The 144,179-nt window shown below is 40.9% G+C and overlaps 1 protein-coding gene and 3 long non-coding RNA genes across 6 annotated transcripts; 3 read left to right on the top strand and 1 right to left on the bottom strand.

The window, feature by feature from the left end:
* Window positions 1–3,038: 3,038 nt before the first annotated feature.
* LOC128849084 (uncharacterized) lies at window positions 3,039–15,178 on the bottom strand. The gene is made up of 4 exons (XR_008447162.1): window positions 15,064–15,178; window positions 7,257–7,390; window positions 3,965–4,044; window positions 3,039–3,260 (listed from the first exon to the last, which is right to left on the bottom strand). It is a non-coding gene; the product is annotated as an uncharacterized LOC128849084 (long non-coding RNA).
* Window positions 15,179–56,469: 41,291 nt separating this feature from the next.
* On the top strand, window positions 56,470–74,140 carry SALL1 (spalt like transcription factor 1). 3 transcript variants are annotated; one of them, XM_054049256.1, is made up of 4 exons: window positions 56,470–56,672; window positions 57,351–57,443; window positions 67,014–70,426; window positions 71,473–74,140. In XM_054049256.1, the coding sequence occupies exons 2-4, from the start codon at window positions 57,368–57,370 to the stop codon at window positions 71,911–71,913; spliced, it is 3,930 nt and encodes a 1,309-aa protein (XP_053905231.1). In that variant the 5' UTR covers window positions 56,470–56,672; window positions 57,351–57,367; the 3' UTR covers window positions 71,914–74,140. The 3 variants fall into 3 exon arrangements, with proteins under 3 accessions (XP_053905231.1, XP_053905233.1, XP_053905232.1); XM_054049258.1 differs by lacking the exons at window positions 56,470–56,672; window positions 57,351–57,443 and adding an exon at window positions 58,015–58,095; XM_054049257.1 differs by lacking the exons at window positions 56,470–56,672; window positions 57,351–57,443 and adding an exon at window positions 65,524–65,641.
* A 2,961-nt stretch (window positions 74,141–77,101) lies between these two features.
* On the top strand, window positions 77,102–112,099 carry LOC128848547 (uncharacterized). The gene is made up of 2 exons (XR_008447066.1): window positions 77,102–77,165; window positions 109,945–112,099. It is a non-coding gene; the product is annotated as an uncharacterized LOC128848547 (long non-coding RNA).
* A 1,367-nt stretch (window positions 112,100–113,466) lies between these two features.
* On the top strand, window positions 113,467–115,204 carry LOC128848546 (uncharacterized). Its single transcript, XR_008447065.1, has 3 exons — window positions 113,467–113,683; window positions 114,334–114,458; window positions 115,129–115,204. It is a non-coding gene; the product is annotated as an uncharacterized LOC128848546 (long non-coding RNA).
* Window positions 115,205–144,179: the final 28,975 nt, after the last annotated feature.

Below are 144,179 nucleotides of genomic sequence, written 5' to 3'. Positions count from 1 at the left end.
TTCCCTCCATTTGTTGCTGTTGTAAGGAAAAATAGTTTAATATCTTTATGGGATTAGGGCTCCATGGTACTTTGCTAATGAGTGGCCAGAGCTATTAAGGTTTTCCTTATGTCTCCAGATACGCTGGTAAACAAACATCTATAAACAATGGCATGACTAAGGCTGACTATTAAGATTTTTGATCTGGCAGGTATTTTATTAACGTGGCTAACATGTTGAGTTATTTTGGTTGTGGACCCAACAGAGCAAATAAACAACACAGAATTTCAATCTTTTCCTTACAGGCAACTTGAGGATTAAGGACATTTCTAGTAATGAATGGGTTGGTTTTAGATGAAGTTTATCACAAATAACCCTAGATTGTAAAGTCTTTTGCTATTCAAGCAGCTCTGGATGGACAGGGCAGTTGGGAAATTGACAGTGTGGATAAAATTCTTTGTTTCTTACTGGATTGCCTAGTACTGTAGAGATGTCATTCACATAAACCCTCAGCCTGCAGAGTAATGACAAACACCAGCAAATTCAGCTTTCATAATTGTATTTGAGCAAGATTAGCATACACCATTCTGTTCAAGTTTTAGTTTTTAGGTTAGCTGCCATTCATATTAATCAGCTTTGTCTTTTTCAGTGCTGCCTTTTCTGTGTAAGAGCAATGGGTGAATGCCAATGTTTAATAACCCCCTTACATCTACTAATTCCTTTTCTAGCAATTGTGTGGGGTTTTTTTTAAAGATGGCAAATTAAATTTGTACAATTGGAACAAAACAATGTAAAAAAACTAATGTTGCCTGTCTTTAAAATGCTAGCAAAACTTCTGCTATGCCTCAAATTTTTCTTTTTTGATTTATTTTTCAGAGTCCCATAAATATAGTAGGATTTAGGCTCACTAAACGACATCATTTTGTTAGATCTGTTCTAATGATAAATAACACTATGAAGAAAGGGATGATGTGAATACTTTGACATTTGGGGGCCGATTCTTTTCTAACTGATGACAGCAGGAGTTTTGTCCCATCCTTGTTTTTATCACTTTTAAACAATTTTTAAAACCGGGATCCGCTTTTGCATGGATGGAGCCAACTAAAAATCAACAGTTTTCTAATTTCTTTGCTCTACCAAGTGATACACGTTTTCATTTCATTTTCAAAAAGATGTTTGAGAAATATAATTGATGTGAATGACAGAATCAGAGCATGAAAGATTTGTCAGTCAAAACAATGTCACCCCATAAACTGCCCTTAACAGCTCTTTTCTCTTCTCTGATTGGAGAAGAAAGTTGCTTAAATTAATTTATGGGGAAGCATCTGTTTGACAGGCACATGTGTGATGAGTTTCGGAACACATTAGGTCTGTTTTTAAATGTTCTCTCCTAAAAAGATTTTGGATTTATTTTTAACTTTAACCTTATAAAAATGTAATTGCGCAAAAAATTCTTACACCAAAGAAACTCTTTTATTTAAATCCCATTTTCAAAGGAATTTAGCTATGACCTGGATTTTAATTATCTTGGGGATTTTACTAATGCCTGGGGAAGGGAAAAATCTGGTACATTTCAGCATATTAAATACCAGTTTGTGTCAAAGCAGTCATTACACTTCTAATTCACCTGATTACAGGACACTGATATAGCATGGGGTACCACTAGATTTTTGGTATCTTTAACTAAACTAACATTAGAATAGGACTTCTATATTTCCATTATTGGACATGCTACAGTAAGAGCAACTGAAATATTGTTGGGTTTTTAAACTGCTTAATTATCCTGTCATTGGTGCAACATTATTCAATTTTACATTACAGTTCTTTTCCTGAAGACCTAACTTAGATTCAAATAAACTGTTCATTTTTGGCAACCTAAAAGAAATGGAGTCCTTGTAAAAATCAGACTTTGGAGTGAGGAAGTTGGCGATTTTTTTCATTAGTTTCATAGGGCTCATTGTTCCTATTTGGGAAACTTTATAGCTGCAATCACCTACGGCTAGAATCTGAGCTATAATAATTATACTAAGTACTTTCTATTTGTCACTGATAAACAGCAATCCTTGAACGTCATGTAAGGAAAGTAGAAACTTTTATATTGTGGCTTAGTCCAGGACTTCATGGTTTGACTTCTCAGGGAGAGGTATACGCTTTCCATTTAAAAAAAAAAAAAAAAAAAAAAAAAGACCCCTAGATTTTGCATATAAGCAAACCACACATTATTAAACATATTCATGGAAACCAGCATAACAAATACGGAAGGATAGCTGACCATGAGAAATGGATCTTTCACAAAGTGGGGATTCCTTAAATAAAGTATTTTGCTAAGAAACTTAAATATGACTTCCTGGGAACTGAAGGTTGGCAAGTTTAACTAAATACTGTAAAAACATAACAAACAAACCAAAACCTTTCAGTTCAGTTGTGGATTAGCAATTAATGCTCTGAAATCCACAGGCTATGAGTATCTGTGCTGTCATAACCCTACAAGACGAACTATATATTTTGTGTTTTTCAAAGGTAGATCTTAATCATCTCTTTGTGGAGGAGTTTTGCTTGATTAAGGACTGCAGAATTTGGTCCACTGTCTTTAACAGCTCACATGAATAAGGCACAGTTGCATAAGTTGTTTGCAAGATTGGGTCCTTTAGTATGTTTTCTATCTCCACTCCTATTAGTTGTGTTTAATTACCCAATCTAAATAAGGTGAGCAGTGTTTCCCTGTTGTCTCTTCCATTTCAGCTACAGCACTGTCAGCAAAGAGGTTAGGTTAATTTCTATTTTTAAAAAAGTTTTATTAAGAAGGCACCATGACTAGTGGTCCAGTAGAAAGCTATTAATCTGCACATGATGGAATTATTAGTTCTTTAATAGGATACATATTCTGTATCCTTAAGTAAGCTACTAAGAACCCAACTCATTGAAAATACTTTCCGTTAACATGAGCTAAGTAGCAGCACAAATTTGAATTGTTTTACTGTTGTGTTAAATGTGTCCTAGTAACTGCATTCACATTGGGGAACTACAGTTGTACAAATACTGGAATTCTCAGTATTTTTTTGGCACAGAATGCAAGATTCTGGAATTGGAAGTGAAGGAAAAATAATGAAACATTCCCCCAAAACGCTTATTTTCAAACATGGCAAATATAGCAATAACTGCTGGGCAGTTCAGCTAACCTCTGGATCAAATCTGGGATTGTTGCCAGGTAGGTAACTGTTCCAATACCTCTCAAATGCTCCAACTTTTCATCCAGATTTTTGCTTGTTCTCCAGTTGGGTCTATTCTTGACAGAGAGTTGAAATTTAATATTCAGGAGATAATAATCTGAGCTACGTTTTTAAAAAAACAACAACCTACAAATGAGACGATTTTGATTTATGAGGTTCCAGGGCAATTTCCAACTTGGCATAACTCTTAATATTGGAAAAGTTATATATCAGGAGGTTAATTTGGCCCCCTATGGTCTGTTCTACACACACACAAATGGCAAAGATTTAACAATTTAGCTAAACTTGTGCGACTGTGTATGTGGACATTCTTACATCACTTTAAATTTGCCTTATATGAGGAGCAAGCTAAGCCAGGTTAAAACTAATAGGAGAGTCCACAAATGCAGTTGAAGCAGTTTAACTAAGGCTTGGTCTACACTACCAAATTATGTCAGTATTACTACGTCACTCCGGGGTATGGCAAATCCACACCCTTGAATGACGTTGTTATGCTGACCTAACCCCCAGTATAGACAGTGCTATGTTGGTGGGAGGGCTTCTCCACCACCTCTTGGGAAGGTGAAGTACCTCTTCTGATTGGAGAAGCTCTCCCATCAGTGTAGGTAGCATCTTCACTAAGCGCTAGAGCAGCACAGCTGCACTGGTGTCATTGCAGCGCTGTAAGTGTAGACAAGCCCTAAATCAGTTCATTATCACACTTGTTGTTTAACTGGGGCAATTTGTTTGTAGACCAGCATTATGACTTTATTTACCACTCTTCAATGGCTGTCTTCTGACTTCAGTCCTTCCTAGTCATATGTGCCAGTACAATCCCTAGAGTTGTCCACTGTAGCTGTTAATATAAAACCAGAAATAAAATAAATTGAAAAGGCATTGCATCCACTTTGACCTGACCCTCCTCTGTTTTCTTCACCTGCCCTTACTCCTGCCCATCTGACCTCCCCGCCTCCCGTCTAGCCAGGAAAAACCTTACTGCCTATATGTATTATTACCCAGGGCAGACTCTCAGAACTCCAGGAGCGTCCAAAAAACTATCTGGCAGATGGGCTCACCAAGCTGTCGTAAATATATCAATAAATAAATAGTCAGATTAGTCCAAATTAGTCCAGTGCAAAGGCCTCTGGGCTTGCCTGTCTAAAGTTAATAAAGAATATTGAAGGTTGGAAGACAGAATAGTTGTTCATCATAAAAATTACAGTATTCTTGTCTTGTTTAGTCCAAGAGAAGGGCAGCTAAGGCCAGTTATTCATTTTTTAAGTGATCAGTTGTGGAAGGGACAAAAATGATGTGTAGGAAATAAGCTGTTGCTGCAAAGACTGGAGTTCCTCCAAGTGAGGAAGACGGTCTTGTTGTTAAAGCACTGAGGGGTTGTGGATTCAGGTCCCGACTCTGCCATCTCCCTCTGTTGGTTGATCGCGCTATGCCTCAATTTCCCATCTGTAAAATGGGGATAACAGTAGTGCCCTATCTCACAGAGAGGAGTTGGATGATTATATTAATCAATGTTTATGTGATGCTAAGATATTGTGGTGATGAGCACCATAGAAAAGCCTACGAGTAAAGAAAAACTTTGTGGGATCAAGAGTTCCTCTTTCTAGAACTGTTTGCTGCTGTAACTGCAGTTTATCTTGCAAAAGGCCTTGTCTACCCAGCATATCAGCTGTGTCATAATGCTGTAAGTAACAGTAAAAAGAAAGTATAGAAGGTAAAACTTTATACAAGATCAGATAGATTGAGTTAAAACTGTTATGGGTGAGCACTGTTGGATTCAGATTTTTGTGTATGTCACAAAGAGGAAATATTGTAAGAAGCTGGGGTTTAACAACTTAGCTCTTTTCTTTGAGGCGAAATAGAATTAGAACCTGCTTGTGTTTGGCCAGGGCTTTAGAATACTTTTTATTATTAGAATTACAAATTAGGCCTCTGGGCATTAAATAGAATATAACAAAAAACATAACTAACAAAGCTAAACATGGCCTAAAATCTATTACTGTGAGGAGTACCAAAATACTGCCCCTCAACTCCTAAATGGGACCACTGGCACTAATATTATGCCTCCAAAACTGACTTAGTACTTGATCCAGAGCCACGACTCTTGGTTTCCATCCGCAGCTGGCAACTCAGGCTATGTTGGCTGCATTTTGACTAGCACAGGTGGTGTAGATATCTCCTGCTGCAAATTTGCTCATTCTCACTAGCTGTATAATAAGCTCTTAGCCTTTCGGCAGTGGTGAAGTAGGAGGGAGAATAGTGGATCTTTTCTTTTGTTGTTCAACAGTATCAATGGTTTCCTCAAGTTGGCATGCAGCAACTGCACCAAGTAGTGTTTCTGGAGCAGCAAAGGTGGTACCATGTCCCACCAGACACTAGCTCTGCTTGATATTACACAAACTGGAAGACCTGTATAGGCTCTATTGAAATTAATAGAACTTTGGCCATTGACTTCAGTGGAAACAGGATTTCAGCTGTAATGTCTACAAACCATAGAGTTATAGAAATGTAGGATTGGAAGGGACCTCGATAAATCATCTAGTCCAGTCTCCTGCACTGAGGCAGGACTAAGTATGATCAGTTTTCTTTCTGGTTTCCACTTTTTTGGTAGACTTGAGTCTCCTGATCTAAAGCTATAACTTGGTAAGGGCTTCCATTAGACAACAGCTAATTCTATGTCGGGTCAAATATTTATCTGTAATTGGATGAGTATGAAAGAAAGCAATTATCCAAACTACAGGGGACAACACTGCAGGGCAGGCTAAAAGTTAAAGCAAAAGTGTGATGCTTCAGGAATAGGTAACAGAAATTAGGGTAAATGAGACTGAGAGGCACTGCAAAGTCAGCGGGCATTTAGCCAGCGTAAGCATTCCTGAGTATTGCCTTTCAAAGTGAAGCAAAACTGTTTACCAAAAAGGAATCAGCCAAATGTTCAAAATTCTAAATTAATAAAATAATTTCTGTGTAAACGTTATGAATTAATATATTTCAAAACAAAATGTGGTACCAGTTTCTCCTTTACTTGTTTCAGAACCCAAAAGACCCAGTCCTGCAAACCCTGACTCATATGAATAGACCAGAGCACAGTTTAATTATATAGCCTTCTCCTGCATTATTTAAAATCCATTTTTATTTCTAGATTCTCCGCTATCTAAAAAGATGGGTCAATTCTTATAGTTTGTAGCCTAGTGCTTATCATGGTTAAAGGTTTCTTGAGACGCCCTGACCTTCCAGGCCTAGAATTAATGTTTACCCTGTATTTAAAAAAAAAAATATGGACCAGCTCCCCAGCTGGTGTAGACTGGTGTTATTCTATTCATTTTAATGGAGCAATGCTGATTTACATCAGCTGGGCCTGAACCTTTGCATTGACAAAAATAAGAGCATTTAGGGTTGTGAAATTAGTTCCTACTTCTTTAGGCTGGAGGGAAGTTATTTCTTAAGCATGTGGGCCTGATTCTTTCACACCAGTGTAACTCCACTGAGGATGGAGGACTGAACTAAACCCATTTAATGTGAATTTTGAAACACTGCTTTGTTGTGCTCTGTTGCTTCGTGTGTGACTTACCTATGTGTCATAAGATGCTAAAAGTGAATAAGATATGGCAAAGTCCTAGTTCATCTCCCTGCCACTGCAAGATTACCCCTTATTGTCCATGTATCTGGGATCTTTCCAGCTTAGTTTTAAATATACCAAACGGCAGTGCCTCCATCCTCACTTCCAGGGGAACAGCTTTAGCTCCTCTGGTCCTGAGGCTAGTGGGGGTTGGGCAACAGGGTGATAGAAGGGATGCACACTCCCTCTGAGTGCTATGCAAGGAGAGAGCTCCGCTGCAGAGACGTGGGCCAGGGACAGCACTGTTAGGGATGCGCAGCAGCCCCTTCAAGGTGTTCTGTAGCAGCCTGTCAGTTCACCTGAGGGAACCACCTTGCTCCTCCGTCTCATCCCACAGCATTGAGGTGGGGCAAATTCATGGACTCCTGTTCTGAGAAGGGCAGATATGGGGGCTGCATATTTGTGTGAAGGCTTTGTAGCCATATTAAAGGAGTTACCTCTTCAGGATCCAGAAATGTCTCTGAAGGCCAGACTGTTCATCTCCTTTAAGCTCCACGCCAAATCTGAGGGCCCACGATTTGACCTTACATGTGTGTGGGCTAATGATTCACACATAGGATCCTGTACACATCTAGAGCATAAGATCATCAGAAAATGTAATCCGTTGTTTTTCTGTCTCTCAGCGACAATATTAAGTACAGAAAGTGCATTGCATTATTTCCTTGAGGGCAGAGATGTACCAGGCAAGTGATGGTTTTGGTGAGAGAAACCATGACTGCATGTGCCATAAGTAGGTCTTTATTCCATAAACATTAACTGTGCCATTGAAAGCTGCCCTAGGGGCATTTTGATGCACACACAGTAGCCTTGTCTCCCCCCCCACACACACCCCCATAAGTATTTAGTTGATCAGGCATCACAACAGGGTATTCTTCTCTTTTGGCCGTGCCCTTTTTAGCTAGTTCATCTAATTTGCATGGGAAGGGGAAAAAAGCTTTATGGAAAAATAAATTACAGACTCAACTCTTTTCTAGGTGTGGGTGTGGTGTGTCCATTCTGCAGGCTTTGTTAGTGAAATCAGCCAAAAAGCTATTTACGAGGTGTACCTATGGATTTTACAGAGCACATGTTGGTAAAACATTTTCTATAAAGCTGGTGAAATCCTAGCTTTTTTCTTTGTCTAAACAGTGACACTGTGTGTGAAGAAGAAAATATATGTAGGTATGATAGGTTATCACTGGAAATGGCGTCAGAAATTAACAACATTAATTTTTGGAGGCTCTAGCTAATAATATGTAATAGTAATAATGGCTTCATTATTACATTTTCAGTTAAATTTCATATTCTTTAAGAACACTGTGATGGGGCATTCACCCCCACACTCGCCTGGGAAGGGTTAATGTGGCTCAGAAGGGGTTAAGTAACCTGATAGGCCACACCTGAAGGAGAATTAGGAGAATTGATAGGCATGCACTGATTGAGGATGGAGTCAACTAGGCAGTAGCAGGCAGGGCTGGTATAAGGCTAGGGCATCAGGGCAGAAGGAGCTGCACTGTGAAAGTCTGCAGTCGCTTTCTGGGCTTAGAGAGGGAAGGGAGAAAATGCAGGGGGAGAGTAGAAGCCCTGGGATCATGGGCTTACCCAGAAGGATGATGGAGCAGAAGCCAGATAGAAGTGGGGAAGGAAAAAGCTCAGGGAAACAGCAGCAAGGCATGGGATGATGCAGACCTTAGTTACTGATTCAAGGGTCCCTGAGCTTGTACCCAGAGTAGAGGGCAGGCCTGGGCTCCTCTACTTGCCACTGGGGAAGAGGCATTGCCTTGAACTGGAGGACTGCTGGGAACCATACCAGTCAGCGAAACAGTGAGACTTTGATACCCTGGAAGGGAAAAGCTATAGTGACTTGGCCAGAGGGTCAAGCCACGAAGAGGAAGTGTCCCGAGTCTTGAAGAGGAAGCACTGCAACTTCTGGAGCATGAGAAGGGCCACAGGGCAAATGAGAGACAGGAAGGGGCATCAGACTAGGTGGAGCTATTCCCCTGACACAGGCACAAGGAGGCGCCCCAGTGGTGAGTAGAGAACCCCATTACAAACACTTAGAACAAAGTATGTTGCCCTATTTCAAACCTTGTAAAGAAGAAATGACCGTTTCGTGATGTCATTCACGCTTTAAGGATTTGTTGGATTTAAGGGCCTTTGCATCTAAAATGTTAACACTTCCAAAGCTGATACTTCTGTATGTTAGTCATGGATCTGTGCAGTGGCTGGAGCAATTTGATGAATCATGAAAAGTGTATTGTTGAATCCTAACAGCACACAGGTGGAATCCAAAAACATCTGGCCTGCATTTATCCAACTATGAGGGCTTGTGACTACATGGCCCTGCAGTTTGAACTATGAGGGTGTGAATTGCAGGGTGCGCCCAAGTGATGTGGATGATGCTGGCGTGAATTAAAATGTACCTAGTTCATGTTAACATGGTCCATGTTAACGGAGTCCTCTTCAGACAGAACTACATACCTTTCAGTTTGCGCCAGCAATGTCCACAAGGGGCCATTACAACACAGCATTGGTCACATGCTGCAGTTCACATCCCTGCAGTCCACACTGTGGCCCAGTGTAGACGTAGTCTAAGATCACTGTGTTCAGGTTTCTTTGTGTTTTAACTTCGATATCCCTTCTATTTTGGTATGAGTGTTAGAGCTAGGCCCAAACCAATATCCAGATCTTCTGAGAAGTTCAGATCCAAAGCTCAATCCAAAGGTTGGGTCAGCATATTTTGTTACCAGAGATTAAGCAGGATTTCCTCATTGATGTTTTATAAAATGCCGAAGTTTTTTTCATGAAAAATAGTTTAGAGTCAAGACACTTAGCTAGAATCATAGAATGATAGGACAGGAAGGGACCTCGAGAGTCCAGTCCTCTGAACTCATGGCAGGACTAAGTATTATCTAGACCATCCCTGACGGGTGTTTGTCTACCCTTCTCTTAAAAATCTCCAAAGATGGAGATTCCACAACCTCCCTAAGCAATTTATTCCAGTACTTAACCACTCTGACAGTTAGGAAGCTTTTCCTAATGTCCAACCTAAATAGCCCTTGCTGCAATTTAGTCCCATTGCTTCTTGTCTTATCCTCAGAAGTTAAGGCGAACAATTTTTCTCCCTCCTCCTTGTAACAACCTTTTATGTACTTGAAAACTTTTATGTCCCCTCTCTATCTTCTCTTCTCCAGACTAAACAAACCATTTTTTTTACCATCTTCCCTCATCTATCGTGTTTTCTAGATCTTTAGTATTTCTGTTGTTCTTCTCTGGATTTTCTCCAATTTGTCCACATCTTTCCTGAAATGTGGCACCCAGAACTGGACACAATACTCCAGTTGAAGCCTAATCAGCGTGTAGCAGAGCAGAAGAATTACTTCTCGTGTCTTGCTTACAACACTCCTGCTAATACATCCCAGAATGATGTTTCCTTTTTTTGCAACAGCGTTACACTGTTGACTGATATTTAGCTTATGGTCCTATGACTCCCAGATCCCTTTCTGCAGTACTTCTTCCTAGGCAGTCATTTCCCATTTTGTATCTGTGCCACTGATTGTTCCTTACTAAATGGAGTGCTTTGCTTTTGTCCTTATTGAATTTCATCCTATTTACTTCAGACCATTTCTCCAGTTTGTCCAGATCATTTTGAATTTTAATTCAAAGCACTTGCAACCCTTCCCAGCTTGGTATCTTTAATTTTTAATTTTAGTAGGGCATGCTACATAAAAGCTTACAATGGCATGACAGGGCCCTTTTTTATTCTATAGCAGATTCTGTAACAGGCTAAACCAAAACCCAGGATTCAAACTACCTGAATTTTAAGGAAGTTTGACTCTAGATCCAGATCCAAACCTTTGGTCTTGAGCCTAGCTCGAGAAAGTTATATTTTTGTTAGCTTATAATAGATACAATAATATATTTTATCTTAATGAATGTTATGCTTTGGAAAAATAAACAAAAAATAACAAAAATAACGGAGAAAACCTTGGATCTAGGTTTTTAAAGAATAAATAAAAGCTTTGGATACTAGTGTCATGGTCTTTTCAGCTGTCTTTAATTACCATTCGTCACAGTGCTGTTCATCTACAGACCAATCCAATGCCCATTGAAGTCAATAGTAGTGGTTCCCCTGACCTCAGTGAACATTGAATCAGACTTGTTTAAAAAAAAAAAGAAGAAATCATAGGTCACAAAAATTTAATAGATTGTGCAAAAATAAAAAAAAGTAAGTTATCCGGGGCAGAGATTGTGCCTTCCTTTATGTTTGTACAGCACCTCGCACATGCATGCTATCACAAATGAACAGCAACAAAATAAAAGGGTATCTTCACTGGCAGCTTTCGTAAGAAATGCGTCAGAGGTGGCAATTTTGTTTAGTGGCAGATTTTTGTCTCTCTAAAGAGCTATATATCACCATTTGTGGAGCACAACAGAAGTCTGTTAAGATAGGTGCCTGCCACAAATTTTGAAAATCCTATATTTTATTTGCCTCTCCTCTGTCTTTTCAAAGAATCCATACTTCAGTATCAGCCTTCCTTTGTTCTGATTAAGTTGTAATCATCCAAAACCAGATTCTGAAGCTCCCCCTCCTCCCTCTCCTTTCCCCACAGAGCCTGTGTTTGTTTTATACCCAAATGTGACATTGTACACTGGTGCAATCGAAAAAGGCTACAATGATCAATTGAGGGCCCAATCAAAGCCTAACAGATAGGCAGCCATTCGTCGCTGTTTGATATAAAAGGTGTTTTATTTCTCATCACTTTTTTGTCACTGAAAGAATGCTTCCTACGTGCGGATTAATTAAAGTGTAAACATTAAATATTGATTGATGCATTATCAGCATGGAGCAGTTGCCTCCACTCAGATTGATTCCTGCAGTGATTTATTGTCATATTTGTGGAGTCATTTCACTTGATAACAAAGAGAAATAGGCTGCTACCTCTGCCTTTCTGGCTCGGCTTCCTTCTTTAGCTCAATGCTTTCTCTTACTCTTCTAGTGACTTATTCTAGTTCAAAGAACTAAAACATCTTCATCTTACTTTTGAGAAAAGAGTTTTGGGCTTTAGAGTTTATCTGGATATTTACTTAGGCAAATAGTTCAGTGCTGAGGATCTCCTCTCTTGAACTGAACATTTATGGTTAATGCTTTCATTTAGTATATTACAAAAATAGTCTTAATGACCCTGGGTTTCAGACAAAACTTTGCAAATACAAGTTCAAATGATCTTAGTTTAACTGGCTGCCAACTTGGCAGAAAGGTGGACTTTCAACAGAGTAACATTGTTTAGGCTGGTTTTATGGCTAAATTATCCAATTAGTCACTCTGAATGGGAGCACAAGCGCACAATAGCAGATCAATTTGAAGAATTCTGTGTTTTTACTCTCATTTTCTTTTGGGCAAGTGCATAAAAGAAAGGCCTTCAAAAATGACTTCATACTTCAAATCCTGTGCAGTAGTTAATATAAAGACTGAATCTCTGGAATGGGAGCTGAATGTTTGGGTTGGAAGATCCTTTTTTCATTTGATTTGCATTGGTCTGACGATTGGACGTAGATTCAAACAAGTAAGATGATTGAATAGCTTTCCTCTCTCCCACCCCGTTAAATTCTCGTGTTCTTATTCTGTGTTCATCTGTATCAGAAACTGACTATTCCACAGCATGGCTCATTGTCAGATCCACTGCAAATAGCAGACCCTGTCAAAAGGGAGCTGTAGTTCCTGACCCAATCAGCTTAAAAAAACCTAAAACACTTATTTGTGGAATCATTTTGTTATACATTAATAAAATGTATTATTGTGGTTAGCATTCAGAGAATTGGATTAGTCAAAGCCTGCTGAAATCAGACTCATGGATGGGACAAAAACAAAACAAACTGTAATAGGAAACTGGTGATCTTGATTCAGCCAAGCAGTGAAACATTAACCTTTAGTCAGAACAGCAACAAAAACTAAGCTGGTGAATAGAAAATAATTCCACTTCCAGACCAGAGGGGAATCATAAGAGTGGTTCCCTAGTCAAACAGCAGCAATGCCAAACTGACTTTCTGAGGCTAGGTCTACACTACCCGCCTGAATCTGCGGGTAGAAATCGATCTCTCGGGGATCGAATTATCGCGTCTCATCGGGACGCGACAATCGATCCCCGAATCGATGCGCTTACTCCACCAGCGGAGGTAGGAGTAAGCGCCGTTGACAGGGAGCCACGGAGGTCAATTTTGCCGCCGTCTTCACAGCGGGGTAAGTCGGCTCTGATACGTCAAATTCAGCTACGCTATTCGCGTAGCTGAATTTGCGTATCTTAAATCGACTCCCCACCTGTAGTGAAGACCTGCCCTAAGAATTATGCACCATTTCTCTGAAAAGCTGCTGCAAAAAGTACACAGAACTTCATTTAAAATAGGGGATGGATTCCTGCATTCCCTTCCTCCCTCCCCTCCCACAATAAAATAAACGGACAGCACTTTATTTAAGACACTCTGCTATTCTACTGATAGACCCAGGCTGAAATAAAATGTTCTTCCTTCAGATCCCCCCCCCCAAACACAACTTTTAACAGCTGCCCTTCCCACTTTACTCTCAATTCCGGTGACATCTGCTCTGGGGCAAAATTCATCCCCATTGTCACTCAGGTGCTGTCTTCAGTGGAATTACACTTACATTTGGCCCTTCCTTCTTCTGCATAAATAAACTCCAGGACACTGCAACATAGTGACTGATGTGGATTACTTGCAAATAATGCTCTCAAAGATCAGTTTCTCTTTCCCCTTACTTTCCATTGCCTCCCCCTTCCCATCCACCCATTCTGCTGTTTTTTTAGTAGGTTGTCTGTCTTATTTAGATTGTCAGCTTCTCAGGTCAAGCACCTTGCCGTCCTATTTGTCTGTAAACTTCAGTGCACACCCGTGAAGCTACATAAATAATCACTATTACCATGAATGCACACAGTAACTATACTTTCACTGATATAAGCACAGATGTGCTATAAGATCGTACTGAAAACAAAATCTGTTCTAACTGCAGCGATCGTACAATACTTAGTAATCTTACATTTTATAGGGTCTGTCAGCCTGAAGATTCTAACATGTTATATACTTAGAAATATATCAAATCAAATAATCATTGGCATTTTATATAAATAAATGTCTTTCCTCATTCCAAAAATAATGGTTCCTTTACATTTAAAGCTTTTGCAAATGAGGGGTAAAGGCCTAACTAATGTGCCACAGGGTTCAGTCCAAATTGGGTTAGTATTTATTATTTATATATTGCCAAGCCCATACAAACATGTAAGAGGATACATTCCCTGCCCCCAAAGAGCTTACAATAAGGGCCAAATTCTTTACTCAGACGCACATACAGAACTCCCATTGGGTGAAAACCTGGCCCCTTTAAAGTAAATGGCAAAACTCTCATTTACTTCAATGGAGCCAGTATTTCACCCTTTGTCTCCAGTAGAAGCCGCAAGACACAGGACAAAATTTGGACCTAAATTAGACAGATGTTATACAAGCAAATAAAGTTCAGGCATGCACATGGTCACAGACCGTGCTGGAGAAGACATCGGCACTGGCAGTGAAAGAGGTGAGTTCTGTGATCGTAATGAAACTTGTGCTGATATAAGCTATCCAGGAAGGTTTTGTTACATTTATCTTAATAATAAAGTGGGTGGCTTTTCAGCTGTTTCTGGATCTGTGTTTTAGTTTTCCTGTCTGCAAGTAGGTTAACTGGGTATCATGGTATTGTGAACTATTAAAAGTAAAGAGTTAATATTGTTGCATTTCTGCTTAACAATCACAGTACGGCAACACTTTGTAAACTTAATTTATTTCTCTTTTAACCCCTATGAGTGTTCTTAGAGTCCAACATTGTGAGCAACTCAGTAGAATGAACAAACATTAGGAATATGTGGTGAAGTAAAGGAAACGATTAAATTAGTTTTCTGCAACAGAAAACAGATCTCTGTTCAGTAGGCGGTAAAATCATGTTATAAAAACAATATGTACTTTAACACCGTTTCCAAACCAAGATCATCTCAGATTGTCTCTCCCCTCTGGCCTGATCCTGAGAAAAGCAGAGTACTGAGAATCCCCGTTTACTTCAACAGGCGTTACATGTTCTCACCACTATACAGGATTAGGCCATAAGTTGTTTAACACCGTGAGATATTCAAGATGTGTAATGAATTATTTCATTGCATGTAGTTTTCATATATAAATGCAATAGAAATTAAGATTTGTTTTTCCTCTATGCAAAGTACATACCGTTGTTCTGTATCCTCATAGGGAGATTGTCATGGAAGGGTTTCTCCTGTATTCTGCTAAGAGCTCCCCTTTCATCATATAAAATTAAATCTATAGTGAAAAGATACAAAAAAGTTGTTTATTAGAGATTTAGAAAGCCCAAGAGTGGCCGAGCTGCAGGAACATTGGATGAAAATACATGTTGGTAATGTCTAAGTGTTAATACAGTCGTTAAAGAACTCCAAAAGGGTTGGGCTTGTTTGGGTTTTTTTACCATAGAAAAAAAGTGATAATATTGTGAATACAGACGTTACGTTTATCACTGGCTATAAAGCAGACCTGCAGGTCATAGTATTGTACAGAAGAGATTAATTGTCTGCTCTTCAGTGGTAGTCAGATCCTAATACAAAACAAAGTAGCCTGCCAATTTGTTCTTAGAGAGAAGTTATAATTTGTATGCATTTTTTCTCCGGAGGTGAATCTAAACATAGGCTTACAAATTTTGTATTTCAAATATGTATTGCCCTGCTGCTTTCATGTATTTGTATAAGATTTGACAAATCAATGCCTTCTACTGAAAATAATGCTATTTCCTTTCCAAAAATGACTTTACCATTTTACTGCAGCAATTACAAGTTGCATGAGAATATCTAGGGTATTTCCTGAAATTGTATGTAACTGGTTTTGAAAAGATTGAAACATAGTTTAGAAGTTAGTTAAATGCATATCATCTATATAATCGCTCAAATCATGTTATTTTACAAGTCCTGAAAATTGAATACCTTTGATAATAAATGCAAATTAGGGGGCCATAAATTGTAAGTTGTTGGGTGACCATTTTCTGCTTGTTTGTAATATAATTAACTCCAGCTTTCTTCATATAGTATTTATCTTAATAATCATCTTGTATACATTAGAATAGATTAAAGGGTTGCTGTCTCTTTAGTTTTTTGTTACTCTATGTTAAATATAAGTATATTTTATATTTCTTTTCTAGGTCATCAATGTAGTTGTAAACATTAAAATCACTGCTTTTTTAATAAAGCATTTGTATAAATTAACAGGTAACTCTGTTACTTCTAAACAAATATGATGTATTAAATACATTACTAATATAAATCCAATTGCTTTTTTATTCAAAATAGCCTTTTAATGGTTGCTTTTACCTCATTCTTTTTAACCTTCAGTATTTTGTATCACAGATGATGCATTTTTTTGGTTATTTTTATTTGAATATTCTATTCAGGACTGTGAAATAGGCTGACTAGAGACGCTTATTCTACTGAATTTCTTTGCTTATATTGCATTCTATTAACATACATTAGGATTTGGAATTAACAGAGGCTCTACTAGGATAATTGTGGCATTTGGAATTAACAGAGGCCCAATAAGGCTAAATTGTGGCAATCCAAAAATAAGCTGGCTTCTTTCTTGGACTGTAACTTGTATTATGACATAAATTAACATTTCTGTGACCTGTAATTAACTGTGTTTCCTTGTGCTATAATAAAATTTAGCAAACTATAGCGTATATCTTAAGGTCTGGCTATCTATAGGTTTTTTTATTTATAGCTTTTTATATCTGCTCATGACACTACAGAGTTCAGGGGTACAGACGATAAAGAACACAAATAAAATATATGAATGGTTTCTGCAGCCTTATTCCATTTATTTCTTATAGCAGTACCAGAGTTACGTCAAATTCTTCCGATGCTTGGAAATCTCCGGGGTTGGGGTTTAAGTCTTTGATGCAGCTAGTAATTCCAGCCCTCACCATTAAAGCTGCATTTTCTAACTGTCCCTTGGTAATTATTGTGAGGACTTAGACAAGTAAGACTATCCAAAGGCATCACTAAGGTCAAACTGTGGTAGAAAGTGGTCTGATTTTATCCTGGAGATTGATGCTTGTATCACCTTTTTTTTTTTTTCTTTTCGATTCGGCAGCTGGGGCTATAAAATGTACTTGCAATCACCGATAACATGTTAGATCAGACTACAAGTGGAGTAACATGGTATTTTATACAGTGTGTTTAGTTTTACCTAATACAACAATAAATCAGTGTACAGTCAAGGGCGTTTTGTAAATTTTAATGAAAACTTGAGTACTAAAAATATAGTTACTTTTGGATTATAAGTATGAAAGAGTTTCAGTTCTTTAGAACTGGGAGATTTATTTCAATCCATACACTTTTCAGGAAGCCAGTAAAGAAAGGAAGTATTGTCTGGGGGAGAGCAGTAAAATTAGTGACAATGCATTCCGTGTATTACAAATATTTAGTCATTGCACATACATTTTAGCAAATTGAACGGGGGCATGTGCTGTTATGTGTCACCAGTAAAGGCAAGTGCCTTTATCAAACACAAAGTGAACATGTCTATATAATTAGATTAAGAACAAACATGGGGAGAATGGGCCCATCTGTAAATTTCCTCGGGGGAGGGGGAGGAATCAGAACTTTTAATAATATCAACAGAATTTTAAAACATTTTCACCAATAGAGCAAGATGTAAAAATCAACATTTTCTGTGAAATTCCCTACATTTTATTTATGCAAAATATATTTATTACACTCTGGTTTTTTGGGGGGCATAGCTACATATATTCCTCCTCCTGAACTCATTTTATTCCAACTGATGTCAATAAAACTTCCATAAATATAATAAATGTTACTTGTTTACTTTACATGAGATGTTCGTAGGAAGAAAATTGGGGTAAAGAAAGACAGGAGCTGAGTTACTATAATAATAATAATAATAAAAAATATGGTTTATGTCTACAACACCTCCTATCTGAGACCTGGTCTACCCTAGAAAATTAGGTTGCTTTAACTATATCAGTCAGGGGTGCGAAAAATCCACACCCCCGAGTGGTGTTGTTAAGCCGACCTAAGTCTCCAAGGAACTTCCGCCAGCCTAGCTACCGCCTCTGGGGGAGGTGGATTACTCTCCTATCGGCATAGGTAGTGTCTACACTGAGGTGCTGCAGCTGCGCCAGTGTGCTACTGTAGCGTTTTAAGTGTAGACAAGCCCTGAGGATGCTAAAGCACTTTACAAACAGCAATGAATTAAGACTCACAACGTCCCTATGAGACTGGCATTTTTGTTTCTTTCCTGGAGTTTCCTTTCCCATAGCAACAGGATCAAACTGTTTACAGAATGAAAATGTCTATTTGATTGATAAGGTCATGTCATTGTAATGGCATGAGGTCTTCCTAGTGAAGTCAATAGGTAAAGGATTGGGCCCCAAATCCCCAAAAGATGACACAGCCAATATAAAAGTAGGACTTACACTTGGTCTTAGCCCCAAAGTCAAGCAGAAACAGCAGAAACTAGGCTGCCCGTTACATTTCTTCCCTCCACCCACCACCCCCAAAATATTTTGAGATATAAATACAAATAGAACTAATTTTACTCGATAAGATATTTCACTTAAATATTTTTAACTGTTTGAAGACATCTCTCCAGTACTTTCCACTTTGACCTATGTTCTACGAGTAGGATTCTAATTAACCAAGGGATAAAGCAAACTGAACTCTGACATAATACTTCCTTGGCTCCCCAGTGATCCACAATTTTCCTTTACAATAAACAAAAACTACCTTTTCTTGGCATTTATTCTTTTGCGTAGAGACTGTCCGGTTTGGCCAATGTACATGGCAGAGGGGCATTGCTGGCACATGATGGCATATATCACATTGGTAGATGTGCAGGTGAACGAGCCCCTGATGGTATGGCTGATGTGATTAGGTCCTATGATGATGTCACTTGAATAGATATGTGGACAGAGTTGGCATCGGGCTTTGTTGCAAGGATAGGTTCCTGGGTCAGTGTTTTTGTTCAGTGGTGTGTGGTTGCTGGTGAGTATTTGCTTCAGGTTGGGGGGTTGTCTGTAAGCGAGGACAGGTTTGTCTCCCAAGATCTGTGATATATGATATACCAATGTGATATATGCCATCATGTGCCAGCAATGCCCCTCTGCCATGTACATTGGCCAAACCAGACAGTCTCTATGCAAAAAAATAAATGGACACAAATCTGACATCAGGAATCATAACTTTCAAAAACCAGTAGGAGAACACTTTAACCTGTCTGGTTACTCAATAACAAACCTGAAGGTGGCAATTTTGCAACAGAAAAGCTTAAAAAATAGACTCCAACGAGAAACTGCTGAACTTGAATTGATATGCAAACTAGATACAATCAACTTAGGCTTGAATAGAGACTGGGAATGGCTGAGCCATTACAAACATTGAATCTATCTCCCCATGTAAGTATTATCACGCTTCTAATCAAACTGTCTGTACTGGGCTATCTTGATTATCACTTCAAAAGTTTTTTCTCTTACTTAATCGGCCTCTCAGAGTTGGTAAGATAACTCCCACCTTTTCATGCTCTCTGTATGTGTATATATATCTCCTCAATATATGTTCCATTCTATGCATCCGAAGAAGTGGGCTGTAGCCCACGAAAGCTTATGCTCAAATAAATTTGTTAGTCTCTAAGGTGCCAGAAGTACTCCTGTTCTTTTAACCAATTTTTAGTATCAAACTTGACCCCAAACGTTTTTGAAAGGTTTGGATAAGGGATATTCCCTTCCAGTGCCTTACTGGGACTGGACCCAGAAAATATGAAATACAGCACAGTAGGCTATTTCTTGTGGCTTCTGCACAGACACAGAAGCGATTGATGTGTCAGAAATCTCTCACACACAAGATTTAGGGCCTGCTTCTGAAGTCATTTATACCAGTTCTGCATGTGTATGGAGTTATTCCACTGATATAAGTGAAATCAGAATCAAGTCCTTGCAGTGTAAGGGCCAAAAACACCCACACCCACACAGCCTCACTGAGCTTAAATAACTTAGTGCAGTGGTTCTCAAACTGTGGGGAGGGCATCACTTGTCACATTGCCTCCCTTACTTCTGTGCTGCTGTGGGTGCAGCGCTGCCTTCAGAGCTGGGCACCCGGCCCGCTGCTCTCTGCTCTGCCTTCAGAGCTGGGTGGAGGTATATATACTTGGGGGAGAGGGAGATTAATAATAACACACAAAGACACAATAATAAAAGACACAAAGAAGGGGGGGCCAATCAAATCAGTGTGAGAACCACTGACATAATGGTCTGACTCATGGTAAAATTTCATGCTATATTTTTAGATGCAAGAAAAAAAATCATCCTCAGTGTAAACGGGCCTAATTCCATTTGTGGAGTTGTGCCTGCTTACATCAGGAATGAATTTGGCCCAAGTAGTTCGGATTAGTCCGATAAGCATCTGAACTTTTGCATGCTTTACCTGAGCCAGACTCAAAAACTCATCTCCAGTAAAGAGAGGAGGGTTTTTTTTCCTGTCAGAGGAAAAAACAAATGGCGATTTTGCTTAAGGCGCAGATTATTTTTTTCATGGCTCTTTTAAAGCAACCCATTAGTATAGTACAATAGAGAACCTTGATAAATGATTCAAGATTAAAGTTAGGACAATGCATTACAAGAAAACCATAAACTGCATTATTACTCACGCATAAAACATTTCCCACTTAGGTGGCAGAACTGAATTTCTTCTCTGCAGGGGGCTCCTTTTCACCCTGATTTTAATTATTCACCGACAATATATCTAAGACTGCTGCAAAATGTTGACTTCTAACATCTTTTTCTTAAGCAAACATATCTGCTTTAAACAGTTTCTCAGCCAATACAAATCTATATAGCTCCACTGAAGTCAATTTACAATTTACTCACTGATTTACACCAGCTAAGGATCTGGCTTACTATTATGAAAGAAGCAAAACCAACACAGATTTATTTAGCTTTAACTGAATACTCTATTCTGTGATCTCAAGTGAATTTTAGGTTTGAAGACGTTTATAAAACAGACCGTTCAAAATGTTTTTCTTAAATTCTGTTACACGTTACTATAATAAATCCATTTCTGTGGGAACCTTTAACCTAATTATAATAATTTAAGATGGGAATACAGCAGAAATTCTCTGCTATGTTCACCCTATATTCTCATCATATTCACCTGGAAGGTTTTCGTAACTCACTCTAAGAGCATAGGCTAATTTTAGTTCCAGAAACAAAATTAATCAGCCTTGGATCTCTCATGCTTTACTTTGGCTCTGACCTTTGACTTGCTCAAACATAAAGGTACACCTTCTCTGATACTGTACAGGACTGTCCTTTGTAGGATCAGTTCCTATGCCTATATGTGCAAATGTTTCTACGTACATGATTTGTTCAAAGCTGAGCACATTATTTGAAACAGTGTGGCGCATGCAGGAGCTAACTGATGATGCCCTGGCTGTAAAGAGCTCTTGGAACTTACCAATCATGTGTGTCTGGGTTCTGAGAGCAGGCGTTTCAAAAGTCTATAGCATAATGTTCTAAACTTGGTCTCACTTCCTTATGACTGATGCTTCTGTGAACCTGAACTTGGACAAGCTAATAAGTTTCCTTAAAACTTCCTCTTGTATGGTAGTGGCAGGACTTGCGTCTATTAAAGAAGACCTCTCTTTCTAATTTTCATTGGATGATTCCTTTATTTCTCTAAGCAGTCATTTTCCAACTAGTTGTCTCTCATCTCCCAGCATGTAAATATTTATCTTTATAATAATTGCTATGGTATTTACATTGGGGAAGTTAACAGGACCATTGAGGCTGTCTGTGTTGGTGTTCAAAAATGTTCTAGTGTGACATAAGCAAAAACCATGTATTTAGAAACTATCATTATCCATTAGAGGAATACTGTTTGCAGCTGCTTTGAAAAACTGTCTAGTCTCATGCTGATTGGGAAAAGTAAGCTTAAACCTTGGGAAACTATATTCCCTCATGCATTGTGGTGCATTTCTGCAAAGCAAATTTATTATCAGATGAAGTAAGTTATTTCTTACAATTCCCCATCTGTTTTTTCTCAGTCAAGGTGTGTCTGGGAGTAAATTTCCCAGTGCAGCATGTGGTGGTAAAGAGCTCATGTTATTCTCACACAGTTCTTGGCATGGATGTGTCGTATCATTTTGTCTTCCATACAGTAAAAACTCCTTTTTTCCTGAAGGAATCATCTTTATAAGAAATGCAACGGTGTTTTACAGCCATAGTAGATAAGTCTACATGGTAAAACGATGTTACTAAAAGGCCATCTTTTCTCATGGTGAGTAGTGTGCCTAGGGAACTCCTTGAGGAGTAAAGCACTACTCATCTTGAGGAAGGGTGGCAGAATCTGGCCAAAGTGATTTGGCTCAATGCAGCTGAGTATTTTAACTGCAATTTTGGGGGGGGCGGGGGGGGGGGCTCTTTTTCTACCTACCTAAATTTTCCCAACTTGCCTTGAGACACCATAAAGTGTGTGTTGGGGCAGGGCCCTGGTTGTCACCCACTAGTACTAGTTTAATATGCAGCAAATAACTCATAGTTTCTTTATTAATTTTTGTGTTGTACTCGGCACCCACGCACTCTACCTCCTGAAAGCAAAGGATGTGATTCTCTTCTCTTCTTAGTGTAACTTCATTGATGTCAGTGGTGGTACTACGGTTTCAGTTATGGTCAGAGCAGAATGAGGCTCAGGGTGTTTCTATTTTTGTGTCATTATTTCTTATAATTAAGAGTGACTCAAAGGCAGACCAAAATAGGCCCTATAGTAACGTTCTAGCTCCTTTTCTTAAAGGTCACACACATGTACAACCAAACAGGAGAACATAAAGTAACTTATTTTCACCAATATATGTAAATATTAACAGAACAGAAATCGTATACAGAAAAACAATAAAAGTAAATATACATCAACCAGAACTGAGCCATAGCACTGGTTATGTATATTTAACGAAGTTCCAGCCTTCTTCTTTTCATCAACAATCAGTTTCCCAATAGCATATCTAATAATTTATTAGGGCCTCTGCTCCCAAAACAGTTATTGAACTAATAAATCTTCAAACTAGATGTATTCCAGTCTTCTTCTACACTCGTATGACTCTGCAGGAGTTGTGGATTGCTCTAAATGCCATTTCTTCTTCCAAGAGTTTGAATCACAAGCAAACTCTCCCAAGTGTCAAGGCAAAAGCTCTGCTGTTTGTGTCCAGCTTTATGCTCTCTCCAGCCAAGTCCCACTCTAGAATAATTCAAACAAAAATTATATAGAATAAACCCTAGATCGTCGTCATGATGACGCCTGTTGTCCCTTCTGGAATCCTGGTTCTTTCAGGAGACTCCCAATAATAAAATATATTTTGCCAGGAGTCTAAATGCTGCAGTGTTGGGATAGCTTGAGAAGTAACCTTGCCGTGTGTGTGTGTGTGTGTTAGTTAGTTAGCCAGCCAGGTCTCAGTAGCTTGTTAATAGGAGAATCTATTGACCAATGTTGAAATGTCCTACCTGGAATTATCGCCTTTTTTAGAAGCCATGGGCAAAATTCCATAAGACCCACTGCTCTGACTTGTACTGACCTCATGGGTCACATGGGGTGTAAGTCAGCACACATCCTTTGGGAGTGACATGAATAGAGGGTAGGTATCTGACTGAGAAAGATTAAACAAATGAGAGGGAAAATCGCTATGTACAGGAACTCAGAACAAGTGACCCAAAAAACCCCAAAGCTTATTTTGATTCTTTATGCACAAAGTCTTGAGAGAAGCAGTTGCCTTACAAGTGAGTCTATACGATGGCAATCATAGCCTGGCTGGTGAGAATACATTTAAAGATCGAAAGAAGCAGAATGAATGGAAGGGAGCCTCTGCTGACTGGAGGACGACAAGCATTGGTTTGCATGACACAGCAGAAAGATGCCGCTCCAAATGCTTGTGTTTCTATCTCTGAAAATGTGATTTAAAGGACAACTTTCTAAAAGCATTATATGCCTCGCTAAGAGAGTCTCACAAGCCTTATTCTTGAAAAGTACTAGCAGACACACACAGCTAAGCTCTTGCAGCCTCTTTACTAAATTCTAACTACTTGGAAAATAAACTGAGTTTCAGGTTTTGCTGCAGGTTATATTGGTTAGGGGAACTCTCTTTACTGCAAACAGTTCTGACTATGAATGAAGTAGCAGGTGCACAGAGCGGTTGCACTGCCACTGCCTCAGAATTTAATTCCAAATATTATGAAAAGGCACCAAGTTTGCAGTTTCATAACAAGTCTCACCAGTTGACTGTGTTCTTTTTCTGCAAGGTGCTCCATTGAATAAGCATCGACAGGTGCACAGAGCTACCCTCCTGCCACTGCCACAAGTCACAAAGCTACATTCATAATTTGTGAGAAAACACTACTATGACCCAATGGTTGAGGAAGAAATGAGCAAAGGTGTAAACAAGGGAAGATTGACCTAAAAACAAATGTAATAGACTGAGATTTATCTATAGCTCATTAACTGTCACCATTGTTAAACTGGTGCTTAGATATGATAGTGCTAGACACTGTAGGAAAAACATGGATACATAGATGATATTCTGCCAGTCCAGCCATCCATGATATTCCATATGCTGTCATCACCATCTTTACTTGCTGCATTGCCTGACTGAAGTAGCTCATTCAATCTACTCCATCCAATATAGACTCCCAGTAGCTCTTTGCAATGGCTATTTGCTCGCATACAAAGAGCCGCATCTTGCCGTTGGTGTGACAGATTGAAGGACAAGCATCTGCATTATCATTATTGCCTGGTTTCTCTGTTGGCTCTGATCTCTTTTTTCACTTCTTTCATTCAAAAAGTCCATTCAAACTACCATCCAAGGTGAAACTACAAGGAAAGTTGAAAGTACGGGCAGAAGGAAGAATAGTTTTGTGATTATTGTTCATGAAAGCTAGGTTCTGTTCCCTGCACCTTCAATGTAGTCTCTCTGTGCCTCGGTTTCCCATATGTAAAATGGGGATAAAAATATCTGTTAGGATAAATCTATAAATACTTGGAGAACGCTCAAATGCTGCATTAATAAACCCATGTAAGTACTTAGATAAGATTCAGAGCCAGAGTTTCTGCTGCTTCCTCTAATGGGGAACTGGCTTATTACACTGCTTGGAACCAGCTGGAAAAGAATCTAATAGAAAAGGATTGTTTCATTCTCCCAAAGAGTCTGAATGTGGTAGTGAAAGAGCGAAAGAAATGAAAAGGGAAGGTTGTGTGCACCCTGGCAGCATGGGAGGACCAATGTGAGTGCTTTCACATCCTGAACTGTCTAGTTCTAACAGCCAAGCGTGCATACTAGAACTAACCACTCTGCATTCCATCCAGCCACTGCTGAAAGACTGGGTGAGCTTTGATAGTGTTAGGGATGGGATGTTTGCCACAGCAAATGCCAATGAGACCGAAAGCCAACACTGTAAACATCTCCCTATAGACCTTGCTTTACTCATGTACCCCTGAGGAAACAAAATGGTGGGATGTATCCTCGGTTACCTGTTCAATCATTAATCCTGTCACTGGCACATCACCTAGTGTAATAGGGTTTAAATCCCATTGGGTTAAGGGGTGACCTTAGATATATTGAAACCAGCTCCTAAAGAGGTGTCATTTATAAACATCCAAGGGGCATGAGGAGAACCTGGCTTTCTGAATGAATGGTTTTTCTGTTTTGCTATTTCGCTCTTCTTTCCCAAGGCTCTCCAGCCATCATCTCTCTCTCTTTCATTTTCTTGTCAGGTTGCTCCAGCCACTCAACCATAGTTCTTCTTCAGACTGGAAATGAAATGCATTGGTAAAGGAGATAGGTAGGAACATGTCAATTTTAAGTATAATAAAGCTAAATGTTTATCTACTAGCTTGAAAGGCACTAAATCCCTGAATACACTGCAGTTACAAGGGAAGAGGCCATTTGAGCTCTGTGTCTTGTTCCAGAGGGATGTTCCTACACAAAGCGAAGGGAAGTTCGGCAGGTCTGCACCATCTCTGGTGCATTAAGGGCTACTGGGGGTTTTGTTGTTCGTGTTTTTAACTGAAGCAGTCAGTGGCTAGTGGGAGAAATGTCAGGAGCTATAAAAGTGAACCCTGTTTGAGGGAGTCAGACTGTCTATGGTACTTGTAAGAGGAGTCTTTGTCTGGGTTTGTCCTGATAAATGCTCCCTGGTTACATGGGCTTTTGGAGTTGGGAGTTGTCACTTTTTGTTTGGCTTGCTGTCTAACAATCTTGTAATTTCAATCAACAAGATGAGGTCCTCCAACAAGCGTGTTTTCTAAGAAAGTAGCCCCCAAATCTCTCTCACAAGGCAGCGATTATGTTATTGGATCAAAGTTCCAGAATGTCATGCAGTACAGGAGGCTGTTACCAAGAAAGGGCACTGAAGAACAAAGCTGTTCTGAAAGAAGTTTCTCCGACTTCTGGATGGATGGATGGATGGATGGATGGAAGGGAGACCTAGGGAATTCCTTGCAGAATGTACACCCTAACCTAAGTCATTATCATACTAAAGATACCAAAATAAAAAAAAACACTCTGGTAAGCTATTGAAGTGGGTGGTGTTTGAGCATCATCTGCATTTGGTGAAAGTAGTAAAATGTATCAAAGCTCATATAAATAATTAGGTTCAGTTACCTTCCGGCTTGAAATCTAGTTTTTTCTTTCTCAATCCTGGCTTTTCAGGTTAAATGTACCAAATGAAAACCAGGGTTATTTCTATAGGCAACTCTTGTCAAAAGTTCATCAACAGAGCAGCCCATTTATGAAAAAGAAAATAAGGAGCACATCACAGTGACAACAGTATAAGTAATAATTAATGTTAAACTAGTCCACAGAATAGCTGTTATGACTATTAGAGAGGAGCTGGAGAATACCCATTATCACTGTCTTATGCTGTACTTAACTCAACAGAGACCTGTTAGAGTTACCAAATATTAACTGTCTAAAAGCTCAGAAAAAGGCCCGTTATTTCAGCCTTATTATAACCAACTCCTTCATTAGTATAACTGTGCAGCATACAGTACCCTATTCTTAGGCTATTCTTAGACTGGAAAAAAAAAGTTGTAAAATTCTAAAGAGATTGATGCGTATAAACTGATCGCCCATATTTCCCAGCAAAAAAAACCAAACACAAAACCAAACAAAAAGAGAGAGAAGCATTGTGCTACGAGAACGAATGCATGTGTTCTACAATTGTTTTAGCAGCAAATCGTTCAGAAAGAACTAGATGCATCATACTAGTAGATTATTGACAAGATTTAAATGACCCTTTCGCTAATATCAAAATTGTTTTTCCCTGCTTTGCTTTGCTTTACTGAATTCACTTTACGGAAACTCAGTGTAAGCTTTGATTTATAAAAACTGCTTTATTCTTCACGCCAGATCTGTGTAATTCTAAGCTATAAACAGGAAAGCAGTAAAAGGTTGCGTTTGTAAATATTTTAGGGAACACTGCTGTTTGGTGGAGTTTTGCAGTGTATTCTATGGTAGTAATGGAGTAAGAGCTGATTTGGGAAGTGTCTCATTTGATTCTGATAATCCATTGATCAGCATAGCAGGTTTTACTGAGCACAGCCATGACCAATAGTACCATCAAATACCCACCTGTCTTTGCCATATCAACTTTATCAACACTTCTTCAGGCAAATTAAAATGTAGTGTTACACAAATAAGAATGGAAAAGTTAGAATTCACACTTTAGGTATAAAACTTTTTGACAATTCTGTTCTACATTTAGCATTTTTACATTGTAACTGTTTTAATTAGACCCCATGTTTGTGACGGAATCTCATATGCCCATTTTCCCTGCAAGATTGTTGGCTTTCAGGATTCAAGCTGGAATGATCAGCTGCATTAAAGAAGGGACTGCTGAGTCCAGCCTAGGAACACATGTTCCACTTCCAGGTCCTTGGTGCACCCCTTTGTCACTTGCAATACAGGTTCTGACTAGACAGAGCCAGTCACTCTGAATCATTTCTTTGTTTGAGGCATTTTGTGTTGGCAGTCTTGGGGATGTGTAGTATTTTGCCAGCTCTCTCTGCTTTGCTTCATATATTTTTCACTGGTCTGCAAATTCTTTACCTTTTGGTACAATAGAAGCCCCAAATGGGCAGCAGTAGGCGTTGTTCGGGGTGGGAAGAGAGACACTGCCATGATGTTATCTGGTCTTTTCACTGGTGGCTGAGTGATCCTTAAGAAAACCCATATATATGCTCAGACAACACACAGCCATTCTGCGTTTGCAAAAATGATCATTGAAATGGACTGATCATTAGAAAAACTGGTCACAAAAACTGAATGGGATTATAGATCATTTGTTCCTCTTTTATTTTGCCCTCCATGTGTCTATTAACATTAGAAGGACACTGATTGTGAGGATAAGCATTCTACAATATGTTATACCACCACATGCCACACAGGTGGGTATTGTAGTTTTAAGAATGCTTGATAGAGATCTTGTAGGTGTTTATCTCTGTCTGAGGGATTGGAGCAAATGCGGTTGTATCTTAGAGCTTGGCTATAGACAATGGATCGTGTGGTGTGTCCTGGATGGAAGCTGCAGGCATGTAGGTAAGTATAGCAGTCAGTGGGTTTCCGGCATAGGGTGGTGTTTATGTGACCATTGCTTATTAGCCCAGTAGTGTCTAGGAAGAAATGTTAATTTAGAAATAAGCCTGAAATACTCTACCCACATCTCAGCATGGTTAACATCAGTATGCCTCTAGGTAATCCAACAAATGTGAAATCTGAAATATAATAGGCCCTGCAAAAATCTTACATTAAATCATATAAGGAGGGAAGGGTGGGAAAACATGGACATTTTTACAGGAAGAAATATACCTGGCCAGTACTTTCTTAAGTCTGCCTTTGCTCTTATTGATTACTTCTGTGTTTAGAGGCCTGGCCACCTGCTGGAGTCCAATAGCCACACTAACTGTTTTGTGATTGCCCTCAGGAGAATGTGGCCTTAGGTGGCCCCAGAAAAGCAACAGAGTCTCAGGGAAAACAGCCTCACATAAGGAACCATCATGGTGGTTCCAAAGGCTCAGAGTGCTAGAGGCAGCTGTGGACTGAATAGAGTCTGTAAGAATAATCAGATAAGGTGGTTGCAATTTACACGCCTTCCTTCATTTCTGGTAGCTCTTTCTTTCTACCATCCGCCAGGAGCAATAAATAGTAACAAGGAAGAGAAGTACTCTGGGGATTTCGTCACCTCTTTAGTTATTTTATTTGCACAGACACTTGTGATGTTTAACAGAAAAAAATGAGTAAAGTTCCCCTTCCCCAAAATGCTTCTTACATTTTAAAACATCAAAATGTGAATTATACAAGGGCTAGACAGCACAGTGGGTAAGTACGCTGGCCTTTCATGTCTTATTATGTTGTTAATTAGCTAATGTTTGTAAAGCACTTTGAAGATGAAAAGCACTATATAAGTTCTAAGTATTATCATCTCTGGAGACCCTGGGTTCAGCTGAGAGGTGCCTAATTACACATAATAAATAAGGCTTAATGAATCATGGAATCATATGCTTTCCATGGTGCATGCAAGTTTCTCACATTGTTCTAGGCAGTGTGGTCCATCAAAGTAATTCTTTATGTATAAGGAGCCATTAAGGACAATTACAAAAAAAGAATTAATATTTTCTATAAATATTATTATTTGGGACTGAATCTTCCCCATTCACCCACTACGCTTGTGCTTGGGACAGGGTAATTATGTATATTATTATTATTTGTATCCCAGTAATGCCTAGAAGCCCTACTCAGGATTGGGGGCCTCATTGTTTTATACTTTTTACTATTATATAAGAAGACCAGTTCCTGTTCCTGAAGATCTTATGTGCTAATTTAAGACAAGACACTGCTATTGGGTGAAACATGCAAAAGGAGCGGAGGAACAGTGATAGGGAAATGTAGTTACATGGACTTTGCAGAGATTGAGTTTCCAAGCTATGCTTTTTTGTGGAGAAGGCTAAGGAATTTTCCCCACTCATCCCTTGGGCTGCTCTTCAGCTATCACTGTAACCCGAAGGTCACAGTAGCTCCTGTTGCCAATGCACCTCCTGCCCCTCATGGAGAGTGTTGGCTGGCCAATCTTGCATATCTGCGAATTCAGCAGTCCTGCTTTGGCTTGCTCCAAACCACAATGTGCACAAACACAGGCACAGCCACTGTGTGGACCATTCCCCACCCTTCATAGAATCCCCACATTTTCTCCCCAGAGCCGAATGCTTTCAACAGCATCTGGGGCTCTCCATGGGCAAAAAGGAGAGGGCAGGATTTGTCCTTGTGCACTACCGATATTACACTGGGTGAAGAGATTGTGTTCATTAGTGCAATCTCAGTAGATTGCAACAGCCAATTAATAATAACTAGCCAGAGTGAAATGTCTCTAACTAACTGGAAGGTATTTATCCGGCAATGCAAGTCATTTGATTTGCTTAATATGTCTGCTGAAAATATGCACAGACAATCTCACAGGAGAAAGAAGTATTTTGGAATGTTGTCGACAATTGAAACCAGCGAGCCCACTGCATGCTGTCTGGATAAAGCACCCGTAACCACAGCCAAAAGCAGAACAAGGATTTCTGACTTTTATTCAGGACATGTGTTCAAAGCATGGGTTCAGAATGGGCTGTAGGTTTGGTATATCTGGCCCTTTTCCCTTCCCTAATTTAGTTCTAGGCAAGTCACCAGGATCATCACATTTATTTCTCTCTAATCCATTTCCTTGTATCATTTGCTATTAAGTGTTTTTCGAGAATCTTTAAATTATCTGTACTTGGAGCAAAAATTCCTCCTCCTCTCCCCCAATACACCTGCCCCCAGTCTACTTGCAGAACTTCAGCTCTAAGAAACTGGTCTTATTTTACATTTAGTTAGTTGGTGCATCTCCTTCAAAAACAAACAGAAAATACTCCAGCTCGCATTTTGTTGCGTAACTTTCCAGGCGCTCTAATGAATAGTAACATCAGATGTAATGCCTGCTGTAGCTCCAGGCTGTGGTTAAACATTTTAACAGTGTAGCAAACTCATCAACAAGCCTTTTTTTTTTTCCAATTAAAAGATTTTTATCCTACTGGCTCGTGACTTGGGGATTTTTACAGGCAGGGTCAAGAATTTGTCATATATTTTGAAACTCGAATTTGAACCCAAATGATTATTTTTAAAAGCCAGTGTCTTATACATTGTGTTATACACTCTGCAAAAACCCACTTTGTTAAAGTGCACAACCGCACTATAGTTTATGTCTCAGCTATCGCAGTTTAACTAAAAGATTTGGGGGCAGATTCATCCTTTTGTTACTCCAGTTTGGTGCTGGGTAACTACTGATTTTAATGGAGTAACGTAGCAGTGAATGAGACTCTCAGAATTTTTGTTACTCCATAAGTTTTTTCCAAGAGATAGTAAATGTATTAATATTATTATTTCATTTGGCATTTTAAGTTTGTCTCTTTTCCTCTTGAATTTTCAAGATGGTTTTTGGTGGACGTATCCTATTAACGATATAACTATCCTAAGGAGCCAGTCATTTTAAATATTAGCGAAAGTATTATTCAGGTAGATAAGTGTGTTATCATTTCAGCAGTCACGGTAAGCTGTCTATTACAGAGGCATCAGGCTGTAATAGCACCAAATAGCATTGTGTAACCGTGATTTTCCTGGCATAGCCCATTACCGCCAAAACTGATCAACTGTGTGCATGACTGATAGTGTCCTATGAGGAATAAATCAGAGGGTTCCGAATATTTTAAATGTAAATAGGAAAATATTAGCATGAGCGTAGATCATAATACGTAACTCTGATGAGTTGGCTGTTGAACTCAGGTGACCTGATTAACAAGTTTAGAAATGAAATTATGAGATGAAACCTACCCACCCATTTTCCTTGTTATTGGGCATCCCACCTAACTCCCTCTCATGTTTCACTGTCCAGCCCTGATTCAGCAAAGCATTTAAGCATGTGTTGAAATAAATTTGTTAGTCTTTAAGGTGCCACAAGTATAGGGTGACCAGACAGCAAGTGTGAAAAATTGGGACGGGGGTGGGGGGGTAATAGGAGCCTATATATAATAAAAAGGCCCCAAAATCGGGACTGTCCCTATAAAATCGGGACATCTGGTCACCCTACACAAGTACCCCTGTTCTTTTTGAAAGGTAATGGAATTTAGGCATATCCTTAAAGCCAAGCTTAAGTGTTTTGTTGAATTGGGGCCTTATTTTCTTCTGTTATTGTCTGGGCCAGATCCTGAGATGGTGTAAACTGTCATAAGCCCATTGACATCAGTTGCTTATTTCAGCGGGCCTGTGATAATTTACCCCCCCCACACACACACACACACCATTGTTTGTTTCTCTGACTAGCCTATTAATTTAGGGTCGGAGATGTATGAAATTTAAACACACACTTCTCTAGGCCCAAATGGCGTGGTACAGAAGAAGAGCAAAAATCACAGACAAGATACACAAAGAGGATCAAAGGGTCAGCAGGTAGACTGTGGGGAAAGGTGCCATAGCATCAGTAGCTCTGTCCCCAAGTCCCCTACCTCACGGGGTATATGATATGATATAATTGATACGTTTATAAAGTACTGTAACAGGACGGCTTGCCCTTTTAAGAGCTAGAGGCCTGGGGCCAGCCAACCTTGGTTATTTACTAAGGAGGCACACCTATGCAGGGATCAGCTGATTCTCTATAAAGACTGGCTGGAAGCTGTAGAGAGAGGGATTCTCCGGAAGACCAGAGTAGAATACAAAGGCTTCTGGGAGCACGTAGCCTCCAGCAGAGAAACCTGGAACTTTGGGAGTTAGACCCAAGAAGGAAAGGCCTTAGAGCAGGGGTGAAAGTAACTTACAGGACTTACCGGTACGGCTGGAGTCCTGAGCGGGGGCGTGGCCTCACCCGGAAGAGGTGGGGCCTCAGCCAGAAGAGGTGGGGCCTCTCAAGATTTAAAGGCCCTGGGGCACCGGCTGTGGCTGGGAGCCCCAGGGCCTTTAAATCACCCTGGGGCTCCCAGCTGCAGAGGTGGCTGGGAGTCCCCAGGGCTCAGGGGCAAATTAAAGGGGCCTGGGCTCCGGCCGCTGCGGAGCTCCGGGCCCTTTAAATCCCCGCCGTAGCTCTGGCAGCCAGGCTGGGGTCGGGATTCAAAGGGCCCAGAGCTCCCGCCCCTGGGGGAGCCAGAGCTGTGGCGGGGATTTAAAGAGCTCAGGGTTCCCCGCAGTGGCCGGAGCACCGGGCCCTTTAAATCCCCGCTGCGGAAGCCAGTGCAGTCCGGCACGGCATACTGGCAAGAGCCAGTTCCCGGACCAGACTGTCTTACTTTCACCTCTGCCTTGGAGTGACTTGATAAGGACTGGCAGGACTTGGTGGGGGGACGGGACTTGAGAACTTTAGTTTGAACAGGTGTTAATTTAGTGGTAGAACTAGGACAGTAGTTTGTGGTAGAACTAGAACATATTTAGTTCCAGTTCAGGAAAGCATCCCCATTGGGAACATCACTTTAGCATTTGCTTAACTTTAAGATTGTGTGTTCATCTCATCAAACTCAATGAGACTTAAGCACATGCTTAAAATTAAGCACATGCTTAAAATTAAGCATGTGTTTAAGTGTTGGCCTGGAATCAGGACCTTAATGATAAAGTAAACGTCTGTACACACACTTTTATTCCACTAAATTTTCCTCAAGAAATATGCATTAAAAATGTTTATATGAATAATCATCATGAAGTTAGACACATTACTACTAAGTACTATTTACACGAACATTATAGGCCTGGTCTAACATCAGTGAAAACAATGGGACTTTTATAGGCACAGAATCAATCCCTATATGCATAAGTAACTATTAATTGTTCACTCCATGTCCAGCATTATAAACTTGTATGTATGGCTCTGAAAGCAAGGCATGTGCATCACCAGGAATTGTAGCTGTAGAAACCAGTTTGAGAGATGACTTGGAAATACCTCAGACAGACAGACAGACAAAGGATTTTCTTGCTTGGCAGTCTCCCTTCAAAAAGGATTTACATTTTTTCCTCTCACTTCCTCATCAACACAGACAAGGAAGCAAACAAACATTATCATCCCTTTCAACAACAGAAGTGCTGTAGCAAGCTAGAAAACCACAATTTGTATAGACAATGAAAGACAAATGTGATAGGGAAACATGCTTATGGGCCCAATCCTACAGAATACTGATCACCTCTTAGGAGGCACTGTGTGACCTTAACTCCATTGCTGTCAAGAGACACACTCAGTACCTCACAAGATTGACCCTATGGGGTCATGATGAGCAAATAGTGCTTGATCTAGCACCACTGAAGTCAGTGGGACCTTCATCAATGACATCATAAGAATGGCCATACTGGGTCAGACCAACGGTCCATCCGGCCCAGTGGCCAATGCCAGTTGTTTCAGAGGGAATAAACAGAACAGGTCATCATAAAGTGATCCATCTCCTGACATCTATGGACAAAGAATCAAGCTCATAGTAAGTCAAAAGCAGCGAGTGACAAATGACTCAGAGGGGCTTCTGCACACATTTGAACTACCGTAGGTGTCACTTCTTCTGTAATAGAAAACATGGCACTGTGTACAGACATCTGTCACCATTATCTATTCAGAAACCCAAAATCATTCACAGTCACGTCCAATTTTGAGGGGAATTCAGAAAACTAAAAATGGTCTTAATAATGAAAACAAAACCACATCAGGTGCAGCCTAGTTGGATGCCACTTTCCTTTGTGTAAATACATTTTGTAAGATGAAACAATAGTCTCCAATATGGACATCCCCATAATACCTAGCTACCAAGATGATATTTTCAAATGGTCAGAATTTCAAAAGTGTTAAACACAGACAATTGATTCATCTAAATGGAAGCTGGGCTCTGCCCATAATTGTCCAAGGTGTTTGTGCTAATTTGGTTACATCCTAAAGAAAAACTGCTACGTATTGCAGACATCTGCATGCACTCAAAGCTTTGTCTGATAAAATGTCTCACTGTTGGAGCTTATGATGAAAACCATAACAATTCTTTTGATCAGACTCTTTGGAAGGAAATAAAATTAAAAGTTCAAAATTAACTGTTGTGAAATGAGTCTTCAAATAAAAAAAAAAGTAACCATAGGTAAAGCAATTCTATTTTCATTTCTTATATTACAAGAAAGAGCACTTACTAGCACTTATCCCAGACAAAACTTTGTTGGGCTACAAATAATGCTGAACACCTAGCCTTCTAATATGTATTGTTAGAATTCATAACAATATTGTTGTAGTTATTTATGTAGTGGTAACATTGTTATTAATGTAGTGGGGGTGGTTTTATTATGCAAAATTGTTCACATTTAGGCCTGATCCAAAGCCTTCTGAAGTTAGAGGAAAGACGTCCATTGACTTCAGTTGGCTTTTGATCAGGGGTTTAATCATTTAGGTCCCCAGTCCAACAAAGAACTCAAGCAGGTGCTTCACTTTAAATATGTGAGTAGTTTCATTGGTTTCAATTTGACTATTCACATGCTTAGGTTCTTTGCTCAAGGAGGGCCTAGTGCTTGCCAGATCTGACCAGATAAGACCCAGAAATAGAGATAATTGTAAAATTAAATGTACTAATATAATAAGACACTGAAATTGCTGTCAGCTTCTTTGTATGGTAGTAATGCTGTTTGTATGCATTTCAGTATAGATAGAAAGATTATCTACTAGGAAATATGCTGCTCACTGTCTTATACTGAAAACAATTTATATAAACTTGGTAGCAATTTGCTGTCTTCACTGTCTTAAAACCTATGATCTGTGTCCAGTGAATGGCAATTCATGTGGCCCTGTGGACTTACGTCATACATCTTGCCCACTTGTGGGAAGTAATGGAAACAACTTTAGCCGGGAGAGAGATGTCCTGAGAGCAGGTGATTAAATTAGCATGCTTTAAAAAAAATCAAAATATATTTTTAAAAGGTTGCATTTAAAAAAAAGACCCGTGTTAAATCAATAGATCAAGAGTGCATTGAAGTTGCTACAATAGCCGTATTCCAAATATAGGTCATATGTGTTTGATTATGCTATTCGGATAGTTTGATTAGGTTTGGCAAATGAAAACCTTGTCTTATAATGAGTCATTTTTACCTCCTGGATTTGTGTGTATATATATATATATATATATATAGATATATATAGATATATATATATATCATATCTGTTATACTAATTATATCTATTTTCACAGGTATAGACCGACATACCCCAGAGTTGTGGCACCCATTAACAGATCAAGCAAGCGTGTGCAGCTGTGTTTTGATCAGTGAAAAGGTTTCCTGGCATCCAAGAACTGAAATCACCTTTTGGGGTATGACAAATGCATCCAAGCATCTAGCAAGTGAAAATCGAGGGTTTCGGTAAGGAAGGAATAAGAGAAACTACCACAGAGAATTAAAAGTAAAATAACCTTTAATAGTTACAACTGTGCAAACTCCATCACATTCATGCCTTCTATTGGCACCTAGCCCTCCACCATTACATTTGCTAGCTTACAAAGCTAGTTCCCATTCCTTCCTCTTGCCCCCTTTTGCCCCTGTTTTTGCACCAGGCTTCCCCAGCTACCAGAGTTGTGGGCTCATCTTCATCACCCATTTGAGCACAGGCACAGGCTAAGAGGATACATTTACCCTTTTGCCTCCTGCTCTGAAACAGTGCTTCAGCCACTGGGAAAGGAAGGAGCTACTGAGCTTGATGCCCTTTGTGGGCATGTTCCATGCTTTTTAATCATTGCATAGCGCTTAAATACTGTGGGGATAGGCACTTTGGAGGTATCTAAGATGACAGAAAGACAGGTACGATTCAGAAGAAAATTAACTTGACAGAGTGGGGTCAAAGGGTTTTAACCAGCTCCTTCGTTCTGACTCCCTCAGGTTCAGCCCCTCACTCCTCCATCATTGTAACTGCATGCTTGACACAAACAGACACGGGAGAGGCACCATTTTTCAAGTTGAGCCGTGCAAATAGCCTCCACTCAGACTGTATTGCAATCTCTGGTTAACCTAATATCAGGAAGTGAGCAATACAGAGCACAGTCTTCCCCCTCAGAGACTTCCATGGCCAAAATTGTTTATGGTGGCCACAATTAATTTTCTAAATTTGCAAACCTCAGTGTCCCAACTATTTTCATTCCCCAAAGGCCAGTTTTTAGCACCGACTAGATTAGTTGGAGATCTGAGTTCCAAATTTGCATGGATAAATACTATTTGTACATGCAAATCCAACTTTGCAGGTGAAGCAAAAATTTAAGCCGCTAATATTGTGTGCCTAAAGATGTGGATTTTCAGTTTGGGGGCTGCAAATTTGAGGCTGCTTTTGAAAGTCTGCAATGCTCCCAGCCTCCAAAGGCTTGACATTCAAACTTCCTGTAGTCATATCCAAACTTGGGGATACCCAAGAAGTATTCACTGAGCTTCCAGATGCTCCCCTACCCTAGGATGCGTTAAGGATGGAGATTTACCAAAATATATGGTAGAGATTTGATATGGGCTCTATCCACAGCACTTATTTGCTCTGTTGAGCTCCTCCTTTTGCAAAATCCTGCTTGCCTGGTGATGGAAAATCCCTGGTCCAGTCTTACTAGAGTCATGTGACCAGCAGAAACATAAGCCAACCAGAGAGGTTTACATCTTTCAAGCTCTTTTCATGCTGCCCTCCTCAGATTCCTTGAACAGCAGCTTTCTTGTTCATAGATACTGCAGATACATTGAGTCTGATTCTCATTTACACTAATGCCCCTTTATGCTGTTCAGCAGTGTGAAAGGACCTTAAAGTGGGCGTAACTGTGCTTTAAATGCACTGTAAGGCCCCTTTACCTGCTAGAACCTTAATGTAAATGCCCTCTCTTTTCCCTTCTGTTTTCTTATTTTGTTTCTTTGCTTACCAGCCCTTCAGATCGAATGTATATGGATTTAGGGGGGTATTCCAAGATCCAAGGGGATTCTCCCTCTCTGAATCCTGAATCGTTAAAGGTGGCTGCACCATTACACTAAACACAGGCCCAGTTCTTCACATTTATCTTAGGTTAGCACTAAGGTGACCAGACAGCAAATGTGAAAAATTGGGACAGGGGGTGGGGGATAAGAGGAGCCTATATAAAAAAAAGACCCAAAAATCGGGACTGTCCCTATAAAATCGGGACATCTGGTCACGCTAGTTAGCACATTCCTTTATTTAACTATCTCTCATCTGACTACATCTAAGCATTCCTTCATTACATTTTCACTTAATCTTTTACCCCTGACTCAGACTAAGCATCCCGTCACATATCACCCAAGGGACCATCTCCGCTTCCCCCAACCACCCCTCTACTCTTTTCTCCCATTTAGATTCTTTACTCCACTCTGCATAATTTGCCTGATTACGTGGAGGGAGCGGTAGACCTCTTTGTAATTGCTGTTTTACGTAAAACGTTGATTCCTCAGCTTCTGCCTGGTTTCAGGACCTAACACCTCACTATGGGTTTCCCTGGAATAATCAGCGAATAAGGCCAGAGAGGGCCTGAGCCCTGGGTTCAGAGTACATTCCTGTATTTGAAAGCAGCTCCAGATTCTTGGCACTTGCCTGGTTAAACTGCATGTGCAATATTGTCTCTCCAGGCATTCTGGCAACCCCTGTAGTAGGATTTCACTTGTCTCTAAGTCAGAAAGACTGAGAACATTAATTCCCCCCAAGCTCCTTTGACAGATATAAGAAGTTCTCTCTCTTTTTTTTAAATATGATTCTTACTGGATATTTCTTTTAACCTTTCACTGCCACTCCTGAATGGGGTGATAGTTTCTCCCTCCAGATGATGATCTCTAGCATGCAGTAACACAAGTTCCAATCACCTGCTCATTGTGAAGCTAATATGTATTATGCGGCCAATTAATTTATGCCCGTGCCCAAGAGACTCTGCCTCTCAATGTACTCCCTGCATATGAGGCCGTTCTTTCAGCACTTCTGTTGTCAATGGCCACATGAAGGAAGCCATTGCTCAATCCAGAAACTCTTTGTTTTACCAAAAAAGGGTTGAGAAACATTAGGCAAGACTCTGCTGTATCAATTCATCAGATGCGGTGGAAAGAAAATGTCTTTAAGAAAAGCATTTTGGAGGAGGAGGCAAACAAAGCAGTGTCACTGGATCAGCCCAGGAGGCAGCCCAGCTGAAATCCACTGAAATAGTCATTTTCTCCATTTCCAGTTTCTCTCTCACACACAAAAATTGTCTGAGGAGACGCAAATATTTAAAAACAAAAAGACCTCCCAGGCTGACTTGAAACATGTTCAAACTACACATCTTCTCCCTACAACCCAGTAAATATTTCTTTGGCCCCACAAAACATTTTACACTGAACCCAGGAAACCTCAGGTTGACCTTGGAAATAAGATTCCTCCTTTTCAAAGCAAATGTTTCGGCAATGCTACTGGCGGCATTGCACTTTTCCACCAGAATCATATAAAACCTGTCTTTTTTGGCAAACGTGCTAAATTGTGCTGTTGTGAACTAGCCGCTTTCCTGGTTAACTGCACATGGACTCTCTGAATTCTTTGCTCCATTTTTACACCATGGTATAATGCTGATGGCAATGCTACAATGTTCAACAACCTTCTGGGCTAGATCCTCAGCTGGTATAAATCAGCATAGCTCTCATGACATCAATGGAGCTACATAGACTTACACCAGCTGAGAATCTGGCCCTTATATCTATAGCAGTGGTTTTTAATCTGTGGTCCCCAGACCCCTGGGATTCCACAGACCATGTCTAAGGTTTCCAAAAGGGTCTGCACCTCAATTCAAAAAATGTTAGGGGTCTGCAAATGAAAAAAGGTTAAAAACCACTGATCTATAGAGATCATGAGAGGTGTTCTCTTCTATTTGTACTGGCTGTTTTAGCAGCATTTAATACTATAGGACCTTTTTAGCTTACTTTGAATCCTCCACTGGGATTGCACATGTCTGGATTTGATTATCTTTGATACAGACTGTCAATTTGTTTTCCTCTGATGTTTTCCTCCTCTGCTAGCTGTGTTAACTCTACTGTCCCCCAAGACAATTTCTCACATCCCTCTGGGATGTTCTGAAAATATAGTTTTGAAATTTCCTTTGACGTCATCTTCTTAGTGCATGTCTGCTCATATTCAGGTAAAGATTCCCTGGGACTGATTTCAATTCTTTGTAGTAAAGTATGAACATATGCTCACTGTTTGGAATTTAAGGACATGTAGGGCCTGAAATCCATCCTCTGATGTCTATTTGATGTCTGTTAACTGATGCTAAATATCCTGATGTTCACTATGATTGCAATCTCCATTTTAACATTCGTGCATTGTTTACAGTACCACCAGAATGGCTTTTAGATTTTTTTTTAATTCTTTAGCATAATTAGAAAATTATTTCTGTTCTGTTTCTGTGGTAAAACAAAAGAAATGGAGATGGACAATTTGGTTCAGATGTACCATACGAACTGAACCAAACTTTGTCTAAAATTCCAACCAAATCCCAAACAAACATTTTTTGGCATTCAATAAAATGGGGGATAAACTTCTTTCAAAATTATCTTTTTTATTTTTTCACACCTCGTGCTTTCAAGCTGTAGCCAAAGCAGTTGTGCTGTGTGCTATGAGAGAGGCTATTCCACAGAGATTTCCAGTCCTGCAGTCTGATCCACATGGATGTGGACCACACCCACCCCAAGTCCTGTTGAAATAAGTGGGACTTTTTATGTGCACAATGGTCTGCCTTTATCAATTATATTGCAGGATGGGAGCCCACTTGTGCAGATTTAAGAGTTTCGTGCAGTTCAGACAATTATAAGTATCTGAAATGTTGGGTGTGTATTCAAACCGGGATGAACCTCTGAACTTTCTTAGTTTTTTCTTGTTACCACCAAAAAGGAAAACACCTGGTTTGTTTTTTGTTCCTGCACTTGAATTCAAACAAAGCAGGGATTTATAAATAATCGCTGTTTTCAGAAGGTACAATATTCTGTAAGGATCATTCCCAGATCTGATGAACACACAATACTCATCGAGTGAACTTGCACTTGCTTTCATGTAAAATATTAAAAGGACTATCAAATATTTTTGGTACAAAATACCTGGAGTATATTGCTGCTGGCAGGATTCTCAGGTTAGTACGTTCTGGTTCACTGTAACCGTTCTGTCGTTTGGGCCATTTGCATGTGAGGTTATTACATCTTTTAACACTTGAAGGCATGTGCCACTCTCACACAAAACATTTGCAAAGTCAAACTATAAAAAGGGGAAATGAAATGTAGCCTTTTTTCCCTATTGTTTTTATTTTCTATTGAAATGTGTTTTAAAAGGCCTCTGAAATGTAAAATTGCTTTTGTTGTAGCAACTAAATTCATTTCACTTTTGGTCTGAAATGCATTTGTAGCAAATTTCCAGAGCTGAAAGGCTAATCTAATAACCCCGTATGCACTAAGTCCAGAGCTGAATGCCCAACCAGGCACTGAGCAGATGCACAGGGATGGAATCCATCTTGTGGTGACGGGAGTGTGCTCTGTAGGCCCTTCCCATACCATGCCTCCCAGCCCAACAGGGTAAGGATGAGAAGTTCCCATAGCAGCCCACTCTTTCCCCTCCTTCATCCAGCAATGCCTCTCGCTCTCTTGCCAGCTGTGTGCTGTCTTGCCGAGCTGCATCCCATTAGGTGCAGGAATTGCGTACTCCTTCTGAGCCTTCCATCCTGCCTCCCTGTTTGCAGTGGGATGAAATCAGTTTGGCACCCAACACATAGTTCAGGTAATGTGGAGGCAGGGAGGGGGGAGCTTGTCACTCCCTCTCCCCAGCAACTTCACACACACACACACACACACACACACACACACACACACTTCACCTGAAGGCAGATAGGGTTGGATGTATTCCTGGAAATTTCATCACATGACATGACTCCAGGCCAACACTGGACAGTTGACAACCCTAATTGCAGATCCTCTGAGCCCCTCATGCTGCTCCTCTGGCACAGCACATATCCAGAATACTCATTCACTTTGGGCCACAGAAAGAGATTCAGTTTTTTCATAAGAAATTGGAAATGGAAAAGATGAAGTCTTTTATCACTGGATTTTAGCGGAGTCCCTTCCTGCACTCAGGTGATTCACACACAAGCATTTGTTTTGCTCCTGCAACTCATGCACATAAAAAAAAAATGCACTTGATTGTGCGTGTGGCCTTTTGAAAAAAAATTGCCCTCAACTTTTCTGTGCCTCAGTTTCCCAATCTGTAAAATGGGAATAATAATACTTGCCTACCTTTGTATAATGTATTTTGAGGTCCTTGGATGTATGGCACAATAAACTTCTAATTATTTCTTAGGTGCATCATGTAATGTTGTCACCTTTTGTGTATTATTAAATACCAAAGGTAATAGGCAGAGCTCAGCTAAATAATACGCTCTCACAAGATACAGGTTATTGTTGTGCTTGAGTCTACTGCATTTAGCACACACTCAAAAAAAAATCTTTGGAAAAGTTTCTCTTTGAGCATTTTATGTTAGAGCCTTAGAGCTGATTCTGCCTCTAAATTATAAACCCTTATGTATGTACCATAAAGATGTCCACCTAATGCACAGAAAAACATATTAATTGATCACAGCAATATATTCTTATCCACTGAATTAGAGCATTCCACGCATTGTTTCTTTTTTTTGTTTGTTTGTTTTTTGGCTTGTAAATCTTCATTGTAGGATACGAATGAAAATGACCCAAATATGTATTATTTATGAATAGGAGTCTCAGATATTATGCTTTAGATTGATTGTGTTAGACAGCGTATAATAGAAGCACAATAAGTCAATGAAAAATAAAAAGCAGCAAAAATGTTTCATGCTAAAAATGTAGTTCCAGTGACACCTCTTATATAAAGGACATTGCCAATATATTGACATTTATATTTATCATGGCTGTGTGCCTGATTTACAAGTGTTTGAGGTGCTGAATATCAGGAATATCCATGCACATACACACCCCTTTTGAATGATTGTAAGGCACAGATTGCTCCATCACCCCTTATACGGCAAGCTTTTCCTCCCTTTTTTATTTTTCTCCTCTAGCTTCAGGGAGGCAAAGGAAGCAGTAGATCAATAGGATGTCTTGACTGAAGTTGCCTGCAGCAGTTCCATTTCTCAGACTGGACACTGATGCTAACTATCAATAGCAATAAGAGGCTGTCTCAGACAGAATTAAGGCTCTTTCTTCTGCATGGCTGTCTGGTGGTTACTGATAAACATCTTGTGCGCAGGATTGCAACAAATAAACCATTTCAAGTGTGCAAACTAGCCACTGTCATTCTTTCTATTGATACTTGCTTTTGAGGTGCGGGCGGAGAGAGTGTTATAGTATTTTCATCTGGATAATTGATACAGGTTAGACAGGTGTAAGGACGAAGGGTTGTATAAAGGTACAATGTTATAAAATGGGGAAAGATCACTGGTGAAATTCTACCTGCTCTTGTAGGAAGTCTGAGATGGGAAAAGCCACAAATATGGGCTTTAAGTTAAACTACTTAAGCCCCAAATTTAACCCTTTAGTGACCTCTCATTTTAGAAACGTTTTGGTTAATGCCAGAAATATCCTGCTATACTGTTTTATTAAAACGTTATTTGTTCTCACCACTCCTGTGAGTTCTTAAATGTAGTGTGGAAGCATGAACTAAAAAGGAGCCGCCGCCTGTAGTCTTTACACAGTGGGAGTTCTGCTCGCTGGATGAGGGCAGAATCAGGTCCTCAAGTGCCTCTAAACACTTCTCATTTAAAACATGCTGGACCAGATCCTCGGCTGGAGTAAATCATTATAGCTCCATTGATGTCAGATAGCAAGTAAAGCTGTGTCAATTTATATCACCTGAGGATCTGACCCATGGAACTGAACTCTTTGCTGATTGCAAAACAACAACAATGGGTGAGGCAGGTAGGCCAGCTCCTCGGCGGATGTAAATCAATGTAGCTCCAGTTGATATCTGATTTCTTTGGCAGTACAATAGTTTACTCTAGCTGAGGAGCCTGGCCCTGGCCCGTGACAATCTCCAGCATCGTATCAAGTGATGCTTCTCAAACTTTGAGGCTGACTTTCTTGGAAAGGGCCAATAATTTTTTTTTTTGAGGCTCCATCCAGCCCAAAGAAACATTTTAAATAATGTTGTTGTTTTCTTAAATAATCATTTCCATGTACTATCCAACAAAACCTGATGTTCATTGTGAGATTGTTCTAGAGACAGTTCTGATTTTGCTAAATTCTAAATTAAGATGGTTGAGGACAAAATAAATCAGTTTCCAAGATTTAATGGTGAGGGCCCCCAACCCTCAACAAGCCTATAAAGAAAATATTTACATTAGAAGAATCCTGATTACATGTGTCTAGGAGTGCGTGTACACTTCAGAGGAAGTTAAAGAAAAAACTAAGAAACACTTAATACAGCAAAATAGCTACAAATCATGGACTAGTCATTCACCGGTTGTTAATTTCAATTTTTAACATTATTTTAATAGCCAGATCATATACTGTAATAATACTTACTAACCCCAATGGGGCAGCATGAGGATTAAGTAATTAATGTTTGTACCATGCTTTGAAATATTATTATGAACTATATTCAATGTGACCGCAGTATAGAGTATATACATTTTCCCCCAATAGGCAGAAAGATGAAGCATGCAGTATTTCAAGTTAGGAGAAGCTGGAATTTCAGAAATAGCTTGGCTCTTCACTTTGATTACTTTCCGACTAGAAAGCTGGAGTCAAACTAATTCATTTTGTAAACATTTCTGATCATTCATGTATAATACATTGCATAAGTCAACGCAGGACAATCTGACTGTTACAAGTTCATAAGTACAGACAAAACTGACTGCTTCGTTTCATACAGTAGTAAGGGTCTGATTGTGTAGTTCTTAATCAGCCAAAACTCCCATTCAAGTCAATGGGAGTTTTGGAAAAGAAAGGACTTGGGGATGAGGTTCTAAATTGTTTTGGTTTTCCATAATACCACCCCGGTACCTTTACAGTTCAGTTTCAACAAATGTCCGTACAGCTCAGGGAGAGTGCTGTCGCCTGCATATTTGAATATAAGTATTAGGCCATAACCTCAGCCAGTGTAAATTGATGTAGCTCCATTGGCTTCAGAAGAGCTACATGGATTTACAACAGTTGAGGTTCTGACTTATTTTTCTTTCAGTGCACACCACAGCACACAGTCCAAATGCCACATTCAGAGGATGATTGTGTTAACTTTAAAGATGTAAAAAAATGTCAGATTGATCCATTCATGCTGTTAAAACTTAAGCTTCCTGGATAGCTTGGCCCCTTTTAGGAGCAACTAATTAGAAAAAGAAAATACATGCTTAGTGCTTGACCATGGGCCTTCTCTAGGCTCTGATTGAGCAAGTCCTTGAGCACATGAGTTGGCCTTTTGCTGAATTGGGGCCCCAGTTCTTAAAGCTCTTAAAAGAACATCACTGGCTCTTTGGCTACAAATAATGTTTATTGAATTAGGTTTTAATATGTCCATTGACAAGCTTGTCTTGTGCATGTATCTCAACAGCAGTTATGCTACGATATAAGCACACAACCCTGAGTTATATTTGTTGTCTAGTGTCACTAAAGCAGCATTCTTTTACAAGATACGAAGCATTCATTTTCTCCCCAAATTATTCAAGACAGGAAATGTTAGTAAAGCGTTTTGTAAGAGTGTAAGTGACTGAAAGCTGGAGACAGACAGAGAAATGGATTACTTTACATATTTTCTACACAAACATGGGGATTAAATTAAATTATTCCCCTAAATCAAAATAACTAGAGGTTTTGGCAGCTTTGAAGTTTAATGAATGTTTATCCTTGCCATCAAGCATAGGTTTGGGGACACCCTGCAGCACCACTAAGGACAAAATGATCTCAAGCAATTTATATTAAAAAAAGGACAATGCAAAGAGGTTTGTAATAAAATTTAGAAGAAAATGCGTATATTGGGAAATATTTTTGTCTACTCTTTTAAGTAAATTAAAATGAAGTTACAAAATTATTATGACTACTGTCAGCCATCAGTAGTTTGGCCTGTAGGTTAACTGCAATTGTGATCATTTCAAAAGTAGACTTGATATAAAACAGGTCTCCTTTGTACTGTACATGCTCTCCTATGCCTGGTTTTGTGTTCTTTTAGGGACGCATAAGAGCTGGTTTTGCTCTCTCATCTTTCAGAGTATATTTAGAATTCCTTTTAAATGGCTCTTATCAAACATGACAAGAAGTACCTATTACTTAGAGAAATTCAGATGTGTGTTTTCTCTAGGAGAAAATTAAATCATACTACTAGGTAAAATAGACCAGAGACAGGATTTCCACATAAAACCTGATTTCTTTCATCGTTAATGAAGAAAAAAAAATCACACACGGCTGAAATTTTACATAAATGGGAAAGAATTGGTTTGCTTTAGATCAACATGAATAAATTTTAAAAACGGGCAATATTTTCAAAGGTGTTAAGCTTTTGATAATTCAGCCATAAAAATACTCTGATTTTTCTGAGGGTTATTTTTACACATAAGAAACTGAAAATTGGATATTTGTAATATCTGGAATTCACAACATGTCTTGCTGTTAAATTGCCACCTTAGAGGCCTTTCCTTTAATTTAATTGAAAATGCATATTAAATCAAAGTGATAGACACATGCAATGCAAAATGTCTATCAACAATTAGACTCCCATTTGGAAGTTTGTTAAGCATAACAATTTAAAATGAATGTAGCTTGGGGAAGAAAGTTTTAGCTGGTGGTGCTACAATCTTATACAAAGCAAGTCTGACATTCTGGCCCTTTTCAAAGTGAAATAAAATGCCATACATAAAACAAACAGGATCTCAAAGACTGTTAATCTGCCATGCCATGTCAGTCCAGAACCACCTAGTTCTTTCCATAATCAAATTCTAATAATACTGATAATTTGAAATGATTAAATAAGTTAAAAAAACATGCAAATAATGTAGTCTAATTACCATGTCATTTATGTGGAATCTAGGACACAGAATGCTGCAGCTACTCAGTCAGTGTGCCATGTCAATGCAAAGTGTTCGTATTATTACTGGGCCAGATATGATCCTTATGCAGTAACCCTCCTATAGCTCACAGAGTTTCCCTTGTAGTCTTCTGTCATGGAGACAGGAATCTGGCCCACAAACCACATAGGTATCCTGAGATCACAGGGGCTCACAGGAGATACAGGATCATCAGCAGAGTCTGTGCTCTCTGGCAAATTTGGCCCCAATCCTTGGTAGCGTAGCGTAGCATCACTCTTGGGGACTGGTCTGACCACGGCTGTCCCAGCTGAAGGGGAATCTGTACTGTGGAAGGAGGCCATGAAAGTGTAGTACAGACTCTGAGGGGTATTACATGTCCTGGGGAATCTCAGCTGGTCTCATGGCAGCAGTATTGTGCACATACTCCCTTCCCCCTCCTTAGTCTGCTAGGGCCTCCACTTCTCCTTCATGGATCCTTGGACTTGCAAGGAGTCCTGTCTCCTTTCCAGGGGAAAGAATCCTTCTGAGGCAACAGCTGACTCCCCCTTTCTACATTGGGGGGGGGGAGACCCAACAGAGACAAAGGATCCTCCTCATATAGATCCAAAAGGCCCAATCTGACCTATGATGATGATGCTATTTATAGATACTTGGTATGTACACACTGCACCTCCACCATAGAGGTAAATCATATTGATACATATTAGAGATGGACATGAGCTGCAAAGTCTGGATCCAAAGTTCTGGGTTTATTTGGAACCAGGGTTTGGTTCTGGCTCATAGCTGATCTTTATTGGGCACAGTGAAAACAGTCACCGTGTTGCATATCAGCATATTAAGATTTTTTTTCTATCTTTATTTTTATAACATTTGTATTTCCAAAGATTATTCTTCCGATACTGTATTTCTAAACTGAAATTAGTATAACCTTTGAGATATGTGCCAATACTACGAACACAGAACAATGCATTCTCTGTAGTGATGCATGACTCCTTTAAACAGATATAATTCCAGTACTGGTATACTTGTGTATAATTCTTCCAGATTAAATTCTGGCTGTTTCTAGACATTACAGTTATCACCTTGACTGATGTTAAGAGCATAACAGTAAGGAAATTAGGATAAGAAGAAATGCAAAGGATATTCTACCAAATTACAACATTCTGTTTTATATTATTGGTTTTCCATATTGTTCGTGGTGTCCCATCAGAACAAGTGAATGCATATCGACAGCCAATAACAGTTTCTGTCTTTGGTTATCTAGTATTTACACCTTTGTTGTATAATCTCCTTGAAGAACCAGGATTACCTCTGATTACAGGTGCATTAAGGAACAGTATACCTCAAATGCCATATTCACTTTGTTTAGCGAGGCAGTGAGCTGTTCGCCCAGCATGTGAATACCAGTGAACAAACTCCTGCAGGCTTCCATGAACAGGGCACGCAGCACCAGCTCCAGGATTTTGTTGCTGTCGGCAAATTATTTAACATAGGCCTTTTACAATGCACAGTCACTAGCACAGCAAAGTGTTACCGAACATTTTGCAGCCCCAGGCAGCTGCCTGTTCTGTCTGCATGGTAATGCTGAGGCTCATGAACGTAGGCTTACTCATCTCTCACCCATTAGGCTCATGTCCATGTCACTTTTTTAAACGGAGCACACTCCGGGCTGGTACGACTCTAGAGTAATTCATTACAATTGGGGCAAAGGAGCTGCAGGCTTGGAAGTCCTGTGAGAAGCAGCACTGGGTGAAATTGGATTTTACTCTAAAAATGTCTAGGGCTAGAAAGCAAGGGTGGGAACAGAATTTGCAATTTAGAAAAAACAAGATCAGTAATTTTATTTTAGTATGGAATTAAACATAGGATTTCGTTGTGGATGCAAGGGGGTAAACATGAACCAAAATCATCCTTGGTATAACTCCATTGACTTCAGTCGAGTTATAATAAGAATAGATTCTAAAACTGTCACTTTAAAATATGATTGCTTTGCTTCTGCCTCAATGCCGCATAAAAATTGGAGCATCTACAACTGCTGCAGAAGCAGGGCTGAGCATATTTTAAAGACACATGAAGTTATTTTTAACCCCTTAAAACTGGTGAGATTGGAAAGGTATTTTTGTTTAATTATTTTTAGGTTAAAATAGAGATAAAGAGGCATCATGCTATCAGGCAGATTTTCTAAGCATCGAGTATTGTCAATGCTGACTACTCCATACCATCTTGCATTTGGAAAGTTGCCTGTGTTAATATGTGTCTGATAATGGGCCTGATCTTGCACTGCTCAGATAACAGAACTCCCCTTGTAGCTGTGCTTGCACAGGGTGAAATGTGCCCCAGTGCACAAGACCTTTGCTCCATTTAAGTACTACATAAACCCCATGCTTTCCGCACAGGACTGAATTTCATCAATGAAGAGTTTAGGCTTGGTCTGTTAGATTGCAGACCCCCTCAGGGCAAGAAATGTGTCCTTTTATGTGTTTGCAGCTAATTATACATGATATTCAACAAATTACAAATAAATGTAGCATTAGCAATGGGGTTTGTGTAAACATTTTTTCTAGCTGTATTATATATGACCTATAAGAACTGTATATGTATTGGCCTAGGCTACCATCCTTACTCATTGACGATGTTAGAATGATACCCGTTGACTTCAATCCGTTTTGGATCACACCCTAAATTTGTATTCAGGCCATACTTCCACTGGGATCATTGGGCCCACAAATATTGGTTAGGACTGGGCCCAAGTGATCCTAATGAATCTATGGGAAGTTTGGGAGAGAGCCAGTTAGACCTAACAAAACTATTGTATTACTGAGGGCCAAATTCTGCTCTGACTTTTGCACCCTGAAATCCTATTAATTTCATTTTAGGCAGAATTTGGTTCTAAATATAAGTAGGACAAAGACACCAATGAAAGGTGAGAAAAAGAAATAATTCAGCATAGGACTTGGGAAACACCTACTGCAGCTATACTGTGAGCTCCAAGCCTGCCACATAGGGAATGTAAAGTGGTAGAGGCCACTTTCCCAGTTTGAGTCATGGGGTGAAGGTGAATTCCATTCTCTTCTTGCAGATTTCCATGCACAAAGTCTGATATGCAGGGAGGGGTGACTTTCACCTCCTAGGTGATAACTGATTTCTGATTTTTATAGAGCAGCCATTCTCACATTTGCCTGTGGATCACTGGTGGCTTGTGTAGCACCTGCTGGTGGTCCACAGAGAGTTGGCTTGTCACATGGTGCTGCCCCTCTTCTTTGTTTCTAGCTGCTGAATTGCTTTAAAGGACAGCTACAAATACAGTCAGTACTATCTTAATTTTGTTTTCCAAGTGGGCAAGTGCTGTAGTTTCTACATGGATGTCATATGTTCATGAGTGGCAGAGGAGGTGATCTGCAAAATTGGGAGAGCAGGTGGATGCACAAGAAAATCTCCCTATTATATGGGGATCCACACATAAGAAGAGAATCCCTGTTACAACAGAAAATACTCTTGTCAAATAGTAAGGAAACATATATTTACACACAACAGGCCTAATTTTACTCTCACACCAAATCAATTCCATTGACAGGGCTGGGTTGAATTGAGTGCAGAGTTTGGCCCATGAAGAATGTACTTAGTTCAATAATGGAATGTAAAGCATTATTCACAGCATATTTATTTTATTGAAACCAAACTTTGCAAAACCAACTTCTTGTGTTGATACAAATAGTGTGATAGCTATCACATTGTAAACATCACACATTAAGTTAGTGCACCTTAATATTAGGCAAATGAAGTTTATGTACTGAAAAGTACTTGCACCGTATTCAGTGAAACTTTAGAAAATTGTGTTAGGAAAATGAGTTAGGTTGTCAGGTTTATTTAACTAGGCATGAAATTTGGGACTAACTCAAGCAACGTTTCCCACTGGGGTCTGAGACACTTTTAGTCTGTAATAATTTATTATTCATCACAGTAAAGTAAGTCATCAAAATATAGGTAGAAAACTCAGACTGTTGGTAAATATGAATTGACAGGGTGATTCTGGAAAGAACAGCATTCAGTTTGTGACAATGGGTCTTACCCCATGCTAGATGATTACCTTGTAGTTGTAGGAACTCATGTGTAAGTTATTAGGCAATTGTCATGAAATTTTGGCCTTGTGTTTTTATTTGGACAGACTAGAGAAATCTTGCAGAATTGTGTTTCAAAGATAAGCAAATCCTGAAGGAGAAACCAAGTAAAAAGAACAATAGATTTTCTTCTTACTAATGCCAGATGCAATTTTACCACCTAAATATCTCTTTTCTGTCTTTTTTTTTAATGGCTGCCATAGGCATATTTTCTACTCTTTTAAATAATGCTTTGTATGCTATTAAATAATTGTGGGATATTTAAAAAATCCAAACTAAGGCTCTCGCTGTTAGATGGCTAGGTTCAACGCAATCTGAAAAAAGGAATGAAGGCACCGTTCTCAAAGAAGAACGCCTGGGAGGCCATACTTAGCTAATGGCCACCTCATAAACTGATATCAGGGTTTATTTAAGGCTATTTTCTTGATGTGTACCTACTGTATTTGCGTCATGCTTTTTTATTCCATACAAAGTTACTTTTGTGGTGTGGTACAGCCCATGAAAGTGGAATATGTCTTTGACTCCCAATGTGGGATTTCAACCAGTTTATATAAGGTTGGAGAACTATGTGTCATTTCATTTCTAAACTTCTATGTTTCTGCTGGAGGTACACTGTGGCTTTATGTGGCTTTGATACACAAATTAAACTGGGCTATAAGGGGATGTGGCTTGTGAAAAAAACATCCCCTTTGGCATCAAAGATAATTCTCAGTTCCCTATAGATTCCCTACTAATTTAGGCCATACTAGCATCGACCGTTGAATTCCAAGCTATTTCAGTGATTTTTGGACCTTTATAGGTTACCTGAAATATACTTTAATTCATTGTTACTAATCTAAGTAGCATTTTATTATTAATGTAGAACATACTATATAAAAGAATATAATTGTACCCTTGCAATAAATCAGTTATAATGTCAAACTAAAGGAATTGACTAAAAAAAGAATTTATTACATGGCAAAAAAAATTCCAGGTTTATTCTTAACAGAAATTAAGACATAATATCACACAAAGATATTATATCTAGGATAATAGGATAGGATTTATGGTGGGTGTAGTTTTGCCAGAACTCTTTTGCATAAAATAAATGTACAGAGAAACAAAAGAAATATGCATGAAACTCCTGCAATGTTTGTTTTTCTTCCCCCATCTTCCTCTTAGGGACTGAACATACAAAAACCTCCTTTCTGCAGTTATATTGAACATTGCTAGTAGTTTCATTCCTTTATCTATGCATTTTATTTTTCTCAGCTTTCAACCATCTTGCCTGGAAAAACACTTCCCCTAGTCTGTTTACTAGCTCCCTACTTTCATCTAGCCTGTTTACTTAGTTATTAATATATCTAAATTGGCAGTGTGCTTCAGGGGCATTTTTGTTAAATTTGAAACAAATATATTTAATGATTGCATTGTAATAAAATAGCTAAAAGAATAGATTAAAAAGATGGGGGGGGGGCAGGAAGGATCTGATTGATTGAGGGATTGATTTTATTACTTTTCCCGTAGGTGGGGAGTGATAGCTGTAAATCTCTTGATAATCATTTCAGAAGCACCTTCATCAATAAGCTCAAAAGGGATGGCTAGGTGTAAAATTTTGCTGGCCACCGGGTCAAACAAAAGGCAGCAAATGTGCAAAGAAAGAATTGAATTAAATAATTCCACCTTGGCTGGTTATGCGGCATTAGTCATTTTCGTCTCTTATCTTCGCAAAAATAAACAAATAAATAAAAAAAACCCTTCACTTTGGTGCTCTTATATTTGTTTTGTTTTGGGTTGGTTTTTTTTTCTCTCTCTCTCTCTCTCTCTTGCCTTTAGCTCAACCCGTATTGCTTACGATTCAATTATCTGGCTAAAAGCTCGCGCTTGTGAGCAATGATCAATTATTAGTTGTCAGTAATAATGGAGAAGGATTCCATTCTGGCCCTTTTTCTTTTTCTTAAGGAATGATCATTAGAAAATAAATCAAAAAAGAGGGGGGGGGGCGGGGGAGGGGGAAAGGTTGTTGACAGCATTGTCCACAAAAGTAGTCCTACCTAAACCCACACAGTCACAAGGGTTGAAATGCGCGTATTGAATAGCGGGATTCCAGGCTATTGATAATAAAACAATTCCAGATAGCAGTTCCTAGCTGCTCCTGGATAGCTGCGCCCCAGGACTGTCTCAAAAGTTTATTATATATCGGAGCACAAAGCCAAGTTCCCATCTGACAGCAGCATCTGGAAGCCCCTAATTACCCACATTTCTAAAATACATGTGAGCAGTGTTAGCTGTGGGACGGCTTGCTATTAGCAGTTTAGGGGGCACATGCAGCAATGTTTAAAATCTGGTTTGCACGGTCTCTTTTCTCAATAAACAGAAAACAAGCCTTGCTAAGTAAAAGCAGGTATTTTTGCCATCTGAAAACATGAATGAATGAATTACCCGGTGACGGTGTTTCCCTTAAAGTGTTTTAATTTTTAGGGCAGAGACAATGTTTCCACAGGTTAAAGGTTGATTGTTCGGGGTTAGCTCTGCGAAGAGACCGATCTGTATCTAAGTAAATTCCGCTTTACAAGCTGCACCGGTGGTGCAAATTTGCAGAAAATATGAAATCAATTGGATTTTCTTCCAGATCGTTATTAACGATGCATTATAAGTATATGGGTATTGTGTAGCTTTTAACCCCTGAGTGCTAAGGTTGTTATATCTGATTGCAAACCTTAATAACAATAATCCAGTCTAGTGTGCTGCATCTCATTGAAATCGTCTCTCACCCGAATGAACTGCAAATTATCCCCTGTTTACAATCTCCCTTCAGTGCTCATCTCAATGAACTGGAAATCGATCCCCAGCACGGTTGTTTTCCAACCAAGGGCTGATTTGCATTGAAAAACATGATGGGTCCCACCACCCCAATTTAAAAAAAAAATAACCTAAGAAAGATCTCCAAGATCTGTGGGTGCCGGGGGGAGGGGGGTTCTGTCACTGTCATCTGGACCTTCAAGAGGGGGGAAACCAGCAAAAACAAAATCACAGTATTTTGTGAACCCTCACAACTTCTGTTCGCGGCAATGACATTTAATTGATGTATTGCTATCAACAACAATAAAGACCAATTCTTCTCTCCCTGCAAACACCACCGTGCCCCCCCATCTTCGGCCCCCAGCAAAGGGGAAGAAAACAAACAACAAATAATCAAATGACCCTAAATTAAACACTAAGCGTCTGTTTTTACAATGACGAGGGAGCAGAGAAACGAAAAAAAAAAGTTATTAAACTTTATCTCTCCAAATTAGTCTTTCTCCAAACCGTTGTTGTTATTTTTTAATTGCAGGCTCACAACGGGCACGTACAGGCACCAAATGCATAGCGCTATGGGAAAGTGCTTTAAAGCAACCCAATTTAATCAACAAATATATAATGAAATTGTAAATGCGAATCATTTTCAGACAGTAACTAGATTTAAAGACGTGGGGAGCTAATCGAGTGATTGATATAATTCTAACTGCAGACAGTCTTGTGAATAGGGGTTATGTGGGTGTTATATACATGTACGTGTATCAGGATGTATATGTACATGTACATATATCATGTAAGTATATATTCGGTATATTTCCCAGTGTGTGAGGGTAAGGAGGCTGACACCTACCACTGAATATATCCATCTCTGCCGAAAGATCTCTTTAAATATTCAGTGAAAAATAATGGCATCTGAAATACCACCTATAGCAACATTATTATCTTCATTCTTCAACATCATCCCGACTGACAGCTTCGTTTGTCTTTTTATCAAAATCTACTGTACCAAATACTGCGGGGAGAGGAGGGGGGGGGGGGGGGGAAACCACCCTATACAGAAAAAAAGAAAGCACATTCAGTGTCCGGTTTGCTAAAGCTGACTAAATATTTGGCTGGCACTTGGGGGAATAGAGGGGGTTACTGATGTTTTGTCACCCACCTTGGTAAACATTTTAAAGTCTAGTTCGTTTAATAATAGGGAGAAGAAAATCCGAGTGAGTCGGTTCCTCGACTGGAGAGAGAGATTCTCACTCTCTAGGTTTCACCGGCTCATTTGAAATTGAAATGAGTTGTATCTGCTCAGCCTCTTGCTTTTACAGAGTTTGTTAATATTGATACCGGGGGGAAAGGAGTAGTTTCAATCACAGAGTAAATAATCCAGAGGGGAGGGTGGGAGGAGGGTGCTGTGAATGGCCCAGAAACAGAAACTGACTACAGCAGCTGCACGCTTGCTCGTCTTCAGACCGAGATAACCCTGCACATCAACTTTTCGTATACAGTACGGAGGAATTTGACGTGCAGAGGAACGAGGAATACAAAGGGCTCCATAGCTTAGCTACTTCTAAACCAAACATCATCTGTCCGTGTTGTACTGTACGTGCATTTCTGTGGGTGCAACGTATCAATCCTGGGGCTGGATCGAACCTTCCTAACTTTGGAACGGAACTTTTTATTCCGCGATTATGAAATTGGTTGACGATGTATTCGTGCTGCCCGAGCGCCATTTGAGCGGTTCGGGCAGGATGTATTCAATTGCTACACGTCTAGCGGACACCACGTATGTGGTTAATCTATTGTTACACGTACGAGTGTGTGCGCGCGACTGTACACGTGCATATAAAGAGGCAGAGAGACACCTATATGTCCATACACGGGTGGGGGTGGGGAGGGTCCATTCTTAACCGTGTTGACCCACAAAAAGAGCTGCTCTGTCATAAACTCAATTCTGACTCCCGGAGTTAAAAGCACGTATCCGGAGTTAGAAGAAGTTTCCCAGCCCAGAGCCCATCTCGCTGGCTGTACGTGTCTGGCCACACACCGAAACAGACGAGGCACCGACCTCCCGGGGCTCAGGCGGGGAGGCTGAGCGGGCTGTGTGGAGCGGAGGGGGCGCTTGGCATGGCTGCTCCTAACCCCGGGGCTCGCCTGCCCGTGTCCCGCGAGCTCACGCTGCAGGCGGCTGCCCGGGAGCTGGGGCTGGAAGCCCGGCGCGGCTCAGCCTCGGACTCTGGAGCACAAAACGAAAGTCGGGAGTTGATCTCGCTTTGGGCTAGGGGGCGGCGGGGGTGTCACTCCGAATTCACACCCCCTCCCTCCGACAACCCTGTGCAGAGGGGAGCAGCCGTGCCCCAGCCTGGGAACGCGTAAAGCTGCCCGGTCCCCTCCGGACTCCGCCCCCCGTGCCCCGGCCTCCACCGGGCAGATGAGTCGGCGGGTTTCCGCCGCCAGCCTTCCCCGGCCGCCCTATTCCGCAGATTGACGCCGGCCTCAGCCAACCGGCGGCGCCGCCGCCAGGGGCGGAGCCGCCTCCCCCTCCCCGGCCGGGCTTGTGACGTAGTCGGGCACAAACTTTGCTGTAATTGTCCTGGGAAACGTGTGAGGTTGCGACCAGCCCGTCGGCCGCTGAACCAGCCCGGCCCCCCCGGCCCCCTGTCGGCCCCCCCCGCCCGGGGCCGGGGCGAGGCTGGACGGTGCATCTGGGATGGGTGCAGAGGTTAAAACAAGACACACAACTTGGCCGCGGCCCCGGCGGAGCGGGGATGGGACGGTCCCAGGCAGAGGCGGTGGCACAGACTGAGCTCGGGGCAAGGTAGTCGGGAAAAGCCCGGCCTGAGTGTCCCCCCACCCGGCCCCCGTGTCCCCGCTGCACGGGCAGAGACGGAGCGTTTCCCCGCAGCTGGGCGATCCGCTCCCGGGGGTCCTTTTCTCTCTCTCTGCATTTGCTGCTTTGGGGAACCCGTCCTGATTATTCCCCGCTCCCGGTGCGCTCGGAGAAGACACGATTTCATTTTCCTCTTGGCCCCCTTTTGTAACAAGAAAAAAAACAGAAACCCAACAACAACCCAGGAGCTTGGGACAGCAGCGAGCTGGGGGCGGGCAGAGGCTTTCGACACATTCCTATAGTAACAGGGATGGCGTGAAACAGTCCCAGCTGGTTGCTAAGAGGGTTAAACTGTATCCAAACAGCTTTGGGGAAATCCAGCCCCCTCTCTTGCCACATGGATCGACTCATTGGGTGGGAGCGGCAGAGAGACAAGGGTCTCCAGCAAATCAGCGCCTAATTGATTAAGGCGAGCGGGTTTGAATAGAGCTGGCCATGTGCCAATCGCCTTTCAAAGAGCCCCTCTATGATTAATCGCAATGCATTATTGATAATCATAATTATAGCAGGACACATGCGCGGTGCGGCGTGGCTTGGGGAGGGGGGAGGCTCGATTTCCGTAATTTTGAGAAGATTTTTTTTTAGTAATTTTTTATTCTGCCCCAGCTGATGTTTGAGCCAGCATGTCGCGGAGGAAGCAGGCGAAGCCTCAGCATTTCCAGTCCGACCCCGAGCTGGCCTTATTATCCCAGCGAAATGGTGAGTTCTTCCCATCTCTCTCTCGCACACATTTTAACACAAACACGCACCCGCAAAATAGATCAACTTACCTTAGAGACAGCTAGGAAACTGCACCGGGAAAGGGAAGAGAGCGCTGGAGCTGCCGGAGTTTTTTGGTTGTGGTTTTTTTTTTTAAATATTACTATTTTTGCCCTTGTTGAGGATGGGTTTGTATTATTTTATTAACCTTCTGTTTCCTGTGTTTGTTGCATTTGTGTGTCTCTCTCTCTTCCCCCCCCCCCTTTTTTTTTTTTTTTATGATCTGGCAGTCTGACCCCAGAAGAGAGAGATTTCTCCCCCACACCCCCTCTGTAGTCCACACCCCAGAGGCTAGTGAGGAGCGGGACAAAAGTCAGGTTTGGGTTTTCTAAGGATGCACCGACCTGACCGCACTTATTCTCTGCGCCCACCCCCCATAAAAAGGAAAAAGCCCCTTTCCTACTTTTTTTTTTTCTGCCTGCCTCCTTTCCCCCTGGAGTCCCGCTATGGCTGGGAAACCTGCGCTGCCAGGCAGCCCTCGCCTCCGGAGCATTTGAAGCCCCACTTTTAAAGGGGGGAGAAAGTTTGCGTGCTGGAGATAAAAGTCTTTCTCGCCGCACTGACGCGCTGGCTGGCTCCCTCCCTGCCCCTGGTAACTTTTCTCGCTCTTCGCTCTGGCCGCCTGGCATCTGCGGGATCCGGGCTCGCAGCGGCTCCAGCGAGGGCGGCTTTGCGGCTGGCCTTTAGTTGTGGGGTGGCTGTTTGTTTCCTTTCTTCCTTTGGGGCCGGTAAAGGAGGAACCCGGGTGGCTTGCTCTGTAGCTGGCTTTGGAGAGCCTGTGATTTTTTTGTTTTTTAAAGGCGGTCCAGAAGCCCTGCGTTGGTGCAGGGAAAGGCAGTTTTATTGAGGGGAGGGGGGTGATTGTACCTGTGTCTGCTTGCACTTTATAAACCGGCTGAGTGGGGGGTGGGAGGACAGGGGCAAGTGGTCAGGGGACAATCCAAGTAAGAAAGTGGGCGACTGGGACGCGCCTGGCTGATCAATGAGGCTCGAGGGCCAGGGGTGAAGGTGGCAGTGGGTCTCTGCGTCCTGTGTCCCAAAGGCAGGCCCGGCTCCCCTGCCCGGCCCCAGCCCAGCGCACCTCGGCGGATGCGGTCACTTCAGACCCAGCCGCGAGGGAGCCCGAGAAGGCTGAGCCCGGGAGGGGGGATCTGCCCCCCGTTTGGCTCCCTGTGGCTCTTCTCCCCGGCCGGGCAGTTCTGCTCCCGCACCAGCGGGACTCGCACCTGGGGGCCGATTTTGAAATGGGAGGGGGGCGGGGGATAAACAGGCCATTCAGGAAGTTACATGAAAACGGTTACCGGGTGTCCGTTCAAGAGGCTGGCTGTAGATATGGATAATATAGGTGTGGGAGGAAAGTGTGTGGGGGGGGTCCTCGTCTTTCATTTCTGCAGGGCACTTCCTGAGACTGGAAATTGTGGCAGTTTTTGGTGGGTAGGAGAGTGTGGCTGAGATCTCAGCCAAAATCTCTTCTCTTCTTTTCTTTTCTTTTTAAGAAGAAGAAGCTGGAGGGGTCATCTCCCGAGCGATTCCCTCTGTCCTGGCCCTGGGGGGTAATGCGCTGTTCAGGGCAAATCGGATGGGGATGAAGAGAGTTGGCCCTGAATAAATAACTCGTTTCCTTTTCCTTCCTTTCCCTGGCTGGGGCTGGGCACGATGGCACTCATCAGCCCCGAGGCTAGGCAGCACCTTTGGCTTCCCCAGCTAACTTTCAGAGCCGCTCGGTGTGCTGGGTTCCTTTTCTTCTCCGAGCAAAGCTCTAACTCGTCCCTCTTTTCAAACCCTCCACGCTCCTAAAGCGAACACAGCGCTGGCTGCGGAGGGACTTGGCCAGAAGCTGGTGCCAGTGTGCGATGTGAGTCATGGAGAGGAGCCCGGAGCTGCTCTCCCTCAGCCCCATTAACCCCCTGCATTAGTCATTAAAGCAGCAGCCAGGAAACAACCCTCTTCCACCCCCCACCCCCCTTTTCAGCACCATGCATATCAGGGTCGCCACTGAGGTAGGTTTGGGGACATGGGAGCTGTGATCTCTGAACTGTCCTAATTCATTTTCCATTTATTAGCTCCCCCTTTCCTTTCCCTCCCCCCAAGTTGCACAGGGGCTGATGAGGAGTTTGGGAACAAATGTAACCTAAGATACCAAGATCTGCAGAGTAAATCGGGTCTCCCTGGGAAAGCTGGAAGGATGTTATGGTAGCTTTGTTATCATTCAGGTTTTTTTTTTTTTTTTTTTAAATATTGAGACACCTTTCTTTGCATCATCATTATCATAATAAATAAATAGCACCCATTTCTTGTAACTGTTTAAAAGTTTCTGTGAAGTATTTTGATTTCTGGAAGGAAACGTTTTGGGTTTTTTTATTTTTATTTGTACCTTTTTGGGGTGGTGAGGTGAATTTTCATGTGTTTGGATGCATTGCTATTTTGCCACCGGGTTCAATTCAATGAATTTAATTTCACTTGAAGACACTTATTTTATCTTGAAATGTTTTTTTTCCTTCAGCTTTGAAATTTCAAGCATGAGTTGGGGAAAGGTTAGGTTTTATTTATCCTTTCACCAGTGCCCTAAAAAGAGCTCTGAACTTTACAAAGTAAGCAAAGAGGGAAAGCATAGATGGAAGTTAACTTATCTTGCTGGAGAATCAAAGGGCTATTTTTCACATCTTCAATTTGTTTAATCACATCTCTTGACAAAGTCTTTATTTTTAAAAATTTTGTTGCTAAAGGACACTGATAAAAGCACCTTCAAGTATCTTAATAAAATCTTGCCTACACTCTCACCCCTTTTTTTCTTTCCTATTTTTAGTCTTTTGATCTGATTTTTGCACATGTTTTCAGATGCAAGACACTGGGGGTGTGAGAAAGGAATGTTAACTGAGAAGCTTTCTTGCCTGTTGCTAAATGATGTACTTAAAATAGTTGGATTTCACTAAAATAATGGCATTTAGATAATCTTTCATTTGGTTTTCCTGGCTAGTAACTTAAGTTAACTAAGTAAATAATTAAGGTTTTTTTGTATATATATTTTTTTAAAATGTTGGTTCTCTAGAAAAAGCAGTAGGTTATTAGAAACCCTGTTAGGAGCCTTTTCCCTCCTTTCAGTAGTAAATGTTTTAGGTTATGACTGTTTTACATGCTTGGACAATAAGTTTTGACTACATTGCCTGGAGGGTATGTTTTGTAATAGTGTTACAGGATTTAGAATGCTGTTGCAATATTAGTATAAAACTAACCCTAAAGAAGTGAATTAAAGGAATGCTTTATGCATTTGAGAAGTTCTTAAATTTATAGTGGATACATTTGAGATAGGTGCGAAACATTTTTTCGTGATATGCCTCAAAATTGCAAAAAACAAAACAAACAAATTCCCCGTTCCTCTTTTTTTTTTTTTTGGATGCAGTGAATTCAGGTTTGTTAGCTCAGTTACAATTTCGGGAATCAGACAAGTTTGGCATCGCTGCTACTTTAACAACACTTGCAATAATGTGAAATGAAGGAATATTTAAGAGAATAAATGAAAAACCATGTTTCTGTCAAAAATTTGTCGTGTCTGTTTTGAGTTCTAGTTTAGGAAACTGTGACGTATTCACGGTTAAGGGTCAATAGAAAGTAGTTTGAAAAGAAACTTCATCCATGTCTTAGAAACATACATTTGATTTTTTTTTTTTTTTTTGAACACTTTCTTTCAAAGTTTAGGGTCAATGCAGTACATCCTTACTCTGAAGATTTAACATTTCAAATATATTTTTGGTGCAGTCATTGAATAAGGAAACTTGGCTTCATTATATCCTCTGAATGTGGACGCATAATACCTTTGTACTGGCATAAGCAGGACAGAAATCAGACTAATAGAAGCGACTTTTGACATAAATGATATTCAACAAGTAACTAATTACTGGTGGAAAATGTACAAAAGGCAGTTGGATTATTTCTTTTTGTTAATAACTGAGATTGTGATATTTTCTTATTACATTTTGAGCTCCTTTTTTTCTTTCTTTTTTCTGGTTGGTTGGTTTGTGGTTTTTGTTTTTTGGAGGTTTTTTGGATTGTAGGAGCTTCCTGGCCTAATCATACAACAGAATATTATTTTGGAGCAAAGGTTCTATCAGAAGAGCAATGCAGCTAGCATTTGCTGCAGATATAATACTTGCTCCTCTTCCATACAGAGGAATCAGTTCATCTGATGTTAGTAAATAATAGAATTTCATTATTCACTGTAGCACTAGATGGTTCCCAGAATGACCTGTGGGCCCAGGCAGCTATTAAAAACTATGGTTATTTTGTTGTTTATTTAATAACACTTGCATGACCGAATACTTGGAAGGAGTACATGTTTAGTCAGGCTTCTTTTAGCTCATTACATAATCTGTGAGATAACTGTATTTGATCAGGCTTGATTACAATTTATATATATTTCTTACATTTTTGCAAGGCAATGCACTAGATGTAGTGGGCCTTATCAGATATTGCTTACGCTGATGTAAGTCAGAAGTAGTTCTACTGAAGTCAGTGGGGTTAAACTGGCATACCGAATGTGAAATCAGGCCCATGTTGTGTGGGTTTCCCTTCACACTCACACTCTCTCCAACTCTCCCAGATTTATTTTGTTTATCGTGCACCTAATATAACGTGTGCTGATAAGTCACAACTATGTAACTACAGACTGTGCTTTTCATATATTTAACCATCTTCAAGTTTTCTGTGCAAGTCCGTTTTAACCATATGTGGAAACAGTCATTTTTACTGAAGCAATCTTATTAGGGGAAAAATACAGTTAAGCTTATTGAAATCGTTAGTAAAAAGCAAAACAGACATTCGCGGATGAAGAATCACCCAAGAAAGCACTGATTGCTGGGGGGTTTTCTAACCATTTAAGGTGCATGACATTTGTATCCCGTAAAATCTTCTTTAAGAATTAAAAATTGGAAAATACAAGTGAAGTGGTTGATACACGAGCATATAGTCAAGAAAGTTCGTATGAGTGGTGCTAGGAGTTACTTAAGTGTTAGCTGTTTTAACCTTTGCTAGCTTCCTTCCATTGAAAGGTGACAGGGTTCAGATCACAATATGTACTTCAATATCTTGCCAGTGACCCCCGAATTGAGTCTTACTGGTCGCATAGCAGGAAGTTAGTAGTTTATTTTAGCTTTGCCTTATCAGCTTTGCTTCTTTTGCTAACCCTATTCCCCTGTCCCCTTAGATGCCAGACCCCCGAAGAGGAGATTGACAGGTAGTTCCCATAGCTCCGTTTTACCCTCTAAACAACAGGGATTTAGTTTCTTGTCCTTTTGCCAATGTTTATGTAGCCAAAGTTTAGATATAACCTTAAGGAGCCTTTCTTTTACGTGTCACTGGAACAGTGAAACTACACTCAACTTTTTGAAGAAACTATTGCAACTGGAACCCCATCTAGTGTTCATTTTGATTCATCCGTAGGGAAGACATTTTTTAATTGTGTTCATTAGATGGATTTGTTCCTAGTTTTAAGATAGCTTGGTAATCTTTTGTGGTTGTTTTTTGATTATTAAATTGTAGACTCCTTGTTTGAATGAATTTAATATATGAATAAATAGTTTGAGCAAATTACGAGTTATAATACAGAAAAGATAAGAAACTGAATTGAATGTGAACAACACTCCCCTCAATATATTATAACTTGTTTTCTTCAGAATAACATCTTGTGATTTTAAATTTCCCACTTAATAGATCAATTAAGGGGCAGTTAATTAAAATATTTTTATTCACCGGGGACACTTTAAAAAAATTCATGCAAACTGGGATTTAGATTGCATTTCTGAGTTGCTTAACTGAGAGAGAGGGTTGGCTAAAAGTTTATAGACACAGAAGCATGTCATTATTATAATGGGAATTTTGGTGAGCAATCATTTTGAAAACATAAATACACTTGCAGTTTAAAACCTTTTAAATATTTTGTTTTAAGTCGTTCAGTCATCTCGCTAAGCAAAGCAGATTTTTATTTTATTTTTTCATTTTACAAGTTTGAGGATTATGGAATGTTTTAGTTCTCATTCTAGAATATGCATCTCAAGTGGTTCAAAATTCCCAAGTTTGAAATGAGTAATATTTGAGCACCAGAAATTTTTCATGATCCTTAAGAAACCTGTAAACTAGAAAATCAACATCTGACCAGGAACAATCCAAAGTGTCATTGATGTCTTTTAAAAAGTTGTAGACTTTTTTCATAATTACTGCTGTTTGAATTTTCTATATAGCTACCCACTGCAGATTTAATTTTACTGTTAATTCTTTACAGGATACATAAAAGCAAGATGGAAGGTTTCTTCACCATGATAGGCACAACAAAGAAACTTTATTTAGTCAGGTCACCAATTACTATTATTTAGAACAGATCATTCAAGGAAATACTTAAAAAGCTAACAGATGTGATTAGAATACAATAGAAATTAAATATGCAGAAGAAAGCATGCTGTATGTCTTACTATCAATTTTATGAAATCTACTTTTCAAGATCTGTCATTTTAAACCTCAATTATTACTTAATAGTGCCACTTCTTGCCCCCCTCACTCCCCATAGTGGAAGTCATAATCTACAGGTAACTGTAAAATTAAGATCTATTTTAATATAGAGACGCCTATTTTTTGCATTTAAGAAAACAAAAATTAAACCCAGTGAATGCAATTCATGATCAAATATCAAGATGAAAAATGTTACAAAAATCTAAGCCCCCAATATTATTTTTGCTTGATCTATTGATGTAGTTTATTGTTCTTCTGATATGACAGACGTCTTAACTTCTGCAGTATTCACGTGCTTAACCTATTTTAAAACATAAATATATACACATACTTTATTTCATGTTTTAATATGTATCGTGCTAGAACACTAGTCAATTTCTGGTATGGAAAAGTAGCAGTTAGGTTATTTTGTACACATACCTTTCTTTGTAAAGCAAGAATATCAGATACTTTGCAAGTAAAAAAGAACTAAAAATAACTAAAGAACTAAAATATTCTTTAATCTCCATATAGAAGTGCTAAATATTTGAAGCAAATTGTTGTAATGTGTTTAATTGATTAAGTCAGTTTTCTGATTTCCCTAGCTAGTTATTTAGTTCTGAATCTGCCATTATTTATCTAAGCACAGCTGACCAAGCAAAACTGTGTTTTAAAGTGGCTTTATGTTTTGATAAATGTGATCTGGTTGAAAAGTATTTTCCACTGAATGCAGAGCTTAATAGAACATGCTGACATAATAGTTTTAATGCATTTTGTTGAAAATGTGTGAACAAACAGAATAGCTTTTGTTCCTTCATAATTGGCTGTAAAAGTAGATGGAAACATAACCATTACATATGGAAATGGCAAAGAGAAAGAAATAACATTTCTGTTGAATATATTAGGAATTGCATTTCCTAGTTTAAAATAAGCTTCTGAAATGGATGCATCATTTGAAATAGGTTGTCAAAATAAAAAGCCTTAAGTGGAATGTTTGTCATATTATTTTTATCTGGAGTTAAATAGCACAGTGACTAAAGAAAAGTACACAACTTTAATAAATTTCATTTAATATTTTGCTTCATTTTTGAACACTAAACAATAACATATTTCTAAAAGTACATAAAATGTGTATTGGAATCCAACACTAATTAGTATGAGTGAACTTTAACTTAAAAACTGAATCATAATTGTTGCTTTCTTCTCCTACCTTATAGCTTGTTAATACAGATGTGTGTATATAAACCTATTTTCACACCTACGTTTAACTTTTTTGAGATATGCATCAGTAGAAGATCTATAAAATATGGCATCAAGTAGTTAATTAAACAAAATATCAATTGCAACAGATATCCTGTAATTTTTGGGTGTTCATGCTAAGCTCTACATCATAGTATATACAATATATATTTGGGTAAAGAGAGAGAGGGAACAAAATCTTTAAAAAACATAATGCTAATAATCTGCATCACATCTCACTTTGTTTGCATTATAAAAGAAATGTCTCTTTTGTCTTAACAAATGAGAATTTGAAACTAATCATTAGTTTGTTTCTCAACTTTTTACAGGAACTTTTATTTTAGTTTTCTTTGAGATTTAATTTGGAAGTAATGGAAACCGCCTATTATCTGATTTAGTACTGGAGAGAAACATGCAGGGAGGTAATCCTTGAATTAAACAGTTTTTTTTTTTCCACAGCCTTCCGAGATGACCACACACCATTTGTACAACAGAAGTTGGTGTCCTCATGCTGAGCAAACAATAGGGAGCCATCCTGTCTTTGAATAGGATCAGCTAGTTTAGAGTCAGAGATTTTTTAATGTTTAATTTACAAATGGATCCTAGTGATAAGAAATGTGAGCAACTAGTGGAAACAAACATGAAATGAAAGGATTTTATAATGAGAGGTTCAGTACAATCTGTTAAACAATTGACAACAGTTAAGAGCAAATAGTTTTTAAATGCATTCAGACAAGTAAAACTGCATAGAATGATCAAACTTAAAACCAAGACTTCTTTCTTATTGTATGTGAACATTTCCTTTTAACCGATCATCTGTCTTGATGTTTATTCAGAAGTGTAAAACTTACGCAGGGTTTATAGATTTGAGGTCAGATCCTGATCTCAGTTTGGCTGGCGTAAATCCACAGTATTTCCTTTGTGTTAATGGAGCGACTCCAGATTTACACTAGCATAACTGAGTTCTGAATCTATCCCAAAAGGCGTTCTTTTGCTGAAGAGTAGCAGATTTATCATTCTTCAGTCTTAAAACCAAACATGAGTCAAAGCATAATAAATGGGTTTAGAAAAAAATACTTTATTCGTGAAATATGAATATTTTTCCTTTTTATTGAGAATTTTTCCTTTTTATTCAGCTCGAAGTCTCCAGTTACAGTGGAATTAACTTTTGATGTGAAAGCTAATCTTTGCTATACAAAGTTAGCTTAGGTCTTATGTGGAAACTCAAAAGCGATTTTTTTTTTTTTTTTTTTTTGAGTTGTCAGTCTGTAGCTTAGTGATATGCACTTTTTTTCTTGTCAACAACTGATTGGGACCTTGAATGACTACAAATTAGTTTAGTGACAGGGGCAACTGTCACAGATATCTTTGATTCCGTTGAAAATGAACAAGGTTGACAGGAACTTGAGAGTCTAATGGGTCCTTCAAATGGTTGATTTGCGCTCAGTGGACAACTAGACAATAAGCAGTATGAAATATTGGAAATCAATACTTTGCTATGGAATTTCATTATGCCCCAATGTCTTCAGTTCATAGTATTTTATATTTTGATGGATTATCTGAAGGAAATCATAGTGATCATCTAAGACATAGGGATTAATACAACACCCGTGTACGGTCTTAAAAATCAGTCATGAGCAATATTTGGGAAGCACTAATATTGATCTGTTTTCACATACAATCTTTGCGTGTTGTAGTTTGAGAGTTAAAAACAGTAGATTAAAATAAAAATGTCCTAGAGAAATTTCTGTGTTTCTGCTCCAGTTTCTAATCCATCATCTTTTGATGTTTTAGGAAACACAGAAAAGGGTCACGCAAATCGAACCACTAAGAACAAGGATGCCCATGTCTGTGGCAGGTGCTGTGCTGAGTTCTTTGAATTATCAGATCTCCTGCAACACAAGAAGAACTGTACTAAAAATCAATTAGTTTTAATTGTGAATGAAAATCCAGCTTCTCCTTCTGAAACCTTCCCTCCTCGTTCCCCTTCTGATAATCCTGATGAACAGATGAATGACACAGTTAATAACACAGATCAAGTAGACTGCAGTGACCTTTCAGAGCATAACAAACTTGACAAGGAAGAATCCATGGATGCGGAGGCTTCCAGCATTAACAATAGCAGTAGCAGTTCCAAGAGCGTCAACAATAGTATTACAAGCAGTAACAGCTCCACAATGGGTACCTCAGCTATAACAACCTCTCTACCTCAAATAGGGGATCTGACCGCATTAGGCAACTTTTCAGTGATAAATAGCAATGTCATAATAGAAAACCTTCAAAGTACGAAAGTGGCGGTAGCACAGTTCTCACAGGAAGCGAGATGTAATGGTGCGTCAAATAATAAGCTTGCTGTACCTGCCCTAATGGAGCAACTGTTGGCTTTACAGCAACAGCAGATCCACCAGTTGCAACTGATTGAACAAATTCGTCACCAAATATTATTGTTGGCTTCCCAAAACACAGACGTGTCAACATCATCTAGCCCTTCTCAAGGTACTTTACGAACATCTGCCAACCCCTTGTCCACGTTAAGTTCCCATTTATCCCAGCAGCTGGCTGCGGCAGCTGGATTAGCACAAAGCCTTGCTAGTCAATCTGCCAGCATCAGTGGTTTGAAACAACTACCCCCTATACAGCTACCTCAGAGCAACTCTGGCAATACTATAATTCCATCCAGTAGTGGCTCTTCTCCAAATATTAACATACTGGCAGCAGCAGTTACAACACCGTCCTCAGAAAAAGTGGCTTCAAATGTTGGTGGCTCACAGCTCAGCAACCCACCAGTATCAGCATCATCTTCACCAGCTTTTGCAATAAGCAGTTTATTAAGTCCTGCATCTAATCCACTTCTACCTCAACCCGCCCCTAATAACTCGGTTTTCTCCAACCCCTTGTCCAATCTTGGAACACCTGCAGAGGATTTAAACTCCTTGACTGCCTTGGCACAGCAAAGAAAAAGCAAGCCACCAAATGTAACTGCTTTTGAAGCAAAAAGTACTTCTGATGAGGCATTTTTTAAACATAAATGCAGGTTCTGTGCGAAAGTCTTTGGGAGTGACAGTGCCTTGCAGATTCACTTACGTTCTCACACTGGCGAGAGGCCCTTCAAATGCAACATATGTGGAAACCGATTCTCCACAAAGGGAAATTTAAAAGTCCACTTTCAGCGTCATAAAGAAAAATACCCTCATATTCAAATGAATCCATACCCAGTGCCAGAGCATTTGGACAATATTCCGACAAGCACAGGTATTCCTTATGGGATGTCTATCCCACCAGAGAAACCTGTAACCAGCTGGCTGGACAGCAAGCCAGTTTTGTCTACTTTGACTACTTCTGTTGGCCTGCCACTCCCACCAACAATTCCAAGCTTGACACCATTTATCAAAACTGAGGAGCCTCAACCTATTCCCATTAGCCATCATTTGGCTAGCCCTCCATGTTCTGTCAAAAGTGACTCGGGAGTAGCTGATCCTGCTATAAAAAATTCAAACGGACACTCAGATGAGGCAGAAGTCAGTGCTTTGCCTACCACAAATGGGAAAACAGAAGAAAACACTCACACTTCAAACTCCTTCACTAATATTAACAGCTCTGTGAGTTCACCGGCAGCAGACTCCAGCTCGAACGGCATTGTCACTTTTACAAATCCACTGATGCCTCTAATGTCGGAGCAATTTAAGGCAAAGTTTCCATTTGGAGGACTACTAGATTCAACGTCGGCATCAGAAACCTCAAAATTGCAGCAACTGGTGGAAAATATTGACAAAAAGGCAACCGATCCTAATGAGTGTATTATTTGCCATCGAGTTCTCAGTTGCCAGAGTGCATTAAAAATGCATTATCGCACACATACTGGTGAAAGGCCATTTAAATGTAAAATTTGTGGTCGTGCTTTCACGACTAAAGGAAATTTAAAGACTCATTACAGTGTTCATCGTGCCATGCCCCCGCTGAGAGTACAACATTCATGCCCGATCTGCCAGAAAAAGTTCACCAATGCTGTTGTGCTACAGCAGCATATCAGAATGCATATGGGAGGACAGATTCCCAATACGCCTGTCACAGAAAACTATCCAGAGTCAATGGAATCTGACACCGGATCTTTTGATGAGAAGAATTTTGATGATCTAGACAACTTCTCAGACGAGAACATGGAAGACTGTCCTGACAGCAGCGTGCCAGATACACCTAAATCTGTGGATGCATCCCAAGACAGCTTATCTTCTTCCCCTCTGCCACTGGAAATGTCAAGTATTGCTGCTTTAGAAAATCAAATGAAGATGATCAATGCAGGACTTGCTGAACAACTTCAAGCTAGCTTAAAATCAGTTGAAAATGGGTCAGTGGAGGGGGATGTTATGACAAATGATTCATCGTCTATTGGTGGTGATATGGAAAGCCAAAGTGCTGGAAGTCCTGCTATCTCAGAGTCTACCTCTTCTATGCAGGCTTTGTCCCCATCCAACAGCACTAATGATTACCACAAATCACCAAGTATTGAAGAGAAACAACTAAGAGCTTTACCAAGTGAGTTTGCCAATGGTTTGTCTCCAACCCCTGCTAACGGTGGTGCTTTGGACTTGACATCTAGTAACACAGATAAAATAATTAAAGAAGAATCTTTGAGTATGCTCTTTCCTTTCAGAGATAGAGGTAAATTTAAAAACACAGCGTGTGACATTTGTGGCAAAACGTTTGCTTGTCAGAGTGCCTTGGACATTCATTACAGAAGTCATACCAAAGAGAGACCATTTATTTGCACAGTTTGCAATCGTGGCTTTTCCACAAAGGGTAATTTGAAGCAGCATATGTTGACACATCAAATGCGAGATCTGCCATCACAGCTTTTTGAGCCCAATTCCAATATTGGCCCTAATCAGAACTCTTCAGTTATACCTGCTAATTCATTGTCATCTCTCATAAAGACTGAGGTTAATGGCTTTCTGCACGGCTCTCCTCAGGATAGCAAAGAAACACCGCCTGGTCTTGTTCCTCTGGGGCCTTTGCCATCTTCTGCCACATCACCAGTTCTGCTTCCAACTCTACCCCGAAGAACTCCCAAACAGCACTACTGCAACACATGTGGGAAAACATTTTCATCTTCTAGTGCTTTGCAGATTCATGAAAGGACACACACTGGCGAAAAGCCTTTTGCCTGCACTATATGTGGAAGAGCTTTTACGACAAAAGGCAATCTTAAGGTACTTTCCTTCTTGCTGCTGTTGTGGGGTTTTTTGTTTTTGTTTATTTACATTTACACCTGTAATGTTGTCAACAATGCTACTTTTAGATATCTAGGGTATGAAAAATGGTTTTATTTGGTTAGCTTTGGCACCAGTAGATTGTCTCATGCTGGGTGCCTGGCATTTTGAACAGGATTGAAGAGTTTAATGCAGCAAGCTATTTCTGGTTTGATAAAATGCACCAAACTCACTATGTAGTCTATGAAAGAGGATAGCTGAATGTTGCTAGAGGGTGTTTGTTTAAAGATATGCATGAAGTGTACTGTGTACATTTACTTATTAAGCACTGCATCTTAAATATAGTATTTTCATAACTCTCACTCACAACAGACTTGTTTCTAACTAATTCTTGAACTAATAGGCATTATTTTAATTGATTATATAACTATCATTTCCTACAGATGTGTTGAAAAAGCAAATATACTTAAGTTCTAGAACACTAGTTGAGCACTTTACTGTGTACATGTTTCTGTTGACAGAGTATTTCTCTAGAGATTTCTGCCAGTAATATGAGATGAATAATTACTTTCAGGCCATTCTGTCTATACACAAGGTTCTCCGATGAGCAATCAGTAAAGGATACTTTCTTCCTGTCTGAAAAGGACATTTATAGGGTAAAGAGTGTCAAATACAATACTTACCATTGCAATGAAAGTGGACATAGCAATTTTAATCCTGAAAGTAGCTAGCTGCAATTGACTGAATAACATAAGGCTATTATAAACTAAATACATGTAATGAAAAAGAGTAATAAGAAATGTATTGTTCAGCAGGAAAAAGATGGGCATTCTGCATAATGCTGGTACCTAGGTCCAGATGAATCTTATTTGTTGTTACTGATCTGAACTGGAATATTACATCCTTTACCTTTAGTGGTGTTCTTTACATAAATAAGAATAGACACATGGACTGCCTTCTTTGTTTTGTGTTAAGGTATATTTGATCAGTCAGAATGAATTCCACTGCTAACTACCTTCCTTCCTCCACCTACTCCCTTCTTGCAGGTTCACATGGGCACTCACATGTGGAACAGCACTCCGGCGAGACGAGGCAGACGACTTTCCGTGGATGGTCCCATGACATTTCTAGGAGGCAATCCTGTAAAATTCCCAGAAATGTTTCAGAAAGATTTGGCTGCAAGGTCAGGAAACGGAGACCCTTCCAGCTTCTGGAATCAGTATGCAGCTGCACTCTCCAATGGCTTGGCTATGAAGACCAATGAGATCTCAGTCATTCAGAATGGTGGCATCCCTCCAATTCCTGGAAGCCTGGGCAATGGAGGCAGTTCACCTATTAGTGGGTTGACTGGAAGCCTGGAGAAGCTCCAGAATTCTGAACCTAATGCACCTCTAGCTGGTCTGGAGAAAATGGCAAGCAATGAAAATGGGACAAACTTCCGTTTTACACGTTTTGTGGAAGACAACAAAGAAATTGTAACAAATTAGAATAAACCTTATCAATAACATTCCTGCAAATAGTGCAACCTAGGGTTGCTTTTTACAAGTCTACAAACGACAACATTATAAAGACATTCTTTTTGTACCATGTTCTACTTCTAGAGTTCTAAGAGAGCTTATTTATTAGTGATATAACCTTGCTTTGCAAACAAATGCAAGCATTAACTTTGGTCTCCTGTATTTTGAACTAAATACTAATCGACTAGAGTGCTGTAAACATGCTGTAACATTTATGGCAGTTGCAAGTCTGTTCTGCTAGGTGATCTTTTTCTGGCATTAACTTATTTTCTATATCCAGTTTAACATGAACTCTGGTATTGATGCACCACCTCAGTGATGCATTAGATCTCTAATAAAAGTCTGTATATAAATGTATACTTTGATCTCGCTGGAAATTTTATCAGCAACACATTGTTTAATTTTCCAAACAGAATTAAGAAAAGGACTGAAAGCTGAGAATGACTAAACAGTGTGGGTCCTTTACAAGCTCAGTTTTTGATTTTTATTATAAAATTAAAACTGCTTTAATTTTTGTAGATTTAACATTTTTCGTTTTGAACTGTTATTTGTATTGTGCTTTTTACTTGAGTCGTCTTAAATGTTCATAAGTTTCTGTACAGTAATAAGCACGCAGATTATTAGAGAAGATACAAAAGTGTTGTTTTGGTAGTTGAAACTGAGACGTAACATTTTGCCTTGTAGGTATATTCATTATAGAAAATGTGCTGGACTTTCACAATGCTGCTAAGTATAGCATCTTGAACAACCTTCCATGGACAAATGTAGATGCTCCTGTATATACAATAAGAAATATCACTTTCATTAAAATGTACATATGTTCCTTGCAAGACCAAGCCCTACTTCTTGACCAAGGGAACAAGGATAGTGTTTGTTTATTTTGTATTAGATATGGGGGGTGGGGAACACAACTTTGGACTGTTACATGCACTTTCTTGGAAAGTTGAAAGGAAAAGAGGTCCAGTTTCTTTAACATTTAATACTAACAACAGAGATACTGTAATTTTACTTGAGTAATCAAATACATTTTTGCAACAGATAAAATGTTGTCTCTGTGTTTTTAAAGTGTATTTGTATTTAATAATGTCTTTTGAATGTATTATTTAACCTTACCCCTGGGTATTAGAGGACTATCCAGGTATGTATATGTCTGTGTATCTATATGTACGTGTGGTATACATATGTTTATTGCATATTAATGGTTAGTATATATTTGCATATCCACTAAGAGTGGGAACCTTGTCCTTTTTAACTATTCAGTGATATCACTACTCCAATCATCAAATTGTAGATATTTTGGCATTCTTCATCTCTTTATAAAAAATGCTGCTAACAATGGCCTTATCGAGACTAGGTAAGTTTCCTTTGAAGGAAATTTATATTGGATTTAAGGTTTCACTTGGTTCAAATGTTTTAGATTTGATATTTACTTTATTTTGTGAGACTGTATGATTGTGGCATGTTTATCCTGCTTTGTCAGAGTTAAAATGTCCACTAAAAACCTTCATGTATTATATGGGGGTAGGGAGGAGGAATCAATGTGGCCTTGCTCCTTACAGGTTTGATCTCGCATTCCTTATGCACCCACAACTATCATTGACTGTAATGGGAGTTTTGGGACGCAAGATTGGGTCCACAATTTTTGCCTGAGGGTTTATTATATTTTTTTAACTTTTTAATTTGAAGTAAAACGATCATTTTGGCAGTTTTTAAATTATACAGGTTTAAAACAAATGACAATTTCTAGTTTTATGTATATTGTGTATTTTTGCATGCTGATAATTCAAATATTTTTATTTTTTTAAATGTCATTTTGACAAGAATTTAGGCCCTTGTAGCCTATTTACTTCTGTTATCTTGAGTTGGAGATAGGGGAGAATGTACAGTATAATGCTGAGACTTAACTTGGAAATTATATCCTGTGCAGTAACTATTTTTCATAGGGAATTTTCTTTTTCATTTTAATGACTATGCATCCTAAATACACTATAAACACTAATGCCTTTAGAAAAATGTATGTCTTTTACTGTTAGATTTATGTACCAGATGAGTCACACATAATATGCAGATTTGTTAACATGTAAATGTACACTAGAGGTAGTGTACATCTAAAATTGAGTCATTTTAGCCTCAAAGACAAATTAAACAACTAATGATTTAATTAATGACATTAAATATGAATTACCTTTTTAGAATACCTCTACTTTTGTGTCCCTAAGTGGCAGAAACAAGGTTTTAGCAGGCTTTTTTTTTTTTTTTGAACTTTAAATGTGGGGTGTTTTTGTTTTGTTCATCTTAGAACCTAACCTGTTCAGGTTCATTGGAGCTTTACCTGTGACTTTCACTGGGGGCAGTATTAAGCCATGTAAAACTCAGTCCTCCATTAAAAATGATTAAATTATGGGTCCTACTGCCATGCAGAGGGAAAACTATTAAAGCACTGTTTAATGCCTTTTGACATCCTGGGGACGAAAAAAGTCAGATAGCAAAAAGGTCAGTTCTCGGCTGCGGTAACTGCTGGAAAGAATTTGGCCCTATACCTACAAACATGGCTGTGGGAAGAGCTATGCACTGCTTCCAGCCAGTGCAGACGAACTCTTGGCAGGTTGTGGTAAACTTTTTCATTAATAACAAACTCCGCAGCAGGGGGGTGGCATTCACCTATGAGTAGAGTATTGTCTATAATGTCTTTTTAGCATTGGGTTTAGAAAATTAAGCTAATCAAAAATACAAAACTCTTATGGGGTGTGGTGGGAAAGGCTCTAAAGCTTTCAGCTGTAATGCGTTTCTGAAATACATCAGAACTAATGGCATAAGGTCCTTTTATTCTTGGTCTGATGCAAAGTAACCCTCCACTCCTAATTGGCTGCCTAACAGCTGGTTTAGGATGTTGAGAGGTAGAGTAGCTTGGCCCTTGTCATACTCCTTTGCTTCCCCTTTCCTGCTCAGCTGGGCCCTGGGGAAGATGTTAGTATATTTGACCTCCTCCAGGGCAGCAGCTGGAGCAACCACTGCAACACCGGGTAACTGCTTGTTGAGCTGTAATGCTGAGCATTTCTAGACTGAGCTACACAGGACAGTGCTTTAAACACTATCTAAGGTTGAATTTTTTTGTAGTTGGTGGGGGCTGGCTACTGGAACTAAGGTCTGTGCATGCGATTAGTCTGAGCACAACTCCTAATGATTCGGTAGAGGAGGAAGTATCAGAGCTTATATTAAAAGGGGGTATTATTTTAGAGCACAGGGAATTATAAATGCAAGGCATAATTCTCTCCTTTAAGTGAGTTATTCCATTGATTTCCATCAAGAGAGATTTGGCATACACTCCTCCCTCATCAGCTTAACCGAGCTAATCTTCTCTCTAGGTTCAGCTTAGTCCCCCATTCCTTTCTAGAAGCGTGAGCACCTGTGAGTTACTGAAATTATCCACCTGCTGCTTTGTCCTTCTAGAGGAGGTTGGACTCTGCAGTGCACTTCCTTTATATTTCTATACAGAAAGTGCATGGCTCTGTACAGAGGAATCCTAGCTAGGAAGTACAATGGCCTTCTTCTCTCCTACCCTTTTCACCCCTAAACCAGTTTATTTTGTTGCCTCCAAGACTAAATGTTTCTGCTCTGGGACTTTAACAATAGACCAGTTTTTTGTTAGCGAAGGGTTCGGATTTGTTCTGGCCTTCAGCAATGGGGTGGACGCGGAACGCTCCGGGCCCTAGATCCTGTCCTTAGCAACTTGGCTGACTTATTTAACACCATGAAAACTCAGAAGTGACTCCCACCCCCGTGGAGGAAGGAGCCTTGTAGCCAAAATCAAAGCGGTGAGCACACTCAAAAGGGTTCGGCGCTGGTGCATTTTGTCTAAAGAGCCCGGAGGAAGGAGCAGAAACGGGCTGGCCCGATGTAGGCAAGAGGCCTGTCGAAGCAAGGGTGGGAACAGTGAAGGGGAGGAGAGCGGGTGGGTTGTACGGGAAAGGGAAGGGGGGAATATTACGGAAGATTTTATTTTACAGCAAGACGTGGCTGCCAAATGGGCAAAGGATGTACAAGAAATACCCTAGCTCGTTCTTGAAAAAGGGGAGGGGCCTGGGAAGGTCCCGTCTTTTTTTCTTTTTCGGGGGGGGGGGGGCAAAGAGGAGGTGAATTAGATCCCTCTTAAGTACGTTTTAGGATGCAGGAGAAAGAAAGCCCCCTGGGAGTGCAGGGCACTGTCCCTTTGGGAAAGCAGGGACGTGGGGGAAGATGTGACACCCCCGGCCCTAGAGGGGTTGGGCGGAGAACGCTCGCAGCTGGGCTTTGTGGCTTGGACTCTTTCCCCCGGGATCATTTAAAGCGGGTCTACACGGGACATCCCTTCCCAGGCTGCAGCGGCGGGCTCTCTGGGCGGCCAGGCGCATGCAGCCGGGGAGCTGTGAACTCCCTCTTGCCTGGCTTTTTAAAAAAGATCTACACCCCCCCCCCCCCCGCCTATCTAGGGCAGCGACTCCATTCTGCGCTCCCGTGTGAACGCCCCCTCTCTTCGCTCGCCCGGGCGGGCCGCACGCCGGAGTGTTTCTCTCCCACGAGGTTAAGAGCCGATTCCTGTCTGTCATTTGGAGGGGCGGCTTTTCCCTCGGCCTGGGGAGCTGAGCCCCGAGCAGGGGCATTTCTCCCGTCGGCGGGCTCTAGATGACATTTCACCCCTCCACCGCAGCAAAGCTCCGGGGTTTGGTTCTCCGGGCGCGGGTGAGCGGACGCCGCGGATCGCTCCGAAATCTCCAGCGCCGGGCTGGCTAATTGTCTCTCCCCCCCAGTGTAACCAGCCCTAGCACGACGTTAGGGAAGGAGGGGAGGCAGGAGGGTGAGTGGTGGGGGGTTTCTCCATGCCCCTCTCCCCCCGCAGGCTGTTGTGGAGGTAGAGCTGCCTGGCCCACCACCTCCCAATCCGAATTGCCTGAGTGTAACTCAAGGGGGAGATTTTCCGTAATGAGCCCGAAAGGCGAAACCACCGGAAGGTTTTCTGCCTCCCCCCCGGATTGCTGTATAGACATACCCAGTAGGGGGCTGGGCCTTAAAGACTGAGCTTCCCAATCAGAAAGCCTGGGCAGGTTGCAGTGAGCAGTGCTGGGTTTTGCAGGTCTGGTCCATGGTGACGCACAAAACCTGCGGTCCGGCATGGCTGGCTGGCGGGGCTCAGCTCCCCGCCCACACCAGGCGCATTGCGCGGTGCGTTTCTGATCCCAGACTTGGTGAGAGAGACCCCCGCCTACCTGCTCCCCTTGCCCACAGGCCTGCCCCCCCCCCCCGGAGCGGGAGGAGATGTGCCCGTGTTAGCGCGGGCGCCGGGCAGAACTGCTTTTACACCGGCTGGAGGAAAGTCTCCTGCTTAAGTCGCTTTGGGTGGCGTGGTTGATGCCTGGCCGCAAGCATCCCAGAAAGCGGGGATGGCATTGAGCCTCCCTTTCCTGGGGCCGAAACACGCTGCCCCATTTTTCCTGGAAGGTCTATAGCGCGGGCGCTCCCTGCAACTCAGGTTCACACCTGGGCTCCAGTTCTCCAGCGCCCCCCGATCAGGGGGCGAGAGGGACCCAGCGTCCCGCACCCAGCTGTCAGCCCCCAGTGCCAGGTCCTTCCAGAGGCCCCTTGCACCACATCAGCTGCTCCTGCGTTTGTGCAGGGACCCGACTTGCCCTCCGCCCCCTCCCCCCATCCTACTGCCTCATGCCACCTACCCCTAGGCCGTTTCTCTCTCCCAGGGCCTGCTGCTTCCGAGTTTTGCGCAGGGACCAGTGGAAGGGGATGGAGCAGATTTTTGTGCATTCTTTAAATACAGACTGTTCAAAGGGGCATGATTTGACTCCAGCTCCTAAGAGAAACAGGCACGGGAATAAAACGAACCCTATTCCCCCAAGCGGTCCTCTGACATCCCGAGTCCCGCTCAGCTGGGGGCTTCCACCTCAGTGCAGGTCCTTGGGACAGGATTTCTAACGCGTGTGCATTAGATTAATCCTTAGTCACAAAGGTAACAAAAATCAATGTGGCTTTCGCGCCGGATTGTTCTCATTAGCGCACCAGGCCCCCCTCCTCTTTTCCCTTTCCATCACCATTATATGATCTATTATAAAACTCTCTATATATAGTTATACACACTCCACATTAATTGCATTGGCAGGAGTTTTTTGATCCTGACAAATAATGGCTGTATTTCAAAATTTGGATCTAAACCTCTGGGAAATGGGCATTTTTGAAAAGCCTCCCTCCTCCCCCAAACGAAGAGACAAAACCACCTGCCCAATGTGTACGCCCGGTGTCTGTTCCTACGTACCTTGTTGAACCCAAACCTGCTTGTAAAGTCCTAGCTGGATAAATCGTGTGGTCTGAGCTCTTCCATCAATTCTTCCCTAACGAATTCTCGAGCAGCTCAGAGCCCGGCTGTTAGTTACTGGGTCGGGGGAGGGAATTCATCAATAAATGGGGATTTTTGGTAAGAGATGGGTTGGGAATTATTTCTCCAGAGAACGTCTGTCGATTAACTCCGATCCTTAATGCCAGGGGTGTTTCAAACGGACCTGGGGGGGTGGGGAGGGGGTAAACCAGTGAGGGTCTAGTGCAAATCCCATTGCACTCCCTGTACTAGCAGAGGGGAAAGGCGCCAATGAGAGGACGGGGATGTAAGGAAAAGGACCACCAAGACGCCTGCACAGAGCCCCCATGTAAGTGGCCAAAGTCCCCCCACCCCCTTTGCACCCAGTCTAGATGCGGGACCGGCACTAACATCTCCTCCATTGGTTGGCAGGCGGGTACCGGAGACTGAATTCTTTCTGAACTCTTGGATTGCGGCGGAGGGTTCACATCTGGCAGGTGATATTTACAACAAAGATAAGGGAGCGAATAGAGCAGCTCCGTATTCAATGCCTCGCCCGGGTCCCCGGGGCGCAAAGGCAGATAATACTGGAGCAGTGATGGGGAGGGGAGGGAGGCGATCTCCCCAAGCGCAGCTCAGATCAACGAATCAGCTAAAGGAAACTGGCCGTCCAGGGGGAACGGTGTCACTCCAGAGACAGGGACACAAGTTAGCTTGAATAGGGAATCTCTTCGAGGATCCTAGCAAGGCAGTGCTCGGGGGCGGGCGGTAACTGAATCCAACGCCATGCCAGTGATGAACTCCGGCGCTACCTGCCTTGTTGAGGTCCTGTTTTGGTGAATGGAAGGTGCACCTGTTTGCAGGATGCCTCTCGATATTTGTTCAGTTTTGAAAGTCCCCCTCCCACAAAATCATTCTCCATCTGTTTTCCCTCTCTTCTAGGGCCAGAGACAGGAGTTGAAATAATGTGTTGCAAACTGCTGGTAAAGTAGCTGTGCAATCCGGAAGCAATTTGTATTTGAGTTAGCAGCGGAGTCTAAAATAGAATGATGAAGGGTTTCACATACAGTGAAACTTGTAGATCTTTGCCTCCAGGCGAAATGCTCAGAAGCAATAGATGTTTGGCAATATGCAGAGGAAGAAATGGAAATAACAGTCAGGAGAGAGTCACTTAAACTGAACAGGGTTATAGCTGCTGCTATTACTGCGCGGTGTGAAGCTTCCTGCACGTATTTAAACACACTTTGGGTATTTATATAGTTTTACATTTTAGTTTACGAGGATCTGACACTTGTAGATAAATACCGTAAGCAGGGTGCTTTACATTGATTACAATTATATGGCAGGTAAGTTTGCTCCGTTGTGATCCTAGATTGCCCCCAATATGTCTCCATCACCTAATCCAGCTTCTTTCCACAGTCTGACTTTCCCTCCATTACCATCTTTGTCCCCCCTTGGCCTCCTTTCTTCCTCTTCCTTTGTTTGCTCTACCTCCTACGTCCTTCTCCCTCTCAGAGCACCAGGCGGCAAAGGCTGCAGGTAAGTGGAGTAGGCTCAGGGCCGACAATAGCAGTGGGAATGCACCAGTGAGTGGGAGCAGGGAGAGGGACGCTGGTGAATGAGGTGTGCTGCCCAGAAGGCAGCTGATGGGGAGAGGGGCAGGATGGCCACAGCAACATGTGTGTAGCCAACCCAAAGGACAGTAGAATGCAGGGAAGACTCTGGGGGTATGCTAGGAAAGTGGGACTATCAGTGCCATAGTCTAGAACCGTGTTGTCAACTGCTTTCCAACACAGTTGTCACTAGTATGGTTTCCCGGTCCTATGAAGAAAAGGATATTTTTTCTGCAGTCATGCTATCCTAACCGATGTTACAGACTCTCCTTACGCACTGGAATTTCCAGTCATGTTTGAAATACGTTCTATAGCAGGTTAGTTGGGGACATGAAACATGTTGCCAGCATATTAGTCTCACACATAGCCATAAGCACTACTACGGATAGGACCTAAATGCAGTTATTAGTCCTGAAACTTTCGGTATCAGTTCAGCTTTGAAATGGGACATGTCTCCACATTATCCAGTGCACTTATCATGTGTGCAGACAGGTCGAAAGAGCAGGAAGAATTATTTTTGTTCTTGAAAGTTCTTAAAAATGCAGCATGTCAATTGTGTTTAGCATAAACCCTACAGCTACTTTAGGAGTCTGGCATCAGGTGTTGCAACTAGGGACGCATCTGTGAGAAAAATTCAAAAAAGAAAAAGGGGAGTGTTGTGACACAAGAAAGCGAATTGATCCCTACTCCCCACCACCTTCTCTCCCTTTCACATCCTTTCCCCACTAGTACATATATTTTAAAAAAGCTTCAAAGTTGAGCCAGTGGGACTAGACTAATTGGTTAACGAATATAAGGAAAGCAAAAGCCATGTTGAAAAACTATCTTTGACGGTGAGTATCCCTTAGAGGGAATGATTTACCTTAACCAGCTCGTGTGTTAAGACTACAACTTGTCTTGGCTTTGCTACTAAGATTTTAACAGGTTAATTATTACAACAGCTAATGCCTGTTTAAAATATACCTTTTTTCCCGGTGAAGACAAGGCTATGAAGGCTACTTTGGTCTTTTATACACGAGCTTGTTTTCTTAAAATTTCCCAATCACCAATGGAATTTGCCTATACTATGGGCGATATTGCTACCTCCTGCACTTTGTTTGCACTAGATCTCCCACCATGACTAGCACTTTAAAAATAATAACAATAAAAGGTTAGAGTAGTCAAGTCCCCAGAGTCTTAGGGTGAGATGGAAAAGGTCAAGGTGCATCAGGCTTTCATGCCCTTTGTGGCAATTTCACAGTGCCATTTTGCAGCCCTTTGAAAGCACAGGGTGGTTGTTTCAATCACAAGAGGCACCCCAAGAATGAATGAGGGCGTAGAGGGGGTGAAAAGAAGAGGGTAGGTGAAAGCATGGAATATCCCTAGTCCTGAGGTTGGATTAAGGCAATCCAGGATCATAGGCCCACCATCACATGTTGCCTCCCCCCACAATGGTCTGGGCCAAAGCCCTGCCCCGGCAATGTTGCCTAGGCCTCTACTTGGTGTGGCAGTGGCAGTGAATCCCCTCCCAGGGAAGCAGGGTCAGTGAATGAGGTCCCCTTCTTCTCCCCAGAGAGGCAGAGGTGGCAGCAGGGGGAGCCCTGAGTATTTACCACATCAGCTGAGGGGTATATGCTATGGTGGATGGACTGCACTCTAGTCCTGCTACCCTACACAGAGTCCTCTGCTATGTGCTGTTGCTGCTCTCTCCCTCTCCCCTGAGCAATGGGTCATGGAGCTAACAGCCCACTGAGAGGAACAGGGCAGTTCTCACATTCAGAACTATCATCTCCAGCTCTCTGCAGCCTCAGGCAGACCCACCAGTGCTTTGGTTACATTTGCCTCACATTTTCAAATGTTTCTTTGTACTCAGGAGGGCTAGAGACTTACTTCCTTTAATGGCACCTGAGATGATGATGTAATCACATCACTCCGAGAGCTGGGGCCTTAGGCATGGGTCCCTAACACCAACTATTTTCTTCCTCCTGGATTTATGAAGCTCTGGGGTTGGAAAAGCCCATTGCCCTACCTGGCCAATAGGGGGAGCAGGTGGAAACTTTTTTGGAAGGAAAAGACTCCTGGGGATGTCAGGTGGCCTGGAGAACTGCATGGTGAACAGGACAGGAAGCTGAGCTGAGGAGCAGGAGCTGGAGAACCACATGCAGAACAGGTTTGGCAAAGAACTTGTGGAGAAGCAGCAGAGAGTGGGGAAGGACCTTAGGGGAAGAGGGCTAAGTAGACAGGGACTCTCAAGTTCCCAGAGTCAGTAGGTAGCTCAGGCACCTAGAGACACAGGACCCTGGAGAAGGCGAGTGGAGCCCCAAATGCCTTAAATACTGGGGATTAGCCTGGAAATGGTCATTGTGCTTGTACTGGGTGTTGGCCCCGAAGAAGTGGTTTCTATCCTTGCACGGGGAAGGTAGGTGCAACAGGGACTTGTGTGTGTGGTGGTGGGTGGTTTGTAAACCAATTGTTGCCCACATTTGGGGCAGCCCGCGGTTGTGAGAAATGCTGTCACAGTAGCAGGTAGCAACGTAGGATTGTCCTCAGTGAGCTACACCAGGGACTGATCCTGGCCAGAGAGCCTGCATGTTAGAGGAGGGGCTGAAGACCGCTTGAGGAGCCCTAATTCTGTGGGTTTGCCTCCAGGGGCCAGTCTGGGAGCTGTTGTTTTACCTAGTATTTTAACTGCCTAAGTCATTGTACCTGGTGTATTTGCATCCTTCCCTTTTCTGTCAGCCCTAGTAAACTATCCCTTTATTTTAGTGCTTGAGGGACCTACCAGATACTAGCGTCTATGGGGCCTAGCAGCTGAAGCACCTTCAGTGCTTCCCTCTGACTGGTGGTGCTGAGTTGTACCTTAAGTGGTTTGCTGTAGCACAGCACCTCATTAGCAGTATTAGTTACACCAGCTGTGTCTGACTCCCTGCTGTGAGGCAGTGAAGTGCCCCTTGACATACCCCTTGTGGAGGTTGATGGGCTGAGGGGAAAACTTCCACTTTGACTGGAAACCATATTACAGATGTGAACCAAATGTGTTAGGATAGAATGATACAACTAGGAGGATATTTTAAAATAAAGAAAAGGTACTTGGGGGACCCTCCCCCCACAAAATATAATTGTGGGCACAAAAGTTGATGCAATGGCCCTAAATGTACTCTGCCACCCAGTGTCTGTGTAGGTTGCCAGGGTTCTCTCATGCACTCAGCAGGGGAACGAAGGTAAGGGGCTGGAGCACCAGTCCACTACAGCACAAGGAATTTGCACAAATGTACCCTAAACTGGAGTTCCTGTGAGTTGATGTCTTCCTGTTAGCTAAACGATCCTAAGAGAAGTAAAAAAGTGATATATTTCTGCAAGTAGGGTTCTAGTCTGCAGCTTTGTTTAGTTGACTAATCTGGATACAACGTTGTATTTGAAGAGCCATGAGAGAGCTGCTAACGAGAATTGTGCTGTCTTCTGAACTGGTTAGGCTTCTAGTTAGATTGCTTACTCTTAGGAATCCCTATTCTATGGATAATGAACAAAGTTAAGCATTTTTAAAGAGTATATATGTGGAAGTTTTGTGACTTTTTTAGCTCAGCTAATTACTGCTACTGTCTCTATGGGCCTGGTTCTAGAACGAATGCAGTGGATGGAAGACTGCAAAGATCTCACCTGATCCTGATTCCTCCAGGAAAAGCCACTGCAAACAATATACTCTTGGGTTTTCTTTTTACTGCACGCTGTCAAGACACTGACACACACAATACAATACTGGTAAACTAGGATTCACCTGTGCGTAACTAATAGCTAGGAGATAACACAAGCACAACTCACCTCCTTATGCTGTGGCTTCTCAATACTAGAAAAATGGTATTGCTTTAACTAAATCAATTTGAAGTTAATCCATTAATACCACTAGATAAATGGTATTGCTTTAACTAAATCAATTTGAAGTTAATCCATTTATACCAAGGCAAACCCGTAATGTAAATGCAGTGAAACTGGTTTAACCCTTGCTTAAATCAGTTTAGCTTCCATTGGCTTCCTAATATCTATTGGTGTTTTCAGCCCCCTGCTGTGTGAGATACTTGCAAGTAGCCTTTGTAGGTCACTATTCCTGTGTGACCCATTCAAAACAATGGGTTGTGCTCTTGTGTTCTCTCTGTTGGCTTTAATTAATTAACCAATCCTCTCTTCCCAGAACTACACGTATTTATGTTGACAACATCAGTAAAGCTAGCGCACAAACAAGAAAGCAAACAAAACAGTGAAAAGAAGAACAGGAGTACTTGTGGCACCTTAGAGACTAACAAATTTATTAGAGCATAAGCTTTCGTGGACTACAGCCCACTTCTTCGGATGCAGTCCACGAAAGCTTATGCTCTAATAAATTTGTTAGTCTCTAAGGTGCCACAAGTACTCCTGTTCTTCTTTTTGCGGATACAGACTAACACGGCTGTTACTCTGAAACAAAACAGTGGATTACAATGCATTTAAACATGGAGGAAATAAATTGATACTTGTCAAATGGAAAAAAAAAAAGGTAAAATGGGTTGGGGTGAAACTATCTAGGTTTTGTAAAGGCTCTTAAAACAGTGCAGATGAAGAGAGGATGGCAGCATATTCAAATAATAATTAATCTTAAATAGAGTTTTTGTATTGGCGCTATTTAGACATATTTTCTTTATTACTATTATGTTGCCTAGTTGGTTTGGTGTATATATATATTTATTGTAAATATATAGAAAATGTTTGAACTGAGTTTACTAACATAATAATTGTGCATAACTGTGTGTTGGAACCCTGAAAGTTTGCATGAATGTATCTAAAGGAAGATTGGTCTTGTGGTAAGGCACTAGACTTTTGGTATGTCTGCACTGTACTAAAAAAATAAAAGGTGTGCTCTTAACTTGGGTTAGCTAACCTGGGTTAAAATAGCAGCGAAGACACAGCCACTTTGGTTTTAATTTGGGTTAGCAGCTTGAATTCAACCCCAGGCTCCCTTAGGTTGCAGCTGGGAGCGTGCTTCTCAGCCCAGAGACAGACTCACGGTAGCTCAAGTTGAGCTAGCACACTAGTATGTCAGTGCAGCACTGGCCAGTGCTTGAGCTAACATGCTAAAAATAGCAGCATTGATGTTGTGACACTGGCAGAGGCTCAGGCTAGTTACCTGAGCTCAGACCCAGGAGATTAGATGGGCTTGAGAACCTGAACTGTCACCCGAGCCACAGTGTCCAGACTATCTGAGCTAGTGTGAGTCTGACTACCTGGGCTTCGGAGGACCTCCCCCAGCTCCAGTGGAGACGTACCTTTGTGGGCTGTAATCAAGCTGCTAACCCAAATTAAAAGCAAGTGACCATTCTGGTATTGGGTGTGTCTACACTGCAATCATAGGGTATAATTGCAGCTCATGTAGACACACCCGTGCTAGTTTCAATCTCGCTAGCTCGCATGCTACAGCAGTGAAGCTGCCGCAGCAGGGGCTTGCATGTGGGCTAGCCACATGAGTAATTGCCCAGGCTTTCTGCCACCCGTGATTCATGTATATACATACCCAGTAGGGGGCTGTGCCTTAAAGACTGAGCTTCCCAAACAGAAAGCCTGGGCAGGTTGCAGTGAACAGTGCTGGGTTTTGCAGGACTGTCCCATGTTGACCCACAAAACCTGCTGTCCTGCAAGGCTGGCTGGCGGGGCTCAGCTCCCCACTCTGGGCCTTGCAACCTGGCCTTGTGCACATGAAGTCAGAGTGCTGCTCAGGTTTGGCCTGGCCCCTTGATGGGGGGGACAGTTGGGCCAAATTTTGAGTGGCATTGTGACCCCATGCACCAGTTTACAATGCCACTCACTTGGCCCAGCTGCCCCAGTCGATCCTGTGCACCAGGGGCCAGGTCGCAACACCTGGAGCAGGGAACGGAGTCCAGCCAGCCCTGCAGGACAGGAGATGCAGGGGCCGCTAGTGTGGGGTGAGTGCAGGGCAGGCTTGCTCTGCAGCTCCCTTTCCCCCCCATCCCTCCCCGGCCTCGCACCCACAGGCGGGCCAGGACCCATGCTGCTTTAGCTACTTAAAATGTTGGAAGTTATATGTGAAGCTCTAGTTATTCTTAATTTTTTTCTTGGGAGGGAAGAAGTAGTATTAGTGTCTTCAAGGGCTGAGCTTCCCAGACCGTCTGGGTGAGGCTGTGAAGCTCTTGTTGTTGTTATGCTCTGGCACCGGCAGTTAGAACAGGACACAGAATAAAGCAGAGCTCTTGCAAGCACTGTGCGATCACTGAACACCACTGATCACCGTGTCTTTACTGCTATTTCAGTCCACGTTAGCTAATACAGGTTAGCTAACATGAGTTAAGAAAAGACTTTTTCTGTAGTGCAGACATACCCTGTGGCTAAGGAAATCTGATATGAATTCCCAGCTTTGCCCGTATGTGACCTTGGCCAAGTCACTCAATATCTCTGTACCATCTGTGAAATGGGGCTAATGATACTTTCTCAGGTCCCACTCTTTGTCTGGCTTGTGTATTGAAATTGGAAGCTCTTCAGGGAAGGGGCTCTCTTACTGTGTGTTTGTACAGTAAGCAGCTACTGTATGTTAGAATCTAAATAGTTATAACAGTGTCTAAGAACAACCCTCCTAAAGTCACACTCTCACACGAACAACTGGCAGCATTCTACCTGTGATCTCCCCATGCTTGTAAGTTATCAGGGAAAGTAACTACGATGAATGCTGTTTAAAAGCCAAAGTAGTTTTATGTGCATTTAAATTTTTTATTGTATTTGTGAGAACCAGTTTTACCATCTATTTCTGTGAAGTGTCTCAAGAGATTACTGTACCTTTCACTGAGCTATTGGATGTAACCACAATCTGATACAAAGTTCTCCTTGTGGATAATACAAATACCACTCACTCAGACCCGACAAAGGGGCAATATTTATTGTGCTCTGTGTCTTGAGGAGAACAGGAATATAGTTCATTGTCAGTTTAAGTGATGTTTATCACAAATTAGTTTTAGTCTGGACTACAGGTGATTTTTTTTGTATTGTTTCACTTTATTCCCCACAGATTTATTATTTGGTGATTGTAACAATAAAACTAAGCAGATGGAATTTTAATATCTAATTGGGAGGCAAAATATTTGGTTATCAAAAAGTCTGGGTTAGAATGTATAGTATGACAACGTAGAACTAGAATTGTTGTCACAATTCCTCCCCTGCTTGTTCTGGGGCAGGGGACAATAACAGAAATAGTCATTTCCTGGAGGCAGTGTTTCATAGTAGATCGTGCACTGGAGTTGGAGTCAGGTGAACTGGCTTCTATTCCCGGCTCCGTAACTGGCCTCCTGGGTGACTTTGGGCAAATCACTTCCCCCCTGCCCCGGCCTCAGTTTTCCCATCTATAAAATGGGGATAATGATACTCATCTTACTTTTGAGATTTATTAATTAAAAAGTGCTATACAAGAGACAGGTATTACTATTATTATACCAGCAGCAAATTATGATACCACTGTACTGGTGAAGCTGTATTGGCTGGGGCATTGTGGGAATACAGCCAAGGTTATGCCCATTCTCTTCTCAGTGCTGGAAACTAGCAGTGAGGAAAATGAATGCTCAGTATTTCAATGCTTTGGTAGGGTAGCGGCTTCTCTCAGTTTTACTGAACTCATTGCCCATCCTTATCACTTCCCATGGCAGTGCCAGCCTTGTCTGGTTTGAACTTTGTGTAGCTAGCCATTCCAACACTGGCCACTTCCAATATGAGTCAGTGCATTCTGCCTGACGGTGGGTATTTGCTGTTGCTTTTTCTTTTCCCCACTGCCCTCCTGAAACAAAGAGAAACAAAGCGGAATGGGTTTAATTTCATCAGGAGTCTGAAGTAATTGTCAGCTAAAAGCATAAAGTCCTGGTTTTATGAGCTACTTATCTCAAAGTGCTTTTTTTCATATCTGAAAAATGAGATGTTGAGAACGATAACAACAAGAATAAAACAAAATTAAGAACCTGGGCAACAAAAAGCCCCTGGCCTACATTTTCAAGAGTGACTAGTGATGTGTAGCATCTCTGTTTCTGAGTACTCATCTTGGGAAACCAAAAAGGGGCCTTATTTTTAGAAAGCACTGAACGCTTGCTGTGTAAAATTCAGGCTCCTTTACGAGTATTTCCTGTTAGTCACCCAAAAATGAGGCACTGAATATCAGTCGGCTTTGAAAATGTCAGCCCCAAATTCCATAGCAGTGGATAGCTTAGGTACAGGTCGAGCTGTGTCCTGTAACTCTGATCATAAACATTATTAGTAAATAAACACTAGCAGAGTGATTCAACTTCCTGTAGGGCTAGGGTTTGCATATATGCAGGGGTGAGTGAGATGCTGCTGATTTTGAGTCATGATTTATTCAAGCAGAGTCAGATAACGTAACTGTAGGAAGCTCAGTGTAATGGACTCTTGGCCCTTAATGTTCCAGTGAAGGCTGTTGTATGTTGACATGACGGTCTTCAGTAGGGGAGGGTATTTGACCTTAAGCAGACAAAGGTGCTGTATAATTATTAACTGTAAAAGGCTTGGTATGAGAAGGGAATCCTGTGGTGATGGTGACGTGTCTCTCTCTTGGTGACTAGGAGTTGGTTTTCTTTGTCTGGAGTGGAGTTATTGCTCTATGCAAGACTAACAATTAATGGCAGAGGTCTTAGCAGCAGCATGTGAAAGACATGAGAATTTATAGGAAGCAATAAAGTAACAATAAATTAAAGATTAAATATCAATAGCCTGCAGCTGTAGCACCTACTCTCTATATCATTACATAGTAAAAGCTAAGCAGGGTTGGAAGGGGTCAGTACTTGGTTTGGAGACCTCCAAAGCATATCTGTATGCTGCAGATAGCGGTGCTGGTGATTCAGAAGCTGACCTTTCCCTTAAGTCTCTGCTGAACCAATGCTCCAGCACGGTGGTCATAGTGGCTGCCGGAGGTGCTGTCTTTCATCTGAGAGATAAAAAATGAAGCTCTGACCAGTTAACGCCATTAAAGATCCTGGTCCTGAATCCAGGTTCTGCCAGCATAAGAAGGCCATATTGCAGATGGAACTGGCCCCCAGCATAGGGGTGTCCTTGGGTGGCATAGGACAGCAGAATGGCCACCCGCTTTCCTCCTTGCAGTCCCCAGCATAGGGCATGCCAAGGGTGCAGCTGGGATGGAAGGAGTATAACAGGAAGAATGTGACTGGAGTACACTAGGCTGCAGCGACAGCTGTTAGAGAAGCATATAGAACTACTCTAGCTTGCATTGGGGCTTCTCTGGTGGTCTATAGAATCGGAGAGGTACAAAGGTGGCATAAAGCCCAGTCTGTTCTCTGCCGTGCCCAGTCCAAATTCAGTTTAGCTGTAGCTAAGATTCAGGGCCCCCACCTCCGTGTGTGTGTGTGTTTTTAAAGCAGTTAATCCTGGTTTTCAAGCAAATCTGAATGCTGCTTTAAAGCCCCCCTCAGTTGTATTTGGATACAGAGTTCTTCTTCACTTCCTGTCCAGGACATTTTTGTGAATGTTGCTCTGCACTTTTAAACAACGATTGGATTCTGCTCCAGGGGTGGGTGGGTTTCAGGAAGTGAAGTGGTAGTAGGGTGACCAGATGTCTCGATTTTATAGGGACAGTCCCAATATTTGGGCTTTGTCTTATATAGGTGCCTATTACCCTCCACACCCGTCCCGATTTTTCACCCTTGCTATCAGGTCACCCTAAGTGGTAGCTGTTTGTCCCTAACGCACCACCACAGGGCCATTTCTGACAGGTGGAACAAACTGTGATGGCAGGTGGCCCTGTGCGATCTCGTACTGAACGGGCCCCTAGGCAGCTCCTCATTCCACGTGCTAGGAGAAGGACTGAGTTGCTAAGCCTCCTGCAGGAGGGAGGCCTGTTTGAGTGTGCAGTGCGGGTCCTTAGTCAGTGTGTAAATGGCCGCTCTCTACCCACCCCCTCCATAGGACCTGAGGGGATTTGGGGGCAGGGATGGTGTCTGCAAGGGGGCCTTTGTCACTGATGCTGCCTCTGAGTGTGGGTGCTTCTTAGTGTTTTCTCCCAGCTGTATAGCTAATGTCACCCATAAGGGAGGCTTCCTTATGCCCTTCTCTACTGCTGTGGGTGGTGATTTCCTAGTGTGAAGCTTCCTCTAGGCTTCCCTCCACACACGCATGCACATGTACCCAGAGGTGATGGGTCCCAGCAGGAGATCATCTCCCATCCCTAGTAATGATGGTGCCCCAGCAAGAGGCTTTCTCCAGGGAGGGAACCCAAGTGCCTGGGTCCAGAGGGGGCCCCTAATATTGTTGACCTTGCCCTGTTATGTTCATTCAAAATACTTTAAGATCATCAGAGACAAAGTTTTATACTTTCTTTTACCAGTATGAGTTGTGGTTCTGCATCTGTGAATCAAACCAGTCTTTATACCACCCTTCACCATTACCTATCCTGTACTTGCCGTACAGGCTACAGCAAACTATTCTACAAATGTTTTAGAGAGACTTAAAGTATATTTTATTATGTAATAGCCAAGTGTCTTGGTAGCTTAAATCCAACTGTACAAAACTTTGAGAAAGAGGAACTTTATAACTAACACAGTTCAGAAATTTCTACAAACGACCTAAAATATATTTTCTGTAAATAATGTCATGGTATCACAGGACCTACCAGGGCTTGAATTAAGTGCAGAGGATCAGAGGTATAAACCTCCCATTTCTAGTCCTCTTGGGTTGTGAGGTAGTGAACTATAAACATATCACTAGTCAGAGACTGAATATTTTCTCCCTTTCATCAGAAGCCAGTATACCTTTAAGGGTAGATGCCACAGTTAGAGGAAATAGAAATCATTACGCTGGCAGCTTGTTCGGAGGGGCAGGCGAATTGGCTGTTTGAGCTGCCTAGCCATTTGGAATGCTAGAATAAGTCCTGGCAAAGATGTATTAGTGCAGTGGCTCTCAACCTTTCCAGACTACTGTACCCCTTTCAGGAGGCTGATTTGTCTTGCGTAACCCAAGTTTCACTTCACTTAAAAACTACTTGCTTACACAATCAGACACAAAAATATAAAAGCGTCACAGCACACTATTACTGAAAAATTGCTGACTTTTTCATTTTTACCATATAATTATAAATCAATTGGAATATAAATATGGTGTTCTCATTTTAGTGTCTATAGAGCAGTATAAACAATCTGTATGAAATTTTAGTTTGTATGGACTTTGCTAGTGCTTTTTATGTAGCTTTTTGTAAAACTAGGCAAATATCTAGATGAGCTGATATACCCCCTGGAAGACTCTGCGTACCCCCAGGGGTACATGTACCCCTGGTTGAGAACCACTGGATTAGTGGGCGGAGTGCAGGTGAAGCAATCGAAGGAGCTTGATAAAGGCAAATTGTCACTCTGCTCCACAATACGTTACCTGGGTTCCCATTTTGTGATCTGCTAATCACCTCTGCATGTGATTGTTATCAGACGCAGAAGATGCGTGTGCACCATTCAGTTCTCAAGCGGCAGATGCATCAGTACCTTTAACACGGAATAGCAATGTAGCCCCAAGGCAGGGAGAACATCTGAAGAAGCCCCAGGATGTGAGACAAAGACCAAGAAAGACGCATCTCATAGCTGCAGTGCCTTGTTTTTTTGTTTTTTTTTTGTTTGTTTTTTAAAAAGCATTACAGATTATACAGTACAATGCATGGGTGATAAAGCAACATTTCCATCTGAGGATCTGGATGATTTAATCATCAGACTCTCCCCTCCCCTACCTCCATCCCAAAGCCTCCCAATGATTGGGTTTTATAGCAATATCCCTACTTCCCTATGTGTTAAAAGATAAAAACATCATCTTTGTTTGAATTCACCGGGAGAGTGATAACTTCAATTTAAAGTCAATGAAAAATAATTCTGAATCATTTCCTGGGTGATTATTTGGGGGGGGTTGTTTTCAGAAGCATTCAGACAACACAGTAGAAAAGCAACTGGAAAACAATTGAAGTCATCCCACGAGATGTTAGAAGGTTACAGTGTTTAATAGTGGCCGAGATGCTGCTACCAAAAATAATCTTTATTAAGATTAGAAACACTACATGCTTTTAGTCCAGTAATAAACCTACAGTGACTCATCAAGGTGGTGATGTGGCTTTTTCCTTTGCCCTTATGGAGCAGAGTATTGATTAGACTGTGAAGTAATACGACAACAGCTGAAGCTCAGATAGCAAATATGTGTTGAACTGATCTCCCTTTATTAAGCCCCCTCCTCCCCAGTGTTATTTATAGCAGAAGGAATGGTTTTGGAAAATAACTTTGATAAACCTTACCTTGTAGCACCTGTTTAAGTGATGGAGAAGAAAGCACTCCCTAGTTTGTTAACTTTAAGTATTGGAAATAGAAGTGATGTGTACATAATAATATTATGATTCATACAAACCACTTTTCAGCCAACTCGATATATTTCATTACCTCCTTTCCAGCAGATGTATTGATTTTTGTTTTGCGGTTTTATAACACAATTTCAAGGCTGTTGTAGTTTAATGAGCCATGTTCTTATGACGTTTAAAAAGATTTGAAGCAGTTGTTGAAATAAATATTATGGATTGCCCATCTCATGTCACCTCTTCTTTCTCTTACCCATATAAACCCAGCATAAAAATGAATAGGACATCCAGCTAGGCAGCTTTTTGTGCTTGAGATCAAAGTGCTATTGGAGAACAATAGCAGGCCACACTTATGTGTTCATGACCACACACAGCAGCACCTGCAGAGCAGTAAAATGTCACTGTTGCTTCTGCAGTTTGAGCACAGAGGAAGCAGCACTGAGGTGGCAGATGATTCTAATAATACTTGATGTGAATTGATGGGGAAGGAGGACCATAACACAGAGGGCTTTTTATTATAAGCCTTGACTTCCCAAGCTGTGAACAACAGAATACCGCACCTGTGGACTTTCTTCCAATCAACCATTATGGAAGCTGACAGATTTTATTAACTTAAGGAAGAACTTTTCAGCATTGGAGATTTGTAGTTTGTTTGTGAAAAAGAAACCTAGGGATGTGTTTACATATTTCCCACTGTTTATATTTTTCTAATAGAGCCTTAAATGCTCTGCTTTTTAAATCATTTTGTAATAAAATTGGAGGGGCATTTATTGGGAGTAGGGTTCTTTTATTTTTTTTTTAATTAAAACAAGTTGTTTGGAATATTTTCCTGGTCACTTGTTTTCATTGCTCTGTGGCTTTCATTAGATGTTGATGAAGAGACTTTGAAACAGCAAGGGAATAAATATATATGCTACTTAAAAAAAGACATTTGATAGACTTCAAAATTTGATAAATGTTCAAATAGTCATGCTGGGGAGAATTATGCTCTGGCCAACACTGTGCAGCCCCATTGACCTCAATACAGGGGTGCAAAGCAGTCTTTGGCCCTTTATGTCACTTTGTGTGTCTAATGCATACCCTTCACTTAAGTTAATGTTATTTAGTCATATGAACCGTGTAACCTTTCCAAGTCTGGAGTCTGCTCCTTGCAAAGCTTCTCCGGTAGTTTTCACTATGCATCCATAGTCACTTTATATTGCCGGGGTCATGCATTTTCCCCACATCTGTATGTCTGCACTTGTCTTACTTTATTATTTGCATAACTTAAAAAAAAAAAAAGCGTTGGAATGAGGTGAGAGAAAAATCATGTTTTTGTTATAAATTTCTCTGTTTTTTCTCTGCTTCTAGTGTTTACAGAAGCAGTGTGTGACATACCCATTTCCCACATTTGTAGAGGTGGAGGCCCCATAAACAGCAGGATTGGTGCTGTTCTGCTGCATAAGGAGTTGGGTATATATGCCCCTGCATGGCATGGGATCTAACTCTGTGAGGCTCCCTCTGCATCAGCGCCAAGAAGAAAGCAGGATGGGGCAAGGAAAGGATCAGGCCAGCTCAGCTCAGGAAGGGTTGAGGACTGCAATAGTGGTGGTAAGCCACTTTTCTGTCCTCCTATCTTAGGGCTTTCCAGCTGCTGGGCTGGCCCCTGGCATGCATTAGAGTAGCCTCAGGGTTTCTCTGTTCAAGTGTCCAGGCTTTTGTGCTCCTCTGCCCTGCCAAAACAACAGAGAGGTGCCTTAATAGCCTGGAGGCTGAGACCTTTGCTGTTCAGTCCAAAATCATGGTCCTCACTTATGCAAAATTCCCCACTGATATCAGGAGTGAGTGAAATGCAGGATCCGACCCATGGGTAGGATTAATTAAGTGATGCGTTTAATGAACAGAAATACTGGGCCTGATCCTGCTCTTACGATAGTGGCAAAACCCCCACTGACTTCAATGAGGATGATGCCCATTATAGCAATATGGAATCCAAACACACCAAAGGCCTGGCGTAGATGCAGCTGAAATCCCCAGTGTAGACAGGACCTAATGTATGATACAACTTTAAAAGCAGAATCACTTATATAAAATGAAGGCAGGATATGACACATCTGGGACATTTTTTTCATCTTTATATGTAAATAACTTTTGCATTTTGGAAGTCAGTTTTGCTTCCTTTTGGCTAGAGGATTAGCGAACCTTGTAACTTGTGTAATATTAATGGTCAAGTGTTGACAACCGAAGCATAAAGTTGATCAAATCATTATTATTAGCTAAGAGCATAGAGCTTTCAGGTGATTCTTTTTGTTCTAAAAAAGAATGAGATCATTTTGCAGGAAACTCTTAAGTAAAGTGATCAAACAAAGTAGTTGATAGAATATTACTCTTTTCATTTGCACAAACAGATGGGAAGCATGGCTTTAAATTTAATCAGGAAATGACAGACAGGTAGCATTTTTGCATAATTCAGATGGACACTCTTTTCAGAGAGAGAGAGGAAATCGCTGCTTAATATTCAGTAGCCTCTGCCCCAGTAGAGATAAATATTTGCTAGATTCTCTTTGTATCATTGCTAATATCCCTATTAGAATATATGTTACTTTCTAGCAAAATATTTACTTGCTGCATTATTTTGTTAATTTATGGTTTGATATTTTTTTCACTTCAGCAATTAATGTAACAGTCCAGCACATAGAGAAATATGCCTGTGGATGAAACATATAAGTAGATAACTGCTTTAAGGATCCAGGAGTCATGGATCTCTGACCATATGCTTTTTAGCTAATCCTTTAGAAAAGATTTTGATATCAGTTGTTTCTCTTTCCCCTCCCAAAGCATAATACCTGGTAACCTAAGCGCATACAATCTGTTTCAGGAGAGGGACTCAGGCAAGTGCAGCCACTGATGTGTTTTAATGTCACTGCAGAGATTATATTACCTTCCTAGAAACAAAATCTTTCCCCCCTTCAAATGGAAGTCCCTTGATACCCCCATCAGAGACCATTTGTTATGCAGAGTTTTGTGAAGCAATCAAAATTAATTCACAGTGATCTTTTCACCCAGAACCCCCAGCTTATAATAATGGGCTTTCTCAACAGGTGCTCATTGTGGCAGTTTGACTTCAAATTGCCAGACTAAAGATTTTATTCTTTAGCCATATTTAAAAAAAAAAAAATCCTGAACTTGTAATTTGCTAATCTTTAGCAGCTGCCAAGAAAGGCACACCTGCCTAAAAGAATGATGACTTCTGTCTTTGAAATTCAAAACCTAAAAATGTTTCCACATTTGTTTATTTCTTTATTAAATAAAATCTCATTTATGAGCAATGGGAAAACCTGTCCCAAGAACAATTCTGGGAAATATTTAGGTCACATAAGAGATCCAATCATGCAGTCACTCCTCAAGCAAAACTTCCTCTGAAAACAATAGAAGTTTTGCCTGAGCAAGGACTGTGTGGTTAAGTTTGGTGTAAAATGAAACAAAAGTAAAATAGGCAGGGTCTAGGAAAACAAGAAATTGAAAGGCAGAATTAATGGGTTACAATTGGTTTTTATTTTTGTGCATGATATATTTATTCTTTTGTAGACATACTTTAAATACCCTTAAGGTGAACTGCAAAACTAAAATGAAAACCAGGCTGAGATTTTTGTATTGAACGTCCTCAGTAAGTTGGCAGAAGGAGGGTGAACAGACATGAAGACATGTTTATTTCCTATACAATGTGGTCTGGTCATCGGGCTACATCAGCTACCTCGATATGCATCCAAGACCTAGTTACTGACAATAGCCCAGTCAATTTACTTTTTGCATGTTTTTTGGTGAAGTTGGGGAGATGACTACAATCTTACTATTTTCTCCCACTTTTACTTACCCAACACCTTTTAGTGACTGTCCCTTCCATTGAGGTGGAATTGACTATCTGCCTTAGTCTGCTGGGCTAGCTAAATCTCTTTTATGTGGGGTGAAAGGGTGATGCTGTAGGCAGGAGTTGCTGCTGGAGTGTAATCACTGGATGATGGTTGAGTCGGTGGTCGGTTCTGGTATGTGTTTCACATTTCATGCCAGGGATAATGGCTTCATATTCAAAATAGGACAGCAATCCCAGTGCAATCTAAGCTAAGTTTCTAGCTTGAAGAATCCTAAACCATCTGATGTGAAATCTTTGCATATTACTGTTTCAATAAGCTGTAACAGAAAGTTATATGCTCTTTGGAAATGATAAATAATTAAACAATAATTTAATGCAAGGTAAACCACAAACAGTCAAGGATACCAAAGTGAAGTGGGCTGTAGTCCACGAAAGCTTATGCTCTAATAAATTTGTTAGTCTCTAAGGTGCCACAAGTACTCCTGTTCTTCTTTTTGCGGATACAGACTAACACGGCTGTTACTCTGAAACTTAACATCAATGTTAACTCAGCCACATTGTGTATTCCTTCCCCTGCAACCCGCAGTAAACTGCACACCTTACTCTGGACCAGGTTCTTCCAAACCTTCCTCACACTGAGTAATACCTTACACTGTGTGCAGTCTCATTGCTTTCAACATTATTACTCAGTAATCTGGAGCCATATTCTGCCTCCATTCCTCACATGGTTTATGATGTACCTGGCACACCATAAGATAAATATGGACTAGAACTGGAACACTGAATCCAGACACTTACCCTGAATTTTAGGGACGTTCAGATTCACATCCAAATCGGGTTCTAAATTTTGTAGCTCTGTCTCATCGCTACATAACATACGTGATGTGCATATAGCTGAGTTAGGTCTCGGAATCTTTTGCATTTTCACACTTTTTGTCATTTTTAACTGTGCAGCCGTACAGTTGCATTAACTATGTTTTGCACTTAGGTTTTTGATTGAGTAAAGGGTACAAACTGAACCCCATGTGGTTCTGTGTATGGTTCTGTCATTAAAATGTTCCAGAACTTGCTTTATATGAAATAGGTTTGTCTCCAGATGTCAAATGTTAGTAATGTGTTGCAGAAGGCCGCTATTGTCCCTTAAAGCCCTCTGATTACTTCTGCAAAAACTCACTGGACCTGATTTTCATTTACACTTTAGACCACATTGACAGTGTAAAGGGGCCTTAAGGTGGGAGTAATTTATAGTTACATATAATAACAGTGTAAAGGGGCATAGAGTAAATGACTATCAGGTCCTCTGATGTCATTTTTCTCTTCCAATATTGAAGACCTTCTGATCTCATGCAGTGTTTTAACTGAGCCAAAGCTAATATACATAGGCTACATATGTGTTTAGATACTTTACATTCCCTAACCTCATTATAATTGGCTTCTGTTCTGAGACAAAACTCAATTATAATCTCAAATAACCTGGAGAATCTGTAGTGAGATATTGGGTTCATAGATACTATTCTGGTCTCATTCTTCCAGATTTTTGCTTCATTGACAAAACCTGAGGACCATATTACCAGCTCTGCAGCTGTGTTGCCCAGTGTCTTTGGGCAAGGTACTGAACATCAAAAGAGTGCCTCCAAAAGAATAGCATAATGTCAATTGCTGCCAACCTGCATAACATCAAGGATCCATCTTTGTTTTCTCTCCCACCTTCTCCTTCCTTACCAAAGTGATTGGAAAAAGATCAAGACTTACAGAGATACAGAAAGTTAAAAAATTATCAGGTATCAGGGTTAAAAGATGAGGCATGAGTGTTCATGGTGTACTTGATGTGGAAACAGTGGCTAAATAAGGACAAACACATGTATGGAATTAAGCGTCAGGCTGCAACTTCTGTTAAACTTTAACATGGGGGGGAGGGGCTTGCTACCCGCCCATCACCTACACTCTCCTATACAAGGCATTTAACGGGTCCCACTGTAGGGTTAGAGGGTTCCTTACCATATAACCCATGAGATGGGATGACTCTCCTCAGCCTACCACCTTGCCCCCGGGATTCAGCTGTCCGAGTCCTAGTATTCTGCCCCATGCATGGGGAACAGAGGGTGCAGAAGGGTGGAGACCTCGGCCTGCGAGGGCCACCAGGTCTCACCCTATCTCATGAACCCAAGGCCCATCACCAAAAGCCCAGGTCTTTTATCTCTGGAAACTGTTCATTTTATCCTTTTATGGGCCGCAAGTTGTGACAAATTAACAACTCAACCCAAGTACATATGTTAGGCAGTAAACACGTCCCTATTTAACCCACTGTGCCTTGAGGGTGTTGTGAGGGACGTGAAAAACTCCCTAGTCCTCTGCCAATTGGCCCACAGGAAAACAAATTCCTTCCTGACCCCAAAAGGGATGATCGGCTAGACCCGTAGCATCTGTCAGACTGGATTCCCATTCCTAGTTCAGGGTGGATAGGGTGGGGATGCTGGAACAGAGCCAAAGGAGGGTCCCCATGGCTCCTACTCCAGATTAAATCCTGGGAGCTGGGAATTGCTGGCCAACCAGTACCCTTTTCCCCGAACTCTGGTGGCCAATCGGTGCCAGAAACACCTGAGGGGAGAATCTACCTGGTGTCCCTCAGTATGTCCCTTGCTGCTGGGACTGCCACTGCTGGCCCTATCAAGTTTCCCAGTTCATTGAGGCAGATGAGTGGCATTTGTCTCTCTAATTGCTCTCTCCTCAGGCCTGCCAACGGGGAGGTCAGGGGGTGGGCAAAGTGGGCTATTTAAAAGGGCCCGGGGCTCCTAACCACTGCTGCTGCAGTAGCAGCAGTGGCGGTCAGGAGCCCGGGGCCCTTTTAAATCACCCCGGGCGGGTTGCAGGGCTCGTAGGTGCGTGCGGGGTGATACTGGGGGTGGCGAAGGCAGCCAGGCAGGCATGTGGAAGCCCTGGCCATGCCAGAAGAGCACCCGTTGCCCTGGGGCCCAGCGTTGCTGTTGGCGGGCCTGTCTCTCCTTCTTTAAAGTCAAAGAAGGAACCTGGAAATATAGGGTCAGCTACCAATACTAGAGGAAGAAATACTGAGGGACTAAGTGAGGGATCAGATTTTGTAAGAATGCCTTCTTTTGCTGAATGGTCTATGTTGTGAGATTGCCTTCTCGCTGTGGGCTTGATCCAAAATGCCTGGGAGTCTATGGAAACAGTTATTGACCTGCATGGGCTTTGCATCTCACCCAGAAAGCGTATCACGAATCACTTATAAAAGTAGCAAACTACAGTGCAAAGTCACCTTGGAACATGAACCATTCCAAAAGCTTTCAACCTAAATTATTTTCCGACAGTGTCACTCTCCCTAACTATTGGTGTCACAAAGCATTACGTCAAAGACGTCAGCTGTAATTTGTTTTCTTAAATGTCCAACTTTAAAACGTGTGCCAGGCAATTTGCATCATCTGTCAAACAACTGTCAGAGAGGGCCAAGAGGTGAACACCTGAGAATAGTGCAGTACTGAAAGACCTTTGCAGGAAAATGCTGGCTCCAGTATGAGCAGTGATTTGAGCAAACCCTTGAAAGTCCATTCCTACAGTATTTCTAGCCAGCCTGGAAACAGAAAGTTTTGGAGATCTTGACTCAGTTTCCCTGGCTGCTGGAGTGGTCTGTTGTGGCCATGAACAACTGAATATGGCTTAGAGCAGCCCCAAGACTTGACTGATTATTTTCCACCAAGAATGGAGGTGTTAGGTACGGTGTCTTGGCTCCGTTCTGATTATAGTTTGCCTACCTAAAATTTGTCCTGGGGTTTCAAATGATTATTCTTTTTATGGAAAAGTTCTTTGAGCTTTGAATAGAAGTTGTAAAACCAGCCTAGATAATTCATTAGGCATGATATTCTTTATTAAATTCTTCATGTGGGTCTGAAAATTCTGTAGGAAGGATCCTGTTTTCTTCTAAAAAAGGTTTCTATTGAACCCTATTTGTTTCACCTGTGCTGAATTCTATAGGCGTTTTCCATAGGATATCATGAGAATTCTTCTTCCCTTCATGGCCTGAACTTTCGTGTAATGTAGCTGTGCACTTTTGAAGAGTAGCCACATTTCATGCAAGTGATGGATACATTAGTGGTGTGTAGTAGTTTCTAGATCGAAGCATGACCCCGTAATGAGCTGCACATAGGCACAGATGTGTGGAGCCCATTGCAGGATTGGGACTACAATTTGTAAATTATAACTATTCAAGTCAAGTTTGTAAAGCACGTTGGGACCCTCTGGATAAAAGATGCTATATAAATATACTATAATGATTTTCTGGATTGTATAACTGCAACTCTTAATAGTCTCAGTCCCTACCAGTGCTGTACACAGTTGCTAAAATGTGTATGACTTGTATGTATTAGTGTAGAAGATCATCTTTTAAGTAGTCACTTTAAAAATGATGGGCTACCATCCTGGCATGAAAAACTATGGTCACATTAATTGTCTCCTAGCTCTGTTACTTTACTAAACTAATCAATCCATATAAAAAGAGCAGATTAAATTGACTGACCCTCATATATTTAATGATTGCTGCTATTTGACCAAGAAACATTTCTCAGGAAGCAGCTTGTCATGGGCTATCAATATTCTTTTAATCCCATGTTAGTTATTGGTGCACTTTGTTACTCTCCAAGATGGCCTGTCTCAAGCGGTCCCTTAGCTTGCACAGCAAGAAAATGAGACGCTAAATGGTTGCACAAACAATTTGATTATAGCATTTAATTCTTGCTCTACGGATTTCCAAGCTTGCTGAGCCTCTCACTTTTATTTATTTATTTATTTTTAGTTATTGTGCTTTTTACTGAACTTCCCTGCTGACAGGAATATTTAATTTGTGTCACATCATCTATTAGAATCTATTGAAGTACAGAAGTTTCTTTGGAAAAAAAAATAGCAATATAGTTTTGCTTTAATAAACACCAATGCTGGCATATTCAGATACGGCGGTAATAGACTTGTTACCTTATTTGTTTTACTGGTTTTACAGGTTTTTTAAATCTAGGAGAGAGACCTTCCAAGGGTCAGATTATGAATCCCTTACATCTTTTAGTGAGCACTTACCTACACAAAGAGTACCCGTGACTTCAATATAAGTAAGTGCTCACTAGTTGAAGTAAGAGATTCACAATCTGGTCCCAAATGTTTCTTGGGGAAAAATCTGCCCTGGTTTGTGTGAATGGATTAATGAGGGAAGAAGTGCAGGAACCTTCTTCCAGTAGACCTGTGCAGGAAAAGGGGAGGGTAAGGAATGAATGCATGATACTGAGGGCCCAGCTTGTGTCTTTCAGGGCTACTGGCTTGGGGCTATGTCCATGTCTCTGGCCCCTCTATACCAGCAGTCCTCAAGCTTTCCAGACTGCTGTACCCCTTTCAGGAGTCTGATTTGTCTTGCATACTCCAAGTTTCGCCTCCGCTTAAAAACTACCTACTTACAAAACCAGAGATAAAAATACATTTACTCACACCACAGTATTAGTTAAAAATTGCTTACTTTCTCATTGTCTGTATGAAATTGTAGTTTGCACTGACTTCGCTAGTGCTTTTTATGTAGCCGATTGTAAAACTAGGCAAATATCTACATGAGTTGATGGAAGGCCTCTGCTTACCCACAGGGGTACGCATACCCCTGGTTGAGAACCACTGCTCTATACAACGTTGTCTGGTTGTAGGAGAAGCACATGTTGCTCCTACGCTCCCCTTCCTCACACAGGAGGGAAACTGAGGAAAAAAGCTGGTGGTATTATCTTAAGCTCTGCCCCTAAAATAAGCTGTGCACCAGAAGGAGCCATCACTCACTGTAGATTGTACAGAGGTTCAGAATAGTAACATGTTCTTTCTGAGCTCTGCTGGGCATTTTGAGCTTTGCTCACCCTCTGGGGGTGGGGGCGGGGGATTCAGTATGCCCATGGACTCTGCTTGGTTGCTTCTCGACTGGGGTTAAAGAAATAAGTGGTGGTACTTGTGGCACCAACGTGGCAAACTGCACAGATGTATGACTCTCCATGTCCTGTCTTACATGAGGAATTCCACTATTAATTGAACTATTGACAGTAGTTAATAATGTGGACATTTAAATTATCTTCATTGGGTATCTGAGTTAACCTGGAGATGAATTGGGCAATTCTGCACTGGTTAAGTCAGTTCACATTTTTCAGATTTTATTTGCAACCATAACAGCTAGGGAGTTACTCCTTTTTAAAAAAAAGGAAAAGAAAGAAAGAAAGCTGAGATTCTGAAGAATGACATAGCTTTGTAGAGGAGCGAGCTGTGTGGTGTATGGGTGTTTACCTCCTGCATTTTTCCACAGCAGTAAGGAGCACTACTATCTGTATTTCACCCAAAGCTCACTTAAGTCAGTGGAAAGGCTCCCATTGACTTCAATAAGCATTGCCTCAGATCCTCTGTTTACTGTCCTGCAGCATTTAGCTTGATATTTATAGCAACTCATCGCTATAATAAATGTGCATAGTGACTGATACTCCGAGGGGATGGCCCTGATCCAGGAGCGCCCTTAGCACCTGGTTAACTTTTACGCACATGAGTAGTCACTTTGAAATCAATGGGAATACTCACTTGCTTAAAGTTAAGTAGATTCTTAAAATGCTTTACTGGATCAGAGCCAGAGTATTCAGGCCCTTTTAAGATTAAGCCCCTACTAAGCACAGTCTTCCCTGAGCCATCCTGGTAAATGAGAGAGAATGGTTCAGAGAACCTCCAATCAGCAGCTCCCATTCAGCTTCTCTCCCCCACGTAGCTCAGAGGAGTGAGGGCTACGTTTTGTCTGTTTTAATTCATTTATATCATTTCTCATTATGGGCAGATCCAGATATACCATTATTGAGACATAGCAGACCACAGTTTCATTGTATGTGTTTTTTCTGTTTTACTCGCATTTGGACTTTGGAGATAATATGAACACCCAGTATCGTGCCTGGTTGTTGGCTTTTATATGCCTTCAAGTTACTGTGCAGCACAGTTTTTGAGTTTGAGCCCTCGTCACAAAAATACAAGTCTATTTCAATTTCCCTTAAAAAAAACCTACAGTTGTAAAATAGACACATTTTTTAACTTGAAAATATAAAACTATAAGACAAAATTCTTTCCTAAAATCCATTCTTGGAACTCCCATTGTCTTGAAGGAGTGGTGTGTGGGGTGTCTGTGTGTGTGTGTCTCTCCCTCTCCAAGGACAGAAGATGGAATTTGGCCCATAGTCAGAAGCAAAAGGCCAAATTGAAGGGGGAAATGTTTAACAATAAATGGATTTTGTTTTGGGACTTCCATGGCCTTACACAGTGCAGGAGCCAGACATATTTCTGGTTTAATGAGGCCGTGGTTTGTAAAAATATAACTTTGGTGCTTGAGTCACTGAAAGAACAAATCCCATTTAGGTATTTACTATTTTTATGGCTTTATTTCTCCCTGGCCTGCCATCCATCACTTCTTTCTTTCCCTCGTGCATTCTTGTTATGAGTGCTTGATCATTCTTTCTATAGGAGAAATACAGAAATGCCAAGTTTGTTGGAAAAAAACCCTCAGATTTCACTACATATCATCCAATAGCAAACAATAATATTCATACTAGCCTTGAGCTCTTGCTCTGGAATATTAAACTGCTTTTTAAAAAGACTCTCCTGAGACTAAATCTTTAAAAAGTGTGACTCAACGCATTATGAATCAAACTTCTCTCCTCAGCTTCTGACGACCCTCAAAATCTTTTTTCTCTCTTTTTATTCAGATTTCAACCCAAAAGCACAAATAATTTGGTTTTAAGTAACATTTATGACCTGATTTAAACCCACAAGAGCCTGGGGGTTCCAAGGGAAGGCTAAGATTCCCTCCTGACACTCCTGAACTGACAGTTTTACACTTAAGCAGGGCCCTACTATAATGTATTGGTTACTGTGGGCTTGCATGCATATGCTCTGTATTGCACAGAATGTTAGTTGTCCTCATTTGTTTGTGGGCTGTGCCACCTACTAGTGGCTGATGCAAAAAAAAGAGGAGATAAATCAGCGGTTCTTGTTCTTTTTTGTAGTGCGCTCATTTCACAGGATTGGTGAGCATCCTCTCATGCTTTCTACCTTGCACAAGCTTGTCACATCTCTCTGGAGTCTATCCATTTTCTTTCTTTCTTTCTCAATCAGCAGCATGTTTGTATCCCATTAACTTGGATAACTAGGGGTAAACCCCAAAATTGCTACCCATAGACTAATTTCACAGTGGGAAGTAGAGCAAGTTTTCAGGCTGGTGCTCCCTCAGTTTGAGCAGTAGGTAGGATGTTCTCTGGGAGGGCCCCTCATTTCTTCCCTTGTTATACTGAGGCCTGGATTAATTAACCTTCCTGGATTGCAGCAAAGCCCATTCTCTTCCCCCCCGCCGCCCATCTGTTGGTGGGTGATTATTGGTGAACCAGGGACTTGAACCTAGGTCTCCAACATCCCAGGTGAGTACCTGAATCAGGCTATAGACTGTGACTTGCTCTCATTCTCCCCAGTCTTACCCCCATGAGTATTTATTGGAACAACTTTAGTAGGAGAGATTGAAAGAGGCTCACCCCAGAATACCCAATAACCTGGCAGAGCAGGGACATGAAACCAGGCCTCCCACATCCAGGGTGAGTACACTGATTACTAGGGGCCACGCACCAAAAAATTCCCAACCTGCTCATCCTCTATTGTCTCTAAGGTCACCTCTAAGGGGCAAGCTTGCATTTCTGGCTTTTAGGTAGGAGAGATTTATTAGAGCTTTTTATAATAACTGAAAGGGAAGGACACAATGTTGCCAGTTCTCACAATTTTATGGTGATTTTGATGGTATTTGGTGTTTTTCCTGAAGTCTCATTTCCTGGAGATGTGTGGTTACATAATTAAATCAGCTTTCATTTAAAAAAAATATTTCTAGCCCTCATGATTGGTGAGAAAAGCTTGAAAAGGTGATTCCTGAAGACTCAAAAAGCAGAAAACAAATAGAAAAAACCTTGGTCCAAACTCCCGGATTTGTTATTTAAAAAAAATAACAATCTTTAAGTCAATCTCTTGATTTTGGGGGGGACTGGCCTGGTTTTTGAATGCTTGTGGATATATATGAATGTCATGCTTCACAGTCTCCTTCAGTGAAAGGTTGAGATATTTCAATCTGGAACTAGCGAAGGTATCTTTAAGAAGCCGCTTTTTAGTAAAAGAATTCCGAAACAATTTTAGTTACATACAGAAGACAAATAGTCAGAAGTCCATTTAACTACTCTTATCTATTGTATTACAGAGGAGAATAGAAGGTTATAGGCCAGAGCTCATGTTCACTGCCAAACTTTTTCCTGCTCCCGCTGGAATGATCAGGCACTCCTGGCTGTTCATTGTATCTGGTTTTAGAAGAGGAGTATGCCCCTTATCTCTCAACTAAAGAAATCAAAAGATTCCTTTTCTTTTCTTTTCTTTTTTTTTAAAGTGGACTGACCAGATAACTCAGTGAAAAAATGGCTACTTTATTCCTGAACTACATTTCCCCAGAAACCGCAACTCTCGAGTCTAGGGCCATGCCTTCTTCCCAGGTGTAAAAACTCAAGGCTTTGTTCATCTCTCCATTACGGGGAGCTCAGCCAGGGTGCACGGCAGTGTTCCAGGCCTCATTGGTCATCCTGGAAGGTAACAAATGCACTCTTAATTGCGGCAACTTAGTGATGTACTTTTTGGATGATCTGGATGTGAGTTATCTCATATATTAGGCTGCTTGAATATTCATAAGTCTCTCGCTAGAGAGAAATCCACAAAAAACCTCTTTGAAACTCTAAAACACGCTCCGTGTCTCAGGACCTGCCCGTTCCAGGATTCGCTAGAGTGGTTCTCAAACTTTTGTACAGGTGACGCCTTTCACATAGCAAGCTTCTGAGTGCGACCCTCCACCCCTTATAAATTAAAAACACTTGTTTATGTATTTAACACCATTATAAATGCTGGAGGCAAAGTGGGGTTTGGGCTGGAGGCTGACCACTCGTGACTCCCCATGTAATAACCCGACCCCCAGTTTGAGAACTCCTGCTCTCGATTATCCCACAACGAAACATCTGCAGTTCCACTGCAGAAACAAGATGTACCAAAAATGTATCTGAACCCTTCAGAATCTTAAAGTTCCAGTTTTAGCTTGAGCGGCAGTTGGAGGGAGAGAAAGAAAAGGGCGTTTATATTTTGTAAATAGATTCACCCAGCTTTTCTCTTGGTTATTTTAGTATGAGAGGAGGCACCATTATGTTTTTCAAATAAAATGACAAAATTTATTAATTGAATTGTGCTGATTTCAGTCTAAGAAATAGATTGGGTGTATGTGGAGGGGGCTACTTTTGTAACAATTGACAGTGTTGTGTAAATGTGCTCTCTTTTGAATGTTGTAAAATAGTGTCAGCAGAGTACTGGTCTGGTCCATGTAGCAACACAGCTGAATCATTAATAATACTGAAGTGCCTATGTAGAGCTTTGAAAATGAGATTTTTGCCCTTTTTTTTCCCTAGGAGTAAATTGGGTCAGAGTGTTCCCAAAATTTACATTTCAATTAAAAAACCCAATAATAACACATTGTGCTAATAGTGAATGATTCCTACTCCGGGAAAGATGATATCTCCTGTTAGTTTGTTAATGAAAAGCCCCTTCATTCAAAAAGGCCACACATCAGTGGCAAGAACTCTTCTTCCTTGTTCTATCTTCTTCAGTTAACTTAAATCCATGTGAGTGTAAGGCACCGTCTTGTTTTCACTATCTTGGTTAGATGTATTTAGGGTTTGCACATTATTGTCCTTTATGGATATTGCTTTTCTGAATTTTGAGTTTTTCTCAGTATTTTTAAAATGTAGACACCTGAAAAATTAGACAAACTTGTCCTCTTTCCTTTAGAGGAATCATCTGTTTGGGGAAAAAATACTGTTCTAAATGATTATTCTATATAGAACAGTTCATGCTTGCATCTCCTGTGTGACTGCAAACCCTTGTGAATCTTAATTAAAATGCTATTCTCTCCAGACCCCCAAAGCCTCTTTTCATGTCAGCCTAAAAAGAACAATGTCAATCACCAGTTGCATAAGTGAGAGAGATTTTCCTTTTGTTTATGGCCACTGTTCATAGAATGACCACTTTCACTTGAATTGATGATTTTAAACTTTGTTTTTCTTAGTTTAAAATGCAGTAGATTTTTTTTTAATCAAATCTTATAAGCAGTCACTGAACATGAGGAATCAACCAGTGCCTATCTGAAATGTAGCATTTGCAAGGCTAAACATTTCACCTACAAAAACAGGAATAGATCAAACTTACTATACGTAGGAACCTACTTATAGGAACTCAGATATAGCGAAACACCATTTATAGTGCAGTGATTCAATGAGAATAAAAGAGATTTCACTATAAGTTTGTTCCTCTCTAGGTGTAATATATGTATAATATAAAACTACCTTGTATAAATAGGACCCCAACCAAAAGGTGGTTTAGGCCAAAATTTTAAAGAGTGACCAGTGATTTTGGGCACCTCACTATTTGTCTAACTTGAAACGCAAGTTAGAGGGGCCTGATTTTGAGTAAGTGCTGATCATCCACCCTCTGAAAGCAGACCCCCTTTAAGGAGTCTCAAGGTAGGCAGCTGAAATCACCAGTAATTTAAAAAATATTTTGGTTGATCAGACTTCTACCGATACCTTGAAATGCCCCTGAAGCAATCTGGAAACCAGTGGAGTCTCTATAGCATAGGTATGATTGCTCTGTACTAGAAACACCCCAAAGTAAGTGGACAGCTACATTTTGCACTAACTGAAGTTTCCACGTGGCTTTCCAGAGAAACCCTGCAAAGAACTTGCTGCAATAATTCAGTCTGGAAGTTACAAAAATATGGATAATTGTGAGGGAAAGGGTACAGCCTCCTAGCAAAATGATGATGGAGCCTCCAATCTGGGTATCGAGCAGTAGCCAAGGTTCCAATAGAACCCCTGTATGGCAAAACGTAGTAACAAAAACGGGCCCCAACCCAACAGTCAACATGAGAGATCATTTCTGTTTCCTCTCACTGATTCCCCTGCCTCAACAAATCACCTCTGACTTATCTGGACTGAGCTTCACGCAAGTGAAAGCTATTTGGTGCTCAGGCCACTTGTTTGGAAACCTAACCTTAGCCACTCAGGTTGGAAAATCTCAGCCAACAGAATTTCAGGTAGGGGCAACAGAAAATTATAAAGAAGTGGCAAAAAAGTATGTTTTTTGTAGCAATGAAACACACAGGATTGAGCTGGGTAGACCCATAAGGCTAACTTGTTGCACATGTCAGGTATTTTTAAAGGCTGACCGTTTCCCTGTTCCTAACCAAATTTAAGATTTTATATATTGACTGATTTTCTAAAGGCACTCTGGGATACTTTTATAATATTTACTCATTGATCCAAAATAAAATCCAAATATAAGATGTCCTCATAGGATTTCATATTTAGAAACAGTTGGGGAATAACTCTGGATTTACACTTGGGTGAGAACAAAGTTTGAATTCTTTTAGCTTGAAATAATTAACAAAAACAGCAGAAATAACTACTGGCTATTTTCCCCATCATACCCTTCTTTAGTATTATGCAATTTAGCCAGGATCACTTGTAATTCTGCATTCTCTCAGTGATAGGTGGAATTAACAAAAAAAAAAAAAAAAAAATCACATGCTGTTTGCAATGTCCGCTGATGTATGCCCTTAATTTTTGTGGGCTGGATTGTGAACCTCTCACTCACATTGGTGAAGAGTTAATCTCCTGCACAGTCCCTCTGACTACTCAGATGAGTAAAGTCCTCACCAGTGAGAGTATGAACTTCACAATCTGGTCCTAGATTTTGGGGGGCATTTTGTTTTGTTTTTCTATATTTTTTTCTTCTTATGAATTATCCTTTTATTATTCTTATTCATTTTGAATTCTTATAAGACTTTAGGGATATTATTGGCAAATATAAGTAATAAGGAGTTGTTTATTAGGAGGACAGTTTTATTATTCTTAAATTGTGGTTCTTGATTGCTTTCCATAAGCACAACTCTGCCACCCTGAGTAGTACCTTAGAATGGACTATATTCTGATAACTGTACACACATGAGCAGTTTTATTGAGCGGGGCTACTTGTGGAGTAAGGTGCTACCTAGCATGACTAACATGGCCACACATGACTAGTTCCATTGATTTCTATGGGACTGACTGAGTAGTAAGGTATTACTGAATGTGAGTAAGGGTGTCAGAATTTGGCCATTTTTTGGATTCTGGCATACAATATTTGTCATTCTAATTTTGATTCTAGTGTATTAATAAAAACAACGAGGAGTCTTTGTGGCACCTTAGAGACTGACAAATTTATTTGGGCATAAGCTTTCATGGGCTAAAACCCACTTCATCAGATGCATGGAGTGAAGAATTCAAGCAGGTATATATATTACAGCACATGAAAAGATGGGAGTTACGTTACCAAGTGGGGGGTCAGTGCTAACAAGGTCAATTCAAACAGGGTGGATGTAGCCTATTCCCAACAGTTGACAAGAAGGGGAAATATCAACAGGGAAAATTACTTTTTGTAGTGACCCAGCCCCTGTCTGGGTATTGTATGAATGTTCTCTGTTTTTAGTTTTAGAATTGCACTGTTAAAAGGTTTATTAGTTCTATGAGTTAGCAAACATAACTGCTCTGGAAGTTGAATGTTTTTTGTTGTAGTTGCTGTTTTGGATTTCTTATTTGACTTGATTGTATCTTTATGAAGGTCTCACATTTTGCTTATCTTTCCCTCTTGGATGGTGTTAGTCTCTGCAGCATCTACTGACTGGGTAATTTCTTCTATCTGTCCTCATTAGGTTAAATCAATTGGGCTTTGGCAAGATAACGTGGAAGAGCTAGAAGAACTGCATTAACATCTACTGGTCACCTTTATAAATGATAATAAAATGAATGATTATTACAGTATCCTTGTCTCAACTCAAGAAAATTCACATGGTGCCTCCTACCCTATCAGCTCACCGTGTGCAGTGGCATGTAGGGAGATGCTGTGGTGGCATCTGATTTTAAAGCATTGAAAGTGGTGGCATGAAAAATATTAACAGGCTGATTAACAGGCTGGAGAGTGAAACCAACCATTTTCTCCACGTTACTCATGGATGAAGACACTCTAGTGCATGCTGTATAATGTATATAATCAGTGTTAGGACTTTTTCGGCTTCCTTATATACAGAGATGAATATACCTAACAAGTTTGAGTTCGTTTTCTATGGATAACCATCCCGATTTTAGATGCTTGGCCAATTAAGCCTGCAAAATGGATCAAGAAATCTCACAAAAGCTTTATTTTAGCACGTCTGCTTTTTTTCTGCATGGCCAAGGTGCCAAAAAACAAAAAAGGGGAAAAAAGAAAAGTTTTCTGATCCTACAGTACATGAGAAAAGGTTTGGTTCAAGTTAGAGCCGAGTGAAGGTTTGGGGAGTTCGGAAAATCCTTTTTTCCTCCTTTTTCTTCAAATTGGTTCTCTGAGCAAGCGTTTTCCGGACTTTTGAAAGCTGAACCCCTCACTTCAGGAAAACGAAAACAAATGTTCATCTGTTAATTCTGCCATGTGTTGGTAAGGGACAATTGATCTTAATTTCTACATTTCCTGCAGCTTCCACACTTTTGAGGCATGCTGATGTAGATCTTCATAATTCAATACTTCCTCTCTTCTTACGTGCATTGATGAGCAGTGAAATATGTACCCATGGTGATATTTTAAAGTGTTGTCATCGCATCTGAGTTCGCATCCATGGAAAGAAAAGGCACATTTTACATAGCAGAGTGATTATTTCAGTTCTCTGCAAACTCAGGCAGACATTACTCAGGCTCTGGACATCAGCTGATGGATATTTGTCTCCCTTCCCCCAATTCTGCCCAAGCCTTACGCCAGGGGTAGTCAATTAGTTTTTGTCAAAGTCCAAATTTCTTGGTCAGGGTATAGTCAAGGTCCAGACTCCAGAGAAAATAATTAAAAAATAACAATGATAAGTAACTAAAAGGATTTCAGGGTCCATTCAAAAGCATCTGGTGGTCCTGGATTTGGCCTGCGGTCTGCCTCTTGACTACCCCTGCCTTACACAGTGTGGGAAAGGATAAGGGACCTTTCCACTCTTGAATGACACAGCTAAGGGTTGGTCAGAATTACAACCCCTGTGCTTAGCAGGATGCAATCCTGCTACTGTAATATTGTCCTGGGGGCAGGGAGTAGGTAGAATCAAAGTTCTGATTTCCTCCTTCCTATTGCATGCCAGCCAGAAGAGGCGGGGTGTTGCACCCCTTAAGTGAGTGTAGCAGTTTGTGTTTCCACCTGCATACTTGAGAGCTTTGGGAGGCATTTTGTTTCTAGCCCTGGACTGTGCTGAACCAGGCACATTGTAGCTCATAAAAGTTGAAAGGGCAGAAAGGAAATTCAGTGACAAATCTGGACCCAAAAAGCTCAATTGTGTAGCTAGTTACTTTAGTGCTGCTATGTATTCCCATCCTGGAGGGTTTCTGAATTACAGGTTAAGTATCAGAGGGGTAGCTGTGTTAGTCTGGATCTGTAAAAAAGCAACAAGGAGTCCTGTGGCACCTTATAGACTAACAGATGTATTGGAGCATGAGCTTTCATGGGTGAATACCCACTTCGTGTCACTGAATTACAGGTTGTGAGAGATGCTGTGTTTTAAAAGGGACCAGAAAGACACCCCTAATTTATAATTTCAGTAATACCTAGTGAAATACTTTTTGCCTAAATAATGGCTATATACATTATGACTCATGCATGGAAACATGCTCTTTGGGTTAAATCGACAGCTGAAAGAAACAGAATCTAAAACAAAAAGGAAATGGCAAATGATAAGAGTGATATAACTTTCAGGTGTAAATGTATTATGTACACTTTATGCAAAGAATTTTCTACTGAGTCCCATATAATATGTTCCTATGTTTTCAATATCTAACATTAAACTGTGCATGTCCCAAATTGGACTCCAGATTTTGTAGCATTTGTGCAGGTTGTCTATTTATGACCAAAATGCTCTCTACCATTTTCAGAGGGGACCGTATTAGTAGCCACATATGAGTGAGACAATTTAAGACAAGTGCACATTTGATGGTTAAATACAATAGCGTAATCAGGTTGATCAGTATCACTTATGTATAGATGGGAGAGGGAGGTGTGCCCCCCCCCCCCCCCCACACACATATCTATCTCTTAGGTATTAGAAACAGAATACAAGTCATGAATTGTTTTACCTTTGACCATGAATCACAGTGGGAACATATTCACATGATATGGAATAATGTTTTATCTCCATGCTCTCTCAAACAACTCTCCAACATCAGCAGATTTGGACATCCTCTCAATGGAAAACATTTTGAATGTCTGTGCTGTACAAAGTTCTAGGTTGCATCATTCAACATCAAGTTATGTGACCATCAAGTATTCTAGTTCTTGCCAGCTCTGGGTTACAGCAAGCGCTTCATTTTGAGAGCATTTACAATACATATAGGAGTGTGTCTCAGCTTCTTTCATTTTAGGCCATTTTGTTTGAAAAATCCACACAATAAATTGCAGTGAACTCAATTTATCGCCCGTGAAGATGAAAGGTGGTATAAGTGCTGTCTAGATTCGAATATGTAAGTAGAAGGCGTCTAAATATTTTAAAGCTGGTCTTTACACCACTAAGCATCCCTTCCAGCAGATATCATTTAAACTTTAAAAATATAAGAACACTGAATTAAATGTTTATCTAGCTAAGGGAAGCCTCTGCTATATCTTAGGGATAGAACAATCACGCCTGAAAAGCTAGGCTTGTAGAAATCAATGAAGTCATCTATTTGTGTCATTTCCACTCATTATTTCAACCTTGCTGGGTGAAAGCTTGGCCCTAGTGAAGTCAATGGGAGTTTTGCTACTGACTTCAGTGGGGACAAGGTTATCTACCTATCACTTTACCTGTTGACCAGTCTTTTTTTTTTTTTCCCCTCCAAGATTTTTTTTCTCTTAGTTGAATTTTTCATAGTCTCCCCTAGTGAGTCATGACCCCATAATTTTGGAATAGATTTTAAATTGGGCAAAATGAGGACAACCCATCATAGCTTCAAAATATTTGCTATTAATGGTCACCTCTGTGAAAATTTATTGTAAGTTGCTTGATGTGAAACGAATCACTTACAAAGAACACCTTTTAAAAAATGATTGTTAGTCTTTCTTGGCCTCTACAAGGGTGAGAGGAAATATCTGTGTTAAATATTTTTGAGTGGCTTTTCTTGTTGTGACACATTGCGCTTTTATACTCATTTATGTACATAAATCAAGCAACACAGCAGGAGAGCATAGATTCAATGTTGCAAGTAACTCTTGGAAGCTCTAGTAAATTATATATGCAGTGTGTAATACATATAGGTATGTGTGATTTATGACTAGATAGGGCAAAAGGGCACACAATGTTCCCAACATCCATAAATTCTCTTGTGGCCAGGCTTGTGTGAATCAAAACATAACCGAGAAGTTTACAGAGGCTCCATGGATCACAATTGGAACGTGCCTGCCTTCTTCATTGAAAGAAGGTAATAAATGCTTTTCTCTAAAATATTGCTCCCTTGTTGTCAATGTAATTTACCCTGGCTCCAGGTTTCAGACTCTTACTTCTCTGATTGTCTAGTGTATGGCAGGAAAGTTGTAGTGCCTCATCAGAGGGTCATAGCAGTCATAATTTATTACACATGGTGGTCCTAGGCAATAGGTTACAAGAAGAGATGACTCTGGGGACAGTTTTGGATGGTTTCAGATGTGAAAGGTTATTTCCTGGTTTTATGTAAGGTAGACTGCATGAAGGGGCCTGTAAAGCTCTAAAACAACATATGAAGGATGAGTAGAAGAGGAAGGATCTTCTAAGGTCTTTGCTTTTGGTCTTAGCTTTGGAGTAATTGTGAAGTCTGGAAACTCTTAGGAGAACTCAGGTACCATGGGGTTGACTGTTGATCAAAAATTCCTCTAAAATGCTATCAGAAAATTCTGACTTCTAAGAAGTTTTCTATGAGACTTTCAGTTAAGTAAATTAGTTTGACTTGCTGGTAAGTCCATTTCAGTCAATGAAGAAACATGACTATAGCCGGCCTAATTTTTTTTTTTTTTTTGAATTTTGTAATTTTTGATGCAAAAAGATACCTTTTTTTTGCAATAATCTCTGAAATAATCACCTATTTTTTTCAACTAGCTTTAAATATGCCAGAATGCATATAGCAGCAAGACCATAAGAACAGCTGTTCATCATCTGACATTTTCAGCAGAAGATGTTTATTCCTCACATAACTCATCCGAGTTGCTATGATACCCTCTGCAGTATCCTTTAAAGAAATGACTAGGAAGCTTGTTTTGAATTGGTCAGTCAGAACAATGAACTTTGTAACTCATGTTCATCAATGGGTGTTTATCCTGGGTAATTGCATTATGGAAGTGTAGAGTAAGTAGAACAATATTATAGCAGCAGCATGGTCATTTCTACCATACAGCAGTGACTTATTTGATCTTCCACATTATTGGGAAATAATGTGATTGCAATCCTGAGGGATGGCATGGGATGTCAATTTCAATTACCATTGTCTAGAAACAATGTCTTCTAAGCTATCCATTATTGGTTGATGTGACCTGCCACTCAATACCTACAATAAGTTGTGCAGCCTATGCATACAAAGGGTGGGGACATGGACAGAACTGATCATTTGAATTTGAACTCCCTGGTTCTTTTGGATCGAGGCAGTTTGCTAAATATTCCTTGTAAAAAAAATTCTGTGTTTGAGGGTATAAAAGTGAATCAGCTTTTGGAAAAGTATCCAGGATGCATTGCTGTCTGAGGTCATACATTACTATTTCCTATCTTACCTAAACACTGTTCAAAAAAAGATTGCCATCTGTTCCAGTCTCATTATAGTCCAAAGTCATCACCCTGGAAGAGCAGGTTATAAATCCAAATAAAAAAAAATAGACTTTTTTCTTTAACCTAATCTTTTAGCCTGTCCAAAATCTCACTTACAGTACATAAGACAGGACATTTCTCTTGCATAGTACATATATATTGTGAATGTAATATTTTTAATTGTGGTTTAATAAAGAAATGCTTGGCTTTTAACAAAGTTTTGTTGTCCTTCAAGGATGGTGAATTTAAGAGGGTGGTCAGTGAGTATTTCAAATATGCTAAGTTCTGATAGAGTTCCAAAGATATTACATTTGGGGATCTTTCATCATGGGTGGATTTCTCAGGATCTAGAGCAGGGCTGAAAAGAGCCACTTCAAAAACTGAAGAATCCCTTCCCTTGAGCCATTATCAAATTTCTGGCTGAGATTGAAACTGGATCTGCCAAAGTACCACATGAAAAGCTGTTTCAGTATTTCAGCTATGACCACATCCAAAAATGTAAAAATTTCCTAGAGAGAGACATTTCTTGTAGCCCAGTTTTGTAGACTGGAGGTCTGGACATTTTTGAAATGCATTACAGTATTTGGATGCTTTATCTGAACCAAACCTGAATCTCCGAAACATTTGGACTTCTAGTAGCTTAAAGTTGACTATGTATAAAAAACAATTTAATTTCTAATTTTTAGTGGACAGCATTTATGTAATTGTCAGGTTAGTAGTAAACCATGTTTGGTTTTGGTCAGGCAATAAATTTAATTTTATACAGTTAGGGCAAGTCACAAACTCATCAGCACACTTTATCAGGAAATATTGTGTAGTTTAGACATTTCTGTTGTCTTATGTGCAATAGAATTGTAATCACCTGTATTTAAAACTAATGGATTTGAAATAACCTACAGGCTTCCACTTTAATGAGAGTTAGATTAATGAAAAAAGACCCTTTGCCTCAGATTGCATGACAACATTTTCAAATTACATTCCTGAAACAGAGAATTCACTTATTCCGAGTAATTGGATGCTGACTAGGGTTAATACGTACAATGTCCTTAAATGAAAATGTTCTATTGTAAGTGGGACTGTATGATACCTGAGGCATTCTCAATAGATTTGGTTGGGCTCTGAGTTAATTATACTGCTTGCTATTTTTTGAATGAATTCAAGCATGAATTCTACACAGTAAAGATTGGGATAATTATATTCAATTCTGCTTGGTGCCCCGCTGAATGAATTGACCTTTTAGATAAAACTAGTCTCTTGAGCAGGAAACCTGAAGAAAGCCTGCACAAAGCAACCAGATGCAGAGGGGGGTTGGAAAAAGCTTTAAATGAATTAAATAAAAATGCTTAAGGAGCAGGAGCATCAGCAAGATTGATTTTTTTAGTCATGGAAAAAGTATTCTTGTTTTGGTGGTGGTTTTGTATACTCAATACATAAAGGTATAATTTAAAGCCATTGATTTTTCGAAGCTGTTTTCTCATCAGTAACATGACTAAAAAGTAACAGTGGTAAAGCACTAGAAAAGTTCAGTGTACACAGGTGTCCCACGCTTCAGCAAGGTACTGTAATTGCAAGCTGTGACTGCAGACATGGTGCCAATAACGCTGACAGCAAGACCGGCTGTCTCGTCGCACATGCAAGACTAAAATGAGAACTCTTAGGAAAGACAATGTTATCAAAGGGGTTGATTGAAAAGAAAAAGAAATCCAACTGCAAGGACCACAGAGGCTCTCGCTGCGTGAGTGCAAACCTGCAGAATGCTCTCCAGAAGCTCTTTGAGGTCTGCGGAGGGTTGTGTTAACCAGTCACCTGTTGCATTCCCATGGACTCTGGAAGGGTCCAAGAATTAACACATAACATTTATCTTTTGTTCTCTTAGAATCATAGAATCATATTCTCTTATTTGTATTAGTCTTATTTTAAAAAGATGACTGGGATCCCAAACACACACACACACAGTCCTTTATATTTATCTAATCACTTTGATTTTACGGTGATGAGCTCTGTAGAAATGCCTCAATTGAATGACAGATCATTCTGTCTTTGAGGGGGTAGGGAAAGACTTTTTTAGACATTTTTCCACTGACTGAAACATTTTCCACCCAGCAATATCTGCATCCTTTGTTCAGGTATTTCTTCTATAACTTCTCAGTGTCAGTTTCTTTAATATCGTTCACTGTAAAGCATAGGAGGGTGATAAAAAAGTTTATTGGGTGTTATAGCTTTTTTAATAAGAGGCAAAAAAATCCAATAATTATTATTTTTATTATAAGTGAAAAGAATCCAGCAAATTGGTCCTGCAAATCTTTACTCACATAAGTAATCCTTCCTCATGCAAACAACTCCCCATTGGTTTCATTGTGACTACACATGTAACTAAGGGAGCAGGATTTAGCCCATAATGTTAGCTGGATTTATGATCGAGGACAAGCATTTGTAACAACGTTTTAGATAGGGTTCCAGTCTCTTAAATGCGTACATTATCTGCTACTGATATATCATTTTTGTAGACACTACAGTTGTCACTCACTTCATTTAATTAGATTATGGATGCTAAATTATCTACTAACATAAAATGTGCTTTTTATACTGCAGATTACAAAGGTTTTAAGAAGTTTAATATGCTACTTCTTAAGTGGTGAACAGTACCCTAAAGGATTCATAATATATATATTTTTACTGCACTAGCATGCAAACATAGCATAATATTACTAAAGATGGTTAGTTGCAAATGGGATTTGGATCAGTGAAGTTGGCTATGATTTATTCTTCATAAAGCAGAACTAGGAGGTATAAAATGGTAAATATAGTAATCAAAGGCTTGTATTTTGGCAATGAGATCACTGAGTCGAAAACTGAATATCTTTTGGTCTTTACACTTCAGTTAGCTACCGTCATTTAGGTAGGCTAACAATGTATTTATTGCATATGGTTCCAAGTTTGTACTGACTATTAATGCAGGATAGCCAATTTTTGTTCTGTTTTCCAAACCATTATTGTGTAATCTTCTGTGCATAGGGTTTTGCCGCACCTTACTGCATAAATTCTTTGCCTTATTTATGTCTGCTTTTAGTTGTATGGCTGCTAAGGCGTTTGTTCAGCAGAAGTAAATAGTTCTTTTTGATCCTTAGACTGTGGAACAGGGATTCACAAAATGATTATGTTGATAATAAAATGGCTCTGAATTGCTGGGAACAACTTCAAGAATTTGATTGGTTACAAGCATCTAAATTAATGCAAAATATTTACTTTCTCCGCTTTTGATAATATTGTTGAAAGCTCAAGAGCTTTTACAAATTAAGGGTTTACTGGTAGTTATTTATAAGAAGGCCCAAGAACACAATCAAACCTCTTAGTCCCCCTCCTTGGCCCCTTCCCTCAGATACAGTATAATATTACAAAAGCAAACCTGATCCTCTACCAAGTATCCTAACCCAGGAACATCCTGTATTTCTGCAGCTCACCTCCCACTTCCCTGAAGAGTTCATGTTCAACACAGTTTTCTTATAGGTTCTGCACACAGAGGGATCTCATATTGGTTTTACTCTAGTATAAGTGAGCTCAGAACCAGGCCTTCTGATTACCTAGCATGAATAATATACCCAGTAGTGTTTCCCAGTAACTCCCAGCAAGTATGGGTTCAGAATCCTTATTCACATGAGGTATCCCAATGCAATGCCTGCAATGAGACTGGTAGTATGAGCAGTATTGCTAGCCTGAAGACATCAAAAATCATGAGATTGGCCCTCCAAATCATGTTTTTTAGTCTGTCTTTTGACTTTTTAACTCCCCTCTAGTCCTCTGCCAATGCATGTGTAATAATTTCACATTGAAAAGTCAACCTTTAAATGCACGCCTCTCCCTGGCTGCTCAGACGGAGACTTCACTTACCCTCTCTTCACCCCTAAGAGAGGGAAAACGCCATTCATTTCCTGTTACTGTCTTGACCCGAAAACAACACGCCTCTGCATCCTGCTGCCCCAGGACTTCTCTATCTGGGATAGAGCACCACTTCCCCAACTCCCCCTACTCCCACTGCCCCAGGGCTTTTCCCATGCCTGAGTCCCAGAAGCACCATATTCCCAACTCCCTCATCCCGTGTCCCGCTGCCCGAGGACCCTCTCTCTATTATAGGGCCATACATGAAGGCAGAGCAGGTCTGTGTTCTCAGTCCCGAGGTTCTCATGCGCAGCTCTCTCTCTGCATGGCCAGCCCTGCAAGCTACAAGACCAGAGGAGTTTTTTGCATCATCTAGACCGTTCTTCCTGCAGGTGCCAAAAACCCGTGACTAACGATCAAGTCACAAGAGTTGGCAGCACTGCACTTCCACATACAGGTAGACTATAGGGAAATGGTGGCCATCTTGCTTCATCCCCATTGGCAGAAATTAAGAGAGCGTGGCCATATTGAATAAGAAAAAATTCCTGAGTTGGTGCCATGTTTTCAAGAGACTGCATGAGTAAAGATTACTCGTAAGTGTAAGGTTTGTGGTATTGAGCACAGTCTGCAAACATATGAGGAAGTGCCAAATGCCTCCTCCAAGGATCTGTGTTTCCTAAGTGTCTGTTGAAGTCAATGGGAGATGAGTGCTCAGTGCTCATAGAATTGGGCTCTTGTATCTACAGAGAAAGTAGAAGCTTGAGCCAGGCTTTTTACGCAATGAAAACTTACATAAATAGCATGGGGGTAAGATTAGCAGAAACAGACTGGCAAGTAGAAAAAAAGCAAAGCTTTTTAGCATTCTGCCGGAGTAATCGTGGAGTTTTGGATTGGTGAGAGCTCTTGTTTTCCCATTCCCATTTCCTTCTCTTCCTTTGCAGCACTGACTGATTACCATTGTTTGCATGTATACGTCAGCCCATTGCTGCTTCCGGCAAACAGGTTGGATTGTTTAATTCTGATTAAAATCTTATGATGGATAGGAACAAAGATGAGAGACCTTCTGCCAACCCCATGTGGGGATGGAATGCAGGTCACATTAATGATTTCGCTCCTTCTCGAAGGATGAATCCTTTCCCCTCTTCCCAGCTAAACCACATGGGAAATGCACAGAGCAGTTCAGTTGGGATCTGGGAAAGAAGGAATCTTAGCTCCACACTGCAGCTGGGAGGAGTGATTCTCAGCACGGGTAGACAGATTCCTGCTAGCCAGGAGCGGCGCCAGGGTTTTTGACACCCTAGGCGGGGGTCCTTCCGCCAGGGGTGGTTCCAGGCACCAGAGCACCAAGCGCGTGCCTGGGGTGGCAAGCCGTGGGGGGCGGCCTGCCAGTTGCTGTGGGGGCGGCAGTCAGGGAGCCTTCGGCAGCATGCCTGCGAGAGGTCCGCCGGTCCCACGGATTCAGCGGCAATTCGGCGGCGGGTACACCGAAGCCACGGGACCGGCAGATCACTCGCAGGCATACCATTGAATCCGTGTTACCAGCGGACCTCCTGCAGGCGCGCCGCCAAAAGCCGCCTGACTGCCGTGCTTGGGGCGGCAAAATACATCGAGCAGCCCCTGCCTTCCACGCTCCCGGTCGTCGTCGGCAATTCTGCGGCGGGGGGTCCTTCCGTGCTCCCGGTCTTCGGGGCACTTTGGCGGCGGGTCCCGGAGTGAGTGAAGGACCCACCGCAGAATTGCCGCCAAAGACCCGGAGCGCAGAAGGACCCCCTGCCGCCAAATTGCCCCTGAGGGCGGCAAAATGCCACCCCCCAAATCCTGGCACCCATGGCGAACGCCTCGGTCGCCTAAATGGAAGTGCCGGCCCTGCTGCTAGCTCAGCTAGAGGCAATAGCAGTGTAGACGTTGCAGCACTGACTAGCCACCCAAGTCCAGGCTCTCCTCACCCCTTGGGTCTGAGCTGAGCCGCTGCCAGTGCCACCACATCCACACTGCTAATGTTAGCATGCTAGGCTGAGCTGAGCTAGCGGGGGTCTGTCTGCCTGCTCTGGGAATCGCACCTCCCAGCTGCAGTGTGGACATAAGCACTGAATGCTTAAGGCTGCAGTAGCCCTTCTAGCTGATGCCTTTACTACCCTCCACGTGGAAGGTTTGGTCAGTGAATTTAAACGGGTGTAGATCCACTGGTCCGGCTTGTACCTTCTTAATGTAAGTTACACTACGGTAGAGAGAAAAATAATATTCAGTGTGTGTAGGTGCAGTGGTACTTAAGAGTTTATGGGTAGCAGATAGAATTCTATGGTAATCCTCTGTTATGTGTTAGAAGGCAAACTGGAAGTCAGTGGTCTGGATCTTGTTTGCTTTGCACGGACATTTTCGTATGTTTAGCAATCTGAGAGATGAAATTTATAAATGGCGGGTGGAGGGTCGCACAAATGAATGGGGAAATTCTTTGGGGGTTTTAACATTATTTGGGTCTTTCAACAACAACAAGAACAAAAGGAAAAATCTCTCCTTAGTTATTATCTTTCATGGTTCATCAATAGCAGAGAAACAAAGTCCCGCTCATGACCTGCTGGCTTTCTTGCGGGCTGGGGTCAGGAAATAAGTGCTGAAAATTTAACTTTGATTTCTTATGATTTTTCAGTGTATTTATTGCTGGATAAACAGCTCTAGAAATCAGAGATGAAGTCAAATAGGATTCCTTTCTCCAAACACCCCAAATTTAGGGGGAGTCCAGCTCTGCATCTGAACGTTGTGGCATGGGCCCATCTGTGCTAGAAAATGAAAAAAATTGAGTTCTTCACCAAACCGAGCTTTTCCTGCATTCCATAGGAAGCCCCCAGAAGCTTTTAAAGAATGGGAGTGGAATTGGTGTGATTCTGAAGGCGGGGGAGGTGCAAGATATGGGAGGCCTATGCTGAAGGGTCTAGACCCCCTGTGCACTGCCTAGCTGAGATATCAGCTTTAACGCAGACCAGAATTATTCTCCTCACACTGACTTTCACAAAGCTATGCACAGGGACTAGAATGTGAGAATAAAATAGTCCCCTGAAGTCTCTGAACTGCCATATAGCATGGCAGAAAATATTAGACTAATTTAATGACTGGATAACATGGGACTATGGTGGAGCCTCACCTTCGGAGTGAGGCACATTTCATGCCCAGAAAGCCCAGTAATCTTTGTAGCTAGCACGTTAATGAGAACTTATGTTTTAAAAGTATAATAGGATGTTTCTAACAAAACAAGATGTTGCGCACCTCTGGTGTTGAGGGTGAAAAGCTGCAATGTGGTGTTTGTCCGACATCTGGTCAAATCCAAAATAATTAGGATGGATACCGAAGATACCTGGTGTGAACCTCTGCTTTAATAATGCAAATTCTAGGAATAAAAAGCATATGGAAGACCTACCGCCACTAGTACTGCTTCCATGTCCTATTGAAATGGGGTAACAAAGAATGTCTCGAACTTAAAAATAGGTAAAAAAGGCATAAAAACTTGTAAACACTTTACAAAAAGGAGTTAATCAATCATCACAATGCTCCTGCATTGCTATAATCTCCTGTATATCCATCCTATGGTACACAGTGGTTAAGGGCTAGATTCTGCACTCCTTGCATTGTGTACTACTCACACAAGTGTTGCCTTACAGGGATGTAGAGTTGAGTGATTTGTTCAAGGTCAACAGGTCAAGTCAGTGTCCAAGTCAGGAATAAAACAGAGGCGTTTCTCTGTTCTGGTTCCAGTCACCCAGCCATATTGCTTCATTCCCACAACAGCCTTCAGTTGTCTGTGTGACAAATTTTAGCTTTCTCCATTCTAACTCTCTCATCTGTAGTAAATAAATCCTTGAGTCAGAGCTGGCAGCTAGATACACTCTCTCTCCACTTGAAGAATTTCTCCAAAAGAGTCTCTGAATAATATCTGGCAGAAGATGTATACAGATGACTTAATCCACTCCATCCCCCCACTCCTGAGGTAAAATCTAATAGGGCAGAATCCTCCTCCCAGATTCACATAGTTGACATTCTGCTCTCTCTGCAGTGTGTGGGGACAGCATCACCAGTGGGGAATGGAGGAAGGTGCACACAGAGCACCTGCACCCTCTTGCATGCCATGGACTTCATGTTGGCTCCACCTGGGCCTGCCTGAAGGCAGGGTATTGGGGGCAGGCCCTGTGGCATCTGCAGCTACATGAATGAAGGGAGCCGAATACCCAGAGCAGAGGAGAAACGGATGCTGTTCCAGCCCCTATGTTGGAGTGGTGGCTCAGGGTGGAATGGTGGGGTGATGCTGAATGCCCTGTGTACCCATGGAAGTGTTGAGTTTTGTGCCTCTCCCTAAGCCCACAATTCACCTGTTGATTACTCAAGCCTTCTGCAGATGAGGTGAGTTTGACCGTGTGTGTCACATTTTGTCTTAAATAGGCTAAAGAACTGCTAGGAAATGTAGCTGATTCTGAATGGGACAAATGTCAGAAGCACATCCCACTCTGCTATTAATATTGCTCCAAATAAAATTGTCAATAGACACCCCAAAGGCCTGCAGAAACCAGAAAGTGCAGGATTTTTAAAGGGTAGCAGCCAGCTTCCAATTTCTCTCACTAACCAAAATTAAAGAAGCTTTCCAGTTGATGTATGGTAAGAGCTTCTTTGCTGTGCTAGAAATTTAATTTCCCCGTCTCCAAATCTGTGCATTTGTTGCCTTCTAGACATTGATTCCTTAAACCCATCAGCAACGAAATGGATCTTTGCATCCTTAACTGAAACAAAAAAGAGTAACTTTAAGAAAATGGTGCAAAGCTATCAGTCCACAGAATAGCTGATTGAGCAAGCAAAGCATGATGGAGAATAGAAGACTTGGAAAGAAATATGACAATCTGGAATATCAGGAATAACAAAAAAAAATCACACGATCTCATAGTAAATATGGCCAGTTTCTGTTATAACAGACAACCAACAGTCTAATTACATGTCTTGTATCCTACACATGTATTAATGTAATACTTAACTTTGATTTCAGTAACATGTAAGGGCCTAAAAGGTTTAGCAGTTTGGTAATAAGTTGCAGAGACTTTACATCCTCAGCAGCCTGTAGGTTGCTGGTTTAAAAGCTGGCCCAAATCAGAAGTGACTGGTAGTCACTACCACATAGGATGGTAGCTGTTCTCTATGAAATGGGTTGCTCTCCCAAGTACAATTACAGATGCATTTAAAAAAAAAAATCACTTTCCCCACTGTCACTAATTGGGACCCTTGTTAACAGTCTGTAAGGCCAGGAATGGACGGAACATGGAAAACTGAACGGAAGTGGGACACCTTGAAAAGCAGAACAGGGTTGAGGCGTACGATCAGGATGCTGTGGGAAAGTTTGCACTGCTCTTTGCCATAAGCTGCCCGATCAGTTCATCAATAGACGTGTTCAGGGCTGTCAGTCTGGCACCTTTCACGAGCGTATAATTCTTAAATAGGACCGTAGATAGTATGCAAACACATGTAAAGCATTCCGGGAGTACAAGGGATGCTGCTGTGGCTGATCTCCAGGGTCAATTCAGTAAGGCTAGAAGAGCAAAACTGTCACTTAGATAACATTGCTCCTTCCCTTCTCTGAGGGGAATCAAGCTCTATAGGGATTGTGGGCTGAGGCAAACTGAAGATTCCAGGCTCCACAGAGAGCAGATACTTATTCCTATGTTAATCCTGTCTGAAGCAGCATCTACACCCATCTCAGAGAAATTTGCTGTGCACAAGCATAAGGTGGCTGCTGGCTCTTGCCTGTCCACTGTGCCAAGGGGGAGAGTGGGGGCAGACTGTGGGAGCAGCGGTGCTCTGCAGGACTGGAGGCAGTTGCATGCACTGTGGATCTCCCTGGTCAGCAGAGTTGGGAGGCAAACATTCTGAGATCAACCTTGAAGGGTTTCCCAATTCTCATACCCTCTTGCTGGTATCTGTGTGATATGACGCTGCCTGGGCCTTTAGTCTCTCTCTCCTGGTGCAGAAGAACCTTCAGTAAAAATTAAATTAGGAGGGAAAAGGGGAAAGTGGTCCACTTACAACAAATGAAGGGAAAGTATTGTTCCAGTCCTTTTTAGTGCATTCTATTCTTTTCATTATTTTAAAATGTAAAGAACACAAATGCATTCATGCGGAAATAGACTGAATAATTTTATATGGCTATTAAACATTCTGAAACAATGAAAAAGTTTAAGTAAGCATTTGAGAGTACTATGCAACTAGCAGGGAATCAGTTTCATTACCAAATAAAAAGCAGCCTGGAAATTGCACTTTATATACATATATTTGTCCTTTTTATCCTTTATCTTCCCATTCTGTAAGTGTGGAAGGACGCTTTTGTATTTGAACTAATTTTCATCTGCTTCATTTGAACTGAATCCATAAAAAGTTTCTTAAACCAAAATCAAATGAAATCTGCACGTTTAAGAAAAGGTTTCTTTGGACTTTAAAAGGTTATAGACTGCTGACTGCGGGGATTGCAGCAGACGTTCAATAACATTTGAAGCTTCGAAGCTAGGTTTTTAATTTATTTTTTCTATTTACCCCTTAGAAGCTGCTCACTGTTCAGCCGCTAATGCATTTCCAACTGAAATTTTGTAAACTATATTGGGCAACAGTCTCAGCAAGAATAGATTGTATAAGTAACAGTAATGGCTTCCTCCTGCTGCTTCTGGCAATATGGGATTCTCCCTCCCCCCCTCAGATCTTTAAGGTATCTCATTTTAATCTTTGAGGCCAAAGGGCTCGTCAGGGTTCAGACCACTAGTTGTTCAACTACTGCGCACCTTCATGGAGAATAAGCCTGGTCACAGCCTCGAAGGGAGTCTTTCTGCTATTTTTCGAGGCAAATCTGCTGTTGCACCTCACGGATTTTTCTTCTGTTACAAAGAACTTGTGTAAACCAACTTTTTTTTTTTTTTTCCAATAAGGAATTTTTGGCACCATGTTCTTTATCCTGAACCTTTATTAGAATTCCTTTATTCCACTAAAATCTGAAAAACATAAGAGTGATGCTTGAGTAAAGAAACGATCTGCTGTGGCCAATATTGTAATTCCTGATTTGAAGGTTGTAGTGAACACTCCTTTGCTCTTGCCTTTCCAAAGGTGACTCATTCCAGCTCTGAGCTGACTGGAAGAATCCTAATGAAGGAAACATTACGTTCTCACTAGTCTCACAGACAGCAGATTGGTATAACAGAGCGTGGATGGGGGCTGACCACAAAAGAAACGTTTTTTGCATCATGCACTTGGTCTGAATTTACCTAGATAAAAGACCAGGCACTTGTGCTCAGTAGAGCAACATGATATAAGCCACTTACTTGTATTTTCCTTTTTAATTTCCAAGTTTCTCCTCCGTGAGGGCATGCTAAAAATAGTCTTTGCTTTGTATTAATGGTAACTCTACTACTGAAGCATGAAAATGCCTTCTCTCACCTCTTCGATATGTTCAATGCAAAGTTCAAGTTACTTGCTACTCAATTGCAGTTTCTACTTGACCGTTTGCAGAAGTGTGGCTTTGTGGGAAAAATGTGTTTGGAAGACTCTTACTTTGGTTTGGTCTGGATTACATGTTTTAAAATTAAATATGGAAAACTATTAAAATCTAACATTAACTGCTGTATTCATGGGTCACCTTTGCCCCAGTGCAATCTGTCTTTTAATAACTTGAAGGCAATTTAAAGTCTCTATTTTAAAGTACTGTTGAATATCTTGGGTTTCATTCAAGGTCTGAAAGAGGAGGAAGGTTCCAACAAACGGATGGGGAAATTCCGCTATGGTTTTAACATTATTTAGCTCTTTATTTCAAAATAAAAATCTCTTTAGTTATTATCTTTCATGGCTAGGTTCATCAATAGCAGAGGAGTAAAGTTCCACTGATGATACGCTGGCTTCCTTGTTGGGGGTGGTGGAAATAAGTGCTGACAATTTTTTTTGCTTATGCTTTTTCAGTGTATTTATTGCTGGATTGATAGCTCTAAAAATCAGCGATGAAGTGAAATACACCCACATTTAGGTGATGTCCAGCTCTGCATCTAAGCTTTGTGACATGGGTCCATCTCTTTTGAAAACTAAAGAGTTATCTACAGAAAAGAGCTTTTCTTGTATTCCACAGTAAGCGTTCAGATAGCTTTTAAAGATTGCTGGACCCATCAGAACAAAGGACCTGTGAAATCAGTGGGAATCTTTGCTATTAATTTCAGCAGTACAAGATCAGGTGCATAATTTTCATAGATCCTAAAAAACAGGAAGAGAGTTATTTTTGTTTGTTTTTTGAACAGATTGTTGTAAATCTTATACTTGCCCTCTCTGTTACCTCTTCTGATGTGATGCCAAAGATCTGTCCGCTACCAGCATGTGTCCTTAACTCTAGTTAATATTATAGGAAGTTATACGTGCACATCAAGAGAATAAACTCACCTAATCTTTTTGTAACTTCTCTGATGGATTTTGGTGGAGATACTACATTAAATCAAACTGATAACTACTCTTGAAACTTTGTATTAACATAAGCCAGGTTGACACTAAATAGCTTTTTTGGGTTTTGTGCTTCCTCACAGACACTAGTCTGTCTGCAGAGTGCAAGCTGTTGGTATATGTATATAAAATAAGGCTGAGATATTTCCAAATGAGACTGGAATATGTTTGCAAAAATAGAGCTATAAATAATAATAAGAATAAAACTTTTTTCAAGCAAATTGAGCAAAAATCATGTGAAAGCCATAAATGAAGTGTGTGTAAAATTGTTAATTTAAGAAAGTAACTTTTTCACACTTTGACACTTAATTTAATTATAGTTTGCTGAAGGAAGTGATACATATTAATCAAATGTAAATTTTCAGATGTGGTTAAAAGTTCTAGCATGGTCTGCACTGATCTTTTACCAGAAACTGTCTCCTAAAGAGAAAATGTTTGCCTTAAAAGTCCCGAAGTTGAATTTTTTTGATTGTCATGAAAACAGCATACCAGTAACGTCCACGGGATAAGCATTGTAGGCAGCCCAGGTTTAAAATGTTTTTACTATTGTTTATTAGTAGCTCAAAGTGGCCAGATGCTTGCCTAGCATAAAAGAAAACACAATCCCTGTGTGATGGGGGGTCCACCCCACCTGAGGCAGAGCAGGTAAAATTAGGTTAATTAATCTGATCGACTGCTCCTGGAGGAGAGGCAGGAATTGAAAGACTGGTGGATGATGGAGCCCAGCTGAGAAGGAACAGGCAGGGCTGGTATAAGGCCAGGAAGTTGTCAGCAGCAGAAAGAGGCTGCACGGGAAGTAGTCTGCAGTCACTCCCTGTGAGAAAGGAGGGGCTGTGTAGGATTATAGAATTAAGCAGTCTGCAATTACTCCCTGGGATGAGGAAGTTTGAGCTGGTAAACCCAGAACCAGGGAACCAGAAGATGGAGGAAGGTGTCCAGGGAAATAACAACCGGGTCTGGGAAAAAGCAGACCACTTGCCAGATATAGGGTCCCCACCTGGAACCTGGAGTAGCAGGCTGGCCTGGGTTCTCCCACCAGTCACTGGGAAAGCAGTGCAGACAGGGCAGTGGAACAGAAGACTGCCTGGGACAGTTATCCAATAGGACTTTGGTTCCCCGGAAGGGGGGCATTATAGTGACCTGGCCGGAGGGCCAAGCCATGAAGAGAGAGTACCCTGAGTCATGGAGGGGGAGAGGTGGCAGGGCATGTGAACGAGCAGTAGAAGTGGGAATTGCACATGGAAGGCGCTAATCCCCAGAGCATTCAGAAAGAGGTGCCCTTGCGGTGAGTGGTACCCCATTACACCCTGATTCCAATACAGATTGGAATCTGCATCTGTATATAGAAAGATATCTATCTATCTAGTAAAGGAATCTGTGATTTCTAAACAAACACCATTAGTTATTTTCAGATCTATTTGAAGCTGAAATAAAAGAAAGAATTTAACCGAGCTGTAATGCTGCAAGGTGTTTGGCAATCTCACCCCCAGTCCAGCAGAGCACGTAAGGGAGCAGTCCCGCTTGATTGGCAGGACTGAGTGCCATGTTTTTTAATAAGATGCTAATCATGCAAACCTCATGGGTCAAGTGAGATGCTTGAAGCCTACACATTTGGTAAGTTAAAGAAGGTTAGGTTACTTCTTGTAAATAGAAGCAGGTACTCAGTATTTTGTCTACCATAAGTATAATTTTGGTAATTGCATTGCACTTAGAAAAGCTGTCGGACTACGTTGTCAGTAAGTAATATGTGCCAGCTAAGACCTCTATAGTTGGGTGCATCAGTCACTGTAAGTTTGTCAGTTGCTCTTCCTTTGCTCATGAGAGACAACCTCCATCTAAGTTGTTGAACTATTGCTTCAAACTATTATGGACATTATGGTACCACTGTCTTTATTATAATTTGCAGAGGAAAACCCATCGTGCTTTGTTAAAGCTGATGGTTGTTGGCACTCCTTTTAATCGCACAAAATATTCCAGGAAACTTTTTCTCTGACACAAGTGTAGAGGTTCCACGTTGCAGAAGAAATGTGTCCTTGCAGTGTGTGCTTGTGTTTTTAAAGGGCCCATTGACTCTTTGCTGGTGACTCTCAGTAATTTGAGACGTCTGTATTATTTCCTGGCTAGCAATTTGTAAACAGCACTTTGAAACTTTGCTTTTAAAACGTGTTCCTTTCTGGCAGTTGATCCTCAAGAGCTCATATGCTTTAAAAAGTGTTACAGGAATGAACAGCTTTTAAAAAAAGCAGGTAGTTCGATCAAAAGTGTTAGGTAAAAAGCTTAAAAAACACAGTTGGTGTGAGAGAGCGCGTGGTGGATTCTTCATCCAGAAGAAATGGGCATAGTTGTGATGCTAAAATGGATGGAAAAGTGTTTAAAAATGAAGTAAAATTGGGACCTGGATTTTGATAATAGAGGCTATGTCTTCTCTGCAAAAAAAAAAAAAAGTGTTTTTCTTTGTTTGAACATCAAGATAGCTAATTTGAGATAGGATTTTACATAAAGATACCTAGTGGAGACAAGGCAGAGGTAAATGTTATCTTGATGCAACTAGTCGAAGTAAGCCCCAGGTTGCAGTGGGTAGGGGTAGGAGGAAGGTATAGGGTTGACCTCAAGGTAAAATTCACCTGTGCTTTCTCTCTTCTAGAGTTTTTAATTGAGATAGCTATCTCAATATAAAAAAACTACATCTTTCTTTGCAGTGAAGACAAAGCTGGAGAGTCCATTCTAGGGTCCTTTTTGAACAGAATTTATTATGGAGAATCAAAATCAGACTTTGTGAATAAACCTACAGTGAGTTTTGTTTTGTTTGTTTTTTAAACTGAAATAAAATTGTCTTTGGATGGGTAAGATGTCATGGTATATCATTGCAGGTATTTAATGTTTTGTTTTTTTAAAAAGAAACATTGTCATCTGTATAAATCATATAGATGAATGCATCAGCAAAGTCACAGTTATTCTGTGATGATATTCCTGTGCCCTTTGGTTCATCTCTCTAAAGGTGTTATTTTTGGAGTAATTGTATGAAATGGAGTGGAGACTTGAATATTTCCATAAAAAACAGCAACTTTTTAGTAAAAGCTAAATGTTGTTATCGCTGATATATTTTTAGCCTTTATGGACTATCAAGTATTTTTTTTTCCATTTCATTAGGCAATTATAAAAAAAGAGTAATTTGTCATGGAAGCTATGCATTTGTTTTTTGGTCTTAGGTCAAACAGAAGGCCAAGGAAGTAGCCTATTGTTCATAGTCATAAGGCAGAGAGGATTAAGTAATGACATTCTTATTAAATATTTGATGAATGAAATGTAATAATGAATTTTCTTTTGTTCTTACCTATGGGATACACAATTGGTAATCTATAACTTGCCATATAGATTTATATGCATTAATCATTTTTAAGCAAAACTACTATTTAATGGTTAAATTTAAAAATGTCTCAATGAAATTAAATGTCAGTTCTTTGCATTTTTCTTTGCCCAATATACCGACCAATTAAAAAAAATAACTTACCAACAGAAGACGTCATCTAAGTGGCATTCTGCAGAACAGGATCAGTCCTACAACCAAGGCTACTGTAAATCTTCATGTGGCTTTATGCAGAAATGTTTAGTACTTTTCATTTATTTTGGGCTAAGTTTTTAATGGAAGCCATGATGCAGTACAATAATTTGATACTGGTTTATGAAGGAGGTCAGAGTAGATAGTCAGTCATCATTGGCCCTTGTGGACTTTAAAATCTGTCACTTTGATACAGAGACAGTTACAGGGTCAGGTCTGATGTAAAAGCACATGACCAAAACAACTTGGCCCAAGATTATCAAACATCCGAGCCTTAAAGTTAGGCTCCTGAATCTATAATTAAGGGTGAGATTTTCCAAGGTGTTCAAGGAAGTTAGATGCCTGTGCCCAACTTTCATTGACTCTTAAAGGAGCTAAGTTCCCAAATCCTATTAGGGACCATTGAAAACCCCAGGCTCTCAAATAAATGGTCAATTTTCAAAAATACTGAACACCTAGCAGAAACTTATTTAGGAGGCTGAATATGGATCTAACACCCTAACTTTAAGTTCTGGTTTTTAGAAATTTTGGTCTTGGAGTCCAGCATTGAAATCCTGGCTCTGCTGAAGTCAATGGAAGTCTTGCCATGAACGTCACAGGAGTTGGGGTTTTACCCTAGATGTCCAACTCTGCAAGTACTCACAATTCCCACTACTTTTCATAAGTGTTGAGAGTGCTCACACCTCACAGGACTGAGCCTGAGTATGATGAGGCCTAGCTCTGACCTTTGAAAGTCCTTTGTATGTATTCAGTTGTAGTTGGTCCAAATTTCCATAGAAAATGTCCTGCGCCAAGCAGCCCTGGAATGTTGATGGGATTTTTCAGTAAAGGAGCTGGGAGGAGAGGAGGAGGAAGGGGGGTGAATGAGTTAAAAGAACGTGATGTTTGTATATAGTCATGATGCTAATTCTGGATAGATGGGAAGTAATTTTTCATCATTCTTGGGAACAGTGTTCCAACTGAGAAGTTATGCCGTTCCCCCACATTTTACTGAATCTGATTTGAGCATATTTTCCCAAAAAGTTTATAACAATGCTATGGATCAACAACAATCCAAGTTATTGTACAGTAGTTCGTGTTAGACTATTTACCAGGAGTGGGGCAGCCAAAAAGTTGATATACGGGGATAGTGTTTTCACAGAGCATTGTCTCCATCAGGAGAGGTAAACACATTATGTAAAATGGGATTTGAGTACTCCAGGAGATCCAATTAAGATGAAATGACTTTTGTTTGAATACATGTAGATGCAAGAGTTACTTTCATGGGTAACCTAGGTGGACATATGTCCCCCAATCTCATTAATAGAAGGCCATTCAGCTATTCTAGTAAATCGTTGCACCATGAGCTTTATTTATCTTTTACCTTCAGATTAGTTAAACCACTTCTTGCCATGCCATGTTGTAGGTTGTTTCCTAGCTAATTTGTTTGAACATCCCTCTGCCTTGAGGCAGCAATAAGGTGCTGATTAGTTTATCAAATAATTCATTCCCAAAATGGGAATTTGCCGAGAGTCTGGCACATCCCTATCTCAAAGAGGAGTATAAAAATATAGAGCAGACATTCAGCCTGCTATTGTCTTCCTGAACACTTCTGAGTCTTTAGAACCCCACTGCTTCCAACTACAAAAAGAGTCTTTACTGTACATTGTTCTATCAGCTCAGTTAGTGAGATCTGCACTGTTCATGTGCAGCCTCCATGTGAGTGTCCCCAATGCTATGAAAAGTGGCATAGCTACTTGAACTTCATCAACTGAGAGAGCCAGCTGGAGAAACAACTTTGGGAGTGGTGACAGTTTTAAGGAGGAAGTACTGTGTTGAGTACAGTAAGTTTTTACTATAGGATGATGATGCCAGTTTTTAATAGTAGATAAGATCTGATTTTGCACTTAAAGCCTTCATGATTTTCACTTTTCTTATTGATTGATTGTGTTCTGTGCGGGTTGTGATTTTTTTTTTTTTTTTCAAGAAACTGCAGTGCAGACATCTGTTAATTGCTTAGATTCCCAGTTGTGAAGTTTGCAAATTACAGACGATGTTAACTTCCATTTCTTACAATACTTTTCTAGCTATCAGACATCTTGAAGTGCTTTACAGAGCATATAATTATACGCTAGCGCCAAACTGAGTTTATATAGGCTAAGTGGCAGCCAGTCTGCTCTCAGCCATATTCCAAGTACTGCCAGGAATGCAGTTAAATATCTGAGGAGAGTACAAAGAGGGACAAATGGTTAAGGATGTTTTCCTAGTAAAGGTGCTCTATTGTGAGCAGTATTGGTATGAGAATGTGGAGCAAAGCTGAGGAGTTATGGCTTCCAGACTGCCAAAAAACCACTCTTGTCTGTCAGTCTTCAATAGCTTGCAAAATTGAGGCCTCGGAATAACTTGATATCTATTTTTGATAAGATTACAGGTACAGATAAAGATAACGGTGTTGACATAGTGTACTTAGACTTCTGTAAGGTGTTTTGAGATTGTACCACACAGCATTTGGATTAAAAAAAAATAGAATGATATAAAATTAATATAGCACATATTACATGGATTAAAACTGGGTCTCAAAATGTAATTCTCATTTAGGGGGATCCCACAAAGATTGGTTCTTGGCCCTATGTTATTTAACACTTTTATCAATGACCTGGAAGAAAACATAAAATCATCACTGGGAAAGTTGGCAGGTGACACAAAAATTGGGGGTGTGGTAAATAATGAAGAGGACAGTTCACTGATTCAGCGTGATCTGGGAGGAAGCAAACAATTAGCATTTTAATACAGCTAAGTGTAAATGTATAAATCTAGGAACAAAGAACGTAGGCCATACTTGCACAATACAGGATTCTACCCTGGGAAGCAGTGGCTCTGAAAAAGATTTGGTGGTCATGGTGGATAACCAGCTGAATATGAGGTCCCAGTGTGAGGCTGTGGCTAAAACAGCTAATTCAATTTTGAAATGTATAAATAGAAGAATCTCCAATAGGAGTAGAGAGGTTATTTTATCTCTTGTATTTGGCACTGGGATGACCACTGCTGGAATACTGTGTCCACTTTTACTGCCCAGAATTCAAGAAGGATGTTGATAAAGGGAGATGGTTCCGAGACGACCCACGAGAATGATTAAAGGATGAGAAAACCTGCCTTATAGTGATAGACTCAAAGAGCTCAATCTATGTGTTAGACTAAAGAGAAGGTTAAGGGGTGACTTGATGAGTCTGTTAATATCTATGTGGGGAATAATACTGGGATCCTCAGTCTGGCAGAGAAAGGCATAACACTATCCAATGGTTGGAATTTAAAACTAGACAAATTCAGAGTGGAAACTAGGCATATATTTTTAAAGGTGAGAGTAATTAACCATTGGAACAATTTACCAAGGGTCGTGATGGATTTTCCATCACTGGTAATTTGTAAAGCAAGATTGGATGATTTTTCTGAAAAGATCTGCTCTAGGAATAATCTTGGGTAAATTCTATGCCCTGTGTTATATAGGAGGTCAGACTAGATCATCACAATGGTCCCTGCTGGCCTTAAAATCCCCGAATCTCTGAAAATGTCCTTCCATTTTTGTGCCTTCAGGATTTAGGGTTACCAACACTCCTGGTTTCGCCGGGAGTCTCCCTGAATCAGACTCTATCTCCCGGAGGCTACTGAAGCCAAACTGGGAGTTTTTAGGCCGCTAAAAGTCTGACGGCACAGCAGGCTAAGGCAGACTTCCTGCCTGCCCTGGCCCCACAGCGCTCCTGGAAATGGCCAGCATGTTCTTGTGGCCCCTGGACACCCTCCTGCACCCAAACCCCCTGCCCCAGGCTCAGTCCAGAGCCCCCTCCCACACTCCGAACCCCACGACCCCAGCCCAGAGCCTACATGCCAGCCCCCTGCCCCAGCCTGGTGAAATTATGTGAGGGTGGGGGGAGAGCAAGCAGTGGAGGAAGGGGGGATGGAGTGAGCGGGGTGGGGCCTCGGAGAAGCGGCAGGGCCTTGGGTAAGGGATGGGGCAGGGCAAGGGTGTTTGGGTTTGTGTGATTAGACAGTTGGCAACCCCATCAGGATTGCAGGTGCAAATAAAAGCAGGCATGGTTACTATCATTGGGACCCAATTGTTCTGCATATCAAACACCCAAGTGACTGCCTGCGCCTTTAGATGATTGTGGGCACCAAAAGCGACACCAGCTTTTAAAAATCAGGCCTTTAAAGAATAAGAAACCAGTCCTCACTTACAGGGGCGGCTCTAGGCACCAGCAAAGCAAGCAGGTGCTTGGGGCAGCAGATTTGCAGGGGCGGCAGCAGGCAGGGATCCAGCATGGGAGCTGAGAACCAACAGGGGACCCTGGAAGCGGTAGTTCCTTGGTTAGCTCCCTGCCTATAGAATCAGCCCTGTAGCAGGGAAAGAACTACATTTCCCAGCATTCCCTGGACCGCTATCAACAGGAAAGGGAGGGGGAGGGAGTGGGGAAGCTGAGACCCCATGCACTTGTTGTGAATGGAGAGCTCACTGCTAGAACAGGGTGGCCCTGGGAATGGGAACAAGTATGCCCAAGGAGTAGGCTTTGGCCCAGATGTCCCCTTCAGAAGTCATCCCCAGCCTGGATTAGGGATACTGGTGTGACCTCACCTTGCAGCCCTCAAAGAAGGAACTGGGTGGAATGAATGGACAGTGCCCCTCTCTATCTGAAGCCTAGCAAGGGAGGTACGTGGATTCCACTAGAATTTAAAATGAAAAGTAAGGGAGGGGAGGCTGTACTAGAGGTCCTGGGCAGCTTTAGATACAGTAGCAGGCACGTAGGAGGAGTTCCACTCCTGAGCCATGGAAGCAGAAATTGACTTTTCCTTTCCAGATGTAGCTAATATTCAGAAAGGGAATCTAGCACCTGCCTTCCAGATTTGAGCACCCTCAAAATTCAGGAGTGCTCAAGCTCAATTTGGGCAGCTGTTACGTCATTTCTCCCAAATCACATATATTGATCCACTGTAACTTGCTGTAGAAAAAGTAGGATAAAATTGAGCAAGAAATGCTTCCCAATAGTTATTAGGACTGGAATTGCTATTTTCAACATCCATTGCCCTTTTTTTTTTATTTTTTTAGTTTTATTTGTTTAAAAGGAAGACAGTGATATTGCATTGGCAAATTCCCCATAGAAACGAAGAGTGGAACAAAAGAATAATAAAGGCACCTCAACTTTTCCTCATTTATGTAGGACAGTCTTATAATATGCATCCAGATATCCTCCAATCACACCAGCTGAAAATTGTTCCACTTTACTGCAGTTCTGTAACCATGCGGGAACCAATCCTGTCTGTGTTCTGTGCACATCCAAAATTCCTGCTGAATGACCCGCCCTGGGAGCGAGTTACCAGTGACCCAGGGCTGGGGAGGAAGGAGGGTGCAGGTTGGGGGGGAGGCCCAGAGCTGGGGTGGCAGGTGGTGTGGGTGGGGGGGGGGAGAGCACAGGGCTGGGGCAGCAGGGTGTGTGTGTGGGGGGGGAGCCCAGGGCTGGGGCGGCAGGAGGGTGCAGGGGGTGGGGGAGCCCAGGCCTGGGGCGGCAGCAGGTGTGTGGGTGGGGGGCACTGGTGGGGGGAAGGGGATAGCCCAGAGCTGGGGCAGCAGGGGGTGCGGGTGTGGGGGGGAGAGAGCCCAGGGCTGGGGCGGCAGGGGGTACAGGTCAGGGGGGAGAGCCCAGGGCTGGGGCGGCAGGGGGCTGAGGGGAGGAGCCCAGGGCTGGGGTCGGGGGCAGCCAAAAATTGTTTTGCTTGGGGCAGCAAAAAACCTAGAACCGGCCCTGCTCACTTAGTCTTGACTCAGATAGCACTGCCATTGCAAGCTGTGCATGTGTGGCTGGAGTAAAAACTTCAGGATCCGGCTCAAAGTATAGTTGGGATTAATTCATTTGCCCCCCTTTTAGGCAGAACAAGTGGACACTACTTCAGGACCTATTAGGAAGGAATATTGAATAAAACTAAGTTTGTTGTGCCCGAACCTGCAGTCCATAATAATGCAAAACTCGCAGTGAAGTCAATAGGAGGTTTGCCTGAGTGAGCACCACAGTATCAGGCCATGCTTGTGTGTTAGAAACAGCTATAGCCATTCATACCTCTGCGTTTGTGGCCTTTCTAAGGGGAACGTGAAATGAATTATGGCAAGAGACTAGTGTTCCAGGATTTTTAGAAGTGTGTGGCATTGGTTGGCTGATTAGCCAAACTTTATATGATGTCTGGAAGAGGGAAAGTTGGCCAAGAGAATGAGTTTTTTTTTTTTTTAAATACTTCCTAAATATATATAATTTCACCTGAATTATTACTGGAAAAAATAGTTTTATAAATTTATATTACAATCTTAACTGTTTTTCTAACAGAAATTGCCAAAAAGAACTCCTGAATGAGTTGTGATGGAAGCAATTTTATTATTTCAAGACAAGGATCTTGAAAAGGAGCAGTTTTTGCTCATTATGCCAAATTTATGCTTGATGTAACTGACATTTTTGTTATGCCAAGGGCAAATCTGACCCAATGTAATTTGTCAACAGTGTTTGGTGCCACCAACATTTTTATGTTCACATGATGGTTTTTCTCTGTGTATTTTTCATAATGGGTGAACTTTTGAAAAGGGTCATGGGGGAACTTTCGTACCTGAGAACATATTTCAAAATGGACAATTTAACAGCATTTCCTGGGTGTGTATTCATGCTCTTAGTGTGCAAAATAAATATTGAATTAAAAAACCACATTGAGTTTGTGTTCCAGGCAGCATAGAATTTTTCACATGAGTTTGTGAAAATGTCCATACCACGTTTTTGTTTGTTTTTTTGTGTGTTGCACCCTTTAAAAAAAATTAGCAAAACTTTAAAATAAAGCACCATTTTGAAATGAAAAGTCAAAATGTTTCCTTTTGAAATTGCTAAACCAAACCATTTCAAAATGGTCAAAATGAAACCTTTCATTTAGAAATTGCTGAAATGAACTGTCTCAAATTTTTGAACTTTTTGGTCAAATTTGACCTGAATTTGCAAATAATTTTGATGCCTCCCAAAATGTATTTTTTTGGCAAATTTACTATTTGTTGTATAAAATTTCACCCCGTTCTAGTTGTAAGTGACTTTAGTGCTGGTGGATGTTTTTGACAGCTCTGGAGTCTGAATTCCTCTAGCTATTCATAGGACAACTGTGACAAGCCCTATCTTTCCCATAAACCATTGCGGCTTGAGCCTTGATCTAGAACAATCACTGCTATTGGGTGAAAAGTTAACTTTAAGTCTTTTTTCCCCTTGGTTTATTTGGTAAGTGACGTCGTTTTCTGATTGTAAAGTGTTACAGTCCTACCGAGAGGTGATTTGCTGGAAGGAGCAGCACTGTGTCATTGTGGACTGCCATTGGTTAGTCCTAGCAATTTGCAGGTGGCTGTTTTTGATGCAAGTCCTGGTATTACAGAAGCCCTTTAACTGGTGTTGAGGGGAGTGATGCTGCAGCATTTAAAAGGCTTCCACCTTGTTGGAATTCCTGATACCCTGCTTTCTTGGAGCCTCTCTGTGACATACTAGTATAGTCAGGGTTCTGCAGCAAAATAAGAGAGCGAGAGAGAGGTGTATTAGAGTATAGCAGTCTGAGCACAACACTAGAGGCAGAGAAGTCCTAAATTTTAATCCTGCTCTTGATAATGATTACATCTTTGGTCAATGTTGTTTTTCTTCCAAAATTGTCCACTTATTTTTGGATGTCCAAACTTGGAATCTCTAGGACCTGATTTTCAGTTTGTTCAATCATTGGATATTCAACACCTCAGAAAATCAAGTCCTAGATATCTCAAGTTAGACATCCAAAATGAGGGGATACTTCTGAAAATTTTGATCTTTACCTCTCCATCTCAGTTTCTCTGTCTCCAACACGGGGATCACATGAAGGTATGTGCGCCGTGTCTTGACACACTTCTCATGCTGTCCTAGAGAAAATCAAAACACAGTTCTTTCATAGGGGAGCTTGTGAGTCCCTCTATCATAGGGATTCAGTGAAATAGTTTCAGGGCCTTTCAAGGTGAAGTCTGCCATGTGGAAGGCTGCAGCAGCAGAAAGCTGGCTGAGGAGAGACTTGGTCAGAACAGCTACACTGGTATGGTTCTGATAGAGCTTCCACTTGAATTTATCTACTTTTCCCTACTCATGTGAACCTCAGGTAGGGGCAAGGGTTTACAGCACTTTCTGAGGGTGATTCCTCTGGATTGTGAAGGGATCAGCTGGTGAAAAGGTGTAACCAGCAGCTGGAGTGGAACTGGTCCCATGAGTCTAGCAGCAAGGTAGTTCATGATTGCTTTGATTCACAGGACCCAAAATCTCAGTCAAATCTATTGCTTGCAATGGGAGAAATGTCCAGAAATTAAGGCATAGGGCTATGTTTTGATAGTAAGCTCTTTGGGGCTCTTGCTAGGTGTTTGTACGGTGCCTCGCATACTGGAGCCCTGACATTGGCTAGGTCCTCTAGGCACTGTTGCAGTACAGATCATAAATAACTGGTGTACTAAGCATCATGCTTATATTTTGCCTCCGTCTCAATAGTCTGTTTAATTTGCTCTGCAACAAGTGGCACTAATCAGAAACAAACTCAGGGGCCATGGAAGCCATGTTTGTGACAGGGAAAGCTTAACCCTTCCAGGGCCTTTCTTACATGGAACAACACCTCTGGTTAAGTGAGCATCACAGATTGAACCTGAACCATTCATGCTCCAAAGCCCAGACTTCCATCCCTTTGAGCTAAAGGACCAAGTGCATAAAACTGGAACAGGCTCAGCAATATCCTCTGTGGATCAGATGCTGAGTGGGACAGACCCACACTGTGCCATGTTCTATATGTGTATTGCCAATTAGCACAGCACCAGCAGGTGAGCATCTTGCTTGGAAATGCTTTGGTGTTTAGATTCTGTAGATCATTACATCAGCCTGTTCTACTAAAGGAACAAGAGGAGGATTTGGTGGGAGCTGGTTTCCTTTATAATTAACAACTCTTTCAATGACTGTATTTATTTCTCATTAATATGATCTCAAGGCCTTGTAATTTTGAAAGGAATGGGGTTAGAATTAGGGACTAGCAGCTGTTTTTGATAGGGCGCAGTGAGCAAGTTAACGCTTACCAAACATTGGAAATCACTTTTTTTTTTTTCAATTTCTGAAATCGCTTTGCAGCTCCTCAGCTCTTTTTTTGGCTGACTGTTCTTTATCGTATTAATATAATACTACGCAGGGAAATATTGCATTTAAGTGTTATGAAGTCAAGCTGTTATGCTGCATGTGTGTGGTACAGAGTATATTTTTAGTGTTTTTCAGCCTATAATTATGGATGTTTCACTGCCTTTCAGAAGCATATTTGTCAAGGGAAGAGGTTATGGTTATATAATGTCAGTTATTTTTGATAGGATAAAATGCATTTTACAGCTTTCCTAAGTCTCATTTTGCTAAAGCAAACCTGACTCGTTTAAGGTTTATCTGAAGATAATGTTTAGTTTCAATATGCAGTGGAATTATTTCATAGTATTAATTTGGACAGATCTCTTTCAAATTATTTCATCTAAATGATTGCTGTGTTGAGGATCCATAAAACCTTACACTACCAAATCAGACCATGTGGATTCAAAGGCAATCTTGCCAGGGTAGAGCAAATCCTGCTGGACCTTTCAGTGCCAAGGAAGGTCAATCAGGTTATTATTACCTCTGGCTGGCATGCCCAAAAGCTGTAACATTATTTTACCTGCAGCTGAGGGGCCTCTCCTACAAGAAAGAAATTCTTTCTAACCTTTAAAGCAATCAAAGCAAAGAAATCATTTCCCCATCTGATCCCTACAACTGAAAACTTCACTGATCAGTAGAAGCAAAAGCATCACCAATGGGAACTGGCTTTTGTAAGTGTCATCCATGTAACTGAATGATCACTACAGAAAGGAAGATGAGAATCACAACAATAACAATGTGGCACATAAGAGTTCTGGTAAGTTCTGAACTTCATGGACTGGCCCTAGTCACATAACCTGAGGTGATAATTACAAAAGATTAGTACTGGAGCTAGTTGGGAATTTTTAGACAAAGGTTTTAAAAAAAAATCAGAAAATGCTGATTTGTTGTGACCAAAACTATTCGCAGGAAAGGGTCAGTTTATGTGAACTTCCCACATTCAATTTTTTTGAAATGTTTCAAAATTTTCAGTGTCCTATTTTGACACTTTCAAAAGGAGAAGTTTGAATTTTGGTTCAAAATTATTTTCTTTGTTTTGAAATTTAAGGTAATAGTTTTCCCCTTTTAAAAAATTTTAAGAGATCAAAATTAAAATTAAATGCTTCAAAATTATTGAAATGTTTTGATTGACCCAATCATTCTTGGATTTTTGATTTACAAAATTTTCTAGATTTCAAGTTTTCATTCTGATTTTGGATGGGAAAGTTTTTTTTTTGTGTGTGTGTGTTTTGTTTTTAAATCTCAAAAATTCTTATGGGACAGGAACACTCTTTCCCACCCAATTCTTATTAATATCTTTGACAAATACTGTAGTAGGGGGTCATATCTACACACTCTTGTGGTGGCTTGTCTCCCTTTCCCCTATCCGTCAGCAATAACCATAAACTAACCCAGCCACCTGATAAATCAAAGATGGTGTAGGATGGTGGTCAGGATATTGGATTCTTAACTATCATCTGAGTATTTTGCTGGTCATAACAATTCTTTCTGCAGTGACCTGTTCAGGTGTAGAAGGTGAATCTGTCACCTGGAGCCTATTGTTTGCTGCTGTGGGACATATGTTACTTCTGTCAATGTATGAGTATGGCAGGAGCTTTGAGGTCAACAGACAAAAAGTATTATTAATACTGCATTATATCCTTGTCCACAACACTTAGCCATCAGTAACCCCTTCAGTTTAATGCAATAGATTTTATTTTACTTTTGAGTCCGGGAGCCTGTTGGTCTTTTATTTTGTGAAAACCTAGCAATGTAGGATTTTATTTATTTATTTATTTGCTCGAGCTGGTTTGCTGTTTTCATCAGTCAATACTGAAATATATGAAAAATATGAAATATTGGACTCCGCTGGTCAATCTTAGCAATGTCCTGGTTAGTGTCTGTTGTCAGTATGGTTAATAATCCACAACTGAAACTTCTTTCCCAAGTTTTTATGGAATTTGTGCTTCAAAATCATCTACAGTTCTGTGTAAACATTGTGGATCTAACAGTAAGGAATAAACAGTCCTTTTAAGGCAGCCTGCAGTAAGGAACTGTGTCTAGAGGTGCCCTTTAGTCCAGTGGGAGCATCTTGAGGCATTGGATAACCATTGGGCAAAAAGCCTCCAGGAATGCATGGGGCACATGGCTGATGTGCTATCCTTTGACAGGATGAAGTGTTCTTCAAACACTCTCCATGCCAGGAGTGGAGCTTACTTTGCTGACTAGTTTGGAAGTGGGTTGGGGCCTTGACACTGACCTTTCCTTCCCCTGGGGAGGTATTATCAGCATTAGCGGTCCTCTTTAGAACACTGACACCCTTGACTTTGCCAGACAATTGCTGGCTGGTTTGGTTAGATGAACTGTTTTGAAAGTCACACTCTGCATAACATTGGTACAACTTTGCTCCCATTAAAATCAGTCAGAAAACTTATGTTGACTTCAGTGGAATCAAAGTTGAGCCAACGCTGAATGCTTTAGAAAATCCTATCTATAGCATAGACAGGTCCTCAGTGACCTCCAGCAAACTCTTTACTAGAAGTGAATAATGAAAGTTTTGGATATTCTCTCTCTCCCGCCCCCCCAACATTTAAAAAAATCGTTGCCTGTTTTTCTTGTATGTGAATTTCCCTCTCCAAATGTCAAGGATATCTACATTTTTAGTATATACCAACTCTGTGCAATTAATGGGTTTGCTAAGACAAATTGCATAGCTAGATAGCAAAGTATTTTTATTCCGGTTCACAAATGTTCATTGAAATTTGAAATTGTGGAATGACATTCAAATCAATTTTGCCATTCACTCTGCCCGCTTCAGTCATTGCTGTTTTGGAAATCATTGTCATTTCAGATGATGTAGCTCCACATATAACATTGCTATACAGCTGTGCCCATGGAACCAAGGCTTTGTATCAAGCCTCTGCCATACAAGTCAGATCCCAAATCTTACCACCTCCAAGTCCTATTGTAAACCCACTTCTTCATACAAGCATTTGCTTCATGGATGGGCAGAGTCCACCAGCGTCACTTGATGTCTGACTGTTCTGACAAGCTGGGCAGGAGAGAAAATGGAGAGTTTGGAGGCGTTTCATGTACTAGACAAATTTATTGAAGAGCCCCCAGAGAGACGCTTGATGTGTATAGTAATAATGTGTATAGTAATAATTAATCCTCTGCCACTGAGACAGCATTTTTGCAAACACCGCCTGTAGTTCTGAGCTGCAGCAATTCCAAAGAGTGTTTATCAGAGCAGTTGAAATTCAGGTTGAACAAGCCGAAATGCAGTAACTGGTAGGGGATTTGGCAGCACTCAAGATCCCAAAGTCTTCAGAGTTGTATAGTATATTTGTTCTACGTAATTTAGAAATAACTTTCCCCCTTATTCTATTTTAACCCTTTCTTAGTACATAGACTACATGATGTGGTGGAAGGTAATCTGGCAAACGATTTCTGGTCCTTGTTGTCATTGTATGTGCAAATAGCTTAGAAGTTGAAATGGTTGCAAGTCAGTCTAACGGCTTGTATTTCGGTGAGTGTATAGTTACGTATGCATCCATTTTGTGTATATGTGTGTGTACATTAATGTATAGACTTGCACACAGTCTCTCACACACTATAGTTTGCACATACATATTTGTAATTTTTCTTTTGGAAAGTTAAGTTACTGATGTTCAGGTGAAATATTTCTTACTCTAGAAACATAGCTATGGGTGAATCTGCATGAAGTCTGCTGACTATTAGTGGATAACATGAATAAGGAGTACCACTGGGAGTCAAATGGGTTTGTGCACAGCTTCTACTATTTGTATATATGTAGATTTGTTTTTCATTGGCTTTTGAAAAGCTGGAGAGAACCTGTGGCTGATGTGAATCAGGGTCTTCTCACAATATTTAAACTCCAGAAGGGTGGAGATACTGAGAAGGGACCAGTTCTTGTGATATTTCAGTCTAATAACTTTGCAAGGCAACAAAGGGAGGAAACACAAATACAAACATTAAGTCAGATTCCTGTGGATACTGAATGCATGAATGTCAATCAAAAG

This window comes from Malaclemys terrapin, chromosome 14, assembly GCF_027887155.1.
Source record: "Malaclemys terrapin pileata isolate rMalTer1 chromosome 14, rMalTer1.hap1, whole genome shotgun sequence".
NCBI classification, from domain to species: Eukaryota; Metazoa; Chordata; order Testudines; family Emydidae; genus Malaclemys; species Malaclemys terrapin.
This window is presented reverse-complemented; position numbering and strand designations above follow the sequence as displayed.

Coding starts and splice junctions, on each gene's coding strand:
- SALL1 (XM_054049256.1), top strand. CDS start 57,368: ATGTCGCGGAGGAAGCAGGCGAAGCCTCAGCATTTCCAGTCCGACCCC. Junction 57,444..67,013: donor CTTATTATCCCAGCGAAATG/GTGAGTTCTTCC, acceptor TTGATGTTTTAG/GAAACACAGAAAAGGGTCAC. Junction 70,427..71,472: donor CGACAAAAGGCAATCTTAAG/GTACTTTCCTTC, acceptor CCCTTCTTGCAG/GTTCACATGGGCACTCACAT.